The following is a 144,179-nucleotide window of genomic DNA, read 5'->3' on the forward strand; positions in this document are numbered from 1 at the left end:
AAACACTAGCGGCGAGACATCACACATGCGCACTAAAGTAGACTGCCGATGTTCTGGCATTCCCTACTAGGCAGTGAACACTATGTCAGTCATAGCATTCACTGCCCTGCAGGAAGTGAACTGCAACTAATAGGCAATCCAAAACAGGAAGAAGAGGATTCGGCCTGCTGGAGGTGACGTGACCCGGGGGACTGGAACAGCTAGGAGAAGATCGGTGAGAAGAAGATGCAGTAAGAAAACTGGAATAGGTAAGTATATAATTTTTATTTTCTAATGACAAAGTCTCTAAGTGTTTTCGTTGTACTTTTCTCCGATGCATCATGTACATGTACATATATATAAGAAGTGGGCATGTGCAATGTTCTAACGATTGTCAAGGTCTATGGGCGGCAGATACCAAACAAGCACAAAACCGGAGTGACTAAGAATCTTGTTCTTAAACAAGCTCTATTATCTGTCTGCTGTTTTCATAAAGGTACAGTTCTTTCTATTTCACTTGCTAAATTAGCAATTAGTGTACTCTGTACTTTGTGAGAACAATTAGACAATGTCCTTACTGTGTTTGCAGTTTGTTTGTTATGTTATGCAAGCAGGATCAAAAGATTCCAAAAGCTGTATATGTAGCAGTTTAATAGTTCCCTGTGGTTTTGTAGTTACAGAATTTGGAGACATAATTTAAAATTTGCATAATTTAAATGCTTCTCTTGGTTGCATTTAAATTGTGATCTAACATATATCACTAGGGTGTTTGAAGCACCTTGTTGAAAAGCTAGAATAGTTTGCACAAGAAATGGATTGTGCCCGCCTCTCCATGAGATAAGGAATGTACTGGCTGTTTCTCACTATTGCCCCATTTACACAGGATGAGCTGTGGGGGGAAACAATGCCCGACAGCACGTCTCAGTGATGCTCACTCCTGCGCTATAACACAGGAGTGATTATCGCTGAAAGCGCTGCTGGCATGGAGGCGTAGCGCTCTCCCCCCACTTATCTCCATTCACTAAACAGACAGTTGTTTAAATGAGAGTGGCTGCTATTTTTGCTGAACAGCATGTCCTTTAGTGTATGTAAATAACCTGTACAAAAGAATATAACACTTTGTGAGATTGATCTGTACTGGATTGATGTGCACTAAAAACCTTCAACACAATATCTTCATAGAAGGAGCAGCACCACGGGTGTCAATATAAGAAGCAGGAATACTCACATCCTTCAAAGTAATACTTTATTGAGTCTACAAGCGGCAAGTGACTACGTTTCGACTGCAGCCTGCCTTCAACAGTCTCATACTAATAGAATTGTGTTTATTCAGTCTAATGGATACCAGACTGTATGCTAATTGGTAGGTGGAGTCTAGGACTCCACTAAAGGGTTAAGACTTCTAGGAAGTGCCCCTTAGATAGTTAGTCATTCTGGGAATGACAAGTGCAGCAGGAAGCATATTATTCAGGGAATTATATTTATGGCTACCGATAAACTTAGATGAGTTAACTGGGACAGAGGAGGTGACCTAGTGGAGGACATGCTTGATTAATGATATTTGTAGCCACAGCTCGTAAATATCTTGATGTAGAGAAATGAAGGTATTTGAATTTGTCTGGGACAAAGGAGGAGAGCAAGGTAGTTTCAGTGAGTATGGTCTTGGCCCCACCTCTATGTCTTCCACTGATTCCTTTCCACAATGTAACATTGTAGTAGATCTGAATTTTACTAGAAGCTATATTAGGCTAAAACAGTGCTGGATTAACCATTAGGCAAATAGGCATGTGCCTTAGGGCGATCCAAAAATACAGGCCACAAAAAAGTTAAAAAATGTGATAATTGTCAGGTGATGACAAGACTTGGAATTTCCTTGTTCCAAAACACCCAGTGGATACTCAATGGTCTGCTCGAGCTGATGCCACAGAAGCAGTTTTCAGGGGGTGCCACCAGTATCATAATGCTCTCCAGGAAATCTCTGGGGATGCTACTCAGAATGACTGCACATAAAACGAAGCAGATGGATTGGCCAAACACTCATACACCATTGAAGTTGCCCTACTGTGTGAATTTTGGAATGACATTTTGCAGCAGATCTTCAACTGCAGTAGCTTGTTGCTGCAAAGTCCCACCATTGAATTAACATGAGCTATTGCACTTCTGAAGAGCTTGGATGAATGCTGAGAGAAGTTTGACTATTATGAGCAGCAGGCACGTGATCCCTGTGGTAGCAGCTAATACAAATCTGAAAGTCGGATAGTACACGAGCATGTCAGTGATGGAGATACCACAGATGCTGCGGGGGGGGGGGGATGTCAGGCCAGCCAAAGTTTAAAATGAACACCTTTTTGGTCATCATCAATCAACTGAAGAGTGCCCTCCAGAAACATATTGAGGCATATTCCATGTTTGATGAAGATACCGATGTTGGTGTTTCAAGACTTGTTGGTGTGTTTTTAAATGACTTGTCTTTTGATTTTCCAGCAGAAGTTAATTTATACGCTGGTGTAAAGAGCAGAGACCCAATGAAATAGCACCCACTAGAAGTGCCCAGGGGATCTTTCAAAATTCTGCACACTACTGCAGTTGATTATGCATTTCCGAACATGGAACTTGCACTCAAAATTTATTTATCTCTACTGGCTACAAACTGCTCAGGGGAACGCTCTTTTTTGCAACTAAGAAGAATTAAAGATGTTAATGAATATTAAGGGTCAGCAACGTCTTGACATTTCTTTGCATTGAAAGTGATTTGCTTTATAAAATTATTGGGCTGTGGGCTCACGTATGTTGGCCAAAATATCAGCTAATGCCTCATATTTATCAGTATTTATCATTAATATGCAGTGCGGCTTTAAATGTTGGGGGTGCAAATTTATGTGTGAAAATATCTGTCTTACCTGTATAAGCTATATGGTATGTGTATTGCTGGACTGCTGGGCATAGAATGTGAGAGACATGCCCAAACAGTTTGCCAGATCACAAAGGATGGAGATAGGTAATGTAAGAGGAGGGAGGAAAAATTAGTAATAAGGTTTGCCCCTCCTAAATACAGTCCAGCCTAGCAGAGAATAAGTGTATCTCCATTTGTGTGCAATGTGTGTATATATTCTTGATACATCAGATATCCATCTGGTCACAATTGAATCAGGTGTGGATATCTTTTTGTCCCTTTTACAGGATCAAGCCCAAGGGCTAAAAGGAGGAGAGGAAGTGGATAAGACCAGAGTCCGGAGGAAAGGTAAATACCTATGCCTCCTCTGAACGCTTTATTCTATGATGTCACATTTGAGTCATGGACTAACTGATCAGTCAAAATAGGTAATGTGTGGTGTAGTGTCTTCTGCTTGGATTGCCCCAGGATTTAACAATACTCCAACCAGGTTTGTGCAGGGATGTATGGCTTGCGGCCAATAAACCCAGGCAAAGTTGCCAAAGTACCTCCTTACTGTTACTCCAAGGCCAGACTATCCATTCCAGTGACAATAGATTGTGCTACTTAAGGTAGGTGTTTGAGCATTCCTGTTGGTTTGTGGCAGAGGAGACTTATTTTTAAGGAACATTTATCCTAAACTATCAGTATATATATATATATATATATATATATATATATATATATATATATATATATATATATATATATATTAGAATAGATTTTCCATAGCAGGGTCGCTCTTTTCATGGCGATGTCTCTACTGTTTAGGTAGGGAAATATTAGAGCAGTATAGGGACATTAACTTCCTGAATTACATCTAATGTGAAGTGGTCTCTGAAGTTGGCTAATGAATTCTAATGGTTATATCTTATTATGCAAAATTATCAAGCAGCAGCTCTTTTTTTGACACATGATACGCGCTAACTCACTGGAAACAGCACTGATGCTTGGCAAAGTCGGTGGAAAGAGAAGATCAGGACAAAGAACAAGATGGCTAGATACAATCAAGGCCACCACGAACATGTCAATAGCAGAACTGAAAGGAGTGGTGAAAGACAGGAATGTGTGGAAAATATTGATCTATAGAGTGACCAAAGGTTGGGTGCGACTCATCGGATAATCATCATAATGGTTATTATGCTGTGAGAGTTTAGTCTACCTTGGCTCCCTGCTGCTTTATTTATACTGTGCTGCTGTCTTTTTACCTACTGACTAGTGGCTCAAAATGGTACAGCAGCCTCCACCCCATTCTAAGTGAACAGTTGGCACAGTTTACACCTGCTATGCTGCAACACACTGTCTGTGGTCACTATGCAGGAACCCAGCTGAAATATATATGAATTCAGTTGCGTGGACTGCAACGTTAAAGGCACACTCCTTTTCAGTAGCACCAAATAGAAAATCATTGGGTGGACTTGAATGGGGATTTCATTGATCAGGAAATAGAAAAAAAGGACATTTTAAGAAAAGTGTTGCAATTAATAAAGGTTATGAAGGATATTTTAGCTGCAAATCTAGATCATGAAATGAAATATAATTGAACTGTATTTATTATACAGCTAAATGTACAAATCTTGTGGTTTATCTACTAATCTTTTAAATATTTTTGGATATAAAGTATTATAGTGACATGTTCATATCAGTACTGCCATCTAGTGGTTTATTTGAGGTATAACAAGAACTATTTATTTTACGAGTATGCATAAAGTGTCTCTTTAATTCCATTATCGATCCAATCTGATTTCAGGTGTGGAGAGAAGATTTATGGTTCTCAGTACAGTTGTCAAAGCAACTGTATTTCATGCTGATGCCTGGATTCAATTTTAATTGATTATTTCTTATTGATTTCAACATTCCTCAATCAGTACAGCACCACAGCTCTGCTCTTGGGCTCTTACTCAGTGTCATACAGGCTTCACAGAAAATTATCACTGAAAGAAAAAAAATTGTAGCATTTCTGATAAATGTTCTGGCCAACTCAACAGAATTTCATAGGAGACGTCCAGAAAAGTCCAGCTGAAGTAGCCAGTGAGCAAGAGGGTACTTAGCGATGGCAATGAGATATGCAGTAGACCTCCTGGAACAGTGCCTGATATCCGGGATTGCCCTGTTGGATCCAGGATAGTTGGGAGCTATGGAGCCTTTACCAGGTTGACCTCTCTGTACAAAATTACTTCCTGCCAAAAAAAATTTATAAAGAGAAAAGAACCAATTGATATAGGCCTCATGCCTAAAGCCGGGTCGGATTCAGACTGTGAAGATCTGACAGCGGAATTAGATCCAGCACCCCCTAGAAACCCTATACTCACCTGTCCAGATCTACTGTGAGATGGTTGGCCGGCGCTGGGGTATGACGCGGATTCCTGCGATACCTCTGCTGTGCCCACAACACGGAGTATCGCAGAACGTAAGGCTTTCATTGACTGCAATGGAAGCCATCCATGCATTTTTATACACAAATTAGAACCTGCTGCGATTCTCCCCCCGCGAGCAGAAAATCGCAGCTGATTTTCGCTCGTGGGCATTGGAGAATCGTTTTACACAGAATGTCTATGGACGGACATTCCTGCGGAAATCATGGTGGGTGTCTGACCGCAATTTTCACAGCGATAATCTGTCCGTAGGCATTCAGCCTTAGGCAAGTTTTATTTTTTATTTTAATATTTGTAAAAAAAATTGCGTTATTTTTCCATATATATGTTTAAAAATTATCTTGAAGTCTTGCAGTAAGATACAGGACATCGCCAGGTGATTAATCAATCACTCTAATTAACAAACACGCCCCCCCTAAAGGAGATTAAGAGTGCCAGGTAGTGAAGAGCTCTCTGTGTACATATATATATATATATATATATATATATATATATATATATATATATATATATAACAAATTAATATGTGAATGTAAGCTTGAAAAAGACACTTTTATGTCGTAACGCGTAGCTTAATGATTAATGAAGGTTTTTCTTGAAGGTGCGGGGACCTTTTTCATTTTAAACTGTAGAAAAATTGTGTTATTTTTTCATATAACTATGTTTAAAAATTATCTTGAAGTCTTGCAGTTTTCACACTGTTAACTGAGCCTCACAGTAGAGTGATGTTTTCTGTTCTTTATAGATCAGTTTTCAGTAGTCATCTTATTGTTAGCAAAGGCAGGATTACAGTGAAAGGTGACACGTGTACATAACATGAGCTACACCAGCAGTTGATGATGACAGCTCAGCTACTCACTGGTATTAACATATATAATCACTATTGTCTGCTGCGATTGGAGCAATTTCCGTGTGCATATGTGGTGGAGGTGATCTCCTGCCTAAGCTGGCGTTTATACATTTGAACATCCACTCTTTGAACATGCACAATGATCTCTAAGCAACGACAGAACATGCCTCGATTACACCCCCATAATAGTCAATAGGTCACACCTATCCTTTGTGTCTATGGCTCACAGCTTACCTCAACCTTGCCTATGTCACAGAGCATACCAATGTAGGCGGGGTGCCCCCTTATGTAGGTGAGCAGCTCTGCCACACTGTGAAAAGCAGCCTCGCTAGGCTTCAACCCCACACAGGGACTAATGCTGGAGGAAGAGTCCAGCTTGTCATTGCACCCAAAAAACATGCGCATGGTAGGGGTTGAGTGTCAGAGTGCCAATTTGTAGTGTTGTGTGATAGCCCCTCCACCAGCCAGTGCTTTTATCTATTTTCTAGGATACCATATCCATCTTTTTTTGCAATTCATTATTATACTAGCGGTAAATCTAATATAAATAAGCCTACATGCTTTTTCTTGCACCACACTTTGACCCTCTTGCTGTAACTTTGGTGTATGATGTTGGTGTCATTAGATGACACACATGCTCACCCGTGCCGTAAAATAATCAAATGTGAGTTTAATACATTCAGGGACCTGTCAGGCAGGATGAAAGTTACAATGTTAAGTCTATGGGCGGCGCTGCTGTGCTTCAGGCATGTGCTGGATTGAGTGAAGCGTTGCTAAGCAACACAGCATACACTGCTAAGCTGCACCATACACTGCCCAACCAAAAGTGATAGAGAGACAGCAATAGAGAGACAAACAGAGAGAGCAATAGAGAGACAGAGTGAGAGAGCGATAGAGAGACAGACAGTGAGAGATAGAGAGACAGCGATAGAGAGAGAGATAACGATAAAGAGACAAAGGGAGCAATAGAGAGACAGAGTGAGAGAGCGATAGAGAGGCAATGAGAGAAAGAGCGATAGAGAGACAGAGTGAGAGAGCGATAGAGACAGAAAGTGATAGAGAGACAGACAGTGAGAGGAAGAGAGATAGAGAGACAGCTATAGAGAGAGACAATGATAGAGAGAAAGAGGGAGCAATAGAGAGACAGAGTGAGAGAGCGATAGAGAATGAGAGAGTGATAGAGAGAGACAGTGAGAGAAAGGGCCATAGAAACACAGAGAGAAAGTGATAGTGAGACAGAGAGAGAGAGTGATAGACATAAAGAGAGAGATAGTGAGACAGACAGAGAGAAAGCAACAGAGAGACAGGGTGATAGAGAGACAGACAGAGAGAGCAATACAGAGACAGACAGAAAGAGAGCAATAGAGAAACAGACAGAGAGAGCAATAGAGAAGCAGACAGAGGGAGAGTGATAGAGAAACAGAGAGAGAACAATAGAGAGACAGACAGAAAGAGAGAACAATAGAGAGACAGAGATAGCAATAGAGAGACAGAAAGTGATAGACAGACGGAGACAGACTGATAGATAGACAGAACGAGAGCATTAGAGAGACAAATAGAGATAGCAACTGAGAAACAGAGAGAGACAGACAGAGCAATAGACAGACAGAGAGAGTGATAGACAGACAGAATGAGAGCGATAGACAGACAGAACGAGAGCGATAGAGAGACCCAGAGAAAGCGATAGAGAGAGCAATAGAGAGAGATAGCAACTGAGAAACAGAGAGAGATAGAGCAATAGAGAGACAGACAGATAGAGAGCAATAGAGACACAAACAAAGAGAGCGATAGAGAAGCAGACAGAGGGAGAGTGATAGAGAAACAAAGAGGGAACAATAGAGAGACAGACAGAAAGAGAGAACAATAGAGAGACAGAGATGGCAATAGAGAGACAGAAAGTGATAGACAGACGGAGACAGACTGATAGACAGACAGAACGAGAGCATTAGAGAGACAAATAGAGATAGCAACTGAGAAACAGAGAGAGACAGACAGAGAGAGTGATAGACAGACAGAATGAGAGCGATAGACAGACAGAACGAGAGCGATAGATAGACAGAGAAAGCGATAGAGAGACCCAGAGAAAGCGACAGAGAGCAATAGAGATAGCAACTGAGAAATAGAGAGAGAAACAGACAGAGAGCGATAGACAGACAGAGAGAGAGAGTGATAGACAGAACGAGAGCGATAGACAGACAGATTGAGAATGATAAACAGACGGAACGAGAGCAATAGAGAGACCCAGAGAAAGCGGTAGAGAGAGCAATAGAGGCAGAAAGAGGGAGCAATAGAGAGGGACAGACAGAAAGAGAATGAAAAAGACAGACAGACAGATAGACAGTGCAATAGAAAGACAGAAAGAAACAGATAGAGAGAGAGATAGACATACAGAAACAGACAGAGAGAGACAGACAATGAAAGAGACAGAGAGAGAGAGAGAGACAGACAGACAGAGTGAGAGACAGAGACAGACAGAGAGAAAGACAGACAAACAGAAAGACGGACAAACAGAGAAAGAGCCATAGGCTTCTTTATATTAGATATCTGCTCCAAATACAAAGTGACTCTCTAAATAATCACCTAACCAAGCAGATTTAGACATTCACAACCAGCACTTTTGAAACATTTTATGTTCACATAGCGCACATCGGGTCAATCTGGTTATCTTAATTTTGGTTACAGAGGCTTGTTTTAGCTCTTTCAGTAAGGACTTTTTAGGGCTCATTAAGAGATTGGAGAACGGTGCTGTCCTTTTTGGGGGCGATTACTCCATTTATAGGGTCATTTACATCAGGGTCATAATAGGGCGAACCTCTTTCTACTACTATTATCTTTCCTTGCTCTGTGAGCTTTTATTTGTATTAGTGTAATTTAGTGGCTTTTGGCCTTTTTAAACATCCTAATAAAGGTTCTGTTTTACTGTTTCTGTATAAATTTTCCTCTTTAGTGATAGGTTTTTGCTTTTGAGAAAAGATTTATTATATTTTAGTGACTTGTTAGGATTAGGTTTTAATTAGTAGGAAAAGTATAGGTGATATTTTCCTTTCACAAAGAAAAGATGGCAATTCTCAATGTATGTCTTAGGGCTCAGTCACACGAGCAGCGATCCACACGTATTTCCGTGCGGAAAAAGGCACGCACTGGGTGTGGACGAAAAACCGCATGACCAGGTCCATTGCCAGCTATATGTTCTTTCTCCGTACCTGCTGTGTGGGTGTTTCTCCACTTGTATGACTGAGCCCTAATAATGCTTAAAGGGGTTGTCTCGAGGAAGCAGTGAATTTTTTTTTTTGCCCAGTCCCCCTAATTAAGCATACATTACTAAGCCCCCCTGTAAATGACTTTTCTAGCTGGTTTGTACTTACAGTTCCAGCGTTTCAGCAACTTATAAAAATTTTCCCAAGATGGCCGCCAGCTCTTTTCCCATCGCTTGCTGTAGCCCGACGTGCGCGCTCCCGAGGCGCTACCAGCTGTGTCTCCCTGACAACCAGACGCCCCGCAGCCGCCGACCGGACCCCTGGATTGAACATGGCCGACCAGTCACCCACCGCCAGGCAGCAGGTAACCGGCGCAGCCCCCCCCCCCGGCACAGCGGCAGCCCCCCCCCCCCCGGCACAGCGACAGCCCCCCCATCGCAGCGACAGCCCCCCCGGCACAGCGACAGCCCCCCCATCACAGCGGCAGCCCCCTACGGCACAGCGACAGCCCCCCCATCACAGCGACAGTCCCCCCATCGCAGCGACAGCACCCCCCGGCACAGCGACAGGCCCCCCATCGCAGCGACAGCCCCCCCATCGCAGCGACAGCTCCCCCCATCGCAGCGGCAGCCCCCCCGGCGCAGCGGCAGCCCCCCCGGCCCATCACTTACCTGGGCGGCAGGACGGCGGAACAGCTGGGCGGCTTCTCGGGACAGCTGGGCGGCTCTGCACCTTCCTCTAACAGAGGATGGTACAGAATGGCCGCTCCAGCGCGCTCCCGAGCAGTGAGAGCTCGTCTGCGCATGCGCAGAAGAGCTGTAGCGGGGAGCACACTGAAGCGGCTCGTGCTGAAAGGAGAAGAACGGACTGCGCAAGCGCGTCTAAAAAAGCAAGCTGCCAGCGAATTTAGACGGAACCATGGAGACGAGGACGCTAGCAATGGAGCAGGTAAGTGAATAACTTCTGTATGGCTCATATTTAATGCACGATGTATATTACAAAGTGCATTAATATGGCCATACAGAAGTGTATAGACCCACTTGATTTCGCGAGACAACCCCTTTAATGAATGTACACATAATAAAGTAATGCAATCAAATTAAGCAACTTCATTTGAATAAATATATCTCCATATTTATTGATAATATTGCACATTTTACAGTAGAAGTAATCCATGCTAAAAAATATGATATATGAACACTTTAGGGCTTATGTATAAAAATTGTTCATTACCCAAAACAATCCATCAGGATCCAGCTTTTATTTTATCGGTTTCTTGTAACAAAGAGACTGTTTCTTAGAGAAATCTTCAAGCACAATATTGTGTGACTCACACTATATGATAGATGTGTAAGGAGTATTGCGTAACTGTTAGAGATGAGCGAGCATACTCGCTAAGGGCAATTATTCGATCAAGCATTGCCCTTAGCGAGTACCTGCCCGCTCGGAAGAAAAGATTCGGCTGCCGGCGGCGGACGGGGAGCGGCAGGGGAGAGCGGGGAGGAACAGAGGGGAGATCTCTCTCTCCCTCTCTCCCCCCCGCACCCCCCTGCTCACTGCTGCAACTTACCTTACACCCACGCCGGCAGCCGAACCTTTTCTTCCGAGCGGGGAGATACTCGCTAAGGACAATGCTCGATCGAGTAATTGTCCTTAGCGAGTATGCTCGCTCATCTCTAGTAACTGTTATTTGGCTGGCAAAAGTTTACTGACACTGAGAGATCCAAGGAATTTCATTTGAATATATAAATAATGTGTGAATGTATGTATATATGTAGATAGATATTACATGCACAATATATATACACACACATACACACAGTATAGACTCTTTGCCAAAAAAAAGAGGGCATGCATACTAGGTGACCGGGCTCAGGACGCTCTCCACAGACCACCAGTAGAGAGGATCTTCTGATCGTCCGACAAGCACAAGCAGCTCCAACTGTTTCGCTGTCCACCATCCAGAGACAGGTATCACCACCGTTCCAGGCCCTTGTGTCTGTCAGAGCCATTTCCAGCTTGGCTGAAGGACATTTGGTCTCATGGTGCCCATTACATGTACTGATTTTGACACCCATGGTAGCCTCTGTTTGCAGTCGTATCTTGAACGATGAAACTAGACTGCTATGGAGTGGAACCAGGTTTTCTTCAGCGATTAATCCAGGTTTAGTTTGAGCACGGATGACAGCCGTGTTCATGTCTGCAGACTGCGCTATTTTCTCGTATAAGAAAACAGAAACCTAACGGAATGCAAGCAAGCTGAAGCCTTACCGTTTGCTTTCCATTTTAATGAAACCTCTATGAAGTCAATAATCAATAGATATCAAAACCTCTATTCAATCAATTTTATTTCAGTTCCTCTCCAAAAACAGAGCAGAGAGATGGAAACCCTGAACGTAGCCCTGATACAGGTGTGAATAGAGCATTAAAATCACACATATAAGTTGCATTCGATTCCACCAACTCCTTCTATGGGATGGAATTTTTTGACAATGATTGTATATATTATATATATATTTGTTTATAACAGCTTTGGTATAAAAGTATTCTTTTTATTTAGCTTTTGTCAAGATATACATTTTTAAGATAAATTAATAAGAAATTGTAACATTTGAAGGGGATTTTTGGATATGATGATCAAAGAGCTACTAGTAATTCTAAGGTTATGTTCAAGCTTGAAAAATCTTATTAAAATCCAAAATGTTGAGGGCGGTTTATGTAAGTAGGACCTCTCAGCGCTGACATAATCCCATCCCACACCCTGTCCTCAATCCCTACCTATTCCCCCTATGTCCTCTGGAGCACTATCTCTGGTTAATTCCTCTTTTGTTTTATCTGTTTCTTTCTTTATGTCTGTCTTACTACCCCCTCTTGGGCCCCTACCTTGAGGTGGGATAGCGTTTCTCTCTTAAAAAAGAAAATTCTGAGCGGAGGTGGGTCAGCAACAAGCTCCACAGTGAGAGTTGGTGGAGCGGGAAAGTGGGTACAACATAAAGTGCGTATACAATTTAAATGTACTAAGGATTGGAATGTACCATATGTTTGGTTTTCTTCTGTCTCAATAAAAAACTTTTTGAACTAAAATCCAAAATGTTGATATTTTTCTGTGTAGTGTGCAGGATATTCATTACAATGGAGCAAGGATATGATGATTATCATCCTATTTTTTCCTACGTGTGCCTATATGACATGTTATCACTGGACGCCAGCATGTGGAAACCATCAGGAAAGAAGACAAGATTCTTCGGGGGGGCTTGGAGAATATACAGAAGGTGAGTATAATCTTTTTGGTTTCTTTATAATTTTACCTTTTATTTCGGAAGTCCACTTGCATCGCACGTTCACGAACACCGTGCATTCACCATGGTGATGAAATGTCTGTAAATCCCATCAACTTTGCTTTTACTGTAATGAACTGATTTTTCTGCAAACAAATCTCCAGCAAAAAATATGCAGCATATCAGCATATCCACCTCCTTCATTTGACTTTAAGGCCATATTCACATGCAGAAGTTTTGTCAGGTGTTACATTGTAGTGAATAATAATAAATAATAATAATAATCTTTATTTGTATAGCGCCAACTTATTCCGCAGCGCTTTGATGAATAGGCTTTGATGAAGTCGCATTCCCATTTTGCTGGTTTTTCATGGCAAGCTCCTTTAATTAAGGAACTGTATACATATATGTAAAAATGAAGAATGCAGATTTTAAATGGGTTGTCTCATGACACGTTTTACCTGCCTTAGAGACATCCCAGGCAGTCCGCCCAGCTCCAAAATGAATGGCAGTAGGCTCCACATGCTCACTACAGTTGGAACACAAGAGATGGTCAGCTCAGCTATCTTTGGTGTTCCCATTGAAGTGAATGGAGTCATAGTGCACATGTGTAGCCATCAGCTGCCATTCACTTTGGGACTGAGCTGTGGTTGGGTTGTCTGTATGACGGGTAAAATCTGACGTGAGATAATCCTTCTAAATTCAGTGCTGTGATGCAGTATCCCTAAAAATGTTCTACTTTACTGTTCTATATGAATGCCATGACCTGGGATCTCACCCATTGCAAAAACTAGAGGCCGTTGTCTGGAGAATTTGATAACTGGAAGTTTCCAAACAATGGTCTACTACGACAGGTCTCCCCTGTGATAAGTGTGCTACATATCATCACGTTGTCTGATCGCAATAGAAAGCAATATTGAATGTTATCGCAATTAATACATTTCTATGGGCAGCACATCAAAACTGCATGCTGTTTCATGAGCCTACGATTTCATATTATAAAAATGAGCTGTTAAACTTACTAATATTATTAATAGGGCATTAAATTAAATAAATTAAGAGTATATCCATGTTGTGCCGAATATTGCTTCAAATAACAGTAAAAAGAATTTGGCTTGGTCTAAGTTCAGCAGAATTTATGTTCAGGACTACAGCCTTAGCTCTTATGTAACATTTGGTTTTCTGCCCATGTATAAAATAAGCCTTTGTAATTGGCATCTTTATAATGTTACTTGTACACCATTCTTCATATGTGTAACACAATGTAAAAGTATCATTGTGGAGCAAATTATGTATGCGGGATGTCCGAGATTGGGTTCATACAGGATGATTATGCCAAAAATATAAAGGATAGATGTCCATAGTTTGAACAACATGTTAACATCAATAAATATCAGGTCTGCTAAAGACAACTCTGCAGATATGTTTGGAATTATACAACATACATATATCAGTCCAATAAAAAAAAACTATTCTTGGCAAGCAAAATTAAAATCAGTGGCAGTGATGATATCTCAGAATAAGTCTGGTAGTGTCCATCCCCAATGAAGTCATTGTTAGATCTACCATATTTCCGTAGTTTTCAACTGTTGTGGCATATCATGCGCCTTATATGTGCTCATACAAGTTTTCGGCAGTAGTTAAGATGATGATAGCTTCTTGAGGTTTTCAATTTCCATCTACAAAATACACAAAAAGTTCAATATTTTCTTTTCAGTTGTATATTTATTACATTCATCAAGTAATTATACTTAGGGCTCTTAATGACTTGCGTTTTTTTAATGCTGCGATATCGCTGCGTTTTTTTAACGCAACTGTCAATGGGACTTTCTAATGTTTAAACGCATTGCACAAAAATCGCAAACCACAAACTTGCGATGCGTTTTCAACATTAGAAAATCCCATTGACAGTTGCATTCAAAAAACATGCCATTTTATATGCCAAGTAAAAAGTGCATCATTGTATCTCACCGCTCAATGTAGGATCAGAGGGAATAATAGATCCAGAGATCTTCTCCCTTCTAGCCACCAGCTGAAAACACCTCAGAAAATACTCCTTCAGTGATTCACAAGCAGCCAATGGTATAGATCAGTGTTTCACCAATTCCAGTCCTCATGGAGCCCCAACAGGTCATGTTTTCAGGATCTCCTATAGTAAGAACACCTGTGGCAATGTCTGAAGCACTGACAATAATTACATCACCTGTGCAACACTGAGGAAATCCTGAAAATATGACCTGTTGGGGTCAATGAGGACTGGAGTATAGAAACACTGATCTAGATGGTACATCTCACCAGGAGAAATCTTCCGTATGACATCCACGGTAAGTAAAAAAAAAACAAAAAAACACCTAGTATAGTATTTGTAATCTGTTTTTTATGAATTTGAAAATTATGCTCAATTAATTAATGCTCAAAATCTCAATTAAGAAGCACATGGACAATTGTAACAAAATGTAGCAAACAGGACACCACATTGACCACCCAATCCAAGGTTTCGCGGACAGGCTTCTTGTGGGCATAGTGGCCAATAGTTCCCATAATTCTTAAATAGTCGTCATAGTAAAATGCATAAATATCTATTTGATTAAATTCACCATATATTATGCATTACAAAAGTATAATCAGAATCAAAACATTCGAATAAACTATAATGTAAAAGGTATTAGAGGTGTGCTACATTTTGTAACTTTCAACAAAGAATTTTTTATAACTAATTGAAAACTACACGACAAGCCGCATTCATAAAGATACCCAGGCACTGCTGAGAAGATTTTTTAAAAATACCATTAGTAAACAGGAGGGTTGTTGGATAATTAATTTAAATACTTGAAGTCCACTTGGACTAAATATAGATTTAGAACTGACATGTTTTTAACCCTTTCCAATCCAATTTGTATCCTGGTTTTCCTAGGGGACTTACTCTTTTTCTGCCATTATACAACGGCGCTATCTGTTGGCTAAAGCCAGTACTGCATGAGGTGACACGTTGGATAGGCTCTGACAGCAGAGAGGCTGGCAATATACAGTAAGAGAATGCCGATGGATGTCTTCGAATATCAGAGCTGTACAGCCTTAAATCATAATGTCTTTAGACGTCAGACAGTGGATTAGAAAGGGTTAAAATTACATCTTAGGGTGGCTTCACACGAGCGTGTTTTTGTGCGTGCATATGCACGCACAAAAACACACTTCTACTAGAAACAATGCATTCCCTATGGTGTGTTCACATCTCCGTGCTTTACAGGTGCATGCCTGTAAAGATAGGACATGCGTGCACCATAGGTAATGCTCGCATTGTTTTCAATGAAGCCGCATCTGTGTTCTTCATCCCCGCGGGGGTCACAGCAGTGGCGGAGAGGTAAGTATATTTTTTTATTTTCTTATTTTTTATATATATATATATATATATATATATATATATATATATAAAGGGTGTCGGCAGACCATTGTCTTCAATGGAGCCGCGGCTCCATTGAAAACAATGCACGGACCTGCATTAACGCGTGTTTTTGCACGTACATGGGTGCGCACCTATGTACGTGCAAAACACGCTCGTGTGAAGCGACCCTTAGTTTGGAAAATTTAATTTCTTCTGCGTGATTTGCGTGGAATGTGATTGGATAAACTGCAACATGTGGTCATTATTTTTGTGAATGATTAGGATGTAGTAACTCGTGATTGGCAGACTGATACCATGTGACCTGGGTTTTTTATGAATGGTGATTGTTGTGTACTGTAGGTTTCAACTAGTTCTAAAAGATCATGTGATTAAAGTTTCAAAATTTAGTGAGCTCGATCTAATTTTATATTTTAGATTATAATTTATTGTAATGTTTTGATCATGATTGTACTTTTGTAATGTATAATATATGGGGAATTATAGTCAAACATACAGGACTGCGCAAAAGATTTACGCAGGTGTGGAAACAATTCTGCAAAGTAAGAATGCTTTCAAAAATAGAAGTGTTAATAAGTTATTTTTAACAAGTAATGAAATATAAAGGGAATGGAAAAAAGAAATCAACCATATGTTTCCTTTTACAAGACGCAATCACCCCTCCCCCAAAAGGGGGAAAAAGCTAACGTGCCAAAATTCGGACCCAGCTGGGAGTGCATCCATAACGGGGGAGGAGAGACACCCATACCAACAGCTGATTTGTGGAGGCAGGGAGCAGCAACGGTTCCCTCCTGCGCTCACTAATTAGCTGTTTGTACTAGTGGCTCTCCTCCCCTCCTTATCACACATCTGCCAGCTCCATTGCAGGGATGGAGAGCCGACTATAGGTACAGCTGTTTGGTGCCTAGTTGCGCTGAAATGTATACCCCATACCTCACCAAAAGGAGACATGCCATGAAGTGCTCCTAAAAAGTTGGGTGACAACTAATGGAATCATCATTACATTGTCACTCAGCTCTTCCAGGATCCTCTATGCCAACTGCAGAGTTATGCAAGCATTTATACCACATATATCGCTATAACTAATCAAACATGGCATTCAGGGCTCCTGAGAAGCTGGGTGACAAGTAATAAGTACACTAGAGATGAGCGAGCACCCAAATGCTCTGTTCCGCGTTATTCGAGTCGAGCTTTTCAGAAAATTCGAGAGCTCTACTCGAGTAACAAACCCCACTGACTTTAATGGGAGACTCGAGCATTTTTGTATGTGGGACGCCGGGTCCCGAGCTTTTTTTTTTTTTTCTTCTAGGGGTGTCGGGGTCTTTCTCTCTCTCTCTCTGTCTCTCTCTCTCTCCCCCTGCCTGCCTGCCAAAAAATTTGCCATTGAAACGCGCGCTGCATCGTGGCGGGGAGGGGCCAAAACAGGCATGTCACAGCAGGGAGGAGCCAAAAACTGGGGCAGGGTCGAACACGGCTTGATGCTTGTTCGAGTAACGAGCACCATTGAGTACGCTAATACTCGAACGAGCATCAAGCTCGGCAGAGTATGTTCGCTCAACTCTAAAGACCACCATTACATTTACTCTCAGCTTTCCCAGGATTCTGAATGACAGATTGACGTAGTGGTATATACTTCATTCTGAGGTGGTACTACTGCTCTTTATTATTATTATTATTATTACTGCCTGTAATACCCCCTCACTGCCTGCTCTGGGGGAGTTCAAAATGTTTTTTTTCCTATTTTCCTCATCTAACACCTAGGGGCATCTTATAAAGCAGAAAATATGGTAAATCAAATCGATATTTGCTGTGACCACCTTTTACCTTCAAAACAGTATCAATTTTTCTAGGTAAACTTGTTCAAAGTCAGGGATTTTGTAGGATTATGGGCAGCATTTTTTTCAACACCTGCCTAAAACTTTTGCACAGTACTGTATATTTATGCCTTTTATTGTAAAAACTATTTAAGAGATAAGGGAACTATTGGCCACTCTGCCATGGAAGAAGCCTGCAGCAGGACTTTGGGTCGGGTGGCGAATATGACGTACTGTTTGCTACATTTTGTTACAATTGTCCATGCACTTTTTAATTGTGATTTGTGAGTATAATTATCAAATTCATATTAAACAAATTGCAAAGGGTACTACAGTAGGTGTTTTTTTTATTTACTGTGGATGCCATACGGAGCATTGCTTCTGGTGAGATATACTATCCATATGATCAGCTGTTTGAGGCTTGTAAATCACCGAAGGAGTATTTTCTCAGGTGTTTTTGTGCTGGTGGTTAAAAGGGGGAAGATTTCTTGATCCACTATTTCCTCTGATCCTACATTGAGCGTTGAGATACATTAACTTACTGTTTTCCGAAAATCTAACTCCATTTTTTTAACCCCTTAGTGACGAAGCCTGTTTGCGCCTTAGTGACGGAGCCAAATTTTGGAAATCTGACATGCGTCGTTCAACGTAGCATAACTCCGTAAAGGCTTTACATATCCAAGTGATTCTGACATTGTGTTTTCGACACATGTTGTACTTCATTTTGGTTGTAAAAAGAGACTGATATAATTTGTGTATATTTATTAAAAGTACCAATATTGGAAAAATTTTGAAAAATTGTAATTTTTTTCACATTTTCAACTGTAATATCTCAAATATGTCCAAACATACTGTACAAATTTTTGATAAGATATATATTTCCATCCGTTTACTTTATTCTGAATGCACACTTGAAAAACTTGTGGTTTTTTTAACCATTTATAGGGCGTACAAATTTAACATTACTTTTCAGCATTTTGAGGAACACTTTGCTTTCCTGCACCAAGCCAAGTTTGCAAAGGCTCATGAGTGTCAGAATAATAGATAAATGACCCCATTTTAAAAACTACACCCCTTAATGTATTCACTGAGGGGTGTCATGAGTATTTTGACCCTACCAGTTTTTTTCAGGAATTAATTCAATTTAGAGGAGAAAAAATAAAATTTCATATTTTTGCAAATATGTCATTTTAAAGACATATTTTTTTCCTATAGTGCCCATGAAAATGAGGATTTACACCCCAAAATGGATACCCCCTTTTCTCCCGTGTTTAGAAACATACCCATTGTGGCCCTAATCTTATGTCTGGATGCACAACGGGACCTAAAATGAAAGGAGTAGTCGGTGTCTTTCAGAACATAAATATTGCTTGAAGGCGTTTTAGGCCCATAGCACTTTTGTAGAGCTCTTGAGCAGCCAAAACCCCCACAAGTGACCCCATTTTGAAAACTAGACCCCTTAATGATTTTATCTAGGGGTGTACTGCCCATTTTGACCCCACAGTTTTTGAATGAATTCAAGCAAAGCAAAAGGAAAAAAATTTGATTTTCGTTTTTTTGGCAATTCTGTCGTTTTAAAAACTGCTTTTTTTGTACAGCACACACATGAATGAAGACTTGCACCCCAAAATGGATACCCCTGTTTGTCCCGTGTTCAGAGACATACCCATTGTGGCCCTAATCTTTTGTCTGGATGCACAACGGGGCGCAAAATGAAAGAAGTAGTCGGTGGCTTTCAGAACAGAAATTTAGCATGAAAGTGATTTAGGCCCCATTGCCCACTTGTAGAGCCCTTGAGCGGCCAAAACGACAGAGAACCCCCACAAATGACCCCATTTTGAAAACTAGACCCCTTAATGAATTCATCTAGGGGTGTACTGTGTATTGTTACCCTATAATTTTTGAATAAATCTAAGCAAAGCAGTAGGAAAAAAATTACAATTTTTATTTTTTTGGCAGTTGTGTCAATTTAAAAACAGGTTTTTTTGTACAATGTACATAGGAATGAAGACTTTCACCCCAAAATGGATACCCCTGTTTGTCCTGTGTTCAGATACATACCCCTTGTGGCCCTAATCTACTTAAAGGACACATGGCTAGGCCTATAATGGAAGGAGCACCCGTTTGATTTCAGGGTACAACAGAATAAATTCCAGGCCCCATCGCCCACTTATAGAGCCATTGAGCGGCCAAAACGATAGAGAACCCCCACAAATGACCCCATTTTAAAAACTAGACCCCTTAATGAATTCATCTAGGGGTGTATTGTGTATTTTGACCCCACAGTATTTGAATAAATCTAAGCAAAGCAGAATGAAAAAATTAAGATTTTCATTTTTTTGGCAATTTTGTCAATTTAAAAACTCTTTTTTTTGTACAGTGTACATAGGAATGAAGACTTTCACCCCCAAATGGATCACCCCATTTGTCCCGTGTTCAAAAACATATCCATTGTGGCCCTAATCTACTTATAGGACACATGGTTAGGCCCATAATGGAGGGAACACCCGTTGGATTGCAGGGCACAACTGAATAAATCCCAGGCCCCATTGTTCATTTGTACGGAATAAAAATTGACTCCCTAAAAATTTTCCCCACACACACACACACACCCCTAGCCCTCCGCGCCCTTTTCGGCGTTCCCCAAATCTTAGATAAAAGTAATAATGTGAACTGTGTGGTATTTCCGAAGACAGGGGTAATTACGGAGGCTGGTTGGGATGGGTACATGGGGCAATAAAACCGTGTATCCCCCCTCCTCTCATGCTTTTTTAGGGGGTAATTCGTGACCTCAGTGGTGGGTATGGGGTGTAAAAAGTGGCGCTCTGTGAGTCTCTGTAAGCTTGATGAGGTGCGGCGGTCTCGCACAGAAGGCGCTCAACAAGGTGCTCCTGGAACTGCATGAAGGCGAGCGTTCCCAGGGCTTCTTGTAAGTTACGTATTACAGGTAGTGGTCTGAATAACGCCAGGCTCACGCAGCCGTAGGTGGAATCCGCTTGCGGAGGCCCGCAGCGTATCCCAGCTGTGAGCCAGGCTGTGACCCTGCGTACGGCCGCGTAATGTACTGCGCATAACTGCGTACTTACACGGGCGGTCATGCGCAGTACCTTTTTTTTGTTTGTATTTCCCGCACCGTCGCTTAGCGATGACGCGGGTACCCGCAGCCCGTATACAAGGTAGTTACATATGGGCTGCGGGTATATCCGCGACCACGGAGCACAATAGGCTCTATGTTGCAGATATCCGCGGTAAAATAGAACCTGCTGCGTTCTCATTTCTGCGAGTGGATTACAAAATTCCGACCCGCTAATGTGAGCGGAATTGTGTAATCCAATGCGATTGATCTGCGTATTACCGCGGATCAGACGCATGCGGAATCCGTAATTCCTATCCGGTTATGTGAGACTGGCCTAAGGTAGATCGCTACCTTTTTATCACGTGACCGGGGACCGCTCAACGAGGCCACCCGTCACTGCTCCGGGCTCTCAGCGACCATTGGTCGCTGAGAGCAAGGAGATTTTACGTTTCCTGGGCTCCCCGACTCCTGCGCATGTGTCCGGTGTTTTGCCGGCGGTCGCATGCCCAGGATCCTGGAAAGTTCACGGGAGAAGATCGCATCGGGGTGCAAATACGGAGGCCTCCGGTAAAAAGTTTTATCTCCTCTCACCGATCACATCGGTGAGGGGAGATGAAACTTCACTTTTTTTTTACTTTTACGTGTTCGCCATTATCCATTGGATAACGGCGAACACGTGACGAGGAACCGCTCACCGTGGCCCCCCGTGAAATCTTCAGGCTCTCGGCTAAGTTTTGTAGCCAGGAGCAGGGAGATTTTCAATTATCCTGGCAATCCACGGCTTTTGCGCATGCGTCTGCCATTTTGGCGACGGGCGCGTGCGCAGAAGCTGGGGTAAGGTCCACGGATAAATCCGCGGGCCTTAGGTACGTCATTTCATCCTACCTCATGGATATGATCCGTGGGGGGAGATGAAACGCAAGCTTTTTTAACTTTTTTAAAACTTTTTTTTTTAACTTTTACACTTTTTTTTCACTTTTTACAGTTTTTTTTTACTTTACATGATCACTGTCATCCATTGGATAACAGTGATCATGTCCCCGGTATAATCTCTCTGCTCCGGGCTACACATGGCAGCCAAGAGCAGAGGGATTTTAAATTTCCCGGGGCTCGAGCCCGTCTGTGCACGAGCCTGATGTCAATCATCGGCAGCGCATGCGCAAACGGGGATTCGGGTCCCGGGACATTAGGGAGGACTTAGGTAAGTATTTTCACCTCCCCTCATGGATCCGATCCATGAGGGGAGGTGAAACTGACTTTTTTTTAACTTTTTCGCGATCGCCGCTATCCAATGCATAGCGGCGATCGTGTGCCCGGGGACCGCTCACAGCGGTCCCTGGTAACACCTCCTGGTTCCCGGCTACCTTCAGGAGCCGGGAGCCAGGAGATTTAAAATTTGCCGGGGGCTCCCGGGCTTCTGGCATGCGCCTGACGTCATCGGCTGGCGCGCATGCGCAGAAAACCGCCGGCGAGTCCGGGAGGACCCGATCTCCGGGGGACACCGGGGACAAGCCGCGTGAGTATTTTCAGCTGCTCTGATGGATCCGATCCATCAGGGCAGCTGAATCTTTACTTTTTTTCACTGTTTTATTTACTTTTTTGCGATCGGCGCTATGCATTGGATAGCACCGATCGCAATGCCGGTGGGGTCTGCCCGCATCCTGGGATGACAGCTCCATGCTGTCGGCTACCTGCGGGCACCGACAGCATGGAGCTGTCACGTCCTCAGGCAAGTGGGCATCAATCCAAAGAGGATGCATAAAACTACGTCCTCTAGGATTAAAGCCCACTTTCTAAGGACGTAGTTTCCAGATGGGGCAGTCGTTAAGAGGTTAATCACCTGCTCCGTGGGGTCATGAGTATACTCATTTGCATTGTGTCATATTAAGTAAACAGTTTGCTAGAGTGAAAATCAAAACACATATTAAGAGGCAATAGCCTGAAGATGAGCCAATCTAAAATCTACGCCAACTACAAGCTGACATGGAATTCAGGTATGATTTACACCATTTCCTGGAGTAGATCATAGTAAATCTGATGGGCCCACTTTCTAATATTAGTGGTGCAACCATAAAAATTAAAAAGTAGAAAATTTTTGTAGAATATAGCTACATGCAAAAAATGGCAATTTATTTCTGCCAGAAAACTGGCGGAAGCTGGGTATTATTACCCCCTATCCACTGGTCATGCATGTGCACTGTTGCACCATTTCAATGGGACTGCTGAAGATAGTCCAAGTGTTCAGCTTTGTCCGGCCGTCCCATTGAAGTGAATAGAACAGTGATGTGCATTTGTGACCACTGCTGCATTCATTTGGGAACCTTCAACACCCCCATCATTGTGATCAGCAGGAGTCACAGCAGTTGGATGCTCCACCAGTCAGTTATAGAGGATAACTTCAATTTCTGGGATTATCCCTTTAACTCCACATTCAGAACCTTCCAAATGAGACGCTTATAAATATGCCTGTGTATATGAGAACCTAATGTGAACCAATATTTTAGCAATAATAGAAGTCAAGCACAGCAAGACATAGCATTTGGTTGGGTGGCTTCAGTACTGTGTGATACACAGAAAATGATGAATGTTAAAGGGGTTGTCCAAGTTATGGAAACCCCTGTCACCAGGTCCCCCATGCCTTGATTTCCAACTAGTGACAATGAATGGACCAAAGGCTACTTGGAGCTCAGGCAAGCAACTGCATTATGGATTTATAATACAGTGCCTGTAGCCTTCAATGGCCCATCCAGTTTCTCTGTGTCTTCATATGGAGGTGTATGCACCACTGCATTACAAAGATATCCACCGCAAGAGGAATTGCTACTAGGGGGAAGAAGGTACCTCATGGAAGTACCATACTACAGCATATGGCATATTTGGGTGTCCAGAATATGAGAACATAAGCACAGGGTCAGTTTGAATATTTGCATACTAACAAGTCAACTATTGTTATGTCTTATCTATGTTTTTCAGTTACCTGCAGTGCTAAGCGTTTCACTCTCTCTTGACTGATTTCTGATCTAATTTCTTGTATATCTGTCCTGTAGAAATAATAAAAAGATCATATTGTACAATATGTAAAATATCAAAATTTGCAGATGATTCAACACTATGTAAAGAAATTAACATAAGAGAAGACAGAATGTGGTTGCAAATAGATCTGGATAAGTTGGGGGTTGAGCTTAAAAGTGGCAAATGAGGTGTAACACTGATAAATGTAACACTAAGCAGATGGGCAGAGGAAATACATGTCACCATCACACACTAAATGGGAACCCACTGAACAAAACAGACATGGACAAGGACTTGGGGATTTTAGTTAACTGCAAACCTAGCTGGAGCAACCAGTGTCAGGCAGCTGCTGCCAAAGCAAATAGGATCATGGAGTGCATCAAAAGAGATATAGGGGCACATGATGAGAACATTGTTTTCCTCTTTCCTAATCATTGGTCGGACCACACATGGAATAGTTTTGGGCGCTGGTATATAAGAAGGACATATCAGAGCTTGAGCAGGTACAAAGGCAGACAACCAAAGTAATAAATGGGATGGGCGGACTACAATACAGAGAGGATATCAAAATTGGGGTTATTTAGTTTAGAAAAAGAGGGGCAACCTAAAAACTATGTATAACTATATCAGGGGACAATACAGAGATCTCTCCCACGATCTGTTTATACCCAGGACTGTGACTGTAACAAGGGGGCGCCCTCTAAATCTAGAAGAAATGTTTCATCACTAACATATAAAGGGGTACTTTACTGTAATAGCAAAGAGTTCCAGAGGGGCTTGGACGCCTTTCTTGAGCATAATATTATTACATGTTATAGTCATTAATAACTTCAGAAGGGTTGTTGATCCGGGGAGTATTCTGATTGCCAGATTGGAGTCAGGAAGGATTTTTTTTCAGCACAAAATACTATGTTATTATGCAATTGTGTATTTAAGGATACAAAGATTACCTTGTACATATTTACTCTTAAAGGGGTTATCAGCTTTAAACTATTGATGACCTTTCTTCAGGATAGACCATCAACAATAGATAAGCAGGTGTCTGCTGCCTGGAGCCCCCAGCAATCAGGTGTGCACTGGGTCAGTGTGCTATTAACTGGCACTAATTTCTGCTGGAAGCAGACAGCTCCCATCCCACTGCAGTGGCCGGCTTGGTAATTCACGCAAGGTTCCCATCCACTTTATTGGGAGCTTTGTATGCAATACCAAGCCAGCCACTGCAGTGGGATGGGAGCTGTCTGCTTCCAGCAGAAATTAGTGCCAGTTAATAGCATACAGGCTCAAGGTACAGCTGATTGGTGGGGGTCTTGGACCACTGCCAATCTACTATTGATAGTCTATTCTGAAGATAGACAATCAATAGTTTGTAAATGGAGAACCTCTTTATTACATATTTACATTACCATCTCTCTAATTGTGCTGTCCGAAGTACCAATTATTTTGGTATCAGGGTGTCCAAACATGTCTCAGTAGTGTGCTGCATTGCCAAGAACCAGAAAATTTCTAATTAATACAGTTCTGCAATGCAGTGTTTCACCTGTAAAGGCTACAATTTTGCAATACATGTGCTTCACCTGTACTAGCTGCATGACAGCAACTGAACAAGAATTGTTCAGTCGTTCCGTTTCTGCATGTGGAAAACTGATTTACATACCGTTCAGTGTAAACAGCAGTTGTTGATCTCTGAACGACAATCTGTTTAATGTGAATGGAGATGGGCGGGGGGAGAACGCTCACCGGCCTGCTCCTTGCCAGCAGTGCTTACAGTGATACTGGGCCTGACAGCGGTATAAATAAGGCATAAGTGTGCTTCCAGAGATAGGGGGCAATCACTGAGCAGGACCACCTGCTGCACTGAGCAGAGATTTACATTTATAAATTAAAAGTTATATTGGGCATACTAAATATAGGACATTATACTCAATGTCACTTTTAAAACATCAAATACGGACAAAAATACTGACGTAAAACATAACACAAGAATATTCTGTGTCCACATTTGACCATCTTTCAGAGGAGAGCATGGCCACGACGAAAATAAACACAAAAGAAAGGTAAATAGACATGCTGCATCTTCTCAAACCGCGGCTGCCACGGCTGCAGCCGCGGTTTCAGCCGGACTTACCGCAGCGGATTGGCCGTCCCGTGTGGACGAGATTTCTGAGAAATCTCGTCCACATGGCTGGCTAATCCCGAGATTAGCGGCTGCGGGCGGATCTGCCGCAGCCAAGTTCCACGCGGCGAAGCCGCGGCAAATCCGCCCTGTGTGAACCCAGCCTAAGAGTTTGGGACTCCATAAAGTACTCCGGGAATCTGCTCTCCCCCCACCTACCCTTGCTGCCACTCCTATGTAATCCACTATTTTTGCCGGGTCTCGACTCCTCCTCGGCCTTTCAAAACTGGACACAAAGAGGCATCACTAAAGTCCACCACTTACTTTCTCATGAAGGTGTAACCGCATTCCCTAACTTACAGAAAAATAAGGACATACCACCCTCTGAATTATTCCGTTATCTACAGTTAAAAAACTGGCTATTCTCCTTATTGAAAAATACAGATGCTCCACACACCCTTACCCCCTTCAAATCCTTCTGTCTTAAACACCCGCAGGCAAAAGGCCTCATCTCCCAGATCTATTCGAATCTTGTTCATACCACTTACCGCACTCAGCTACCTTACGTGGCCAGGTGGGAGCGGGATCTGGGGGATGTTTAGAGTGAGGAGGAAAGGTCACAGATCTGGAATTCAACCAATCAAGGGGCCCGAAACATATTAATGCTGGAAACCTCATACAAAATTCTCCTTCGCTGGTATCTAGTCCCAACATGAGTTGCACATGCCCCAGGTTACTCTAAGGATTGCTTCAGAAGCTGTCCCTCCCCTGGAGACATGCTGCATATATGGTGGTCCTGTCCCAGGGTCAAAAGACTTTGGATCAGAACATACTCCCTAATTTATTCTGTAACATTTCATAACTTACGCAAAAACCCTTGGGAGGCCCTGTCGAACAAAAAGATCAAGGATATATCCCCAAACTCCAGAAAACTGTTATCTTTCCTCTTCTTAGCCACAAAACAAACCATTGCCTATTCCTGACGTAAAGCATCACTAGATTTCTCCGAAGGTAAACACCGCATGAACTGGTATATGATAAACGAAAAACTCATCTCAGTAACAGAAGATAAATATGATAAATTCCTAAGCATATGGACCCCATGGATAAGTTATACCCTTCCTACGGCAGGAATTAACCTACCAACCTAAACATGCCCTCACGGTGCCTTTGCCCCTACGGGCGGCAGTCCTGAGAGAGAGGGAACCCACCCACCCTCCACCCTTCCCCACCCCCTGAAATACCATTTGGCCCTGGCCAGGCCATTGTTTTCTTTTTTAATGCATATTGCCTTCTCGGAAATTTGCATTGACAGCTGTGTTTTAAAATAATGATTGTTTAAAAAATGCAAGGATTGTTCTACCCTCTTATATCAAAACTGGAAACCTTTTCATAATGCTTTTTCCTTGTATGGATGTTCAATTGAAAAATCAATAAACATTATTGTAAAAAAAAAAAAAGGCTCTTTTTTACCATTTTCACATTAAAAAATAAAAAAAAACAATAGTAAAACAAACAGAATTGGTATTGCCACAAAACTATTATGTTTTTTGTGGCACATGATAAAAACAAATACATAGTAGGAGAATTACTGTTTTTTGGACAACTTGCCTACCTAAAAAAATGGAATAAAAAAAAGTATATGTAACATTAAAACCTACAGCCTCCACTCAAAAAACAAGCCCTCACACAGCTCCATTGATAGAAAAATAAAAACAAGATATGGGGGCTCAGAATATGAAGATACAAAGCATTTTTTTTGTTAAAGTATTGGTTAAGTAGTAAAACAGCAAAACTATATAAATTCCATATCACTCTAATCATACCGGCCTACAGAATAAAGTCAATGTGTGATATATACCACATGGTAAATGCTGTAAATACAAAACCAAATAACAATAGCACAATTGTGGAATTTTTCCTTTCCACTGCAACTTAAAAACTTGTAAAAGTGTTTTCACTACATAATTGGTAGATTAAATGGCACCATTAAAAAATACAACTTATCCTGTGAAAACAAGTCCTCACTTTGCTATGTTGAAGGAAAATGAAAATGCTATGGCCTCTGAAAGCCGGGATGAAATATGACAATGAGAAGGAAATATGTCTGCGAAGGGAAGAGGGTATTTATAGTATAAAAAAAGGGTGTTAGGATAAGCCATTGGTATCAGTTTATAGTGAAATCACTCCTATTTTGTATTTATATACTGAGATTTGTGAATAGGCTTAGCATGGTATCACATGGCACTATTGGGAGCACAGTATAATTAGCCTCAGGAACTGACCATTGCACCAAGGTCAGTACAATGTCAAGCACACTAACATACTGAGGTCAGAACCCCTTTTATCATACTAAGGACAAACAGCTAGAGTTTAATCACATCACATACTGATGTGGATGATACATTGTTCCATTATATTTCTTAGTGAGCCATTCAGCCTTGCTCACACAGGTGTATCATACAGTACAGGTGTTTAACTGTCTTAGGACATAGTACTAGGACCTTCAATGCTTCTACTGGAACCAATTTACAGGGATCTATGCTGCTATGAATTCTGTTTAGCAGAACCACATGGGGTTCTAGTGTTACATTCCCAAAGTGTACAAAATTTTATTCATGGGTCTTATGTTTTTGAGTCAGGCCTCATGTCCATGGGGTCGCACGGTTTCCAAGTGTACTCTCTATTTCCACAAATGTTTTTTCTGCGTCTAAACCAATGAATTATGGATGCACCTAAACAGGTTTACAGTGAGAGGGCAGACCTAGAGAGATACCATGACTACATTAAAGTATAATTCACAGGATATGTAGGGGAATATCAGTTTATTTACTTACGAGTGCTTCTTTTTAATTATCTCCATCATAAGTTTAAGTGCTTTGACTTCTTCCATAAGTTCCTCCACCTGAACATTCGGTACAGACTCAGGGCTCTTCTTGGATGCTACATTAGCTGAATGGGTATTTGTGTTGGTCTTTGCTGTTGGAGAATTTGCTTGACTAGATGGATTAGAAAACTTTGGAGTATTCTAAGAAAAAAACAGAAAACACAACCAACACAGGAGTGAACATTACCACCGTAAGTAATTGACAACATAATGACCTCAAGCCTAAAATGTAAAAATCAAGCTACATAGCAAAAGGTTTTACATTTTGTGTCTATTTGCCCCTAAGCACATGGGTTTGGAGATTTCTGATGTTCAGATTGGAGTTCATGGATACTGCATGAGAATGAAAACTTTATTTTGTAAGGTAGGACTACTATTGAAATTGAGACTAGAGTCACAGTTATTTATGAACATTTTGTATGAAAACTAATTAAAAAATGTTTTGATCCCGAGATATTCCTAGACTAAATAGCACCAACTGTTCTCTCTATTCTGTGTCCACCTCAGGAATTGTTCCAACTACTTAAGGCTCATTTACATGCAACAATTATCGCTCAAAATGCGTTCAAACGACCGCAGATGAGCGATACTTGTTGCGTGTAAATGAGCACATCATGCACTTTTTGCCTGAACGATGATCTTAAGGTTAATTTAAAATCCATCGTTCAGCTGCAAAAGGATAAAGTATTTCTCAACAGACCGCACGCTGTGTTCTCAGTGGTAGGCGGAAGATTACATTGTATTCTGCTGGCAGCCCTGTCTCTGCTCCTTTAGGTATGTGGAAGGATCCCTGGTGTGTTGAGTGGCTGTATCTGAACTTGCTGCATCTTCTCTGATGTCAGAAGAGGTCATGCGCAAGTGATAAGAGCGTGAGAAAGCAGACAAGCAAGACTGGGTAGGTGTTACCACATTGTAACAATTACTGAGGTTGACGGGACAAAGAAAGTCTCCTTACGCCGGCTGCACACGGCCGCGGCGAAGCCCGTCACAGCGCCCCCCAGAGACCCCAATACTTACCTGCTGATCCGGCGTCTTACGTCCCGCATGACGCTTCGGCGTGACGCGCCGCAGCGTCATGTGACACGCCGGCCCCGTCACATGACACGCCCACAGCGTCACATGACGCGGCCCTGTCATATGACGCGCTGACCACGTCATATGATGCGACAGCGGTAGGCGGGAAAGGGGTTTCACGCTATCTTCCACTGTGCTACAGCGGAAGATAGCGTGACGGACGGCTTCCATTGACTGCAATGGAAGCCGTCCGCGCGTACAACCGCGGCAAATAGAGCATGCCGTGGGTGAGGACAGATGATTTCACGGTGCGGAATTCCGCACCGGGAGCACTGAGCTATTAGGTTCAGTAGAACCTAATAGCTGCAGGCAACACAGTGGAAATCCGTCCGTGGGAAGGAGCCCTTAATAGAAACAGCAGGTGATGTTGTTTTAAGATTAGTCTTGGAATATCTGGGGATAGAAGTATTTTTTTAGTACATGTAAATACAATAAATGTTTATAATCCTGTCCTGAATTTACCTATAGACAAGATTTTTCAAGGGACAATCCCTTTAAAATGAGAACTACCCAAAGCATTACATACAAGATCCTAGTAGAATTTTTTTTTAAAGTACTTTATTCCAAAGCATAAATGCAGATGGCTAATGTCAAAAGCCTAATTTCTCTGGATCTTATTCCCGTGTGTTGAGTACTATACACAGGCAGGTTAGTCCCGATAGTTGTATGTAGAGGCAGCACTCCAAACAGCAGAGTAATATAGTCCACAGACTTTTATTTCAAGCTTGACAAAGACCCTTGTGGTCGAAACGTCGCGGCTGGGCTCATGCCATGAGTTGAAATAAAAGTCTGTGGACTATATTACTCTGCTGTTTGGAGTGCTGCTTCTACATACAACTATCGGGACTATATTTTGGAACCTGGGATTCGGTTTCTCAAGGCGTGCACCCATTCTTATGTCCGATATTTCCTACCGATTACATCGGGTTTGGTGAGTGCTGCTGACCATATTCTATTGACTTGTACACAGGCAGGTTAGTGTTGTCATAGGGATGTTGTGTAGATCTAACACATCATCCATAGCTATGTTCACATCCTAACTAGCATTATTCAAGACAGGTAGGATTTAGACATTAAAGGGGATGAACATTAATACCTGTGAGATGCAACTATGACCCAGCAGAAGTAGAAGATCACATGACAATGTAGAAATTCTGTTTTTTTAAGTAAATGCGCCTAAAGGGTTGCTTTGGAACTTTGATATTAAAGGGTTTTCCAAGTTTTTATTTTATGTTAAAAATAGGCTGTCCATGTAAAAAAAACTAACAAACCAACCTATACTCACCCATTCTGGCTCCCTGCAGCTCCTGCATTGCACCTCCATTCACCCTGTGCAGGTTATGGTCAGCATGCTAACAAGACATCACAGGCTGCTGCAGTCAATTACTCAGCTCTGCAGTCAACCTCAGCGATGTCACTTTGGAAGAGATGGCACTGTGGCCTGCAGTGATTGGACCCTGGCGATGTAGTGTTTTTTGTGCAATGGTGGTGTTTGGAGCAATTTTTGAGATTTAATAAGCAAGGGAGGGCTACTCATTTTACTAGATTTTATATTCTGGAATTAAAGTCTTAAAGAGGTTTTCTCACAGTTAGGCCAGTGGCACACGACCAGATTAGAATTTTGGAATCCGTGATCTTTACCTGCATCCATCAAAATAATAGAACATTCACATATCTGCTCACATGAGCAGACAGCAATGGCGCTTTCCACAAGCAGGAATAAAATCGCAGCATGTTCTATTTTTGTGCTGATTCTGCATGGACCCGCGCTTCGCCTAATGACGGCACGAGAAAAGCAAAGATTAAAAAAAAAATCTGTACTGCGCATGACTGATGGCGAGCCGCTGCAGTCCTCCTCAATACAGAAAAGACCAGGTACGTGGGGTCGCCGACCGGGCACAGAGTGGAATTCCGCTGCAGGTTCCCGCATGCGGAATCCGACACGTTCGTGTGCAGCTGGTCTTATACAGTTTACTATTATGGCATGTCAAGTGGAGGTGACATAAAAGATGTCATTAAACTATAATTGGTTGAGTTCCAAGTGGACAGAGAACCAGGGGTATCTGTAAATGCACACTCAGTGACCAAAGGCATAACTCGAAGCTCCTATTCCCCAATGCGAAATCTGTAACAGGGCTCCCCATCTGCCATGTGCTGATTCTAATACTGGTGTTCTCTTATGTTGCCAAGGGACCTTGTGCTCCCACGGAAGCCAGGGCCTGAGTGCAGCCACCCATGCACCCCTTGTGGTAAATCCCTTTTAAAGATCCAGGTTATACTCATAGCTTTGTTCTGATTGTGGTAACAAGACAAAATGCTCCCTTCAACAAATGAACCTGATAGGTGCAATCTTGCCTTAGGGTTTTATCACCTGCAGTATATTGGTACAAATGAGAGAAAATAAAATGCATACCTTAGTTGTTGGACTTTTTACATGGGAATTCATTTGATTTTCCTCTTTATTGCTAACAGATTCATTCTGTAATTACAAAAAGGAGCAGCAATCTCAGAAAAGTGGACTGAGTTAAACATAACAATAGGTGACAACTGGACTATATATCAATTACTGTTAATTAGTTTTTCTCATATGACAAAGTTCCGACAGATGTGAATAGAAACTTTGCCTGTAATACCTAGCCTGACCACTGCAGTGAGAACGGAGTTATCTGCTTCCTGCAGAACTGAGCTCAGTGACCAAGTGCACCACTGGCCTGCTGAATCATTCATCAGCAGGGGTCCCAGGTGGCGGACCTTCACCACTCTTCTATTGACACTGAATCCTAGGGATAGGCCATCAATAGTTTGCCTTGACAATCCCTTTAAGAGTCTGCCTAAAAACAAGTTTATTGACAGTTTCCAATAGCATTTTGCAGAATTGTAAATTCTGGATTATGACACATGCTTTAACTAAGGATAAGAATTAAAGGGTATTCCCAAGATTACTTTGGTGGCTAAGTATGTTATACAACCCCAACTCCAAATAGCTAGGATGCTGTGTAAAAAGTTAGAAAATGTAAAGAAAAAAAGAATGCAATGATTTGGAAATCTCATATAACCATGGGCCTTTTGTTACCTAGGTCCCAACTTTTGCCATCAATTTCTTAATGAGTTAATTTCTTAACTGAAATGTAACAATGTCTCACGTTTAACTTCTGATATGTGGTCTATGTTCTATTGTGAATAAAGTATGGTCATATGGGATTTCTAAATAATTGCATTATTTTTTGCCTAACATTTATTTACATTTTACATGGTGTCCTAACTTTTTTGGAATTAGGATTGTATATCTGAAATAATTAAGTAATTGCAAATATACCTACTTTTTGAAAATGTAGGAGTCCTTAAATCTCAGCCAATATACATCCGATCCCCACTCTCAGTTTACCTTTGCTTGCTCCTAGACATGTCCACCAGTAGTTCTCTACACTGGTCGAGCATGCACAGTTCATCCTGCCTTTACTTAAACGTAATTGCTCTTTCCTTGCCTTTAGCACACAAGGTGACCATGTGCAGAGCAGGCACTGTGTCTCAGTTAAGTGATGAAAGCTTCACCAATGGGAATAACAAAGTGGAAATATGTAGAAGGGAGGCAAATAGTGAATTCCTTTTGGTATGTGGCATTGTATTTAATGATGTTAGGAAGGGATTAGGCTTCTGACTAAAGCATTGGATTGTGAGATTACTGCTTTAACAATAGTAACCACTTTGCTATGTAAAAGAACATGTCCAGCTCACCCCTGAAGACGCAGCCTTATTCTTTGGTAGACGTTTCCCCTGCATTTTCGGTCTGTCTGCTGTGGGATGTACCAATTTTACTGATGAAATTTTGAGCCCATCCATAGTTGTATTATCTGCAGTATACAAGAAAAAACTAATCTGAAACAAATTTTTAGACAAACGGAAATAATATTTATCACAATTTAACAAATTTTGCTTCAAATGTCTGGACACTTTCAGTGGATAAAACTGGTTGTTAGAACTAAAGGGTGTTCCCACAAATAACATTTAGCACCTATCCACAGGACTGGTTACAGTGATCTCGGATTTGTTCTGAAATGAATGCTAAAGGGCAACTTTACTTGTTTCCTTATTCCTCTCCTTTTTCTCTTCTGCTGCTTTAGTCTGTGGTTCAGCTGCAGGCCTAGGAAAAAAAATAGAAGTTACGTTAACAGCAGCTGTTATCTGAGTGTATGTCCTCTATATTTAGTACAAATTCTAATTAAAACTCTAATTAGAGCCAGTGCTTGATGATCCAATCACAGCATTGAATGGCTGTGATTGGTTCATTGAGCACTGCAGTGATTGGCTGAGTCGCGGTGCTCAAGAGACAATCACAGCCGGCACTTCCTGGAGGCAGAGATTTTGAACCTCCAAACCAGGAAGTGCTTGCTGAAAACTACAAGCAAGTCTGCTGGAGATGCAGAGGAGACATGCGACGGAGCTGACTGTGCCTCTTAGGTGATGTATTCTTTTTTTTTTTTCAAAGGCAGATAGGCCTTATTTTCAGGGTAGGGCTTATATTTCAAGCCCCCCCAAAAAAATCCCAGCAAAAGAGTGCTACAAAGTTGCGCAACTTTGTAGCGACACAAAATATTGCCACGAGAAAACGCAGCAATATCGCACTGAACACAGATGCGATATTGCTGCAGATTTTCTTGTGCCGATATCGCTGTCGCCCATGCGAAAGAGGTCTAATAGTATCTACAGTTACTGTACCACTGGGAGGGAGGGTGTTGAGCGTATTGCGTAAGGATTTTGATGAGTTTTAAAAGAAGCAGTCAGCTTTCCCGATGTGTTTAGTTTAGTAAATACCTGTATACCTCATAACAATTCTTTCCTTATAGCTCTACATTTAAATATTCCTTTATCATTCCACTTAGAGATTCATGAATAGATTGACAACTGGATGCTACCTCTCTTCTTGTCACAGGGGTGTGTCCCGGCAAGTCTGAAACTGTCATTTCAGACAGTTAGTTAGTTAGTGACTAATTAGTTCAGACAGTGTAGGGGCAGGTCTCTTTAATAGGGGGAATAACAAAGTCCAATTTTCAATTCATTCAGGAGGGATAACAAAGAAACAAAGCATTTCCCAGAAAGTTCTAAGAAAAGATTTTCCTGAATGTCATTAGCAATACAAATATTTAATAAAACTGTCAGTGATGACAGCTTCTCTATCGAGGGATTAGTATGTAGTAAACTGATCTCCAGTGATGGCTGCAGGTAAGTGACAGTGTTGAATCTGTTATATATATGTCTCTGTGAAGTAAATTACAGGATTTATGGGTATGTAACAGAAAAATAAGAGACAAAGGTATATTATGTAATTAAACTTTTTTACCTATTTAGATTTTTTAAAAATGATGTTCAAAGGTGGTCATTCACTTTAACCCTTTGAGACCAGAGATTTTTTTCAGTTTCTCATTTTTTTTTTTGTTACTGCCTTCCAAGAGCCATAATTTATTTTTACATCAGCATAGCCATATAAGGGCTTGTTTTTTGGTGGGCTTATTTGTATTCTTTATGGTAAACATTTATTATACCCAGTAATCAAATGAAAAACGTTTAACATTTTTAAGTAGGGTGAAATGGAAAAAAACGCAATTGCACCATTTAAAGACGTTTTGTCCTTACAGCATTCATGATAAAAATGACATAACATTGTTCTATATGTCAGTACGATTTACGGTGATACCAAATTTATGTTGCACTGCTTTAAAAAATAAAAAAAAAGCTTTTGTTGCCACATTCTGGACCAAATACTTTTCTTCGATGCGGCTGTGTGAGGACTTGTTTTTTTGTGAGGGAAGCTGTAGTTTCTGCTAGTGCTATTTTTGGGTATATATGACTCTTTTTGTTCTGTTTTCATTTAACTTTTTGGGTAACCAAAAAAAGCACAATTTTGGCATTGCGCATATTTTGTTTCCTTATAGTGTGAAATGTGTAGGATTAAAAAATGCAATATTTTAATAGATCAGACTTTAATGGATAAGGCAATACCAATTATCTTTATTTTTTATACTTATACTGGAAAAGAGTAATTTTATTAACTGTTATTTTTAAAATATTTAAACAATGTTATTAAACCAAATTTTACCTTTTTTGTTTCATCAGTGGACTTGAACTTGCAAACATTTGATCATTTGTACTTGTGTATTGCAAGATTTTTGCACTTTTAACTTCAGCCTATGAATTTTTGCCACAGGCAGGTCTTGGTTGGCCTAGCATGCTTCACAAGGCCCCATGCTGCCATGGCAGCTGAACAGCACCCTATAATCCTGTCACAGGAGAACCATTCAGGGAACAGAGGAAGACACCTCCTTCTGCCAAGCTATTTAGATGCTGCGGTCAGCACTGACCAGGGCATCCGAAGCGTAGCAAAAATCTGGCATTGAACTGCCAAATAAAAACCCCCTCTGATCATGCGCTTTCAGACACCTCCTTACTAGCAAATCACAGTCTCGAAGCCCTAAAATATGTTTGGGGCCCTATAACAAGTTAAATGCAACACAGAATAGAGTTAGAACCCCTTGCCAACAATTGTTCTCATGGGAAGCAAACAAAATTTTCATGTGTGTCAATAAATAAGGATCCATTTCTTATACATCCCCCAATGTTGCACGATTTAAAAATCTCACTTGTTGGCTTGGCTGGTGCTCGGCTTGGTCTTGGCTGGTATGGGTGGAGGTGGGGCTGCTTTCTTTCCCGGTTGATGTGCCATCTTGGGAGCAGAGTCTACTTTATTTTCTTTTGGCTCTGAAACAAGTAGTGTTATATTATTTATATGTAATCATGTTGTAACAATTTACTATTCGTTGGTAAAAGTATCCCGTGGGTGAAAGTATATTTTCCTCTACGTTAACACTAATGTCTTAGTCATGTTGTTGTACACGATGATTCTCTTGACAGGAAACCCAAAAATTTCTCTGTGACTTTTCAATTCGCATATTATCTCTAATTGATCCGTCATATTTTAAGTAATTAGCATTCCTGACTGTTGCCATGAGTCAGCAGGCTCGAAATGCGTATATATATAGCGATATATCAGATCTATTCTCTTCATATAAGCCCCCACAAGTACTTATCCAAGATCTATACAGAGTGGAACTTCTTCAAAAGACCACACCTTTCAGAAGACCCCACCCCCTTTTCAAGACCAAATTTCTTGTAACAGACTTTCATTCTCACCGTAGATTATGCATATTGTCCATCTTCTTTCAGAAAACCACTTTTTAAAGTGATTTGAGTGGATCTCACAAAGAAGTTGCACTAAATGCTACTTTGCTGTTGGTATGACTATAATTTTATGTATCATTTTCTTTGGGACTTATTTGTTATAATTCACTTTTGCTGTTCTCACATAAACATTGCATGTACATCTGAATGTAAATCTGGTCATTAGTCAGTATACATAGTCTACCACGCATGTCTCTTTCATTTCTGTATCATTTAGTCTATTTGAAAGCACTTACAAAATGCTTATCTAGACTACACTTAAAAGCCTTTCCGCAGCCTGTGCAGCCTGCATGAGTAATTTCATGACTGGTGTATGTGCGTGACCTACACCCTCTGAAAACTTATTTCCTGTTGCTATTTTCTGAGAAATGCTAGATGAAGCAATGATTTTTGCATTCATATTCGGCTTAACAGTGATTATACACATTAGATATAACAAAGAACGCTCACTTGCATAAGGTACCTCTTGTAAAAATGTCTTGTCCAGGTGGCATGTGGGCCATTTCCTTGATTATATGACTATAGTAAAAACTTTTATCACCTTTTTAATATCATTCAGCATTAAAGGGGTTTGTGTGATTTAGAAAATATGGTCTGCTTTTATTCTACAAACAGCGCCATTCTTGTTCCTGTGTGTATGTGGTATTGCTGCATGAGCTGCAATACCAGATGCAATCCATGGAAAGGCGAGGCACTGCCACTATTTTCCATATCTCAAACCTTTTAGTTAAAAGATTACCATTTTAACATTATTATATTAGTGCATACATTGCAGTGATGTCATACTCCAAATAGCTATGAAGGAGGTTTAGAATTTAGAAATTTCCATACCCCATTTTAGTATCAAGGAGGTCCACACAATCCCTGTAGAAGCTCTCACACGGGTGTTTTTTTCCCGCGTACTGTGGGCATATTTCCAACGCGTGGAGCATGGTGTACTGCTACGTGCCGACAAATCCCCATATACTATCTTGGTATGTATGAGCATGTAATACGAGCCAAAATAGAGCATGTCGCATTCATTTTTGCATGCGCATTTCATGTGCTGTGTGAGAAAGCAATGTAAAGTGAGATACCATGTATTACAAGGGCAAAACCCACGCGTGTGAGAGCCCTAATGTTCTGATCTATATCCCTGATACAGTGAATGGCCACTTTATTAGTATGTATCAAACTCTCAACTGTGAAAAGCATTAAAGGGGTTGTTCCGCGCCGAAGCGTGTTTTTTTTTTTCAATAGCCCCCCCGTTCGGCGCGAGACAAACCCGATGCAGGGGTTTAAAAAAACAAAAACGGATAGTACTTACCCGAATCCCCGCGCTACGGTGACTTCTTACTTACCTTGCAAAGATGGCCACCGGGATCTTCACCCACGGTGGACCGCAGGTCTTTTCCCATGGTGCACCGTGGGCTCTGTGCGTTCCATTGCCGATTCCAGCCTCCTGATTGGCTGGAATCGGCACACGTGACGGGGCGGAGCTACGAGGAGCAGCTCTCCGGCACGAGCGGCCCCATTCAGAAGGGAGAAGACCGGACTGCGCAAGCGCGTCTAATCGGGCGATTAGACGCTGAAATTAGACGGCTCCATGGAGACGAGGACGCTAGCAACGGAACAGGTAAGTGAATAACTTCTGTATGGCTCATATTTAATGCACGATGTATATTACAAAGTGCATTAATATGGCCATACAGAAGTGTATAACCCCACTTGCTTTCGCGGGACAACCCCTTTAATAAGGCTGTTCACTGACAACACAGAGAGGAATTAAAACACTACTATTACATAAGAATATTTTTCATCATCATTATCAGGTGAGTTGTTTAGATCTGTAATACAGAGTTAGCCCAGGCTCACATGAGCGTGAGTTTACTGTTTATTAAGCACACGATGTTCGCACGTGTGATACGCAGTAATTTGCACGCAATCAAATACATTGCTTTACGCTGTTTTACTCACATTTGCGTATGTTCTATTTTGCTGCACATTACACTCAAGAGAGCCCATTATTCACTAAATGTATGTAAGCAATGCCTCCCATACGCAATCTTTCTGGAGCTCTATCAATGTTCTGTATCATAAAATGCACGGTTTTCAAACAGTATGGATGTTGTGGTGATTTTCTCCATTTTAGGCCACCTGCACATGGGTGGATTTGCATTGCAGAATCCGGAGTCGGTGTCCGCCTCTGGATTCCGCAGCAAATACCGCCCATAACATCCTATGGAAAAGTGATTTTTCCCACACGCGAGCAGAAATCAAGAGTGATTTTCCGCTTGCGTAGGAAAAATCACAGCATGTTCTATTTTTGCGTGGATTCCGTGCTGATAGCTTACATTGAAGTAAATGGAAGCCGTCCTATCTGCGACCCTTCTGCAATGACATTCTGGAAAAGTCACGGATTCCACGTGATAGCTAGGCAATGACCTGGGAAAAGCAGAGGTTTAAAAAAGAAATCTGTACTGTGCATGTCCAAAGGCTCGCCGTGCGGCCCATCTGTAGTACGGAGAAGACTTCAAAAAAGCAGGTACGCACAGATTCCACTGTGGGATTCTGCATGCGGAATCCGACCCACCTGTATGCAGCCGGACTTACCAGGTAAAATATTGTCTTTAAATAAGAGTTTATTGCACTTCTTCCAAGCTGTACATTTGGTCATACCATAACACTGGAATTCTCCAGCAGTATCTTCAGTCCGGCAGTGCTTAGACCTATTTGAGGGGCTCTAAAACGTAGAGGATTTGGCAGCTAGGGACTCTGGCTTGGGGGATACAACCTGGCAAATCTAGATTCTGTTTAAAGAATCAAACTCCTTTTGGGAATGGTTGGATTCATGTGACTCCCAGTAAGAGTCGTTTTTTCTTCTAGTTTCTTTCCCCTTTTTAATTAGATCTTCCCCTGCTCTCTGCCCACTTTTCCCCTACTAATCTCCATCCTTCCCTCATCTGTAGATGATATATACATGTCTTTTTTAAAGCTTATTTCATATAGTATACAAAACTTATTAGAACATTAGAAAAATTGTTTCTAGGGAAGCTGTATGGTCCATAAATGTGCCTGGGCTGCGAATACTACGATCTAATGACAGACATGCTGATTTAAGCGGTTTGTCCTGTATGCTTATTGCTTCACGAGATTTAGAAAAGTTATATTTCAAAGTTTGCAGTGAGCTGCAAGGATCAGTCCAGTGCAGCTTATTAACTTTTTCCCACTGTCTAATGTTAATTTACATTGGATGTGTGTTAGGATAGACTGGAACGGGCTATGGAGCTCCACACATGGTGGGTGCTCGTTGTAAAACACAGCTGACACTCGTCCATTTAGCCATTTACATGCTGCAGCTAAGCTGACCAAGGCATTTAAAAGGCTAGATAGAGGGAAAGAAGAGTTTGAAAAGATTGCACGGTGCCAATCAGTTGCCATGACAGCATGAAGCCTTGTGAAGGCCATAGCTATCAGCTTATTAAGCTCCTCCTCTGTCATAGTCAGGTAACAATCAGGGGCAGGGGAGGCGGAGTGAGGAGTGAATATATGAATAATAATGAGCTAAAGCAAACTCATGTCTGTAGCTCACTGCAAACTTTGAAATGTAAGTTTTGTAAAACTCCTGAAGCAATGAGTATAAGTGACAGACAAGCTGAAATCACTGTTTCTGTCACTATACTGCATTGCTCACAGCCCAGGCACCTTTAGGGACCTGTCAGGTTGCCTTTAAGATGCTTTCTGTGGTGTATGAAATTTGGTTTTCTGTTAACTTGTTTTGTAAGTGTTGCTTTTAGAGATGAGTGAGCATACTCGGTAAGGTGATTTACTCGAGAGCACATCGCCTTTTTCGAGTAACTGCTGGCTTGTCCCTGAAGATTTGGGGGGCCGTGGTGGGCGGTGCGAGGCGGCGAGTGAGGGAGATCTCTCTCCCTCCCGATCCCCTCCGCCCCCCCCCCCCGAAGATTCTTGAGTAAATCACTTTACTGAGTATGCTCGCTCATCTCTAGTTGCTATATATTACATTGATTTTTGGATTCACCTTTCCCAGTAAAAGGTATTGAACCATAAAGTTGCCAAGGGAAAGCACAATTTAAATGAGATAGACTCTATTTATACCACATATGTGGTGTCCTTTCGGCATATACATATACACTGCAGAAGACTCCTGACATATGCCACAACGTAACAATAGACTTTAGTCGTGGCCAGTAGTTGTTGGGATCACAACAGTATTTAAAAGCACAGTTGACTGTGGTATACGTAATGGCTATTAATGGCAGATATATGCAATGGCATAGACATAAAGTTTCATAAGTTTGGCCTTAAGGTCAGTGGGATGGATTCAAACGATCCCACCAAAGAAACACAAAGTGAATTTTACCTATATATTTCTGATTTCTGGTCCCACCAAAATTGGAGTTGACTGCAGTTGAAGCAAACCTACTTCTGCCGCACTCATATTCATGTAAATATGGGAAGCAAGCACGTCAAAGTAGTCAAATATAGTAAAATGTACAAAGCCATTAAGCTATTTTGAGAAAATATGGGAAAATGCCTTTCATTTTAATGTCACGTGATCCTGATGCAGAGCAGCCATACGATTAATATTTGTACATATGAAACTTCATCGTTTAGCTATCAGTTTTACATTCCTACCATGCTGAAGAACAAATGATCATTTAGGAGGCGTACATTTTTTTGCATTTTACAGAGGATATGTAGGTAATACAAGCTTTTAACAGTAGAATCACATTATTAGCAGTAATTTATTCTATAAAAATTACATTGTATTTGGGGTTAAATAGTCAATATAAAACACCACACTGCAACTCCAAAGGATGACTTTAAAGGTATAGTACATGCAGAGGCAAATAATGAAGAACAAGAAGCAGAAAAATCACCAAGAGCCTTCTACTACCACTAGGGAAAACCAAAACCAGTTTTCACAATGCCTTTATAATGCAGAGACACTATTTTCCTACATAATAATGTCAATGATTCAGCTCCTTTATTGTGAATCCTAATATGGGCCTCAAGCCTCTCATATATTTGAATTGGAATAACACAAACCAACATTTTTTCCATCTATTCTGGCCAGTCTACTGAAGAATTGCTGGCTCCGTGGTATCAGTAATAGCCTTAGAAAATTATCATTATACAAGCACTGATAGAAAATTCGTTCTTTGAGGATTTTCGGATTTTATCCTACCTTTTTGACCTGCAGAATTGGGACCAGGGGACTGTGGCCTGTTTGCAGATGACTTGAGGTCCATAGTAGCTGTGTCCATTTTGGCAACTAAAATGAAGAGCAGAAAAAGAGAAAAGGTGCATCGAATAGCCAACCGCATATAGAAAATGAACATAAAACGGCTATGGCTATGGCACTCAAGTCATTATAAATCCCACTAAGAATAGAAATTTTGGAGGAAAGAGTATAGTTTCTTGCTGGTACCTGAAGGAGTTTTAACCTGTCGTATAACATACCAGTAAGTCTTTTCCTGTGTGGGTTGAAAGCTGCTACTGCTGCAATAAGAGGCATGTCTATGCTAATCATCAGTGCACCTTCATGTATCATACCAATGTAAGGTTTCTCATTACTATTACAAGGTATAGGCACTGAATAACGTTAGTGTCTTATTATTCATTCTTCTTGTATTACATATTAAAACAAAACAGTATTGATTTCCAGATACGCCCCTAAGACATATATATTCAAAACTAATAAACCATTTCACTGTGAATTTTCTTAGCAATGTGTAAGTTGCAAACGATTTATTATGTATTTGACTGCAAAGGTTTATATTATAATTGAAGGCAGTTGCTATTTGGAAAATATATATGGGTCTAGAATGGATCCATAATCAGAATAGTACAGTCAGCATCTGTACCTTAATTGGTGTTGCATTATTAAATTGCTGTTTACTTAATTAAGTTGAAAGAGATGTTCCAAATAAAAAGGCAGTGTTCTGTTTAAAGCCTTTTGCCTCTGAAATTCTGCTATATCTGTATCTGTTCTATCTATGACCTACTTGAAAGTTTCTATGTGTAAATGTAATGGGAAACAAACACTGCTTCATTTTTCACCCGTAGCCTCTGAGATCAAAACCTTTGCATTAATATTAACACAGGCTTTATGGAGCATTACAGCAGTAGATGTTCACTATAGGTTATCCACACAAACATACAATATATACCAGTAGCTGTTCATAGCTTTGACAGCCTCATTTGGTTTCATTCAGATATATAAGATAATACTGTCACAAAGGCAATGCTAGTAGACACAGGAATCTGTCACTGATGACAAAGAGGCACCAGCAGTAAAACTTGACAAATGCAAGAATTGCTGTTCAACACATTGTCTACCTTTTTGGGCTGTGGAACTGGCACTGGGTGACTGTGACTTGTTCATAGGAGGCTTGAGTTCCGTGGCTGTAGTGTCCACTTTTGTTACTGAAATGAAGAGTAAAAAAGATGTACAGATCTACCAATACATACCACCACTGAGAATTGCAAAAAACAGCATAATATTTATCTAAAATGGTGTAAGGTAAAGGTAAAGTCCCCTGGTGCAGCAAGCACCAACTTATGGCTGACTCTTAGGGTGATGTCACATCGTGACGTTTTCTTGGCAGACTGTTTTTGTAGGGGGGGTTACCATTGCCTTCCCCAGTCATCTTTTACCGCCCCCCCCCCCCCCCCAGCAAGCTGGGTACTCATTTTACCATCCTAGGAAAGATGGAAGGCTGAGTCAACCTTGAGACGGCTACCTGAACCAATCAGGGATTGAACCCGCAACCTTCAGGTCATCAGCGAGAGCTTAGGACTGTATTTCTGCTGCCTTAACACTACACGAGGCGTAGTACAGGTGTAGTACAGTATATATCTGACCATGCTTATTATTCTCAACAACTAGAAATATTATTACATGATTCCATCAAACTACCTGGTAGAAGAATTCAGCTTGTTATTTGGACATGTGTGAGTATCAACCTATGCTGATCTGTAAAGTAAGGTGTGCTTATTTTCAGTCTAATAGAAATAAAACTTAATCATTGTACAACTAAAAGTTGTTAGACTTTCTTTTTATTAATCTCCTCAAATTTCAATCTGTTATATGGTGTAAGCCATAACAATTTATTGATATTCCAACAAAGGGGACATAGTTCCAGGTCAACCCATAATTTACAATCTGAAGGGCGGGCTAGATCAATTATACAATTGATATAACATTCCTACATAGGAAAATCTGGGAGACCAATGCTCCCCCAGTTTCCTGGACTTAATTAAAGTCATGGCTTTACCACGATGCAATTGTTCACATCAGTTGAATGTATGACAAAATAAAATCTCTTTGAACTATAAAGTCATGGATTTAACTCTGAAGCCTTTATCCTGCCATATGAATTTTGTTATGATACGCTTTAATTTAATGAAGAAAATCTGAGGAATTTCTACTGGTAACATTTGGAGCAAATAAAGTATTTTTGGGATAATTATCATCTTCATTCATTTTTTCCTACCAACCACACTATTTGCAGGGCTTCCCATGCAACTAAATCTTCTTTTATTCTCTCTGTAAGAATCAGCCAGCACTTGCATTGTATTGAGTGGGATCAACCCTCAATCCCCCTCCATACAAACCCCAAACCTCCAGGACGTAAATGTATGTCCTGTAGCGTTAAGTGTTTAAAATTCTCTAAGTGTTATCTTTGACTTCTCTACAAGGTGTAAAGCCAATTTGTTCTGGATTGATTAACTTGGGAAGTATGGTTTTAATCCTATTGGCTAAAATTTTAGCATAAAGTTTATTGTAATTGTTATTCATTGAGATAGGCCTAAAGCTACCACATAGGGTAATATCTTTCCCCCCTTTTGAGATTAAGGGTTATGTGGGCTGATAAAGCTTCTTTCAGGAAAGTTTTATTGATGTGTTGCAGAAGATGTGGAGCTAGGATTTCCTTAAAAGTTTTAAAATTAAAGGGAGCTGAAGCCATCTGGACCCTTAGGACATACATTATTACTTTCTTTGACTTCTAGAAGTGTAATTGGTTTATTTAAAAATGCTGAGAAAAATTAATAGGATCTAGGATTTTGGGGGGGTCTTTTGAACTTTATGTATATTTTTAGCTGGGATGCTTTTAATAATCCGCATAATACGAATAGAATATTTGTTACAGTACTAGTGGGGTGCTTAGATACGCACGGCGGGGGGCTCCCTGATCTACTCCCACACCACTGTCCCTTCCTGGAGATAGCCCTGATGGTGGACATGTCCAGGCCGCCAACTATGACCCTACGCTTGATAGGGGGGAACAGCAGGGACCGCAGTACCTATGCAAGAGACTACTACCCACTAACAACGACAGGAAAGGCAGATGACAAGAACCAACATGAAACAATACAAACAGAACAGAGGCAGCTGGTAAGGCCTGGCTGAGAACAGCGAGGCCTAGCAGACAAACTGACAGAAGCAAGATACAAACAGAGGTGGACTGGAAAACCCTGGCTGATAACAGCGAGGTAGACTAGCTAGCAGACAGAGGGAATGGCACAAAGTACCAGGGCAAGATTACCAGCAGGTCAGAGTAGCTGGACTACTCAGCAGACACTGAAAGACTGGAAATAAAAGCAAGGTCTAGCGGAGAAGCTGACAGAAGCAGGAGGGCACTGAAAACTGGAAAGTAATCGGCAACGCCCAGGCACCATGAGCTGGATCTTATAGGGAGGCGGGAGGAGCCGATAGGTAGATACACCTGTCAATCACCAGCACACATCTCAGACACATAGCAGGGTAATTAATCTGACTGGATGGCACAGGAGATGTTAACCCTGGCTCATCTGGACAGAACAAGGTGTGCTGGCAAAATTAACTATGAGCTGACAGGCGTAACAATATTCCTGCTATGAACTCTCTTTTAGGATACAGTTTAGCATTTTTATGTTTAATTTTAGAAATCAAGGTTTTAACATTTTGTTTTTTAATCAAAGCCACTAATCTTTTGTTGCATTTCTCTGAAAAGGCGTAGTGCGTAAAAGAGATCTTTTCAACTTAACACGTAAATTGAACAGATCGTTTTCCAGGTTTGGAGAAAATGTTCTTTTATCACGAGCTTCAAACATTTTCATCTATTCAAGTAAAGAGTTTATTTCCCTTTTTTTTAGAATCTTGTTCAATCAACAGGCCTCTAACACTGTCTTGTGAGCTTCCAATGATATTGAAGGTGATAGAATTTGTGGCTATATCCCCTGCTATTCCTACATTAGTTGTTGGTGATTATTAACTATTGTCTGGATCTCTGTTTGGACAGATTTAATAAAGGCCCTGTAGTGGCTTTTCCTTATCCAACTACTTTCGCACATTTGTTAATGGATTTAGGTTTATGTGATCTGTGGAGGTTTAGAAATTCAGAAGTTCAACAATGCTCTTGGTAATCCAGTTCACATTATACACTCTTCTGATAGGTACTTCATCTATGCTTCCTTATGTTTGTAGAGTGGAATATCTACCAGAACCTGTGTCTGATCACACTCCACTCTATTTGTCGTTGACTATGAATGGTGGGGGATCTGGTATGCATAGAGCTTGGAGGTCGAGTCCATTTTGGTTGAACTGGCTTGATGGTGATTAGAGATGAGCGAACGTACTCGTCCGAGCTTGATGCTCGTTCGAGTATTAGCGTGTTCGAGATGCTCGTTACTCGTGACGAGTACCACGCGATGTTCGAGTTACTTTCACTTTCATCTCTGAGACGTTAGCGCGCTTTTCTGGCCAATAGAAAGACAGGGAAGGCATTACAACTTTCCCCTGCGACGTTCAAGCCCTATACCACCCCCTGCAGTGAGTGGCTGGCGAGATCAGGTGTCACCCGAGTATAAAAATCGCCCCTCCCGCGGCTCGCCACAGATGCATTCTGACATAGTTCAGGGAAAGTGCTGTCTTGCTGGGGTTGCTATAGGGAGAGTGTTAGGAGTTATTTTAGGCTTCAAGAACCCCAACGGTCCTTCTTAGGGCCACATCTAACCGCGTGCAGTAGTGTGGAGGCTGCTTTTTGCTGTGTTGCACTTTTTTTTTTTTTTGGATATCGGCCGTGCAGAGCATTGCGCCCTGCAGTAATTATACATACTCCAGGGCCAGTAGTGGTGGTGAGGCAGGGACAGAAGACATATATTTATTGAATATAGGCAGTGGGCATTTCCAAAAACATTTGGGAAAAAAAATCTATTTGGGCTGCCTGTGACTGTCCTCAGTGTACTGGGTCTGTGCTGGGTGTAGTTGTCCTCCTAATTCATATGCAGCCAGCTAAGTGTTACAGCAGGCTTGCGCAAAATTATTTCCTGGCTCTGTGTTGGCTGTTACATCACCGCTGTATTCCAGTCCACAGTGCAACAGTCTGCAGTTATTTTACATACTCCAGGGCCAGTAGTGGTGAGGCAGGGACAGAAGACATATATTTATTGAATATAGGCAGTGGGCCTTTCCAAAAACATTTGGGAAAAAAAATCTATTTGGGCTGCCTGTGACTGTCCTCAGTGTACTGGGTCTGTGCTGGGTGTAGTTGTCCTCCTAATTCATACGCAGCCAGCTAAGTGTTACAGCAGGCTTGCGCAAAATTATTTCCTGGCTCTGCTGTGCGTTCAGTAAGCGAAGTCAGCCTCCAACCACAGGCCAATAAGTGGCACATTTAATTACAGCGTTCTGTTTCTGCACTACTGGTAATACAGCATGCTGAGGGGTAGGGGTAGGCCTAGAGGACGTGGACGTGGTCGAGGACGCGGAGGCCCAAGTCAGGGTGTGGGCACAGGCCGAGCCAGTGCGGTGGCCAGGGGTAGAGACAGGGCCAGACCGAATAATCCACCAACTGTTTCCCAAAGCGCCCCCTCGTGCCATGCCACCCTGCAGAGGTCAAGGTGCTCTACGGTGTGGCAGTTTTTCACAGAGACGCCTGACGACCGACGAACAGTGGTGTGCAACCTTTGTCGTGCCAAGATCAGCTGGGGAGCCACCACCACCAGCATGCGCAGGCATATGATGGCCAAGCACCCCACAAGGTGGGACGAAGGCCGTTCACCGCCTCCAGTTTGCACCACTGCCTCTCCCCCTGTGCCCCAACCTGCCACTGAGATCCAACCCCCCTCTCAGGACACAGGCACGACCGTCTCCTGGCCTGCACCCACACCCTCACCTCCGCTGTCCTCGGCCCCATCCAGCAATGTCTCAGCACAGCGTCCAGACGTCGCTAGCGCCACTGTTTGAGCGCAAGCGCAAGTACGCCGCCACGAACCCGCACGATCAAGCGTTAAACGTGCACATTGCAAAATTGATCAGCCTGGAGATGTTGCCGTATAGGCTTGTGGAAACGGAGGCTTTCAAAAGCATGATGGCGGCGGCGGCCCCGCGCTACTCGGTTCCCAGTTGCCACTACTTTTCCCGATGTGCCGTCCCAGCCCTGCACGACCACGTCTCCCGCAACATTGTACGCACCCTCACCAACGCGGTTACTGGCAAGGTCCACTTAACAACGGACACGTGGACAAGCACAGGCAGGCAGGGCCACTATATCTCCCTGACGGCACATTGGGTGAATTTAGTGGAGGCTGGGACAGAGTCAGAGCCTGGGACCGCTCACGTCCTACCCACCCCCAGAATTGCAGGCCCCAGCTCGGTTCTGGTATCTGCGGCGGTGTATGCTTCCTCCACTAAACCACCCTCCTCCTCCTCCAACGCAACCTCTGTCTCACAATCAAGATGTGTCAGCAGCAGCAGCACGTCGCCAGCAGTCGGTGTCGCGCGGCGTGGCAGCACAGCGGTGGGCAAGCGTCAGCAGGCCGTGCTGAAACTACTCAGCTTAGGAGAGAAGAGGCACATGGCCCACGAACTGCTGCAGGGTCTGACAGAGCAGACCGACCGCTGGCTTGCGCCGCTGAGCCTCCAACCGGGCATGATCGTGTGTGACAACGGCCGTAACCTGGTGGCGGCTCTGCAGCTCGGCAGCCTCACGCACGTGCCATGCCTGGCCCATGTCTTTAATTTGGTGGTTCAGTGCTTTCTGAAAAGCTACCCACACTTGTCATACCTGCTCGGAAAGGTGCGCCGGGTCAGCGCACATTTTCGCAACTCCAAGATGGACGCTGCCACCCTGCGGAACCTGCAACATCAGTTTAATCTGCCAGTGCACTGACTGCTGTGCGACGTACCCACACGGTGGAACTCTACGCTCCACATGTTGGCCAGGCTCTATGAGCAGCGTAGAGCTATAGTGGAATACCAACTCCAACATGGGCGGCGTAGTGGGAGTCAGCCTCCTCAATTCTTTACAGAAGAGTGGGCCCTGTTGGCAGACATCTGCCAGGTCCTTGGAAACTTTGAGGAGTCTACCCAGATGGTGAGCGGGGATGCTGCAATCATTAGCGTCACCATTCCTCTGCTATGCCTCTTGAGAAGTTCCCTGCAAAGCATAAAGGCAGACGCTTTGCACTCGGAAATGGAGGCGTGGGAAGACAGTATGTCACTGGATAGTCAGAGCACCCTCATGTCTATATCTCAGCGCGTTGAGGAGGAGGAGGAGGGGGAGGAGCATGAGGAGGAGGGGGAAGAGACAGCTTGGCCCACTGCTGAGGGTACACATGCTGCTTGCCTGTCATCCTTTCAGCGTGTATGGCCGGAGGAGGAGGAGGATCCTGAAAGTGATCTTCCTAGTGAGGACAGCCATGTGTTGCGTACAGGTACCCTGGCACACATGGCTGACTTCATGTTAGGATGCCTTTCTCGTGACCCTCGCGTTACACGCATTCTGGCCACTACGGATTACTGGGTGTACACACTGCTCGACCCACGGTATAAGGAGAACCTTTCCACTCTCATTCCCGAAGAGGAAAGGGGTTCGAGAATGATGCTATACCACAGGGCGCTGGTGGACAAACTGATGGTAAACTTCCCATCCGACAGCGCTAGTGGCAGAAGGCGCAGTTCCAAGGGCCAGGTAGCAGGGGAGGCGCAGAGATCAGGCAGCATGTACAGCGCAGGCAGGGGAACATTCTCCAAGGCCTTTGCCAGCTTTATGGCTCCCCAGCAAGACTGTGTCACCGCTCCCCAGTCAAGGCTGAGTTGGCGGGAGCACTGTAAAAGGATGGTGAGGGAGTACGTAGCCGATCGCACGACCGTCCTCGGTGACGCCTCTGCCCCCTACAACTACTGGGTGTCGAAGCTGGACACGTGGCCTGAACTTGCGCTGTATGCCCTGGAGGTGCTTGCTTGTCCTGCGGCTAGCGTCTTGTCAGAGAGGGTGTTTAGTGCGGCTGGGGGAATCATCACGGATAAGCGTACCCGCCTGTCAACCGACAGTGCCGACAGGCTTACACTCATCAAGATGAACAAAGCCTGGATTTCGCCAGACTTCTCTTCTTCACTAGCGGACAGCAGCGATACCTAAGCAATACGTAGGCTGCACCCGCGGATGGAAGCATCGTTCTCTATCACCATCAAAAACGGGGACCTTTTTGCTTCATCAATCTGTGTATAATATTCCTCCTCCTCCTCCTGCTCCTCCTCCTGAAACCTCACATAATCACGCCGAACGGGCAATTTTTCTTAGGCCCACAAGGCTCAGACATATAATTTTTCTAAACAATTTTTATACGTTTCAATGCTCATTAAAGCGTTGAAACTTGCACCTGAACCAATTTTTATTTTAACTGGGCTGCCTCCAGGCCTAGTTACCAATTAAGCCACATTAACCAAAGCGATTAATGGGTTTCACCTGCCCTCTTGGTTGGGCATGGGTAATTTTTCTGAGGTACATTAGTACTGTTCGTACACCAATTTTTTGGGGCCCTCGCCTACAGTGTAATCCAATTAATTTTTTGCCCACCTGCATTACAGCTGACGTCACATCAGCTGTGTTGGGCACTGCAATGGGATATATTTATGTTCCAGGGAGCCACCCATGCCGTGGGTCCACACGGAGTTGTAACTACATGTGTCCACTTCTAAAGAACCCCAGTCTGACTGGGGCATGCAGTGTGGGCTGAAGCCCACCTGCATTTAATCGGACGTTACCTCAGCTGTGATGGGCAATGCAATGGGATACATTAATGTACAGCCGGTGGGTTCCAGGGAGCCACCCATGCTGTGGGTGCACACGGAATTCCCATTGCGGAGTTGTACCTGCCTGTGACTATTTATAAAAAAACCGCGGTCTGACTGGGGCATGCAGACACCTTGACAGAATGAATAGTGTGTGGCACATGGGTTCCCCATTGCTATGCCCACATGTGCAGCTCCTGATGGCGGTGGCACAGGATTATATTTCTCATTGTTTCTGTACAGCATTGTGGGCTATCGCCCCGCCCCTTTTAAAGAGGGTCGCTGCCTAGCCGTGCCAACCCTCTGCAGTGTGTGCCTGCGGTTCCTCCTCATGGCAGACGCACTTATAAATAGACATGAGTGTGGCGGGGCATGAGGGCAGCTGAAGGCTGCGCAGGGACACTTTGGTGTGCGCTGTGGACACTGCGTCATGCGGGGGGGGGGGGGTTTGGGCAGCATGTAACCCAGGAGAAGTGGCAGCGGAGTGTCATGCAGGCAATGATTGTGCTTTGTTGGAGGTAGGGTGGTGCTTAGCTAAGGTATGCTTTGCTAATGAGGGCTTTTCAGAAGTAAAAGTTGTTGGGGGGGGGCCCACTCTTGCCGCTATTGTGGCTTAATAGTGGGACCTGGGAACTTGAGATGCAGCCCAACATGTAGCCCCTCACCTGCCCTATCCGTTGCTGTGTCGTTCCCATCACTTTCTTGAATTGCCCCGATTTTCACAAATGGAAACCTTAGCGAGCATCGGCGATATGCAAAAATGCTCCAGTCGCCCATTGACTTCAATGCGGTTCGTTACTCGAAACGAACCCTCGAGCATCGCGATAATTTCGTCCCGAGTAACGAGCACCTGAGCATTTTGGTGCTCGCTCATCTCTAATGGTGATGCTAGAATGGGGGAGGCTGTATTGGAATTTTTTCAGATTAATATTGGCTCTTCCCCAGTGCCATAGTATGGGATGCTATGAAGGCATTTTTACATGATCATTATATAGATTATAAGCCTAAATCTTGGGAAGTCATTAGGATCCTTCAGAGATGACCTTTAGATGAAAAGCAAGTGTATATATATTCTCCCACTAATCAGGGGTAAATAATTGGAAAGAGGCACAATAGAGAGTTGTTGCAAAAAATAAGGACGGGCTTGTGCAGAAAATTGGCTAATATGCAAGTAGCACTCAGAGCTCCTCAACCCCGCGACCACTCGCTCTGCTGGCAAGCCACACTCACAGTTACTCAACTCGCTATTATGTCTTGTTTGCCAATTCCTCATCATTGTTAAGATATCTAGATAGAAGTAAGAATGTTTGTATATACCGAAAGCAAGAACAGCCTTAAAACCCATCCTCATTCAGTGTTGCTCACAAATAAATTTGTTTTAATTAATGAAAAAACATCAGAAGCATAATTCTCCTGGTAACAAGGCTGCAAGTAATGGGCCTTTCACATGCGCCAATTATTAGGCCAGAGCATTCCTCCCAACATTTGTTCACCCAACAATTGGGCCGTGTGAAGGGACCAATAATTATAATTGTTAGCACCATAAGGCCTCATGCACAAGGCAGAGCCGCACATAGGAAGCTATACAGCAGCAGAAGGAGTCGCGTGAATGGAGCAGAGGTTGTACATGTGTGCTGCTCTATTCATTTTAATGGGAGCACCAGAGATTGCCGAGTGTGATCGGCAATTTGCCAGCGATCAAATCCCCACCAATCATAACGTTATCCTATGTACTGTGGACAGGGGATAACTTCATATTTCAGAACAATCCCTTTAAATGAGCCTCGTGTGGTGCAGAGTGTAAGCTCTCGCCTATGACCTGAAGGTTGCAAGTTCGATCTCCGCGTGAGTCAGGTAGCTGGCTCAAGGTTGACTCAGCCTTCCATCCTTCCGAGGTCAGTAAAATGAGAACCCAGCTTGGTGGGGGGTGATAAGTAATAATTACCTGAAAGCGCTGTGGAATAAGTTGGCGCTATACAAATACCAAGATTTATTTTATTTTATTTAAATTACGCATTGATATATTATTTGTGAAATATTTTTTATTAAAGTCCATAGCTTACCTTGTCCTTTCAGTGTGGAAGTTCGCGTAGGAGGCTTGCTGGCTTTCTGCAAATTTTAGAAAAATTATATTATTAAAGAGTGCTGCTTTTTCCAGATTTAGCACTGGATAACTGATGCCCTAGTTTGTAGCATGGTTATTTGGATCCATAAAATTAGCAGAGGATCCTACAGTTGATCCAGATTCTGGCACTATAAGAGTGGCTTCAGACCTGGAGTACCACAAAGAAATCTGCATCAAATCTTACATGTTGATGTTGATGCTAGTTTTGATGTGGATTATGCTCTTTGCATTGCAGAGAGTGAAATCTACAGGATTACTGTACTTTTTCTGCAACAAATCTGTACCAAAATCCACATTAAAATCCATATGGAAATTTGATGTATTCACATTTGATCCATATCCAAATGTGAATTTTGATGTAGAGTACTGTATGGCAGATGTGTGATTCCGACTTAAGGGACTCCAAAGGTTCAGCACCAGCACAGCTACACTTCCGTGCTACACTCCGTCAATGAATGGAGAAACTCTGCATGTATGAACTGCATGTGCGTTCTTATATATCACGTATGTGGATATATCTTATTGTATGAAGATTATATTCAGTAGGAAACAGTTCCAGGAACATTGCCACAAACTATTTTCTGATACTGACTTACAGGGTAGCCACCAATAGATGGCACTCGAGAAATAGTTTTCTTCCTTCTAGAGCAGAACTAATGTGCTTTTTTATTACTCATGGAGCATTGCCCTAGCGACTCCCTGCCAGCTGGATCTTCAGTTTACACATACTCAATATTACAGCCAACATCATGTGAAGATTGGTTCTTGCTGCACAAATTCTACGATAGTAGAATAATTCACAACCTTGAAGAGGTTATCTGAATTTTATTTTTTTTAATTAAAAACCTCTGCCATTTTTGTCATCCTCCAGTGATTCAACACTGAAGCCCCCGTGGTTTCCTGCTGGTCTGATCTCTTGTACTGGTGCCAACAATCTGCCGGCACGTCGTGGCATCATAGCTCCAACTGCTCTACGTTGATTGCACAATCTAAAGTAAAAAGTGGCACTACTTTGGAGGCGCTCAGATAGAACCTCAATCCTTTATAATGAAAATAGAAAAAAAATCCAGCAGTCATATACAGTACTGTGCAAAAGTTTTAGGCAGGTGTCGGAGAAAATGCTGAAAAGTAAGAATACTTTAAAAAATAAAAGTGTTAGGGCTCATGTCCACGGGCAAAATGTGATTTAAAATCCGCAGTGGATCTCCCGCGCGCGGATCCGCACCCCATAGGGATGCATTGACCACCCGCGGGTAGATAAATACCCGCGGATCGTCAATAAAAGGCATTTAAAAAAAAATGGAGCATGAAAAAATCTGGACCATGCTCCATTTTCATGCGGGTCTCCCGCGGGGACGGCTCCCGCGGGCTTCTATTGAAGCCTATGAAAGCCGTCCGGATCCGCGGGAGACCTAAAATAGGAATTAAAAGCATTTACTCACCCGCAGCGGGCCGCGAAGCTCTGCTCTTCCTCACGGCCGCATCTCCCTTGCTTCGGCTCGGCGGATGTGCCCGGCGCATGCGCGCGGCACGTCGACGACGTGCCGGCGACGTGCCGCCGGCGTCAGGAATTCATCCGCCGGCCGAAAATGAAGATCCGGCCGTGAGGAACAGCTGACCTTCGCCGCCCGCTAAGGATAGGTAAATGCTTTTAAATTTCTATTTTCAGCGCTCATGTCCGCGGGGCAGGAGGGACCCGCTGCAGATTCTCCATGTAGAATCTGCAGCGGATCTGATTTTCCCCGTGGACATGAGGCCTTAATATATTTTTTCCCCAGTTAACAAAATGCAAAGTGAATGAAAAAAAGAGAAATCTAAATAACATCAATATTTGGTGTGACCCCTCTTTGCCCTCAAAACAGGTACACATGTACTCAGTTTGTGAAGGAACTCGGCAGAGAGATTGTTCCAAATATCCTGGAGAACCAACCACAGATCTCCTATGGATGTAGGTGCTCAAATCCTTCTGTCTCTTCATGTCATCCCAGACAGCCTGGATTTTGAGATCAGGGCTCTGTGAGGCCATATCATCACTTCCAAGACTCCATGGTCATCTTTATCCTGGAGACAGTTCTTAATGACATTCACTGTGTGTTTGGGGTTATTCTCCAGCTGCAGAATAAATTTGGAGACAATCAGACGTCTCCCTGATGGTATTACATGATGGATAAGTATCTGCCTGTATTTCTCAGCATTAAGGACACCATTAAAGGGGTTGTCTCGTGAAATCAAGTGGGGTTATACACTTCTGTATGGCCATATTAATGCACTTTGTAATATACATCGTGCATTAAATATGAGCCATACAGAAGTTATTCACTTACCTGCTCCGATGCTAGCGTCCACGTCTCCATGGTTCCGTCTAATTTCGCTGGCGGCTTGCTTTTTTAGACGCGCTTGCGCAGTCCGGTCTTCTGCTCTGAGCTCGAGCCGCTTCAGCGTGCTCGCCGCTACAGCTCTTCTGTGCATGCGCAGACGAGCTGTAACTTCTCGGGAGCGTGCTGGAGCGGCCATTCTGCTACCATCCTCTCTTAGAGGACGGTGCAGAAACTTGAGCCGCCCAGCAGTGCCGAGAAGCCACCCAGCAGTGCCGAGAAGCCGCCCAGCCGCCCAGGTAAGTGATGGGTGACGGACTGACGGGGGTGACGAGTGACGGACTGCCGCTGCGGCCCCGGAGCCTACCGCTGTGGCCCCAGAGCCTACCGCTGTGGCCCCGGAGCCTACCGCTGTGGCCCCCTGGAGCCTACCGCTGTGGCCCCGGAGCCTACCGCTGGGCCCCGGGGCCTACCGCTGTGGCCCCGGAGCCTACCGCTGTGGCCCCGGAGCCTACCGCTGTGGCCCCGGAGCCTACCGCTGGGCCCCGGGGCCTACCGCTGGGCCCCGGGGCCTACCGCTGTGGCCCCGGAGCCTACCGCTGGGCCCCGGAGCCTACCGCTGGGCCCCGGAGCCTACCGCTGGGCCCCGGCGCCTACCGCTGTGGCCCCGGAGCCTAGCGCTGGGCCCCGGGGCCTACTGCTGTGGCCCCGGAGCCTACCGCTGGGCCCCGGAGCCTAGCGCTGGGCCCCGGGGCCTAGCGCTGGGGCCAGGGGCCTAGCGCTGGGGAGTCGGGGCCTAGCGCGGGGGAACCGGGGCCTAGCGCGGGGGAGCCGGGGCCTAGCGCCGGTTACCTGCTGCCTGGCGGTGGGTGACTGTGGCCCAAGAGCGTGTGCCGTGGTCGGCGGCCGCGGTGGGTCCGGTCGGCGGCTGCGGGGCGACTGGTTGTCAGGGAGACACAGCTGGTAGCGTCTCGGGAGCGCGCACGTCGGGCTACAGCAAGCGACGGGAAAAGAGCCGGCGGCCATCTTGGGGGAACGTTTTATAAGTTGCTGAAACGCTGGAACTGTAAGTAGAAACCGGCTAGAAAAGTCATTTACACGGGTGCTTAGTAATGTATGCTTAATAAGGGGGACTGGGCAAAAAAAAAATTTCACTGCTTCCTCGAGACAACCCCTTTAATCTTAATCAAATCCCCAACTCCATTTACTGAAATGCAGTTCCAATCTTGCAAGGAACCTCCATCATGCTTCACTGTTGTCTGCATGTATGGCTTTTTGGTTGCAATTCTTCCATGAAGACCGCTTCTAGCCAGACTTCTCCGAACAGTAGATGGATATACCTGGTTCCCACTGCTTACTGCCAGTTCTAAGTGGATGACACTGCTGGACATCTTCTGATTTCAAAGAGAAGTAAGCATGAAGTTTTTTTCATCTGCTGCATTAAGATTCCTTGGCCAACCACTACGCTCCTCAACATTGTCCATTTCTTTGTGCTTCTACAAAAGAGCTTGAACAGCGCATCTTGAAAGCCCAGTCTGCTTTGAAATCTTTTCCTGGGATAGACCTTGCTGATGCAGTATAATTACCTTGTGCTTTGTTACTATGATCAGTCTTACCATGGTGTATGACCTGTGACATGACATTATCTTCCATAACTAGAGATGAGTGAACGTACTCGGTAAGGACAGGTACTTGAGCGAGTATCGTCCTTACCGAGTACCTGCCTGCTCGATTGCAAAGATTCGGGTGCTGGCGGGGGGCGGAGAGCAGCGGGGGAGAATGGGGGGAGATCGCCCCCCCGCTCCCTCCCGCAACACAGCGCTCACCCCGCGCCAGCACCCGAATCTTTGCGAGCGAGCAGGCAGGTACTCGGTAAGGACGATACTCGATCGTGTATCTGTCCTTACCAAGTACGCTCGCTCATCTCTATCTATAACCTCACCTTTTTAGCAGAGTTTGGCTGTATGCCAGTTTTAAGCCACAGCTGTTTCTGTGTCAGTTAATGACTGTGTTTCAACCTACATATGAAAACGATGATCATTATCATCTGTCAGGTATAATTGGTTAATCATACACCTGAATATAATCTTACAAAATCCCTGACTTTGTGCAAGTGTACCTAGAAGAATTGATGCTGTTTTGAAGGTGAAAAGTGTTCATACCAACTTTTGATTTAGATTTTTCTTTTGTGCATTCACTTAGCATTTTGTTAATTGACAAAAGTAAACTATTAACACTTCTAATTTTGATAGCATTCTTACTTTGCAACATTTTTCCACATCTACCTAAAAATTTAGCACAGAACTGTATATTGCAACTGTATTGTATTTAAGTTATGCAATTCACAGTCACAATTCATTTGACGTTTCGATCGTAAGGGGGCAGTGCTAAGCAGCGCCCCCCCTTACACAAAGCAGCGGCATACAGCTGCTTGAAGTTGCAGCTGGTGACCATGCCAAGCTCTACCCTCTCCTGGTCTGAGATGCAGCTGTAAGAGGAGGATGGGAAAGGGAGGAACAAAGCACAGGAGAGCACCATTGGCATACCCCTTCGCGGGGGGTGGGGAGGTGGGGTGGTGTCCCAGACAGGTATCGCTCTGCTATTAGAGAACAGTGGCAGGTATCGTGGTCCTGAAAGCAAGGCATCATTTTGTTGGAGCCTCACAGAGGCTGTTAGGAGGAGGCTCCACCCCCTGACCTGTGATGTAGTAGAACGCCATGAAGATCAGGCGTTATATATATAATATGTATTGTCTCAGAGTACTGGCAGTCCACATATATTTTATAAATAATAGTAGATATATTGCGAGTCGACTAGTTTGGGGGTCAAAGGACACATATCTCTTTCACCAAACATTGAGTCAGCAGCCAGGAGTAGGTTTTAAACTGACACTTGGCCAGATTTATTAGGACACATGCAGAATAAACAAAACACAGCAAGAACAAAAGTAATAACTTGCCTGTCTGGCACTAACTAATACACAGTAAAACCCTCTCTACCAGCTGGAGTGCTTCTCTCCGCTAGCTTATAAACACAACAGGATTTTGTAACTGTAATCACAATTCAAGTGCAAGACTCACACAGACCAGCTTTATGTGTCCCTAGTTAGAGCAGCTGCTTCTTAAATATCCACCCAATGGATTACCTGAATAATCAGTTAGCAGGTGATAGTCTCCCTGTTGATCCACATGGGAGAGGAATCTTAGAGAAATGTCACTAGGTAGATTGTTAAATAGTGGGGACTGACTATCAGTTCTGTGAATCAGGATTTGCTGTATAATATAGACACATTAAACCTTTGCTTTGCATAACTGTTCTATAGAGAAGAAAATCTTGTCCCTAGGGAATGAGGTGAACAGACAGGATATTGGCTGAGAGTTCCTTATATAACATCAGGCACTTATAACCACATACATGTCTCCTCTCTGGCTTACCCATTTTGGTGGTGATCTCTTGGTACATCCTACATATTGCGATCTCCAGGTGTCTTATACTAGGCCTCCTGCTGGCTGGATGAGAATCTGACCCACTTTGGCCGGACATACACTATACACATGCAGATGCTGGCACAAGTCTCATTTATAGTGAGACTGACAGGGAAATGTAACATGTGCCCAGAGAGGAATCATTCAAATTCTTTTATATTTTGGGAGAAAAGAATAGTTTCTTCATTTTTAAGCCTTAGTCCTATTATTACAATAATGTACAGGACTTGTTGAATTAAATTTTAAACAGGAAATTTCAGTTTAGTTGTAGTAGTGTTATAGAGGGGAAGGAAGGGGGAGGCGGGTGGGTGAAGCTAAAATTTTGTTCCAGGGCTCATGAGGCTTTAGGTACGTGGCTAGTCTGGTGATATTTATTCCGACTGGGGTAGCTCCATAATATCCCTGTTTAACCAATTAAGGACCAAGCATGGTAAATATATGGCGCTTGGTCTGGGCGTAAAGCCCTGCCAATAGTAAAATCATGACGGGGATTTAAGCCTCCTGCTTCTGCAATCAATCAGAAGCAGGACAGGTTGTCAGCTGTTAGTCACAGCTGATAACTTGGAGGAGGAAGAGGTGGATTTTAACCCTTTCTGCCTCCTCCATTCTTTAGTATACATTACTTCCAATATGCGAGCCCGGTGGTCATGTGACCACCGGGATTCCCTGCTACAGCAGAGCTACATGGTCGTAGCACACCCTGATCAGCTCTGCCAGTGACTAATGTCACTAGAGGGGATGTTTTTTTCCTGTAACTGAGAAAATAGCCTTATATAATCCTATAGATGCCCAAGCTACAGTGGAAAAGTATCAAATAAAAAAAAACAAAAACATGTGAATGTCCCCCAGAGGTCTTATATGACGTCATTTGGGGACATAGATAGTAAAAAACATAATTACATACATAAGTAAAACAAAATTACAGAATAAAACAACAATGTATACATAAGAAAGAAAATAGCCCAAAGCCAACGCCAACCGAAACCGTCGCTACATGCGCCCTGTAATCCAAAACCATTCATATTATATATCAAAATGTCCGAAACAAAATGAGGAACCTGTTCCCATACTTTATTTTAGCGTAAATATACTAATTAAAAAAAAATAACTGTAAGGCCTCAGTCACACGGGCGCATCAGCACCCGTACACCGGCGCCGATGAGCCCGTGTGACTGCAGGAAGGAGACGGACGTACCTGCAGACGGACGTCTCTCTGCAGCGCCGGAGGAAAGAACACATGACCGGCAATGAAGCCGGTCACATGTTCTTTCCTCCAGTGCTGCTGGTGTCAGTCACACGGGCGCATCGGCGCCTGTGTACGGGTGCCAATGCGCCCGTGTGACTGAGGCCTAAATGTTAAAAAAAAATCTTTTTTATAGTTTTTTACCCCCAATAAAACTAAAAAATGGAAAAAGTCAGTGAAAAAGATATTACAAATATAGTCCTATATTTGTCAGAAAAAAAAAACACAGCAAGAATAATTTTGGTAGCTAACGAAAAAAAAAATAGGGCAGTAAAACTACCACATGGGTAAAATCCCTAAAAAGTGTCTGGTCTTTAAGATACAAAACAACCTGGTCGTTAAGGGGTTAAGTGTTCACCTAGCCTTGGAGCATTACAATATGGCGAAGCTTATGAATACACACAGCAGATGTTTAAAGAAATACATGCATTGTTATCTCTGAGCTGTTAAACAGTCATCTTGTGTTGCAATAGATTGCTGTTATACTGGTATTGTGCTTTACAGGAAGTGGTTAGCACTATGTAGTTGCACATTGTTGTGTAACAAGCTCTAAGTATAAACTCGTTCCTAGATATATTAAAATGTAACTTATGCTAAGGCCTCATGCACACGGCACGCGCGGATTCCACATGCAGATTTCCGCAGCAGAAGACCTGCGGGTCACTACTGCAGAAATGACTTTTAAATGCTTGCCAGCGATCGGGGATGTTGTTGTTTTTCCACGTGGATGCACAGCGGATCGTCTGTGCGGAAAAAAAAATCACAAGTCCCAAGTGACTGCCTTACCCCTCCTCCCCACCTCCCTGCTTGGTCTCCAAATAACCAGAGAGGTTTCTGCCTACAAATCCGCAGTCCATCCGCAATTGAATTGCACATGCATTGCGGATTGCTGGCTTCCATAAAGATGAATGGAGCCCATCCATGCGGAATCCACAGTAAAATGGAGCATGCTGTGCGTAGAGCTGAGGAAGCTCCATGCTTTTCTATGGGTGACCAGTACAGCGAATCTCCCGGCGGATTCTGCAAATCAAATCTGCCAGTGTGTATGAGGCCTAAGTAATATTTAAAATCCAGAAATATCCTAGTATTACCCCAGTGTACACACTACCTAATATGGGGTGCCCTGATAAGTTAAAATGGATCTAGGAACACAGGTTAATTCTAAGGGTGGGTTCACACAGGGCGGATTCCCGTCGGAAATCTCGCGGTTTGGCCGCAGCAAAAACCACGAGATTTCCGCCGGGAGAAGTTTAAGCCGCGGCGGCTTCGAAGTGGTCCGGCCGCATGCTTTTCCGTTGCGGCCGGCGCTCCCATAGAGGAGAGCGCGGCCATAACATAAATAAACAAAAAAGGAAAGGTAAACAGACCTGCTCAATCTTTGGAAACCGCGGCTGCGGCGGCCGCAGCCGCGGTTTCAACCGGATTTACCGCAGCGGATTAGCCGTCCCATGTGGACGAGATTTCTGAGAAATCTCATCCACATGGCTGGCTAATCCCGAGATTAGCGGCCGCGGGCGGATCTGCTGCGGCAAAACCGCGGCAAATCCGCCCTGTGTGAACCCAGGCTTAGTGTTGGTTACTAATTCCTTCTCCTTGTGATATATCAATTTGGATTCCAGACTCCCCTCTGATCAGGAACGATTTTGGTTGCTTTTCGCATCACTGTGCATTGTGTTGAGTTATAGGATGTATACTGCTTAGTGTTATATATCTCATGCTACAGCAAATATGTGTAATAACATGTCATTTAAAGCTACTGATCTATATAGATCTTAAAGGGGTTGTCCCGCGCCGAAACAGTTTTTTTTTTTTTTCAATAGCCCCCCCGTTCGGCGAGAGACAAACCCGATGCAGGGATAAAAAAAACAAACCAGGTAGTACTTACCCGAATCCCCGCGCTCTGGTGACTTCTTACTTACCTTGTGAAGATGGCCGCCGGGATCTTCACCCTCGGTGGACCGCAGGTCTTCTGTGTGGTCCATTGCCGATTCCAGCCTCCTGATTGGCTGGAATCGGCACACGTGATGGGGCAGAGCTACGAGGAGCCGCTCTCTGGCACGAGCGGCCCCATTCAGAAGGGAGAAGACCGGACTGCGCAAGCGCGTCTAATCGGGCGATTAGACGCTGAAGATTAGACGGCACCATGGAGACGAGGACGCCAGCAACGGAACAGGTAAGTGAATAACTTCTGTATGGCTCATAATTAATGCACGATGTACATTACAAAGTGCATTAATATGGCCATACAGAAGTGTATAACCCCACTTTGTTTCGTGGGACAACCCCTTTAAGCTTATTGCCCAAATTAGCTGATCTCTGAATATTTTGCTCATACATTGATTTCTTAATAACTTGACCTCAAGATTTTTTACAATGAAACCAGTCATAGATGGTGAGATGTCTAACCATATACTGTATATAGTCAGTGAAAGATCTTTCAATAGAAACATCCATGATCACAAGCTTCTTCAACATGTTTTTAAATGTACTTGTGTGATGAAACAGCTGGTGGTCATTTTAGACCAAGTCAGTGTCCTGCAAGTGGCTAGCTATCATCAGTTGTCCATTTACCAAGGAACAGATCTGCTGACACTTACAATTTGTGAGTCTGGAGGTATTAATATCACAAAGTTATCTGGAAACAGACCAGTTTTTCCATTGACCTCCCCTCGCCACCAGCCTTCATCTTCAGTTTCCTGTGTAGAAATAAAAACTGTGTTATAAAACGTATTGCAGGTTTGGGATACCACATTCTTACATTTTGAGTTAATAGAGGAACCTCATCGATTTGCCAGAGCAAAGAATGACTAAAAAAGTGTTTCACATGGATTCAGGGATCCGGCCAGGTGGGAGCACTCAACAGGTACCCTGCTATGTACAGAGAAGAGGGTATAACCCTGAAACAGCTGTCTACACTTAAGCGTTTTCTTCTTTTGGAGGAGACTCCGATTTGGCTAAAATCCCTAGTCAAGTTTAAAGATTCTTTAATTGGTCGGATTATTGCCTATAAGGCTCCCCTTGCCAGCAGATGGTCTTCACAAGGAGAAACAATACCCCCCCCCCCCCCCAACCTGCACCCTAGGGAGTAGTGGTAGTAACATTTTTTAGAAAAGGTTCTTTAAAAGAAAAAAGCCCTCCAAAAAACTGATACACATTGTTAGATATACTACTACTTTTCATGACCATTAGCCTACATTCACACAGGCGAGTGCGATATTGGGCTGAGAAACTCACGCTTGTCAATATGTGTTTTTCATGCTAATGCAAGGCGGTTTTCATTCAAAAATGCCTTGTATCACTTCTGTGAAATTCCAATCCCCATGCGTATCTTTCACAAGTGTCAGAGGATCACAGAGGTTTCCTATTGATTTCAATGGGAAACACCACATCATACTCGCATGCACATCACACTGGACGCCAATGCCATGCAATGTCTTTTAAGGTCCCATTGAAAACAATGGCCGGGGCTTTCCGAGGGAACACCAAGAGATAGAACATGCTGCAATTTTTACCATCGCTCATGTGATTTAGTCTATTCAGAAAAATGGAGTTCATATTCGTGTGACTTTTGTCCATCCCGCAACACAAAAAACTCGCATGAGATTCTTGCCTGCGTGAATAATCCCTCAGAGTTAGGACACATAAATAAAAGCCATGCACTACCTCTTCAAGCCTGCATTTATTAGGAAGTTAAACACTAGAACAAGGGGGCACAGAATGAGATTAGTTGGGGAAAAACCCAAAGCAAAGACAGGAAATAGTGTTTACAGTAAGAGCAGTAGATACTTGGAGCAAACTTCTAGCAGATGTGGTTTCAGAATCAGCAATAAATGAATTCAAGCATGTCTGGGATAAACATATATCTATCCTAAGACAAATAAAAAAACAAATAGTTTAAGATCAGAATAGATGGACCAGGTGGTCTTTTATTGCCATCAATTTTCCCTATTTCTATGCATTTAGTACAGGAGGGATATCATCACTTCTTAAGGAGAGCCCCTAGACGGTGAGTGAGGAGACTTATAAGGCCATTCACGCTTTTCTGGGAAATGTATGCAAATAAGGAAGATGGAACACTACCTCTGCAGCGCCACCTATGGGATGGCAGCATTACTGCAAATCAATGTGTGACCCTTTATACAGGCATTGTTCCACCTTCCTTATATGCATTTAGTATATACACAGTGCTTCAGTTTTTCCTGGCATATTCCGTTAAATAAGTTGACAACTGCAGTAAAACCAAGGCAGACGTGCATGTACTTGTGTGAGGCTTTTCCAGGATTATTAGCTGTGGTAATGGTACAGGTTCTGTCCTACCATTACTGCCAATATGAAAAAAGCTTTCCATGAATAGATGATGTGTGGCTGGCACAGTAACATCAGTCAAGCAAAAATTACACTGAAGTCTACTTGGAAATATATTCATCTTTCTACGATGACGGTAGGCTCAAAAAGCCTATTCTGATCAGTAATTGCACTTTTTTATTCCTAGTCCACTTCTCTTTTTTGTATTTCCTGGCACTTGTCTGCACTGAGAGTAATATCTTTTGCATAGACAACATTGTGGTTAAATGGAGCAATGTGACTATGGTTCAGACCCTAATCTGTAAACTCTATTTTCAGTAAATCAATTCATAGAAATTGAAGCATAGCATTTTATAAGGAAGTATTTCAGGAATTCATATCTGCATTTCTTACACTTTTTTTGAAGTACAAGAATATTTCAACAACTGGAACCAATTGAAAAATTGATGTAGCATGATTAGCGTTCAAATCGCTCATTAGATTGAGCGGTTTCCATGATAAGTATGCTGTGTGAATCCATGCAGTGAAAGGCCAATCTTAATCAGATCTTTCATACAAATCTAAAAATCATTGTTGGTCTGCCGCCACATCGTTCTTTGTAAGCAGGCTGTCCATCTATAACAGCCTGTTTACTGTGAATGGAGGTGGATAGGAACGATCCCCGACCCACTGCACCTGCAGTCACTGAGCGATGATCCTGCGGTGTAGAAGCACATGAACAACTATTTTTGGGAAGGCTGTAGGACACTGAAATGCCCGACAGTTATCCTATGTAAAAAAGGCTATATGCACATACTTTTTGCTTTCTTTTTCTCATACATGTATTTTTTGTCTGAGGGTCTGCATACTTTAATTTAATTATTTAGCAATAGCCACCTTTCTTTCTCTTATATTTTTAAATGGCACCATTTTGAGGTACATATAATTTATTGGGGGGATTGTAAGAAAATAAAACTGTAATTCCACCATTGCTGTCTTTTTTCATATTTTTACACTTTAAGGGCTTATTCAGTCATCCCTATATCGGCCGGGTTTTCACACCCGGCCGATATACTCTGTCCCTCTCTGCAGGAGGAGGAGGCAGGATGAGACAGGAGCAGTACAATAAGCTCCTGCCCCTTCTCCGCCTCCTCTCCGGCCCTCGCTACTGTTTGCAATGGGAGGGGCGGAGGTAAGTGCCGCCCCCATCCCGCCCTTCCCATTGCAAATAGTGGCGAGCGGTGGAGAGGGGGTGAAGAGAGGGCAAAGAGGGGGCAGGAGCTCAATGCACTGCTCTTGGCCTGGCCCGCCTCCTCCCCCTGCAGAGAGCGACAGCGTATATCTGCCAGGCTCATATACAGACGTCTAAATAAGCCCTTATGTGCAGTAAAAATATCATTGTAAACTATATCCTGTCGATCAGAACAAATGTCATGATACTAAATATGTATAGTTTTTTCTAATATTACATCTTAGTACTTTTGTACAATAAAAACATATTTTATGGGGAAAAAGTGAATTTTGCATCACCGCATTCCAAGAGTCATAATCAATGTAGCCTTATGTTGGCTTTGTTTTTTCCCTTTTTAAGTTAGTTTTTAGGGGTAGTTGTAGTTTTTGTGGTACATGTCTCTTTATCGACTAACTTCTGAGCATTTAGGGGCGGAAGGGATAAATGTTTTTAATGCTATGTGTCATGTGGTAGAAATATTACTTTTACTTTATCGTACAGGTTGTTATTATCACTATGGCCAAATTTTTTAATTAGTTTTTTTCAGAATGACTATTTGCTTTTTCCATTTATTAAAAAAATGGATTTATGTATTTTGGGGGCAGTTTTTTCTTATAGGAGTTTATTAAATCTTATTTTGTAGTTTTTTTTTTCATTTTCACCACAAATCTCACCCTCTGCATTGTTTCAAATCCGCTGCAAAATTCACACCAAAATCTGTGTGTAACATGGAGTGTGATGCAAATTCACTGGGGATTTGGCACAGATCTGCAGCCGAATCTGCCCGAAAATTGTCTGCCACATCTACATCTACTTATAGGTAAATACCGCTGGCAGATCTGGTGGCCTTTGTTAAGCCCCGGGCTGCTGTGGTAACCCATCAGAAGCCATGACTACATCACATGGCCACAGAATGGGGTGACAATGTCAAACGTTTTAGATGCTGCAGTCATTATTGACCTTGGCATCTAAGAAGTTAAAATGCTGGAATGTGACTTATCTCTAATCCCCAACGTTTTAGCACGAGTACTGCACAGCACGTCATAGTACAGGAATGGAACAGGAAACTGCCTATGACAGTTTCCTCATGGGATGTTAAGGCGCATTAAAAACCATAAAAGGATTACCGTACCTTACTGATAACTGCCACAACATCCCCCTTCTTCAGAGATAGTTCATCAGGCAGAGTAGAAACATAGTCAAACATAACTCTGGCAAATTCACTGATGGAAACTGGCCCAGAAGATGAATCTGTAGAAAAAAGCAAATCACCATGATTCTAACAATTAGTACAGACATTGCAGCGAGTTCTGTGTGCTTTCTGGTAGCTGCAATGAATGGGACACAACTGAGAAATTTTATTAACTACACTAGGCAAAAATAAATAAAAATTGTGTCCGGGAAATCAGTGGTATTTTCATATTATTTGGATAACAAACAAATGGTTATTAACAGTTAGGCTGGGTTCACACACGGCAGATTCCCGACGTAAATGTCGCGGTTTGGCTGCAGCGAAAAACCGCGACATTTCCGCTGGGAGGATTTGAAGCGGACCGGCCGCTCGCTCTTCCGCTGCGGGTTTCTGCCGGATTAGCCGCAGCGGATTGTCCACTTGGCTGGCTAATCCCAGGATTAGCAGCCGCATGCGGATTTGCCGCGGCGATATTACGCCCGGAATTTCCGCGGCAAATCCGCTCCGTGTGAATCCAGCCTCATTGAGCCAAAACTTTGATTGTCAAATTGCTGACTAAGATTATATGTAGAGTGCAGGTTCATGATTATACAGGTACAGTAATTATTTTGTAGGTTAATATAATGCTGTGGTTTTTTTTATATCTATAGGTAAATTGGTGATTATGTGAATGAAGTATGGCATCAAGAGGTTGTAAATATCCTGCAGATGCTTTCTGTTAGGTATGCGGAGAGTTCATCAGAACACGGGCAAAGTAACACTCTTTGGCAACAATGGCAAAAATAAATGCAGCCTACAAAGCATATTTTGGGATGGCTGTGAAATTGGTGGAAACGATGGTGAAGAAATACCACGCTATGGGCTGCAAGATATTGCTCAAGGTTCATATCTTGGATTCTCATCTACATAAATTCAAGCAGAACATGGGAGGATACTCGGAGGAGCAAGGAGAAAGGTTCCACCAAGATATGCAGTAGTTTGAGTGTTGCTATCAAGGACAATACAACAAGAATATGATGGGTGACTACATCTGGGGGGTTGGTATGTAAAAGTGACAAAGTACACAATTGTCAATTGAAAAAAAACGAAATCTTCCGGCTTTTCGGTGCGGCCAAGCCGCGAGATGTACGTCCTGTGGGAACCCAGCCTAAGGCCTCAGTCACACGGGCGCATCGGCACCCGTACACCGGCACCGATGCACCCGTGTGACTGACACCAGCAGACGGACGTACCTCTGCAGCGCCGAAGGAAAGAACACCTGACCGGCAATGAGATGGCCATCTTCCTGCAGTCACTTGGGCGCATCGGCGCTGGTGTACGGGTGCTGATGCGCCTGTGTGACTGAGGCCTCAATGATCCTTTGGCTCTGATGTTGTAATCACTTACTTATATAAATGTTACAATCACACAGAGAAAGTTTGATTAGATTCAAACAACTCCTTCTGGAGGATGGATCTTTTTTGACAATGAGTCTATATGAATAATTATATTAGGGACAGAAAATAATAGAGTAGTTGTAAATGGTACATATTCAAAAAGGGCTAACTAATATATGTTCTGCAACTACTGTATTCATGCACCCTTGCAGGAAAGCTGTTACATGACTTATCTTTGAGAAGCTTCAGTGACCACTTCCGTAGTTCAAGTCTGATCTTGCTAGAAAGCATTACAGTAAAACTACAGCAGATCACCACAAGCCTGGCCCTCTTACAAGCCAAGCCCTTCTCTTCTACGTATAAACCCAGCAGAAATGAACACACAAGAGAGAACATGTCTCACTGTATGTTGCTGTGTGAAGGTTAGAATGGAAAATTCTGTCAAACTGGTGTCGCCGGGGCTCATTGTCCATCTATACAAGAAGCCTTTAAAGGGAACCTGTCACCTCCCTACAGCACTATAAACTTAGTTATGGCGCTGTTACGGGAGGCCAGGTAATGTATGTTTTTATACTCAACCCGCTACCTGGTTTCTGCAGTGTCCGCCATTGAAGATAATGCATGCCACTAAAAAAAACAACTCTTTTCAGAATCCCATATGAGCATTCACTGTGAAAAGAGTCTGTTCAGAGCTTTCATTACCGAACTTCTGCGAAAATACCAGACAAAGTACCGGTAGCACTGCATGCAGCGTTATTTCTGCAGGGTAAATGCCGAACTGTCTAACAGCAGCCTTATGGAACCCATTATAGTCAATCAGTTCCTTTTAGCACTGTTCCGGTCTGGCAGGTGCCTGATCCAACACTTCACATTTGCCATTGTTTGACTCCTAGGACAGAGAGGAACAATGGAAAATGAAAGCGTGAGTGAGTGCAAAAAAGCTCTAATTTAATTATAAACTTTCATAGAATTTTACATGGGCAAGACACATCCTCCTTAGTCCTTCCTTAAAACTCCATACTATTACACTGCAGTGATGGTGCAGGTACCAGAGCTGAACCCATGACATCAACAAAAGAAGAAAAATCTCTGATCCTAGCTGTTTAACCCCTTAGGTGCCTTAGTTAATAGCAATCGTGGCCCCAATAAGTGTAAGAAAAAGGAGAGGATGGCTCCCTTAATGCATATAATACATTTTAGAATGCAAGCATAAATGAGCAGTAAAACTACTCACATGAGCAAAAAAAACTTTTTAAAACTTAAGGAAAATTATATTTAGTAAATAAAAGTAATGAAAAAAATACATATTCAGTATTACTGTGAGGAAAGAAATTGATGATTTTTTTTTCAATTCCACTCCCCTCTCCCATCCTTATCAGCATAATTAGCTGCATCCTTCATGAGTTAATGTGAGAAAAGTAAGAAGTGGTCATTGGTGAGCCTTATTTGCATGTATACATCACTTTTTTCTGCCACGGGCTGCCGGCTGCATACAATGCTATCATCGCTGCTCAGGGAGAACACAGCCTTATCAGGGACGACGGATTTTATGCTGAGCTGAACTCAGCAATGCCCGAAGAATGCACGGTAAGTGCATGATGGACACACATTTACACGCAACGGCTATCACTCAAAAGCCGTCGTTTGGATGAATTTTGAACGCTAATCGTTGCGTGTAAATCAGCCTTTATGAACACCCAGATAAAGGGGCTCTGGATGGCACATAATTGTTATGGCTCACTATTGCCACTCACCTGTCAATTGGTATTCGGTCAAGTGCTGCCATTCTGAACAGCATGCACACCACACTTAGGCTTCCGCTGCCTTTCTGTCTTCAGCCTGTTCGGCACATGTGCACTTTCTTCCCTCCTCTTAAAAGGCAAGTGCACATGTCCCTATTAGTTCTCCCACCAACCACCAGCAACTTCCTGTTACGTGAGGCACCTTCTCCATCCATCGAGGATACCTAAGCAACTTATCCCATCAGCCATTGAAACAAAGCCCCTGGTTGTGTGTATTCTAGTTCTGACTGCTGACTTCTGAGCACCTTGACCTCAGCTCTGTATTCTGGACTTAATTACTGCCTACAGCCTGCCCTGCCCTGAAATTCTGTTAGACATTGTTATTGCACCTCTGCCACAAGCCCAGACTGAAGCCTGTTTTCTGGATACGCACCTGTTCACACTATCAGGTACCATGCATCAGTCCAGTTCAATTTCAGCAGCCACACTACTGGGGGATTGACTACCTGTGTAAGGGGAAAGCGTTGCACAGCCTAACAGGCTGGAGTGCTTCAGGGCTACTTATTGTAGCAGTCAGGCAACTGCAACATGCCCCACCATCTCCCTGGTCTTAGCACAGCCAGAGGAAGGTGGGTCAGCTGTAGAGGCAATAGTGAGGTGTTAGAGAGTGAGGAGAGGTGGCCCAGCACCGCAGGGCCATTAAAACAGGTTTTTGCTCCCAGCCTGCAGACGGGTTGTCAATTGAAGAATGACGATCTGCGAGACAGAATTCAGAACATTGCTATGGAGCAACAAATTAAGCCTCACAAGAGGATAGCAAGCAATTTGCCAGCATCAGTTTGTAAGTGAGGTCGGCCTGCTTAAACCTCAAACAGGCACACCAATAGTGACTTTTTCAGTGAAGAAGCAGGCCTACTGTTAGGATAGCAAGACGTACACCATTCTTTGGGGACACTGTAATTGTAAGAAGGCTTGAACAACCAATAGCAAACTGTGATTGGGAGTTTTATTGGTACTGAGCCTTAAAGCTTATGGACATTAGTATTAAAGATTTTGCTAATTGCCTTAAGATTCCGCCAACTGCAGAGAGTATTGTGCTATCTTCAAACTCTGTCAGTTAAGATGCAACTTAAGGCCTTTTTACACGCAACGGTTATTAGTCAAAATTCGTTTAAACGGCCGAAAATAAGCAATAATCGTTACATGTTAACGCGGGCAGTCATGCACTATTCATTTAATTATAGTTAGCCAAAGTTTTTAGGCTGGCATAAAATCCATTGTTTGGTCGCTGGAAATTCTTTCAGTTTGAATGCAATTCGTTCAGTGTTTCCAGGGCTAAGCCATGGCTTCGTTTTGCTTTGCATATTCAATGAATGCAATATTTACTCAGCCATGATGAACCAGGAGGAGAACAATGAAATGTGCTGGCCAGATGTTTGCTCACCTGGGCGAAGTGTTTATGTAGTAACAATCGCCTAAACACACAACCAGCTGAGCAAACAACTCGTGGAAGAAAACACTGATGATTACAGCAATTTAATCTTCAAAAATGTTGTCAGCTAGCTTGAATTTTGTTCAATCTTGCGGCAGTTTGAGCGATTATTTTTGCGTGTAAAAGGGCATTTACTGTTCTAATAGACTTTGTTGAAGTTCAATTTCCTTATCAGTGACCTCAACTGTGAATTTAATTTTGTTGCTCGTCCCCTCCTGGCTATGTGTTTTGCGCTTTTCTTATCCTCTCCAGGTCACATGGCCAGCACTCTGACAATGCTGTGTCCTGCAGTTATTGAGACAGCTTTATATGAAGTGCCAAAAAGAAAAACTTTCTTGCTCATAGCAACCAATTACAATGCAGCTTTCATTTTGAAAAGCAGAATCCAAAATGAAAGCTGCGCTGTGATTGGTTGCTATAGACAAAAAAGACTGTTTTTCTTTATGACCATTTATATACACCTGTCCCATTAACTGCAGGACACAGAATTGTCAGGGTTCTGGTCATGTGATCTGGAGGCCAGAGGATAAGTGCAGAATACACAACCTAGAGAAGGTGAGCTAAAGCACTGGATTCTTCGTAGTAGAGGTCAGTGATATTGTAATGGATTTCTCAAATAAAAAACAACAAAAACTAAGTGCTTCTTCAAGATCATTAGGGCCATTTAGTGACCAGTGGTGGTCTAAACTCACAGATCCTCAGAGATGGAAACTACTGCGAAGTTTCTACAACACATAAAAATATACAATTGCAATATTTGGGAGTTTTTTTCATTATGGGAGCTCTGTTTCATAGGAAAATAAAAATAACATTATGAATAGAGATGAGCGAACGTGCTCGGCCACGCCCCTTTTTCGCCCGAATACCGCGATTTCCGAGTACTTCACTACTCGGGTGAAAAGTACTCGGGTGCGCCGGGGGGCGGGGAGAGGCGTGGCAGCGTGGGGGGTAGCAGCGGGGAACAGGGGGGAGCCCTCTCTCTCTCCCTCTCCCCCCCACTCCCCGCTGCAACCCCCCGCGCCGCCACGGCGACCCCCGAATTTTTTCGCCCGAGTACGAAAGTACTTGAAAATCGCGGTATTCGGGCGAAAAAGGGGCGTGGCCGAGCACGATCGCTCATCTCTAATTATGAACAGCTTTGTAAATCGAAATATACATGTTCCAAGCACAAGGAACGCTATTCACTGAATATTTTCTTTGATTAACATGAATTAATTGCTTTGGATTTTAAAGGGGTTGTCCATTTGTAAACTATTAGTGGCCTATCCGCACGGCAGGGGTCCCTCACTCAGAACCAGATGTTTGCCAGGCCAGCACACTTGTGCACAGAGCTGATTTCCGCAGGAAGCAGACAGCTTTGTTCTTATAGCAGTTGTTCAGGTTTGGTATTACTGGCCAGGTTCCCATTGAAATTAATGCAAACTTGTCCTTTAACTAGCAAGCCTGTCCACTGCAGTAAAAATGGAGCTGTCTGTTTCCTGTAAAAATCAGTTCAGTGCACAAGCGCACTGGCTTGGTAAGAAGCTGGTTGGCAGGGGTCCTGGACCCCACCTGATCTATTATTGATGACTTGGCCTGAGACCATCAGTAATTTACAAACGGACAACCCCCTTCAATTGTTATATAAAATTGTTATATAATATGTTCTACCTTTTATATTGTTCACTGCTGCTTTATCATCCTGCTTCGCCTAAAAAAAGAAAATAGATTAATTGAAAGCTCTGTAAAGAAGGGGACATATCGCCACAATACATATGCGACCTTGGCTTTCCTAATATGTGAGATCTTAGCAAAAATCAGTCTCTGTAACCTGACATGCTATCTTTTTTATTGCGTTTATGAAACAGAAACAGAAATAAATACTAGGACAATGTTTCAAAGAAAATACTACTAAAGTGTGATTAGTGGAATCTTATTTATTCAAATGAAACCTATCTTTACTACCTGGTATATGTTATAAAGCAATTACTGCCATCAAGGAAAGTGAGCCTTGAACAGGTTGTGGGTGAATACTGATAGAAACAAAGGGCAGGTGCACTAATTATTAAATTTCACAACAGTGGCGTAGCAATAGAGATCACAGGTTTACACTTGCGACTGGGCCTCTAAGTCAGGGCGCCCATAGGACCCCTCACCAAACCCCTCATCTTTTTTTTAATATCAACTTAAGGCCGCCTGCACACGAGCGGGTCGGATCCGGCAGCGAGAATTCTCGCCGCGGGACCCGACCCCAGCGCCTGCAGGGACGAGCACGTACTCACCCGCGCCTGGCGGCCCCGGCTCTTTCATGTGCCGGCTGCCGCGCAGCCGGCGCATGCGCAGACCGGAGCCGGCGGCCGGGTGAGTGCGTGCCCCGCACAAAAATAGGACATGCCGCGGTTTGTTTGCCACGCGAGATTTTGCGCGGCCAAACCGCGGCCGTCTGCATAGGAGTGCGTATTGTAATGCACTCCCATGCAAACTTTCAGTGGCGGAAATCCCGCAGCGGGATTTCCGCCCGTGTGCAGGCGGCCTAACTTGATTCTATCCTTACATCCTCCATATCACATGCCATGTAACAGTCTGGTATTTTTAATTGTCCTCTTCTGTCTGTGTAAAGGGCTACTGTAAAGAGTTAAAAAGTTGTGACAGATGTGCCAAAATGTGCATAAAAAATATCACATGTACCAGAAATGGAACAAAATTTCAGTATAACAGGACTGAGCATGCCTCAAGTGACTGATTGGCTGGGACTCCTGCTACAAAAAGGGAATTTTTTCTGCACCACAAGGAGAGCTCAGGAACCAAAAGATTGAGCTGAGGTGCTGCCTGAGAGTTGCCAGAGGAGAGGCTGACAGAGGAGAGGCTGCTGATAGAGAGTGAGCCCAGGAAAGTAAAAGGGAAGTTCAGCTGATCTGCGCTGATCCCATGGCCGTGAGCAGTAGAGGTTGACCAACGTCATCTAGGACACAGAGAGGAGACCTGAGAGTGTTTCACCAACATAAAGGCACACCACCTAAATGACAGATGTTATATAACATGAGGGGAGGATTCTCCCATTTGACTGACCAGTGAAATACACTGTATGCTGAGTGCCCGATGGAGAGAAAGCTAACGATGTGGGACAGGTCCTTAAGCCAATCGTACAGAGTGCCTCCGTCATACATGGCCAATCCTAATATGTGATGATGTCAGCCCAATGAATAGCAGTTTGGCATTTCTGAGCATGCTCAGTGTGTCCCTTCTATTTTATCAGTCCATTTTGTGGTGCATGCTCAGTACATAAAGGCTCATACAAAGGTTGATTTGTCCAAAGCTGCAATTCAGCAAGATACTATAATTTATAGAGCATGTCCAGTTTGCAGAAGTCCACACTTTAAAAAACTATCTTGTGGCCTCAGTGCTGTAGAAAGGGATTCTACAATGCTCATCATCCAACAGGTGTCATGGGTTACTGAATGGGTATTTAAGGCATTGGATCCATAGATGAAGTTCTTATATTAAGTTAAAGGGAGAGAGGCATGTTACACTAATTCATTTTGTCAGTACACACCCTCCAATTTATACCTATGGCTAACAATGCTTGTCAGTATCTACCAATAGCATTGCGGGTAGCACAGACCCTAATGTAGCAATTTCTGAGAGTATTCCATAGTATACTGCAACTTCCAATGTTAACTGTTCCTCATGCAGAAATAGTCAATGTAGCTAAAACCCATGGTGTAGTTCTGATGTTTCCCACAGAAACCTAGGTGGGTTTCCACAATTAGGGCAATATAATATATAATTTTAAATGCCTTGTAGTCCAAGTGTGCATTTCATTACTAGTTCATAGGCTATGCGTTTATTTATATTGAGTGACTCCTAAGGCATAATACTTTGTACTATGCCCTCCTGTCATAGGGCCTCAGTACTCTACACTGGTCACATGAAAAGCTGTTAGGTGATTATAGGGGTGCTATATTACAAGGCAAATGCCTTATCAATAGTTATACAATTCATAGAAGTGACTCAATCAAATTTTCAAAAGCTGGTTTTAAATCAATGCTGAATAAGAAAATCACTCATTTAGGGCTCGGTCAGACAAGCGTGATTTACACGCTGCTACAGCAGAGTGTAAACGATGCTTCTATAGCAACCAATAGGTTGCTATGAAAGCGCTCACACAGACCTTTTTTAGAAGCACAGATTTTGCGCTCCTAAAAAAGAATGGACAGTGAGTGCCGACTTGTCTGCCAGCTCTGTGGTGCACGCTGTGCAGGGTGCTTACCATAGGCTCCTATGGGAGCCATGGAAGCACGCATCTCACACCACGGATGTGTGACAGGGCTGCTCCATGGAGCTAGAAGCAGCCCGGTCACCCAATATTTTTCAGGATGACAGCAGTGTGGTTTTACACGTTGCTTAGCAGCATGTAGACCACGCTCGTCTGACTTCGGCCTTAGGTGGGAGATCCACTGCGCCTCCTAACACAGCAATTTTTTTGTCCTGATCTCACTTATGTGGACCTATTTCTATCTGACAAATGCTCCAGAATATTACCTGAGTATCACCTCCATGACATACAATAACATGTCTTGCATTTGGGGTGTCCATCTTTGTGCATATAGAGCTCATGTGTTTAGAGCTCATGTGCTTCAGAAGTGCATTTCCAAACACCTGAGCTCTATAATGGACACACTCATACCATGGACAGAGATGGTCACAAATAAGGCGATTCTAGACAGTGTCAGACCAAAAGTATCACTAGAAAGCAAAATTACCAAACAATGGCTTTTATACTTTGGTCATGTCATACTAGCCAATTCTCCGAAAACAACAACATTGATGTTTGGCACAGTCAGTGGGTCAAGAAGAAGAGGACACCAAAAAACACGCTGGCTAGACACAAAGAAGGTTGACACAAGCATGACTGTGGAAAATCTAAAGTAAGTGGCCAAAGACAGGGAAACATGGTGTATGCAGATTCATAAAGTGACTGAAATTCGGCAACGACTGAACGGATAAATCATCATCATCAAGCTCCAGAACCATCTTATCAATATACACTACCGTTCAAAAGTTTGGGGTCACCCAAACAATTTTGTGTTTTCCATGAAAAGTCACACTTATTCACCACCATGCGTTGTGAAATGAATAGAAAATAGAGTCAAGACATTGACAAGGTTAGAAATAATGATTTGTATTTGAAATAACATTGTTTTTACATCAAACTTTGCTTTCGTCAAAGAATCCTCCTTTTGCAGCAATTACAGCATTGCACACCTTTGACATTCTAGCTGTTAATTTGTTGAGGTAAGCTTGTGAAATTGCACCCCACGCTTCTAGAAGCATCTCCCACAAGTTGGATTGGTTGGATGGGCACTTCTGGCGTACCATACGGTCAAGCTGCTCCCACAACAGCTCAATGGGGTTCAGATCTGGTGACTGCGCTGGCCACTCCATTACCGATAGAATACCAGCTGCCTGCTTCTGCTGTAAATAGTTCTTGCACAATTTGGAGGTGTGTTTAGGGTCATTGTCCTGTTGTAGGATGAAATTGGTTCCAATCAAGCGCTGTCCACTGGGTATGGCATGGCGTTGCAAAATGGAGTGATAGCCTTCCTTATTCAGAATCCCTTTTACCCTGTACAAATCTCCCACCTTACCAGCACCAAAGCAACCCCAGACCATCACATTACCTCCACCATGCTTAACAGATGGCGTCAGGCATTCTTCCAGCATCTTTTCATTTGTTCTGCGTCTCACAAACGTTCTTCTTTGTGATCCAAACACCTCAAACTTGGATTCATCCGTCCACAACACTTTTTCTCAGTCTTCCTCTGTCCAATGTCTGTGTTCTTTTGCCCATCTTAATCTTTTTCTTTTATTGGCCAGTCTCAGATATGGCTTTTTCTTTGCCACTCTGCCCTGAAGCCCAAAATCCTGCAGCCGCCTCTTCACTGTAGATGTTGACACTGGTGTTTTGCGGGTACTATTTAATGAAGATGCCAGTTGGGTACCTGTGAGGCGTCTGTTTCTCAAACTAGAGACTCTAATGTGCTTATCTTCTTGCTTAGTTGTGCAACGCGGCCTCCCACTTCTTTTTCTACTCTGGTTAGAGCCTGTTTGTGCTGTCCTCTGAAGGGAGTAGTACACACCGTTGTAGGAAATCTTCAATTTCTTAGCAATTTCTCGCATGGAATAGCCTTCATTTCTAAGAACAAGAATAGACTGTCGAGTTTCAGATGAAAGTTCTCTTTTTCTGGCCATTTTGAGCGTTTAATTGACCCCACAAATGTGATGCTCCAGAAACTCAATCTGCTCACAGGAAGGTCAGTTTTGTAGCTTCTGTAACGAGCTAGACTGTTTTCAGATGTGTGAACATGATTGCACAAGGGTTTTCTAATCATCAATTAGCCTTCTGAGCCAATGAGCAAACACATTGTACCATTAGAACACTGGAGTGATAGTTGCTGGAAATGGGCCTCTATTCACCTTTGTAGATTTTGCACAAAAAAACAGGCATTTGCAGCTAGAATAGTCATTTACCACATTAGCAATGTATAGAGTGCATTTGTTTAAAGTTAGGACTAGTTTAAAGTTATCTTCATTGAAAAGTACAGTGCTTTTCCTTCAAAAATAAGGACATTTCAATGTGACCCCAAACTTTTGAACGGTAGTGTATATCTCAGGGCAAGGGCATCTTCTTCCGTATACAATGCCTGTGCTGCGACATGTTATTTTCCTGCTTTATTTGATAGATTTTGTTGTCAACTGGATTGACAAATGTAGAGGCATTCATGAAAAGTGGACAGAAAGAGCATCTCCCAGAGATGACAGCCAGTACATTTGAACTGGGGTAATTGTGTATTAACAGGACTGACAAATAGGCTATACACTGGACAATTACATCAATTCTGATTTCTTCTGCTTGTAATGCTTGGGTAGTGGGTAATGGCCCATTCTAGATCTGAATTTGATGTTAAAATTGGCCAATATTTTTTTCATGATATGTATGATCTTAAGAGTATAGCCATCATATATTACTATATAGCAGATCACTTTTTTGATTTTGCTGGGTTACTCCTGGTCAAATGTAACCTTTTATATGCTTCCCTTAAACATTTAACTAGATAGCTCTTCCTGCGAAATCTAATGAGTAGTTGAGTGCATTCCCTTTAGAAGGATTTTTTCTTGCTCTTAAATATTGCCCCACTAGAATGCCCCTCTTGAGTGAGAGGGATTAACAACTGTTCCAGTGGAGCAGGATTTTGTTGTTGTGGGCTTTCTATAGATGTTGGTTTGAATGCATCCATTCTCATCCAGTAAGATGTCCAAATGTAAAACATGCTTTTCATGGATATCATAGGTAAATAATATACCAATGTCATTGCTATTCAAAGTGGATGCAAATTTCTCAAAAGGTGCCCTATCTCCATTCCATATGATAAGCACATCATCGATGAATCTGCCCCAGAACAGTATGTGACTGGTGTAAAGTTCCATCTCACCAGAAAATAGCACTGTGGATTCTCACCACTCTAGAAATAAATTTGCTTAGCTTGGCGGACATGCCGTGCCCATTGCTATGCCCCATTTAAAAAAAAAAAAGGTATTGTCAAAAAGAAAATAATTGTGTGTGAGAATGAATCTGTTTTTCCACAAACCTATTGTGAGGGAAGAAATGTGTCCCCTGTGTGTATAAAAAATGTTTAACAGCTGTTAGACCCAGTTTGTGCTGGATATTACTGTAGAGACTCTCTACATGTATGCTGGCAAGTAATCTCATGTATTTTAACAATGGTGACTTTCGTATCTTGCAGATATGAGTGAAGTGTGCTGACAAAGGGTGTTAAGATTTTGTCTAAATAAATGCTTACGTTTTGGGGTAGATCATTGCTGTCCGATACTGCTGGTCCACCTCGTACTAGAATAGTCTTTTTATGCAACTTAAGAATCGCATAAAAAGTGGTGATGGTGGGGTGAGGTTTATAAATAAGTTTGAACTCATTACTGAATAATAGCTTATCGATACGCGCCTGTTCTAATAGATGATAAAATTCTGTAAGATATTGGGTTGTAGGATCAAGAAAGGGAGGGTGCTGACAAAGGGGTCAGCATCATAATAACCCACAAAAAAATGTCATACATTGTTTAACCCACATGAAAAAAAAATACAAAAAACAGGGCGAAAATAGCTAGTTTTGCCTATTTCACCTTACAAAAAATATTATAGAAATCAAAACGTCACATGAGTCAACAAATGGTAATATGAAAAAGTATAACTGCAAAAAAAAACAAACTTTTCATAGCACCATTTGGGAAAAAAGAAAATGCTGGAGGTTTCTGAATGCAGCGATAAAGAAAAAAAAAATTTTTTTTAAATGGGGAAAAGTTGCAAACTAAGGCCTTAGTCAGACGGGCGTTTTTTCGCGCGATTTGCAGATCGCATGACGGATGCGCATCCGCAAATCGCGTGACCGGTGCACGCAAGTCGCCCACAAATCGCCCGAAAATCTGCTCCTAGCCGCGTTTCATTAGAAACGGGCCGGAGCTGTCCAGCGCATTGCATTCGATGGAGACGGCAATAGAGCCGCCTCCATTTAAAGCAATGCGCTGCGGGCGAGCGCGGGATGAATTGTCGGTAAGGGCTTAAATATATAAGCCCTTCCCTGCAATTCATCCTAAAATGTGTAAAAATAAAAAAAAATTGTATACTCACCTTCTCCCGGCAGCCGGAGCTCCGCGCGGCCGTCCTGCAGTGGGTGTGAAGGGGGTGTGAATCAGACCTGCCCCCTGATTGGCTCAGCGCTGAGCCAATCAGAGGCATGCCTCACTCACACCCATTCATGAATTTATGAATGGATGTGAGTCAGACCTGCCCCTGATTGGCTCAGCGCTGAGAGGCAGCAGTCACTCACCCATTCATGAATTCATGAATGGGTGTGTGAGTGAAACTTGCCTCTGATTGGTCAGGGCTGTGACCAATCAGAGGCAGATCATTCAGCAGGCGGGGATTTTAAAGCCCCACCGGCTGAATAGTGCCAAGAAGCAGTTCAGGAGAATTGACAGCGGCCGCGGCTGGACTCCGGCTGCAGCGGAAAGGTGAGTATACAATTTTTTTTTATTTTAACACATTTTAGGATGAATTGCAGGGAAGGGCTTATATATTTAAGCCCTTCCCGACAATTCACCCCGCGCACGCCGGCAGCCCATTGCTTTCAATGGAGCGGCTGTATTGCCGCTCCATTGAATTCAATGGGCAAACATCGTTCTTCTCTGTCACAGCTGTTACAGCTGTGGCAGAGAAGAATTATTTGTCTTCTATATGTTCTCAATGGGGCCGGCGCTGCTGCCGCCGGCCCCATTGAGCGCATATAGAGAAGAGAACAGGAAATTTTTTGTTCTATAATTTATCGGACGAGCGCATAAAAAGCGCTCATGTGTCCGATACCATTGCAAAGCAATGGTTTTATAAAATCGCCGGACGCATGCGCAAATCGCGGCTAAAAACGCCCGTCTGACTAAGGCCTAAGGGTGCCTACTAGAGATGATCGAGTATACTCGTTAAGGGCAATTGCTCGAGCGAGCATTGCCCTTAGCAAGTACCTGCATGCTCGAGAGAAAAGGTTCGGGTGCCGGCGCAGGGGAGCGGTGAGTAGCGGCAGTCAGCAGGGGAGGCGGGGGGTGGAGAGGGAGAGAGAGATCTCCGCTTCGTTCCTCCCCGCTCTCCCCCGCAGCTCCCTGCCCGCCGCCGGCACCCGAACCTTTTCTCTCGATAGGGCAGGTACTCGCTAAGGGCGTTTGCGAATTTGCTGCATTTTTTTCCAAGTGTCTATGGGTCTTTCTAATGTAAAAAAAAAACAACAAATTGCGGCAACATCGCAATTTACCGCGAAATCGCAATTTTGCGCGATGCGATTTTAACATTAACAAGTCCCATAGACCCCTGGAGAAAAAAAACACTGCGAATTTCGCAGTGAAAAAGAACTGTAGTGGGTAGTCACCCTAACTATATAAATTTGGTATTGACATAATTGTACTGGCATGCAGAATGATTTTAACATATTATTTATACTGCACAGTAAATGCTGTTAAAAATAGAAAAACATGCCAGAATTGCAAAAAAAATAACGAAAGTTACATAATACATTAAATGTACCCAAAAATAATGTCATTAACAATACAAATTGTCCCACAAAAGAAAGCCCTCATATGGCTATGTTGAAAATTAAAAAAGGTATGGCTCCTAGATGAAGGCTCTGTGCAGCCGATACGCGTCTGGTTTAGAGATGTGTATACCTGGCAATTTTAAATATGTCTAAATAAAGGAAGATTATATATTTTATTCTGCAAGCAAGCGTGGATGACATTTTCCTGCATGGAATTCTCTATGGCTCCTAGAGTGCGACGATAAAAAAAACTGAAAAATTAGTGGGCCATTAAGGGGCAAGCAGGCTTGGTCACTAAGGGGTTAGTAAATGGGCACTTCTTAGATGATGATCACTGCCACAGCCCTGAGGCCACAAGAAAGTTATTTAAAGTGTGGACTTCTGCAAACAGAACATGCTCTAAATCATAGTATCTTGCTGGGCTTGCCATTCGTTGGGCTGATTACATCATCACACATTGGGATTGGCCGTGTTTGAGGAAGGCAGTGTTTACGATTGGCTTAAGGACCCGTCCTACATCGTTAGCTTTCTCTCCATCGGCCGCTCAGCATGCAGTGTCTCTTACTGGTCAGTCAAATGGGAGAAACCCTCCCTCACGTTATAAAACAGTGGTCATTTAGGTGGGTGTGTCTCTAGTGACCCCAGACCCCTGAGGACGCCACTATGTCGGCAAAACATGTTAGGAGGGTTTCTTTTAGCTCAAACACACAGACCTGCCAATATTTTTTAGAAAGAGTCATTAGTCTGCAGCAGTGACCTACTTGATATCTTGTATAGCTACTAGCTATTTAGGAAAGGATTTCAGCCAAGGATGCTGAAAAAAAAATCAATACTCACCTAGCAGCTGCCGTTAGGGTCCCCGTGCTGATCTCTGCCGCTGCTGCAAGCTTCCCCTGCACTGATAGATGATCTATTGCTGTAAGTGAGGTTTGAGAACCATAGATTGCTGTGATTGCTGTAAGCAATAGATCTGTCAGTGCAGGGGAAGCCCGGAGCAGTGCCAAAGACCAGCGGCAGCGACCCGGACGGCAGCTGCTAGGTGAGTATTGCTTTTTTCTTCTATCTAGTGTAGCTAGGACTGATTTTCGGGTTAGGGCCTATATTGCAAGCCCTGCTCTGAAAATCGGTGTGCGGTTAACGCTGCCAAAAACGTGGCACTAAGTTTTGCTGCGTTTTCAGCAGTGCTGAAACCGCTGCCCATTCACTTCAATGGGCGACACAGGGCTAAAAAAGCGCAAAAATAGAGCATGCATCGCTGTCAAAGCGCAGCGTTTTCAGCCTTGTGTGAGCAGCCTCATTGAAATGAATAGGTGCGTTGTACAGCGTTTAGCGCAGTGCTGAAAACGCAGCACTAAACGCTGTACAAAAACGCCTGTTGAGGGAGGCCTTAGCTTCAAGAAAATTTGCGATAAAAGTTAACTTGTTTACTTGCTATTATAAGTTTATTCAGTTTTATTCCTTTGTGAATAAATGTAGCGTATTTTGTAACTCCTTCTGCTGCATCATATCCTGGATCTGCATCGCGATACCACCACCCATGACATCTGTGTTACTCTGGCGCTGTGCTATACAGTATTTTCAGTTGTCCGGAGTGGACCAGACAGAAGAGGACAAATAGAGATACCACTCTGCTGCACGGCGCCTGCCATAGAGGATGTAAGGGCGCCTGCACACGAGTGGAAATTCCATGGCAGGATTTCCGCCGCTGGAAGCCTGCATAGGATTGCATTAACAAACGCAATCCTATGCAGACGGCCGCGGTTTGGCTGCGCGAAATCTCGCGTGGCAAACAAACCGCGGCATGTTCATAGAAAATTTACTCACCCGGCTCCGGTCTGCGCATGCGCCGGCTGCCCGGCAAGCCAGCACATCAAACAGCCAGAGTCGCAGGCGTGGGTGAGTACGCGCTCGTCCCTGCAGGCGCTCGGGTTGGGTGCCGCTGCCGGATCCGACCCGCCCGTCTGCAGGTGGCCTAAGGATGGAATTTTACTATGTGTGGTGAACAAAGTGCACCAGAGCACTTTTACCTTGAAGAGGGTACAAAGGGGCACTATTATTTTGTGATGGACACAAAGAGGACAATATAACTGAGGGGCACCAAGGGGGATTATCACTGTGTGGGGGCACAAAGTAGGGTACTATAACTGTTGGGCACAAGGGAGGCATTATTATTGTGTGCTGGGTGCAATGGGGAAATTATTATGTGCAGACACTATTACTATGTGGGATACAAATGTGTAGCACTAGTATTTTGTAGCAGGCACTGAGAGGGGTGATGCTAGCAGCAGGACAGAGAGAGTGTGCTGACATGAGTTGTGGCTAACAAAACTTGTCACGGTGGTCTGTGCATAGATAAGGAAAATGAAAACGGATGTCACCAATCAGAGGGAACATCATCTGTGATTACTGCAGGGTTACTGCACTGTAATCGCTATCACTGTGTAGAACTACCGGTAGTATCTGATTATATTATTTAGTGATTGCATTACTTAGAGCTGCACATAAAGCCAAGCCACTGTATCTAAGCCTGCCTTGATCTAAAAGCTGCTTTATGCTGACATGTATGTGTATATCATAGAGTTTTTTCTTTATTGGTGGTGGTGGTGGGGAAACATTTCTTGAGGCTTGTGACCTTTTAATACATAGTTTTGTATCAATAGGTCACTTCAGAGACTAAGCAATACAGCTGAAAGTCATTGACTAGCCGGTGGACTGAAGAGGAGTGTGCACGAAGGCGAAGACTCAAGCCAAATTTTTGCACCATGATACTTTAGTTACACTCCTGCTTTGCAAGATGTGTGAGTCACAATTATTTGTATACCTAGAAATAAAAAGGCAACTTACATAGCTACCATTAGTGGGGTGGAAGACAGAATAATGGTTCAGGAACATCATCTTCTATTGTAATAGCTACAGCAATGTGCAAAGTTACAATGACAATCTTCAGCATCTTACCGTACTTTCTGCAGTAGGGATAAAGTTGATGTCCATCATTTTTGGTCTTTGCTTATTGGTTTTCTTTAAAATGATTGCTTTATCTACACAAGACAAGAATCAAACACAATAAACTTTGATGTTTGAAAATAAATGTTAGAGAATGTTGGGTTTTTGAAATCTGGTTTTAAATATCTGATTAGTGCATTCTGAGATAATAGAGGGGAGGATCAAGCACATGCATTAATTACACGGATTTCGGTGAGCACCATGTAATTCTTCATTTGCCCTGTGGGGGTGCTATAGTGGAATTAAACATTTGTTGCTAGATTTCCCACAGATTACAGCTGATTGCTGTGGGTCCCAATAGTGGGACAACCTGACATCAGCTTTTTTTGCAGTGAACAGTTCTACCAATAAGGATTGTACAATGGGGACAACTCCTCTAAGCATAGAAAGATAACATTTTACGATAATATTCAATAATTGTAAGATTTACTAGAGACGATTTTTTTAAACTATCTACTTCTTATTAGTACATATTATATGTACTCATTGAACAAAAGGCATATTAAATTATGTGAACTGTTTGCTTTGAAATCTTACACAATTATTTTGTTTATTCATACCTGGAAGAGGCTCAGAAATTTCTTGCACAAAGTTGGATGGAAAAGCTCCAACCAAATTTCCTTTCTTACCCAGCCACCAACCATCTTCAATCTGAAGAAATCAGCAGAAATTGCATGTTTATTTCAGAAGGGGTATACAGCTCAAATACAAGAGCACTATAATAGTTGGAGGTAACATTGCAAGTGCACATTTATCATTCATGAATCTCCATGATAAATATTTAACATACATATCAGCATTAGGATTTGTATCTATAGTCATCAGTCTGAGGCAACTCAATGATCCTGAACTGTTTCTACAGCAGATTTAAGCACAATGATTTTACAATCTATCTATATGAATACATGTATTGTCTAAAGTTAGCCATAAACCTTAAATAAAAAATCTGAAAAAACGTTTTTGGTGGCCTCATAAGAAAATCAAATGTGTTTTCAGGATCTTTTGATTCCAACATGAATTCCAACATGCCGTATTCTGTGCTCCTGCACGAGGTAAAACTCTTCTAGCTTGATTTACTTTCCCATTGAAAAAAAAACAAACATGTATGTCCCGCCAATGAAAGAGTATATGTTTATTGTGGTGTTGGGAGAAACAGGTAATGTGTTCGGTCAATTCTATCCAATATATCTACTCATTCTACACAATATTAACCAACTATATCCAGCAGAGGTATTTAAATATTACTGTACATGTGCAGGCATTTTACTAACTAAGAAACATCTGATGCAACATAACATTGTAGCGTTCAGACACTGGATTGAATCCATAGGTGTGGTAGCCGCAGTTCTGGAGAATGATTGAGGAAAGCAAGGAGTCGGTAACTGGAGGTCTCGTGTCATGGTACAAATAGAAGAGGTGGGTAGCATTGTCAGGAAGGAAGCCAGAGGTCAGTAACTGGAGGTCTCGTGTCATGGTACAAATAGAAGAGGTGGGTAGCATTGTCAGGAAGGAAGCCAGAGGTCAGTAACTGGAGGTCTCATGTCGTGGTACAAATGGAGGAGGCGGGTAGCATTGTCAGGAAGTAAGCCAGAGGTTGTTAACTGGAGGTCTCGGGTGGTGGTACAAATGGAGGAGGCAGGTAGCATTGTCAGGAAGGAAGCCAGAGATCATTAATTAGAGGTCTTGTGTCGCGGTACAAATGGAGGAGGCGGGTAGCATTGTCAGGAAGGAAGCCAGAGGTTGATATCAGTAGGTCTTTAATAGAAATGACAGAGGAATAGGCAGGAGTGCAGCTTTATCATGGCTATGGTGCACAATAAAGGGCCAGGCTTTTATAGAAAGTCCAGGCTTTTATAGAAAGTCCTAATTAGAAGCAGGGTGGGGCTAGGACAGGGAACCAGACCGGGAATACAGGCTCATAGCTAAGCGCAGCAAGGAAACTGTCTAGATGGTTGGCACGGGGAGCTGCTGATTTGAGAGCAGGAGGTCCTGGGTTCAAGTCCTGATAAACATATTTAGTATAACTGTGTACTATAATATGCTAATGTCTATAGAGGAAAACGTAATTGGCTGAAAAAAATGCCAACACGACCAATTTATTTCTCTCTGTAAGACATGTAAAAAGGGCTGAAAACCCACTTATGAAATTGGTAACGTTTACCCATTAAGTCTTCAAGTAGGAATTTTTCAGACATTCTTTAGAAATAAGCATTTGTGTTTGACATTTTACATATATCTCAAAGTCCATCATTTCCTGTATTTTGTACTGAGTATATTTTGGATGTTTTTTACTATCTGTCTAGAATTATCTGTGTCTTCTGTGAATTATCTGTGTCATCTATCTGTCATTGGTTTGAAAGCACTGATGCATCACTTGTGGCTTTTAGCAAATCTTACATACATGTAAGTATACTATATACTCTTACAGATTGATATTGTGATTTCTTACAAGTTTCCTGTGTAATCTTCGCAAACAAATTTTGAGTACTTTATTCCTAAACTCTAGAAGTATGAAATTAAATAAATGATTCTCTTGATGTCACCTCCTCTATAACTTCCACGACTTCTCCAGCAATAAGTTCCAATTCATCTGGCTTACTGGGGCTATATGAGTACTCTGCCCGACACCAACGCTGCTTCTTCTGCTGAGGACAAGCTAGATAATAAAGATGATTACTGTTAGAGGGAGGCAAATATTCTGCACAATGACTTACTACAGAGTTTGAGGGGTTTTGTTATCTTAAAGTCTGTGGGATATACAAAAATATCAGAGGGTACTCACTCGAAGAATTTATCCCACAGAATGAAAAATGACCATACATGTTAATTAAGACTTTTTGGTGATTTTTTTTGTTCAAAGTTAAGATTTATATATAAAAAATTCCACTATCTTGCATTTTTCACACTGACCACTAAGCCTAATAATAGTCTGATAAGTCCTGTTCTGTAGAGAAAACTTTGCAGCAGTTATGGCATTATCATCACAGGCGGGATTACACTGAAAAGTAACACATATATGTAGATAACACAGGGTCCATCATTCACAATATGTGATAACAGAAGATCACCTACTCCCCCTCCCTGCACAGTGAGCTCTGTGCAAGTCACACAACACATTTGGTAATCGGTCAGCTTCTGTCTAGTGTGTGAATGGCCCATGAGGCTGCTGTAAAACACACAAGGCTACTGTAAAACATCTCTATATGCTGCTGTAAAGCACACCGCTGCAACAATGACAAGGTGGCAGACCCCCTAATCATATACAGGCAACAGAATAAAAATAACTACAATCAGAAAATTAAAACAGATTACGAATTGCAATATGATTCCTATGGTTTACATAGATCAAGTTAGGCATATCTCTTAAAGTGGTATTCACATCTTGGGTATTCATAGCCTAAATGGGAAACCATTGTCATGGCTAGAGCCTATGGAAAGAGCCGAGCGCTTAGCGCATTGAAATGAAAGAGATATGGAAACAGAACAGCACAGCGCTGTACACTGTTTCTGTAACTTGGGGAGCTATGGAAACAGTATAGCGTGCTGTGCTACATTGTTTCTATAGCTCCCATTCACTTTAATGAGAGCTATGAAAACTGCACTGAACAGAGTGGCTGGGTTTTCGCCTCTTGGCCATGAAAAGCCGAGATGGGAATATCCTTTTAAGGGGTCAGTCACCACATCGGCGCCCATGTTCCTGCATAATAAGACGGCCGCACTGCAGGTGCAGACGACTCTCCGCACCGCCAGAAGAAAGAACACATGACTGGCTCCATTGCTGGTCATGTGTTCATTCTTTCGGCGGTGCGGAGAGTCGTCTGCACCTGCAGTGCGGCCGTCTTCTTCGTGCAGTAACACGGGCACCGATGCGCCCGTGTGACTGAGCCCTAATGTTGTTAACAGCACTGCAGGCAGGTTGATTGGCCCCATAACAATGTAAAGAAAATAGAATAAAAAAGTTATTTCAATATTTAAAACCTTTTGAGAAATGGCTGCAAATGTTGTAAAACAATAAAACAAGTACTACTCACCTGTTCTCTCCCCACAGCTCCTGTGGTTCACCCCATTTTTGTTTCAAAATAGCTACCAGCTGACCAGTGCAACCAATCGGGAGCTGCAGAAGTCACGTGCAATACTGCTTGCATTACTGCTCAAATGCTGAGAACCATAATGAAGAAGGAGCATCTTTAAAAAAAGTTGGCGCATCTAGTTATTACTTGTGCCCTGATTGATAAAAGGGCACGGGGGATGTAGGCGAACAGGAAATTGAAAAGGAATGCTTTCTAAAAGGGGTTGTCTCATAAAAACAACTCTGTCCATATTCCTTATTAGGATATTCCATGGGACAGAACTACTCCCTTTGTGATGAACCCGGACTTACACAGTCAGTTATTTGCAAGGCACACTGTCATGCTACAATGCCCTTGTATCAGGTGCTGCAGAAGAAATGAGTGGCCAGATGCTCCTTCCCCTGGAGATAACAATAAGCATATTACATATTTTAAAAAGCCTACATAAGAAGATTTCTGGTTCTTTTCATATACATTACCCACATTTTGCTGAGAATAAACCCATTACCACAGACTAAACATCAAAGTTTTAGAATTCTCTTTTCACCACCTCTGACCATTAAATATATTATTTAAGCTGGCCCTCCATATTAGATCAAAGTTGTCAAAGCCAACAATTAAATGTGACAGCAAGTTAAACAATTTGTCAACTTGTTGCCTCCATTCAGTGAGCAATAATCTTAAGCGCTCAACAGTCATCCCATGTAAAAGCACCCTTAACTACCTGCTTACGTTTCTGAATTGTTCGAGAAAGCCCGTAATATCACTATGATATTGTCAGGAGAAAGCCCGTAATATCAATATGATATTATCAGGCACCACCTTGATACTGACATTTGTCCTTACTTTCTCTTTCACTATTCTATGGTATCAGTCTCGTGATGCATCAACACATCACAGTCTAAAGCCTGTACCATCTCTGCTGCAGGAAAAAAGCACTCCCATTACATTATATATTAATTGAAATACACTACAGACCATAAGTGTACTGTCAAGAGGATGATCTGAGATCTCCTCTATTCTAACTGTGTGACAGGGGTTGTGTGATCATCATCAGTAACTGTGACAGAACTGTCTGTGTCCTCCTCTGCAGAGCATGAAAGGCAAGGTCCATCACAGGGATTATGTTAAGTGAAAAACTGACTAGTTTGAGAGCACATAAACCCAAGCAAGGCTGCCTGCACAAAGGCATATTTGCATTGCGGAATCTGAAGTGGCATCCACCCCGGAGTCAGCAGCAAATACAGTCCATAGCATGCTATGGAAAGAGCTTTTTCCTGTACACGAGCGGAAATCAATTGCGATTTTCCGCTTGCGGAGGAAAAATTGCAGCATGCTCTATTTTAGTGTGCTTCCATTGAAGTCAGTAGAAGCCATCCAACCCATGGCCCGTCCACAATTAACATTGCTGACAGGTCGCAGATTCCGCGTCATCTGTACTGTGCATGTTTGACGGCGAGCCGTCTGGACTATACACAACACAGATAATGAAAAGAACTTACAGGTAAGCGGGGTCACCAGACAGGAACAGGGACAGATTCTGCTGTGGGATACCGCACCGGAAATCGGACCCGGTCGTGTGCAGCAGGCCTGAATCTCAGCTGGTCAGAACTGAGATCATTTGACCAGCTGAGAGAGAGACCAGGAAGTTTAGATAGAAAGAAATAACTAACCAAGGTAACACAAGCTGATTTATATATACCGAGAGGCTAGTTACATAATAAATGGGGGGGGGGGGGGAATCAAGGCCCTTTAAAAATAGAACTTAAGGAGTTTTCAAAATAACTTGTTCTTGTTGATTTGTTTTATAACTTTATCTGTTTAAGCAATTTCGTCTCTTACCATTGACTTTCCTGATGGATCTTGGAAACCTCTGACCATTATCGTTAAGAAAAAATGAAGGAATTTCCTGCGGCAGAAATACAATAACATTTGGAATGAGTGCAGGCATTTTTAGTATTATATGCAACTAGTATAATACTGAGTCTTGATCTGCTAAGACTATTTTCTCATGCAGAAACAATAAGTATTAAAACAATGTGTTCTTCCTGTTTCATAGAGCCAATACTAACTCCTCTCAATAGATCTTTGGCAGAGACACTTACAGAATCAAGATTCAAAGTAGTAAGATTTTTCAAATAAAACATTAAAGACAAATTCAAAATGCATTCATATATAAATGCGAATTATTGAAACCTAAAGAAAATAACCCAACTTGCCCATAAGCATTTTAATAATTTAAGTCTGATCTGCATGTCAAGTCAAGGATTATCATAATTTAAAAGGAAGGATGGAATTTAGAAGTCCACTTGTGATACAGAGACTCCAATCAATAGAAAAACAGTATTAGCAGCACTAACCAACACCAATAGATGGTAGGAGTTCTCAGAGCGCAATGGTGCACGCCAAAGGGAACCGGATCCTAGGTTCCAAAGACAGTCCAATAGGCAGCACTCCAGACAACGCGATTAATTGTAGTCAACAGACTTTATTATAGCCCATGGCAAAAAGCCCAGCCACGACGTTTCGACCCAGTGGGTCTTTTTCAAGCTTGAAACTAGTGGGCTGTCAGCCATTTTGTGTGTCATCCATTTTGTGTTAACCTATTTAAGCCTTTTGTAGTTAGATTGCCGTTGTAGTCCTCAGTCAACTTTTCACCCGTTTACTTACACCTGCCTGTTGATATTCACATTTAGAAAGGCAACTCATCTCCCCTTATGGCGTTCTGCGAACGGGCGGAAATTTCGCGGCGGGATTTCCCACAGAATTTCTGCTTGTGCCCACTGCCATAGGATTGCATTAGATAATGCAATCCTATGCAGGCAGCCGCGAGTTGACCGTGTGAAAACTCGCACAGTAAACAAATAGCGGCATGTCCTATTTCTGTGAGAGCCTCGCAGAAGCCCACACAGAAACGTCATGGCTGACGCACCGGCTCTGCTCTGCACATGTGCCGGCTGGGTAGCACCCGGCACATGGCAGAGCGGAAAAGATGCCGAAAGGAGGTGAGCCGTGGGGGTCACTGCACTATTGGTGATGGGAGAATAAAAAACATTGGTTCCACTGCATCCTGATATGCTGCCGGTTTCTTCTTATATGATTGGGGTCACTGCAGGGGAACAGCTCGCATCCCACTGCAAGAATTGTCGCAGCGGGATCCGACCTGGCCGTCTGCAGGAGGCCTACCTTGTATAAGCGCGGTGATGTAAATAAGCCTGTCCATTCTTCTTGTCCTCTTGGCTCTACTGGTCTGTTTAATTTAGAATAGCATGAGGATACCAAATTGTGTGGCCATTTACTTGCTAAAGAAGTCTAAGGAAAAGCATTGACCTAGGAGCTTGTTTCTCACAGATATTGTGCCTCCAGCATTCAATTAGAGAAAAAAATTTTTAAGAAAGATATTGGTCGTGCAAAGGTGCAAGCCCGGTATGAATTATATTTTCGGAATTGGGCAGGCCAGCTGATTAAAACACATTTAAAGTCATAGCAATGCAGGCCCCAGAACACCCCCCAAATGGTGCATCTGCGTACCTGGTTATAATTTACATGTCATATTTAGTATTGCTGAATAGATACAATCATGACCAAAAATATGCCAGGCATATATTCCTGATTGGAGGCTCTCCTGCCAAGATATGGCCACAGGTACATCCACTTTTACTCCACCCTTCTCTGAATGACCTCAGAGGGAAACTTTAAAAACTAGGGCCTCAGACAATCCCAGTGGTCAGATTTTCAGAGATACACCACAGTGTAAGAACTTTCCCATTGCTTCCCATGACTCTGCACAAATCAAAACCTTGGGCCTAACATCTCAAATGTAGTACCTTCTTTATTTCTTCCTTGTTTTATTTTAAATACAGTTTTTTGTGCATACCTGTAATTTAAACCTTATCTCCACTGTATCATTTTTTTCTGCATGTCTTTGTATATATAAATATTTAGCACTGCTAGTCTTTTTCTAGAATAAACTTGCAATTCATTAGTCGAACCGTGTCCATTTTAAAATGAACCCTAACTATGAAGTTTGTGTTTAAAATTCATAGTCTGGGTTTCAACTTACCTTTAAAAGCTGGTGGTGGCAGTGAGTGTGTATGGGTATTGTAGACTTCTGGAGCTATTAGACCGGATTAGGTGGTGATTTGAACTTTTGTTCTGCATGCGTGCAGAAGCCTAGGAAAGCTGGGTACAAATCCACCTGCATTCTAATGACTCTGCACTTGCAATTCCGCTAGCGTGATCGATCGAGGCTCTGGCGTGACACGTGGTCATAGCGGCAAAAGCGCTCGGATCAGTGGATCCATGATAAATTGGTGATAAAGGCAGGACCCGTCGGGTCCCCATCTCTCCCCCTCTCCCATCCATGACACACTCTGTGTATGGGGTTCTCAACTATTTTATTGTTTTCTGCACAACAGGTTGAGACTAGTAGGCTACTCTCTATTCCATTTCTGCTTTAGATAAAGGAACTTAGTAGATTTACTGAGAGGTTTTGATGTTGATGGCCAGATCTGTAAGAAATCAGGAAAGCCCTACTCTCTGGTGTGGAAGGTTAGGTTTTCATCATTGAAATGTGTGTGGCCAGGTGTTTACATTGTTCTACATATTAACAAAACTGATAAATTACAGACTGTATAAAGTATTGTGTAAAGCAACAGCTATTTCAGGTTGAAAAGACTGTGGTGGTTACAATTTATGAACATGAGGTTTGCATCATCCATAATCAAACATTTACTTAAAATATCTTCAGCTCTGAAAGCAGAGTGCCCAACTCTGGGAGGCCCAGCAACCAACTGCTATTGTTACTATATAGTGGTATTTCTCATTACTTCACACAGTTCTAGGCTCTCCTTTGTCTCTTGAAGTTCAACATGGCTTAAAGAGAATCTGTCAGATCGAACTTGTTGTCCAAACTGCAGGCATGATGTTATAGAGCAGGAGGAGCTGAGCAGATTGTATATAGTTTTATGGGGAAAGATTCAGTAGAACTGGTATTTTATTCATTTATATCTCTGCTCATTCTGGGCTTAACGGTCCAGTGGGCGGTCCTATCAGTGATTGGCAGCTACCCCTGTATGTACAGTCATACACAGCTATCAATCACTGATAGGACCGCCCACTGGAATAAAATACAAGTTATACTGAATCAATTTGATCAGCTCCCCCTGCTCTATAACATCATGACTGGAATCTGTTCAAGCTGACAGATTCCCCTTAAAATGGCATATGTAAAAGGGTTTTCTATCCCAAAAAAACCTCATTAAATGAATGACTAATAAAGTAATTACGAAATTGCAAACATTTGTTAGGGCAAGTGTCCAAGTGCCACATGACAATCAGCGGATCTCTACCTGCAGTTCTTGTGGAAATCCATACTGCTCACAAGCACCCCCAGTTTGCCTGGACTTAGTGCAGATGATTCACTGTAAGCACTCATCGCTATCTGCCAAGCTGCACCAGGATTTAATAGCTACGTCCACGAGCTGCCCAGTAAATAGCAGTGATCCACATGTGGTCACCATGGACCTCACAGCATGTATGGACACACTTAAGAAAAAATCTTGTAACATGCAAATGGCCTGTAATAAGCATTATCACAAGTAATAAATAAATTAAGGAATCAAAAATCTGAACTTTAAAGGCAGTACAAGCCATTCTTCTCCCACATCAATGGGTTCCTGTACATGGCCATTCCAAGCTATGGAACTTCCAAACTGAGAAAGGCCAATTAGAACTAGTGATACAATGATAGTTTACCTTGACAAAAATCTGAGGAAAGAGCCCTCTCTTTCCATCACTTTCCCCTTCTAGCCATCCTTCTTCACCTGTTTTCTTAACATTTCTTACTATTTCCCCAGCTTTGAGAGTTAACTCATCTTCAAGCTGTCCCCGGAAGTCTACCAGGGCCAACATGTCTCCTGCAAGAAAAAGGACAGGAATAAAAAAATGTAAGTAGTGTATTAGGTCACATACTTCATAAATCCTTCAATACATTACAAAGCGAATTTAGAAGCTGTTTATTTTACCAGTCCTAAATAATTTACAGGCATGTCTCTGGTAATTTACAGGCATGTCCATTAGGCCTAGTGTCTACGGGCAATTTGTCATAGCGTGATCCGCTGCGATAAATCGCATGCGGAGCACACATGACATGCTTTCCAATGTATACAAGCGTAAAATTGCTTGCAATTTTCCGCTTGTGTCTGAAAAACGCGGCATACCGCGAATTGCCGTGATTCTCCGCAATGAACCTATAATTAAGATAGGTTCATCGTGGAAAATCGCACACAAAATCACGGTGACATTAGTGCTCCCCAGCGGCAGAATATCGCTCGCGATATTCCGTCCCACCCATGGACACTCGGCCTTAGGCTTGTAGTTGAGTAATCTGCATAGATCAATAGATTGAAGAGACATCACTATGAGCAGTGTTAGCTTTTGTGACTCCTATGATGCTGTGGAGACTTGGTCCCATCTCAGGATGCTCTCATTGGAGGTTTTAGCCTGCCATGTTAGCAAACAAGGGAGTGAGGAACTAGCATAAGCCTAAATAAGAACTCTGTCTTGAAGTAATAGGGTAATATAGGGAGTTTCATTTCATAGAATGGTAGAGTTGGAAGGGACCTCCAGGGTCGTCAGGTCCAACCCCCTGCTCAGTGCAGGATTTACTAAGTCATCCCAGACAGATATTTGTCGAGCCTTTGTTTGAACACTTCCATTGAAGGAGAACTCACCACCTCCCGTGGCAACCTGTTCCACTCTTTGATCCCCCTCACCGTCAGAAAGTTTTTTCTAATACCTAATTTATGTCTCCTCACTTTGTGGTATGGAGTACATTAGAACTTTACCTCTAAAGCCACTTAAAACGAAACAAGCAGCTAAACTAAATGTACTACTGTTGGAACCATGAAGACCGTTGAAAAGCATGTCACAAATAATTCTGTTTATTTGAATAATAGACTGGCAGCTTTAGGTTTGGTAATCTTTATTTGGTTAGGAAGTGCAATTTAAAAATAAATTCTGGCCTTTTTTCTGGATGCAATGTAAAAGGAAAGGATGTAGCAGATAGATATAATTATGTATAATCTTCACAGATGGAAATGGAGGGTTTTCCTTACTCAGCATAAAACAAAATACTGTAATTTCTTAATAGTTGATTTAGAGCACGGGTACACAACTCTTTCTGGTCTGAAGGCCATACTGAACCACTTCTAAGGCCCGCAAAGCTATTCTCATCTGAGATATGTATGCTATATCCTAAGTATACGTAATAATAAATTGAAGTTCCACTTCTAGGACTCCCACCTAGAATAGGGGTCACCTCACCCCCCCCCCCCCCCCACCACCACCACCACCACCACCACCACCCAATCAGCTCCAGAGATGAGGGGACAATGCATGTGGCTCTCTCCATTATAGATGATGAATATTGAAGTAATGATTTCATAAGTCCTATAAACTACTATCGAGAGAGCTGCAGGCATATACAAAGATTCTAACTCATATACTCATTTCTGGAGTGCCAAATGGGTGAAGAGACTTTATTCAACTAATTTATAGGGACCTAGACATGGCTACACAGGGCACCCTTAATAGTTGTCCGTTCCTGCTGACCTGCTATGTACCAATCCTCTTCACTCCAATATAGAAACTATATTGGGTACAGATCGTGAAAGACGATTGGAAGGTTATAGGAGTTGAGCATGGAGGACAAATTAGAAACAAAAACCTACAAGTATTTAATAGCACTACTTTTCCACTGATACTGGAAATTATGTTGCAGTGACTCTAAAGTAGGACCAAGGATATTTAGAAGCACTGCCTTATTTTTAAACATGTTAATCTTATATCCTGAGAGCCAACCACACTCCTGTAACGTAGCGAGGATATTAAGAAGGGTACGATGTAGGTTTATTGAACTAAGCAGAATTCTTTATCTCTGACCACTACCTCCCTAGGGAGTTGGATACTTATGCCATATGTTATACTAGATGCAAATATTTTTTTTCCCAAGTCCGAAATGCAAACATTTGTTTCATATCTGTTGACAGATTTCATTAATCATGATTCATACTGAAGCAACCCATAGATCGTTACAACATGGTCAGGTATGTTATCATCATTGTCATTATGTTTACATCATTGTTCTTATTCTATATTTATCCTGATTAAATCAAAACATTGTGAGTCTTTAATATATATGTTATATATGTTTTTGCTGGAAATGAGTCATGAATGCTTCTTTGTCTCATGTCAAAATATCACTTCACACCACATACATTGTTTTGTGTCTTATCATTGTAGTACTTGGCACGGTCCACACGTGTGATAATATAACTCCGCCTTTTCCACCCACTGCTAGTTAACAGCTTTCATCCTATGCACCTTACAGAATCGGTCAGAGGAGCCCATATCTCATGAATATATCAGACTGGCCTCACAGTGTTAGCATCACACTGCAATAATTAAAGACAACCTGTCAAAACGTTTTACAAGACTTAAGGCCCATTTACACGGAGCGATGATCGCTCAAAAATCACTAAAAAGCAATCATTTTAGCGATAATCGGTGCACTGCTAGCTGATCGTTTAATTCAGGCAACCTAAAAATCGTCACTCAGCCTTATTAGCAGTTCTCCACGGGTAGTGCTGATAGCATTGTTTCCCATCGGAGAGCAAAGGAGCTGAATGGAGATAAGAGCCCTCAGGCTATTACCTGCTTTCAGCTAAGGCTTCATTTGCACATTTAATAGCTATTAAGTAGCTGAGTAGCTACATAATAGTTTATGTAAAATGATTGCTCAAAGCTGTTTTTTAAACTGTCGCTTGAGCGATCTTTGAGCAATCGTTGCTCCGTGTAAATGGGCCTTAAGGCTGGTTTCACACAGCAGAGAAAAATTGCACGAGATTTGTGCGTTGCGAGATGCACAAATCTTGCACAAATATGAACTCCATTCACATAAATGGGTTCATACATATGATAGATGTTTTTCTCCATGGCACTGCGATGCAATGCAATGCTATGCGGAAAACACATCGCAGCATGTTCTATCTTCCAGCGATATTGCCCATTGTTTCCAATGGGGTTGGCGGCAGCAGCGCTGGCCGAATTGAAAGCAATAGAAGAACAACGCGACCCTCTGCCTGCGGCTCTCACAGGTGCGGCCGGTGAAATCGCTTTAGCCACAGCCAGGGGGAATCTCTTCAACTGTGGCCGAGGAATCACTTCAGCCGCTGCTGGGGGAATTCCTTCAGCCGTGCCTGAAAAATTCCTTCATTGCCGGCTGTGGAATCCATTCATCCCCGCAGGGATGAAGGGATTCCCCAAAGTGATACAAGGCTGTTTTCACATGAAAACACCTTGCATCCATGGGGTTTTCATATGGTGGAAAGTGTGATATCGGGACGTAAATATCTTGCCCGTGTGCAACTAGCCTAAGGCCTGTGTCACACGAGTGCAAACATATTTTCATAGTGTTTTTTTGTGAACCGGAGGTTGCGTTTTTGTGTGTTTTCACTGTTCTTTTTGAGTGTGCAAAAAAGATGCAGCCACAGTCATGTACACTGAAATGGCTAATTAGCCTAATTAGTTTCATATGTTCTATTTCCCTGTGCAAATGCACAAGATTTTGCAGTGCTACATGAGAAGAGAAGGGAGGTTCAGCGACTGTAAACAGGCAGTCGTTCATTTATGAATAACTGCCTGTTTATTGTGAATGAAGGCAGGCTTCAGTATATGCAAGACCCAGGGGCGTCCCTACCGTAAAGTGAGGCGAGCCTTCTGTCTCATGCGGTAGCCTGCATTGTTTCTGAGGGGCGGCACTGAAGGCTATGAGCTGCTAGCTGTCCCACCACTTGGCCAGGCTCACATGGGTGTATGGTCACAGTATATTATGTGTTTTGGATCCGTAATGTGCTGTACCAATCTCCCATAGGCTCACATGTTGCCTCTCACACAAATTTTGCAATATACGCTCCCCTAATCCACTGCACAGAGATCCAGTGATCTGTGAAATGTGTATTTGTGTGCAATGCATATGTAGAGTCCGGGGCTGGATGTCACACTTTAGGGTGACTACCCACTACAGTTTTTTTTCACTGCGGAATTCGCAGCCTTTTTTCTGCAGGGGTCTATGGGACTTGTAATGTTAAAATCGCGATCGTGCAAAATCGCAATTTTGCGGTAAATTGCCATTTTGCGCAATCGCGATTTTAACATTACAAGTCCCATAGACCCATGCAGAAAAAAAATGCTGCGAATTTCGCTGTGAAAAAAAACTGGCAAGCACACAACTGGCCATTGAGCAAAGGCACGCACTAAGGGCTCATTCACAATGGCGTAAATATGCATCATATTACACAGGTTGGTTAAGAACATAATACGGAGCGAATAGAACCTAATGATTTTAATGGGTTTATGCACATGAGCATATATTATCACGTGAAAAAAAACAACATAGCATGCCCTATTTTGATCTGTATTATTAAATAGGCCATTTAAGACAATTGACCCACATAAATACGTAGTGAATATGTGTTTTTCCACATGGGCATTATGTATGTGCATGCACAACAGCGTTCTTTTACAGTACTTTTGAATACGTGCGTGAAAAAAACATGCACCGCTGCTCTCAGCCATTAAAAAGGGTCAATTAGTTTAATAAGTTCAAGATGTGTACATTCTCTGTGTAAATGCGCAGGAAGATAATGCATGCTGCATTTTTTTTTGTGTGACAGAATTGCACACGCCAAATACGCACATGTGAAAGAACCCATTGAAATCAATGGGTTCTATTTTCTCTGTATTGTGCGCACAAATTCTTTTGCACAAAATACGTGAATCAGCAGTCAAGGTGTAAACACACATTGCGGATGGCTGCTTGGAGCCACACCATGCCCATTTGCTGCAACCAAGGGTCCCAAAAATTACTGCCAAATTTGTACAGCAATTTACACTGTGGGCAAAATTTACATAATATTGTACAGCCAGCCGCACTGTGTAATTCTATCCATAACCTGTTTATCTATTTAACATAACTGCAACACAAAAATTACCCTCTGTATATAAAAACAGCCCCGGAACCAAGCTCATATCATAATTACAGCACCAGAAACAAGTTTATAACATACAGAACCAAGTAAATATCATAAATACAGCACCAGAGCCATGTTCACAATATACAATACCAGAACCAAGCACAACGCATAAATTTTGCCCCAGAACCATGCTCATAATATATTTATATATATATATATATATATATATATATATATACACACATGCAACAGCAGATCCAACTACTATATTCCTACTCTATCTGGATAAGTTCAGATAATCATATTACAGTCACATGTTTGAGCTTGCACTGACCAAACTGTGGGTCCAAGCTCACCACATCACAGACGCATATCTTAATCACATTGTTTCTACCAAGCCCAATATTTTCCCCACGAAGTGATCATATAGTGGTAAATACCAGTCCTACACAGGTGCTCTGCAAACTATAGAAGTGATTACAGTATAGATATATTTACTGACTCACAAATGACGTCCTCTTTGGAGTTGTTGACTTTTTCATCTTTTCCATCTGACCGAGACCACCATTAAGATTTATTTTTGCCATGACTTGTCTCTGCAAAGTTTGTAATCAGACATCTTTGGCTCCCCACTTTTACTTTTGCAACACCCCGTTACCCCTTTCCTCACCTGTACAAACGCTACAGCCAGTTGCTACTGCAATTCTGCACCTGTAGCTTTCCCATCTGCCCCTATTACTGTATCTGCTGTTTGCCATGGTTTACCCAAATACTCTGCTTCAGAAATAATTTTGTCAGAGTTATAATCATCCTCCAAAATAATGCCAGACAGCTAGTGCTCCTAAAAATAATAGTGCTAAACAGTGCAAATATTATGCCCGAGATGGTAATAATGCACCACACAGTAAAAGTGCCATCTTTTGTAGCTGAAACTATACTAGTCATCCTCCTAGTGCCCCACACTGAAAAAATACCCCTTTCTTGCCCGCACATAACCAGCTGATCAGTGCCAATGCACAGGTGCCTGCGCAGTTCAGCAAACACCTCTTGCTGGACCTTGTAGTACTAATGTGATGGACATGATGATTAGTTAGCGTAAAATGTCTATTGATTTGTACTAGACTAGATGTATTACGCAGCTGTAGTGACTTTAACTCTTAGAGGCTAATGGCTGCATAATTTCATTATAGTAATTGCTGGACAATGGCATGGTGAAAGATGTGTGTGTGGTATAATGTTGACTTGGCACAAAGTTCCACAAGCAGCCTCTTAAAGAATTAAGTCACATTCCAATACTGAAGAAGAGTATCCAGCCCCTCCCCCACAAAGAGCTGTTTTAATTGAGCACATGTTGATAGAACAAAAGACTGGCTTACACGCTGGACTTTGGAGAGGGGTGGGGGATTCTATATGATCCGACAAATGAGAATCCTATATGTTACTGATGTAATCTGTTGCACGCCCAAAAAGGGCAGGTATCATGTGTTTCAATAAAGTTAGGGCTCTGAAGATCATAAGGCAGAGCTGGTCAGGATTCAAGGCTGATGACTTGTGTCTGAACTGCTTTCTTTCATTATGTGTGCACACTATACAATTTGGAAGCTACAGAATACCCCGAAACCTGCTGGAGGAAAATATTATCCAGATCACTAAGCCAGCTCATGCAGTTCCACTCCATTATAGCACTATTCCATTAGTTATAAACAAAATGCACCTTCAAAAAACAGTACAAGAAGTATGTATGTTAAAGAATGCAGTTCTAAGAAAAAACTGTAATACGCCGTAGCAAAAATGCTGATATTATATAAATGTATTGCAATGATTTAAAAAGCAACAGTGTAATATTCATGTGGCCATATACATGCAGGAAAAAAACAATTATCAGCCAAACAGACTAATCATGTTCATACACAGAAAAAAGGAAGACCCGAAGGTACAAAGGTCTACAGATTCAAAATAAAAAAAACTAAGGCCCCTAAGATCTCCCCCCTAACTGGACACCTAAGTTTCTCAATACCATAGACTCTGAGCACAGAGTTTGGCAATAAATAAAATGTTTTGAGGCATTAGGCAAATTGTGATTTGATGATGAACTTATGTTCTGGAGATGTTCCAAAAAACAAACCCTTAATTTCCTTGACATGCATCCAACATAGAGCTAATTACTGATGACACATTCTGGAACATTAATAACAAGCTTTGAAAGCAGTTAATATATTGATTAATTGAAACATTTTTGATTTAGCAGATTAATAAAAATGTTTTGGCAAGTTATACAAGGAAAACCACCACATTTGCAAAACCCTTTTTATGATAACCGTTCGCAATATGGTACTCAATTTGTAAACAATTATACACACTTATAAACAATTATCTGGTCAGATTGTGGACTATAACTCAATACTAACAGGGGTTTAGACTGTTTTGAACTTGATCTGACCTGCGAGAATCAGATGATCTGTCAAGAAGCCCAGGACAAGCTCTATTATTAACCTCTCTTCCTCGATCGTCTACATATGTCATCATGTTCCTCAAAATAATCCTAAATCTAAAAATAATTTTTTTTTAGCCATCAGCATCTCTCCCACAGGTATGAATGACATGGATGATTACTGTCTACACGAAGTATAGTATTCTTAGCCAAAGGCTTACAATACATTATGGTGCAAATTATTTGGTTAGGGACCCCAATAAATTGCAAATCCAAAAATACTATCTCCTCCCAATGAAAATGATGAGTAAAACAAAGATTTAACTTATTATATTAATGTAATCCAAAAATTTTGATATGGCACATGCAGGACCCCTCCAGATAAGGAGTGTATCATCAATGTATCTGCCATGCCAAAAATCTTTTGGGTGTGCAGAATATTGTCATTACGTATGTGTTTTATTAAAGGGGAATTCAGAGGGACTTAGCGAACCTGGTTTATTGATGACTGATAGGGACCCGCTGTTCAGATTTCAGCTGATCGGCTGATTCCTGGTGCCGTTGACGCTATGGTCAGAACTTTCTGCTTCCTCCATTGACCATGGTGACTGCAGCACTGGGAATAAGCTGATTGGTGGAGTTCTGAGCAGCCAGCCCCCACCAATCATCTATTGATGAGTGAGGGTAGGTTCACATAGCATTTGTAAACCTGCTAATGGTTTCCAGCTCCAAGGTTCCATCTAAAAATGGGATTTAGACAGAACCATAGTCTGTCATTTATTTTTGTTTTTCTTCAGCATTTCTGTCAACTGAAATGCCTAAAAAAACTCATGGCTTATCCTATTCTAGTTGATTTCATAGATGAGAAATAGGGCATACAAATGAGCTGCATGGATGTATTTGGACATCATAGACATCACAAGGACAGGTATCCGGGTGCTTTCTGAGGCAAGTTGCCTTTGAGCCTGTGGAAACCCACACTAAGACGGGAGCATGCATGAAGAGGCCAAAGGAAGGAAGGCGACAGGTGGGGGGGCTGAGCCTAATGCTAAACAGACTATCTGTTGCCTTTGGATTCCAGGTTGTATTAATTGGCATCTTTCTCACAAACAATCACTAAGGAGCGCAGCTTCCTGCTCTTTTGTTTTAATAGAAAAATTGTTGATAGTATAGATTAGATCATAGAAATATCATCATATTCAAAAATGGACTGAGACTACTTAGGACTCCCAGGTCAGTATGGGTGACCATTCTTGCACAGCTGACCAGACCAGTGTTAACCACCTAATATAAAAATTCACGACAATAGAACACCGGTTTTCTTAATACTATAGGTTATACTGTAATTATAGGAAACAATGCCATTAGCCACTGAAGAAATTCTCGATTACTCAGATGTTGGCTGAAATTAAAAATCCCCCATGGTTTCACTCTCCCTTCAGTTGTCTACTCCACAATTTTCAGGTCTTTATAGTCTCATAATGGACTGCTCATGTAACACCCTAGAAGGGTGACCCTGGGCACCTGGCTAAAGTGAAGAGCTGGGAGGGTGAAGTGCTGACGTGTCACGGTGGCACTTATCATGCTCTGGTCCCAGAGGGATAACATGCTGCCAAGGCCAGTGTGGATTGCCAGACAAGCTTCGACACTCCTTTGGCTGGGAGTGCCAATAAAGGGGATGAGGGGGGTTGTAGTAGAAATCCCTTGTGCCACCACTGTTCCCACACACCGTAAATTCTATGCGGCGGAGTAATAATCACATCGACTTGTGTATAGTACCTCGGGTCCTTAGGAACGGTTAAGGCCCAGTATAACTTTTACTTGAGAATAAATTTTGAACAACAGGTATTACAGGTACAATACACCTTACGTACTGACAGGCTATGTCTCAGAGGTATGGAGGATACACAGGATCAATACAGCCCTATAGTCCAAGTTATCTATATGTCACCCGTCCTGGATTGGGAGCACTCCAGAGGAAGAAGGGGGGGTATGGGTCACTCCACATACACTTTGGCAAAACACAATTATTCAGGAGGCTTAGCCAATTTACACCCCGCACAGCATACACGTGGGTGTCGCAATCAAGTACCTCTGTGCGATGCGCCTAATGTTGGATGACCGCACAGGAAAACGCCCGTGATGCGATCGGGTACATGGTCTCAGGAGGTTTTGGGAGTTGCTCTCTCTCTATATTGATGGGACTCACTCACTCATCTCATGCGACTCACATGCAGTACCGGCGTCTTTCCTTCTCCTACATATTGAACACAAGGAAACCAGAGGTGTCTCCCTGTGCCCTTGCAGATTCTCCAACGGATCGGGGAAGAGGGAAGATCCTCAACTCCTGCAAAGGGAGCCTCTCCATTTTCGACACAAGGAAGCTAAAGGTGCTTCCCTGCATCGCTATGGGTCCTCGAACAGCATGTTGAAATGGATGATCATAAGCAACCTTTCCCATTCTCTGACACTCTTATCTTATTTATACCTTCACTTATACCACATGACACAAAAGAATAGATACATTCAGCAAACAGAGCTTTCAGGCAATGATTTTATGAATGTTAACCCTTCAGACACTGCAGCTGTGCAACACACATACAGAAAATTACAAGATAGCTTTGCACAGTGCATCCGCATAAGACAAAACATATATGACATTTATGGAGGGGAGCAGGATGACGTTTTGGGCCACTACACTCATATCAGATTATTGGTGAAAGCTTTTTAAATTCACAAGACGAATATGATAAAAATGACCTGTTGGATAGCATGGTGGCTCAGAGGTTAGCACTGTTGGGTCCTGTGTTCAAATCCAACCAAGGACAGCATCTGCATAGAGTTTGTATGTTCTCCCTGTGTTTGCATAAGTTACCTCCCACATTCCAAAAACATGCTAAAAGATATATTTAAAATTTTTAAGCTCCAATGGGAACAGAAACCATAAAATCAACTGATATAAAGTGCTGCGAAATATGCTGCAGATTATACACAATATAAATAAATGTTAAAATGGGTATTTACAGCCTATTAGTTAACTGCTATATTTACCTGTAAAAAAATATTAATAATATGCAAGCCATTTAGAACAGAGCTGACAAATTGTTATTTAGGCTTCATTTATATATTGATATATTGTTGTCACATGGACAGAAAATATGGCTGTGTGAGTGCAGCCTAAACAGACCCAGTGGCATGAATACAAGTGTGGTGCTGAGGGTGTGGGGACCTGGAATGAGTGAGTATAGAATCCTGTGTTGTTTTTTAACAGGGCAGCCTATTTAAAAATACTTGGAAATCCCTTTTAATTCCTGTACACTTATATATGATCATAGGGGCACAATAAATATTACATTTACTATATTAGATCACAGAAAATATAACACGTTTTCAATTGGAATAATTCTATTGCTGTTACATAACTTGTTTTTTGTGGTCTTTATAAGCCCTTGGCTTTGCAGAAATAAATGTGAAAAACCAAAGCTGATCTTTTCTGCCTCAGGCTGCCTGCACACAAACGAGTCGGCTTACGCATTCGGGAGCCCGCAGCCAGCAACCCCATGTACCTTCTTTTCCTGTACCGTGGATGACTGCAGATGGCCACCATCGGTCATGCGCAGAACAGGTTTTTAAAAAAATATTAGGTTTTCCGGTGATGGAGTCCACACAAAAATAGAACATGTTGAGATTTTAAATCAGCTTGGGAAATCACTATCTGCTCGTCTGAGCAGATATGCAAATGTTCTATTTTTTTAACGCATGCGGTATACCGCAGATCGTCCACGTGGTTGATGATAGCAGATTACGGAATTCAAGTCCAGTTGTGTGCAGTCAGCCTTAAGAAGATCACTGTTATTAGGTTGTACCCTGTGTGGGTAGTTTTAAAGTGCTTTCTTTTTTGTAGAAGTGTGCTTGGTGAGGGTCCAGATCCTGGGTCTTGTTCACCATTCTTTGTGGAAATATGGCTATTAGTGTGTGGCCAGGCCTGAAACCCGTAAGCCCAACCACCTCACTTGAAATATTGCAGAAGTACTGGTGAAATGTATTGATACAATAACTTCTAGAGCCACATTCGAGGCAAAACACCATTGTGTGTGTCCTGTCCAGAAATGGGGCGTGGATTTCACATTAAAGTATTCACTTAAAGGGAACCTGCCATGTCCCTACAGCATCATAAACTAAGTTATGTGGCTGTTAGAGAAGGTGATAGGGAGCCAGGTTATGTTTTTTTGTTAGGAGAGGTGACAGGTAGCCAGGTGATGTATTTTTTACTCACCCACTCCTGAAATCCAGCGGTGTTGTCCTCTGAAGTCGTGGCAGAATGAAAATTTGGCTCTTTTCAGAGTTCCGTGTCCACGCTCTCCCGCAGACTTGGATAGGAGAGCGTGGGCTCTCATACTGCATGCCAACTTTAGTGGGGGACACCATTGGAACGCCAGAGGGCTGAATATAAAAAATACATCTGCCGGCTCCCTGTCGCCTCCCCTAACAGCACTATAATTTAGTTTATGGTGCTGTGGGGATGTGAGAGGTTCAATTTAAAGTTCAAACTCCAGAAATACTAATGATAGGATAGATTACATTTTTTTAAACATATAATTATACCAAAAGTCATAATGTGCAAATCCAGCTTTACATGCCCTCAATGTGAACACTGTACTTGTTCTTCCTCACATAGGGAACAGCCCATCAAATGATTAAGATAAATGTGTGCTTAGGGCTGTATTTACACATAGCTTGATTAAACACAAGCCAAGCACTGCACAGTCCCCTTCATTGATATTAATAATTTATTTAAGTAATTTTTATATCTTTTCCAATCAGTTAAACAATTGAGAAGGTGATCTTTAGTTATGGAGTATAAACATATAGGAGCTCTGTTTCTATTTTCAAGGTTCCACATCGAGCTTCTAAACACAGCAGTTCCTTAAGGTGACTTGTTCTTTGGACAGCTATAGCCTCCTCTCAATACACTTTGCTTGGCTGTTAGTGAAAAGATTTGTGCTGGGTTTAAAAATTGAATTTTTGATCTGACAAATCAATTACTCCATAACTATTACAATTACCTGGGCAGTCTGAAGTCTGCTTTGAGATATTTTATTAGGTTTGTACCGCCATTCTAACAAAAGTTACGTACCTATCACATCATACGGATTAGATCATAGCAGTTATTGCTTAGATGAATCTTAGTAACTATCTTTACATGTGAATTCAGAATATACACACCACCAGGAAGTAGTATAATTGTTGTCGTCTGACCCCTTGATACTGTCAAAGCTGATACTGGCATGGATATCACACAACTGAAAGAAGCAGTGCAAAGCCGAAAAACATGGAGGGAGCCTTTAGGGTCGTCGAGGGTCGTGAACGACTAAACGGCTAACAACAGCAACCCTTAATACATACATTTTTTTATGATGATGCTAACATAACCAGAAAACCACAAAACATTCTTGTGTGACTAGAAGTAATGAGCATGTCAGCCTCCGCTAAAACAGGTATAAAGGTTATCTAGTATTGACACAGTGAAATGGATATAATAAAGAGGACCCTGCCCTAAGCAATTCCTCATCAGACAAGCAGTGAACATACAGTATATTGTGCACTCCTGCTCACATACAGAAAGTACATATTAAATTAATACAAATGCTGGTATTTCCAGAGAAATGTAAAATAGGCATTGTAGTATATTCAGGTATATGCATTCAGAATGTATGCAAGTTAATTCATTCAGATCTGGAATGAAGATCTTAAACTAGCATGTGGACTGTGAATATTCTAAACTAATCAACGGTCCAGGACTGTGACAGCATTGTGATACCTGCTTTAGACTGTTTGCCAAACTTCATTGTCATTTACCTATTGCCTACACAATATCCTAATTCTATACATCTGTAAGTCATGCTTGCTTTGTAATGTAGAAGCTCAGTAAAACTTACCCAGAGCGCTCATGTTGTGTATCTTTCTCAAAGATGGGTAATGTACAGACAATTACATCCAGATATATGCGATAAGGCCTTGTGGTGGCCCCGGCTTCCTGCTTTTCACAATCAAGAAAAACTTTCTAAAGAAACAGTTCCTTAATCCTGAAGCTCACGAGGAGAAAAAAAAAAGCTTGCCATAACTTGAGCGCAAGGATTGGTTGGTAGAAAACAGGAAAGGCGAGTTAAAGGAATGAATGTGAGGACAGATACCGAGTCTGAAGCATGATTAGTACAGGGGAAGAGGAACGAACAAGTTTTACAAGTGTTAACTTCAGACTGAAACATAGGTTATTGTAGAGGTATAGTATGTGTTTGTAATATCTTAGGAATGTATTAAAGGTGAACAGGCGCAGAGAAACGATAAGCAATAATAGTAAGGTAGTACTTAGCATAACTTTACATCGCAGTCACGAGATATCAGATAATAGGCCACGAGAGATACAAGTAATTATAAGGAACTCACGTTTTCTAAAATTTTCAAGCAACATCAAGATGACATTGCAGAGTCACTAATAATGACTGCCAATGTGGTTTTGTTACTTCAGGCAACAGTTGCAAAAATAGTTCCAAACCTCCTGGATTTTTGGTCATAGATATAAAATCACAAGCAACTTTTCCAGCATATTGCAAATGTATATCTGTGTACAACTGTGGCCTATTTGCAATATGTCAGTGTGTTTAACGGATATTGCAAATCTTAAATCGCAGGCAATTTGCAGCCAAATTGCACCCTAAAATAATCAAAAGACGACAATGTGAGCAAGTCACAGACAAATCGCACACATTTTGTGGTCATGCGTGTATCTACATGTATTTTTTAATTGCATTTAAGTGCTTATGCTAGAGGAGATGGCTCCCTATGTCACTCTATCGGCCCTTAAAGATGCAATGGCAAGCAAGGGCCTAAGAATGTCCTCTAGGTCTGCCATGAATGGAAGCATATCAGGTCCTGCCAGATATATCCAAAAAGTCTTTAGACCCTTTCACATATTTACATTTTGTTATGTTGTGGCCTTGCGCAAATTTTAAAAAATTAAAGTTTTTTTCCCCATCATTCTGCACTCAATACTCCATAATAACAAAATGAAAACAGAATGTTAGAAATCTTTGTCAATTTTTTGAAATTAACATTTCACCCTGTACTCAGTAGTCAGTTGAAGCACCTTTGGCAACGATTACAGCCTCCAGCCTCTGCAGAAAAGGTTTCACAAAACTAAAAAAACGTAAAACATTACTGTCTTTTTCCTACAACAGCCTTTATTTTTTGAAAACAATGAAAAAAAAACTATACACAATATTATCACAACACAGTGTACATAGTTGGAAAAAAAAGAAAAAAAATACTAAAATTGATGTTTTTTCTTAGCCCACCTCACAGAAAACAAAATTAATAGTGCTAAAAAAAATTACTTGTACTTCAAATGAGTACCAATGATATTACAATTTGTCTCACTAAAAAGAAGCCCTTTTGTGGCACTGTTGATGGAAACATAAACATGGTATTGGTCTCTGAATACAGCAACACAGGAATAATTTTTTTACGGGAAAAAAAAACAGTGCAAAAGTAGCAAAACATAAAAAGAAAAATTTGTTATCACTCTAATTGTAACAACCCACACTCACATCATTATACTGCACAGTGTGTGTAGTAAATAGAATGGAGGAATTACTGTTTTCTAACGATTACCACCACTTTCCACCCAAAAGAATAACTCCTCCCACAAAAAAACAAGTCCTCATGTGGCCTTGCTGACAGATTGTAACATAGAATGTAGATCCAGAGGAAAACAAAAATGATACCCAATGAGGTAGAAGCCAATCTTCTCCATTTAAGGGGAAAAAATCCAATCAGAATAATCCCCGAATCACCAACTCTTTGGAAGTTATTAATAATTATAACATATAATATTGTATCGCTCAAGAAAGGCATCCAGGCTCCTCTTGAACATTCTTAGCGAATTTGCCATCATCACGTCCTCAAGCAGGGAGTTCCATAGTCTCACTGCTCTTACAGTAAAGAACCCCCTTCTATGTCGGTGTTGAAACCTTCTTTCCTCTAGAGCACAGGTGTCAAACACAAGGCCCGTGGGTTGAATCCGGCCCGCCACCTCATTTTCTGTGGCCCGCTGGCTGTGCAGTAAGTTCCCTCACCCTCAGTGCTGATGTCAGTATGAAATCGTCTATCGGCTTGTTCTGTTTAGTGCAGACAGTAATAGAGGAGTGCCGATAGCAGACTGACAACAGCCACGGAGGAGGGAAGAAGACTGCAGAGAACATGATCTCTGGTGCAAGGAGAGCAGCGCTGAGGAGGAGCAGCTGCAGGGTGAGAGCCTGGTCAGCGCTGACCTCCTCTCATCGGCCCTCCCTCTGTTTATGGCTGCAGGCCTGGGAGACATCAAGAGCCCAAGTATGCAGGAGGGCCCCAAGAAGGACTGATAGCAGCCGGTATACCTGCCAGTGGGACCACATTGGATGCAGGTAAGCATAAAAATGCAGAAGTGTCCTTGTGTGCATATGTATGTGTATATGTGTGTGTATATATAATATATGTATGTGCACCTGTGTGTGTGTGTGTATGTGTATATACACTACCGTTCAAAAGTTTGGGGTCACCCAAACAATTTTGTGTTTTCCATGAAAAGTAACACTTATTCACCACCATGCGTTGTGAAATGAATAGAAAATAGAGTCAAGACATTGACAAGGTTAGAAATAATGATTTGTATTTGAAATAACATTGTTTTTACATCAAACTTTGCTTTCGTCAAAGAATCCTCCTTTTGCAGCAATTACAGCATTGCACACCTTTGACATTCTAGCTGTTAATTTGTTGAGGTAAGCTTGAGAAATTGCACCCCACGCTTCTAGAAGCATCTCCCACAAGTTGGATTGGTTGGATGGGCACTTCTGGCGTACCATACGGTCAAGCTGCTCCCACAACAGCTCAATGGGGTTCAGATCTGGTGACTGCGCTGGCCACTCCATTACCGATAGAATACCAGCTGCCTGCTTCTGCTGTAAATAGTTCTTGCACAATTTGGAGGTGTGTTTAGGGTCATTGTCCTGTTGTAGGATGAAATTGGTTCCAATCAAGCGCTGTCCACTGGGTATGGCAAGGCGTTGCAAAATGGAGTGATAGCCTTCCTTATTCAGAATCCCTTTTACCCTGTACAAATCTCCCACCTTACCAGCACCAAAGCAACCCCAGACCATCACATTACCTCCACCATGCTTAACAGATGGCGTCAGGCATTCTTCCAGCATCTTTTCATTTGTTCTGCGTCTCACAAACGTTCTTCTTTGTGATCCAAACACCTCAAACTTGGATTCATCCGTCCACAACACTTTTTTCCAGTCTTCCTCTGTCCAATGTCTGTGTTCTTTTGCCCATCTTAATCTTTTTCTTTTATTGGCCAGTCTCAGATATGGCTTTTTCTTTGCCACTCTGCCCTGAAGCCCAAAATCCCGCAGCCGCCTCTTCACTGTAGATGTTGACACTGGTGTTTTGCGGGTACTATTTAATGAAGATGCCAGTTGGGTACCTGTGAGGCGTCTGTTTCTCAAACTAGAGACTCTAATGTGCTTATCTTCTTGCTTAGTTGTGCAACGCGGCCTCCCACTTCTTTTTCTACTCTGGTTAGAGCCTGTTTGTGCTGTCCTCTGCAGGGAGTAGTACACACCGTTGTAGGAAATCTTCAATTTCTTAGCAATTTCTCGCATGGAATAGCCTTCATTTCTAAGAACAAGAATAGACTGTCGAGTTTCAGATGAAAGTTCTCTTTTTCTGGCCATTTTGAGCGTTTAATTGACCCCACAAATGTGATGCTCCAGAAACTCAATCTGCTCACAGGAAGGTCAGTTTCGTAGCTTCTGTAACGAGCTAGACTGTTTTCAGATGTGTGAACATGATTGCACAAGGGTTTTCTAATCATCAATTAGCCTTCTGAGCCAATGAGCAAACACATTGTACCATTAGAACACTGGAGTGATAGTTGCTGGAAATGGGCCTCTATACACCTTTGTAGATATTGCACAAAAAACCAGACATTTGCAGCTAGAATAGTCATTTACCACATTAGCAATGTATAGAGTGCATTTGTTTAAAGTTAGGACTAGTTTAAAGTTATCTTCATTGAAAAGTACAGTGCTTTTCCTTCAAAAATAAGGACATTTCAATGTGACCCCAAACTTTTGAACGGTAGTGTATATATGTGTGTGTATGTACGAATATATGTATAATAGTGTGCATCTGTGCTATATGTGTATAATAGTGTGCGTCTGTGCGTATATGTGAAGAATGGTGTGCGTCTGTGCATATATGTGTAGAATGGTGTGCGTATATGTGTAGAATGGTGTGTGATATGTGTAGAATGGCGTGCGTATATGTGTGGAATGGTGTGCATCTGTGCGTATATGTGTAGAATGGTGTGTGTTTGTGCGTATATGTGTAGAATGGTGTGCGTCTGTGCGTATATGTGTAGAATGGTGTGTGTCTGTGCGTATATATGTATTATAGTGTGCGTCTGTGCTATATGTGTAGAATAGTGTGTGTCTGTGCGTATATATGTAGAATAGTGTGCGTATATGTGTAGAATAGTGTACGTCTGTGTGTAAACATGCATAGTAGTGTCCGTCTGTGCGTATATATGCATAATAGTGTGTGTCTGTGCGTATATATATGCATAATAGTGTGTGCCTGTGTGTGTGTATATATATATATATATATATATATGTACAATAGTGTCCGTCTGTACGTATATATGTATAATAGTGTGCATCTGTGCTATATGTGTATAATAGTGTGCGTCTGTGCTATATGTGTAGAATAGTGTGCGTATATGCGTATATGTGTAGAATAGTTTACGTCTGTGTGTAAATATGCATAATAGTGTGCGTCTGTGCGTATATATGCATAATAGTGTGTGTCTGTGCTTATATATGCATAATAGTGTGTGCCTGTGTGTGTGTGTGTGTATATATATATATATATATTTATATGTGTACAATAATGTGCGTCTGTACGTATATATGTATAATAGTGTGCGTCTGTGCTATATGTGTATAATAGTGTGTGTCTGTGAGTATGTGTATAATAGTGTGTGTCTGTACGTATATTACGTATATATGTATAATAGTGTGTGTCTGTGCTATATGTGTATAATAGTCTGTGTGTAAATATGCATAATAGTGTCCATCTGTGCGTATATATGCATAATAGTGTGCGTCTGTGCTTATATATATGCATAATAGTGTGTGCGTGTGTGTACATATATATATATGTACAATAGTATGCGTCTGTACGTATATATGCATAATAGCGTGTGTCTGTGCGTATATATGCATAATAGTGTGCGCCTGTGCTTATATATATGCATAATAGTGTGTGCCTGTATGTGTATATATAGATATGTACATTAGTGTGCATCTGTACATATATATGTATAATAGTGTGCGTCTGTGCTTATATATATGCATAATAGTGTGTGCCTGTGTGTGTGTATATATATATATATATATATATATATATATATAAATATATATATATATATATACATATATGTACAATAGTGTGCATCTGGACGTATATATGTATAATAGCGTGAGTCTGTGCTATATGTGTATAATAGTGTGTGTCTGTGCGTATATGTGTAGAATAGTGTGTCTGTGCGTATATGTGTAGAATAGTGTGTCTGTGCGTATATATGTATAATAGTGTGCGTCTGTGCGTATATATGTAGAATGGTGTGCGTCTGTGCGTATATGTGTAGAATAGTGTGCGACTGTGTATACATATATATATGTATAATAATAGTGCGCACCTGTGTGTGTATATACATACATATATATATATAATAGTGTGCGCCACTGGCCACTATGGGGGACCTTATTACCAATCGGGCCCCTATGGGGTTCACTTTTACTATACTGTCTTACAATTAGAATCGGCCCTTTGAAGGCAACCATAAGGCTGATGTGGCCCTCGGTGAAAATGAGTTTGACACCTCTGCTCTAGAGGATGCCCCCTCGTTACTGTCACAGTCCTGGGTATAAATAGATGATAGGAGAGATCTCTATATTGTCCCCTGATATATTTATTCATAGTTATTATGTCTCCTCTCAGTCATCTTTTTTGATATTTTTGATAACTTTTCCAATTATGATAACCTCCCTGGAAATTGTGGTTCGCCCATCCCATTTATTACTTTTGTTATCCGTCTTTGTACCCACTCAAGCTCTGATATGTCTTTTTTGGTACCGCTGCCCAAAACTGTACATAATATTCCATGCGTGGTCTGACCAGTTACTTGTAAAGAGGAAGAACAATGTTCTCGTCTTCTGCCCCTAGACCTCTTTTGATGCACCCCATGATCCTGTTTGCCTTAGCAACAGCTACCTGACACTGGTTGCTCCAGTTAAGCTTACAGTTAACTAAAAGTCCTTTTTCAAGTCAGTGTTTCCCGTTGTTTTCCATTTAGTGTATAATGGTGACATGTATTTTCTCTGTCCATGTGCATAACTTAACATTTATCAGCTTTAAACCTTATTTCCTACTTTTCTGCCCAAGCCTCCAACTTATCCAGATCCTCTTGCAAGTGTCTTGTGTCCTTCTTGTGTTAATTTCTTTTCATAGTTTTGTGTCATCTGCAAATATGGATATTTTACTATGCAATGCTTCTACCAGGTCATTAATAAATATATTAAAAAGAATAGGGCCCAAAACCAACCCCTGTTGTACCCCACTAGTAATGGTGACCCAATTAGTGTATGTACCATTAATAACCACCCTTTGATTTCTATCACTGAGCCAGTTACTTACCCACTTACACACATTCTCGCCCAGACCAAGCATTCTCATTTTATATACCAACCTTTTATGTGGTACAGTATCAAACACTTTGGAAAAGTCTGGATACACAAGGTCCACTCTAGAACTTACCTTCTTATAGAAGCTGATCAGGTTGGTTTGACAGGGGTGATCTTTCACAAACCCATTTTGATACAGAGTTAGGCCTTAGTCAGACGGGTGTATTTAGCCGCGATTTGCGCATGCGCATGCGTCCGGCGATTTTATAAAACCATTGCTTTGCAATGGTATCGGACACATGAGCGCTTTTTATGCGCTCGTCCGATAAATTATAGAACAAAAAATCGCAGATCGCACCTATCTGCGATCTGCGATTCCTGTTCTCTTCTGTATATGCGCTCAATGGGGCCGGCGGCAGCAGCGCCGACCCCATTGAGAACATATAGAAGACAAATCATTCTTCTCTGCCACAGCTGTAACAGCTGTGGCAGAGAAGAACGATGTTTGCCCATTGAATTCAATGGAGCGGCAATACAGCCGCTCCATTGAAAGCAATGGGCTGCCGGCGTGCGCGGGGTAAATTGTCGGGAAGGGGTTAAATATATAAGCCCTTCCCTGCAATTCATCCTAAAATGTGCTAAAATAAAAAAAAATTGTATACTCACCTTTCCGCTGCAGCCGGAGTCCAGCCGCGGCCGCTGTCAGTTCTCCTGAACTGCTTCTTGGCACTATTCAGCCGGCGGGGCTTTAAAATCCCCGCCTGCTGAATGATCTGCCTCTGATTGGTCACAGCCCTGACCAATCAGAGGCCGGTTTCACTCACACACCCATTCATGAATTCATGAATGGGTGAGTGACTGCTGCCTCTCAGCGCTGAGCCAATCAGGGGCAGGTCTGACTCACATCCACTATGAATTCATGAATGGGTGTGAGTGAGGCATGCCTCTGATTGGCTCAGCGCTGAGCCAATCAGGGGGCAGGTCTGACTCACACCCCCTTCACACCCACTGCAGGACGGCCGCTCGGAGCTCTGGCTGCCGGGAGAAGGTGAGTATACAATTTTTTTTTATTTTAACACATTTTAGGATGAATTGCAGGGAAGGGCTTATATATTTAAGCCCTTACCGACAATTCATCCCGGGCTCGCCCGCAGCGCATTGCTTTAAATGGAGACGGCTCTATTGCCGTCTCCATTGAATGCAATGCGCTGGACAGCTGCGGTCCGTTTCTAATGAAACGCGGTTAGGAGCAGATTTTCGGGCGACTTGCGCGCACCGGTCACGCGATTTGCGGATGCGCATCCGTCATGCGATCCGCAAATCGCGCGAAAAAACGCCCGTCTGACTAAGGCCTTATACAGCTATTTTCCTTGAGGTACTCCAGGATAGTATCTCTTAGAAACCCTCCAAACATTTTACTCCCTATAGAAATAAGACTTACCAGCCTGTAGTTTCCAGGTTCACTTTTCAACCCCTTTTTGAATATTGGAACTGTGATATAGAGACTGGAAGCTGTCAACCATTTTGTGTATGTCATCCCTTTTATGTTTGTCAGGTCTGGCTGTATTATCATCCATTTTGTGTGTAGTTAGATTGCATTTGTAACTTTAGTCGACCTGTCACCCCAGTTACTCATGCCTGCCTGTTAATATTCGCATTTAGAAAGGCAATTGTCTGACATTACCCTGGACAAGAGCTGTGATGTGAGTAAATAACCCACTTCCTTTCTTTTCCCACCTGTATCTGTTGGTGTACAATTAGCATGAGAAAACTACATTGTGTGACCATTGACTTGTTAATGAAGTCTAAAGAAAATCAGTAGAAGCTGGCTTCTCGCAGACACTCCAGAGCCAAAATTCAGATTAGGGAAAAATCTTTTAATAAAGCTTATTGGTTGTGTGAATGTCCTAGCCCGATATGAATCATATTTTCAGAATTGGGCGGACCAACTGAACAAAACGCACCTAAACACCCCAGAACATCCCCAAATGGCATATTCCACGTACCTTGTAATAACTTCTGTGTCATATTTGGTATCGCTGAGTAGATAAAATCATAACCAGAAATATGCCAAGCATATATTCGCAATCGGAGGGTCTCCTGCGGAAATATGGCCGAATAATTAAATAGGGTTTCCATCTAAGTGGGCTATGCATACATTCAACACACCCCTCGGTGATGTCAAAAGGAGGCCAGAGGAGTTGTGCTCCGAGGAGACCTTAAAGCAGAGGGGCTCCCTCTCCCATGTGTCAGACTTCAGAAATATTCCTCGGTGTAAGGCTGTTCCCGTTTGCTTCAGTGACTCTGCACGAATCAGAGCCTTCGGACAGATATCCCAAACCTGGTATCTTTCTTTTACTTTCTTCCTATTTATTTTAAAATACGGTCTTGTTGTATATCCCTGTATACCCTTATACTCCTGTGTAACAACCTTTTTGTATATATAATATATATATATATATATACACTACCGTTCAAAAGTTTGGGGTCACCCAAACAATTTTGTGTTTTCCATGAAAAGTCACACTTATTCACCACCATGCGTTGTGAAATGAATAGAAAATAGAGTCAAGACATTGACAAAGTTAGAAATAATGATTTGTATTTGAAATAACATTGTTTTTACATCAAACTTTGCTTTCGTCAAAGAATCCTCCTTTTGCAGCAATTACAGCATTGCACACCTTTGACATTCTAGCTGTTAATTTGTTGAGGTAAGCTTGAGAAATTGCACCCCACGCTTCTAGAAGCATCTCCCACAAGTTGGATTGGTTGGATGGGCACTTCTGGCGTACCATACGGTCAAGCTGCTCCCACAACAGCTCAATGGGGTTCAGATCTGGTGACTGCGCTGGCCACTCCATTACCGATAGAATACCAGCTGCCTGCTTCTGCTGTAAATAGTTCTTGCACAATTTGGAGGTGTGTTTAGGGTCATTGTCCTGTTGTAGGATGAAATTGGTTCCAATCAAGCGCTGTCCACTGGGTATGGCATGGCGTTGCAAAATGGAGTGATAGCCTTCCTTATTCAGAATCCCTTTTACCCTGTACAAATCTCCCACCTTACCAGCACCAAAGCAACCCCAGACCATCACATTACCTCCACCATGCTTAACAGATGGCGTCAGGCATTCTTCCAGCATCTTTTCATTGTTCTGCGTCTCACAAACGTTCTTCTTTGTGATCCAAACACCTCAAACTTGGATTCATCCGTCCACAACACTTTTTTCCAGTCTTCCTCTGTCCAATGTCTGTGTTCTTTTGCCCATCTTAATCTTTTTCTTTTATTGGCCAGTCTCAGATATGGCTTTTTCTTTGCCACTCTGCCCTGAAGCCCAAAATCCCGCAGCCGTCTCTTCACTGTAGATGTTGACACTGGTGTTTTGCGGGTACTATTTAATGAAGATGCCAGTTGGGTACCTGTGAGGCGTCTGTTTCTCAAACTAGAGACTCTAATGTGCTTATCTTCTTGCTTAGTTGTGCAACGCGGCCTCCCACTTCTTTTTCTACTCTGGTTAGAGCCTGTTTGTGCTGTCCTCTGAAGGGAGTAGTACACACCGTTGTAGGAAATCTTCAATTTCTTAGCAATTTCTCGCATGGAATAGCCTTCATTTCTAAGAACAAGAATAGACTGTCGAGTTTCAGATGAAAGTTCTCTTTTTCTGGCCATTTTGAGCGTTTAATTGACCCCACAAATGTGATGCTCCAGAAACTCAATCTGCTCACAGGAAAGTCAGTTTTGTAGCTTCTGTAACGAGCTAGACTGTTTTCAGATGTGTGAACATGATTGCACAAGGGTTTTCTAATCATCAATTAGCCTTCTGAGCCAATGAGCAAACACATTGTACCATTAGAACACTGGAGTGATAGTTGCTGGAAATGGGCCTCTATACACCTTTGTAGATATTGCACAAAAAACTAGACATTTGCAGCTAGAATAGTCATTTACCACATTAGCAATGTATAGAGTGCATTTGTTTAAAGTTAGGACTAGTTTAAAGTTATCTTCATTGAAAAGTACAGTGCTTTTCCTTCAAAAATAAGGACATTTCAATGTGACCCCAAACTTTTGAACGGTAGTGTATATATAAATATATATATATATATATATATATATATATATGCACTGCCAGTGTTTTTTTAAAATAAATCTGCAATTTATTAGTCGAGTCTTGTCCATTTTAAAACGAACCATAATGCCGAAGAGCAATATAAATGCATCACAGAAGGGGAAATAAAAAATTAAAAACAATCATAATTTTTTATTTCTCCTTCTGTGATGCATTTATATTAGTATAGGGACGCACTACAACGCAAGGAACTGTGAAGTGGTTAGTGGGCTCATGTATCTTGGCCAACATTCAACCAATGCCTTGCATTTATTATCTATCATTCACATGCAGCGTGGCATTAAGACTCCAGGGGGAGACCAGGGTTGCAGCACCAATGTGGTTCACTGATGGAAATGCAGGGCAACCCGTCGAATTATCATGGCGTCATTAATAGGTTGCTGGTCTGCATGGTGAACTACATATATCAGAATGGTCTGGCACCCTGTATCCACTATGTGTGGGAGTGTACGCCAAGCAGCCACCCCCCTCGTTATCAAGAGGCAGTGTGAGTGGTTGTCTTATCGGTGTCCTGCACAGGTGTTATTTGCTCCTCCATTTGGTAGTCAGCTACCTGCATGGTGAGAGGATGCATCTGTGTGCACTCCTCATTCAGTAAGTGATGGCCGTTTTCTGTGATTGTTTTTAATTTTTAATTTCCCCTTCTGTGATGCATAATGCCGAAGAGAATGTGTTCATAATTCATTGTCTGGGTTCCAGCTTACCTTTAAAAGTTGGCAGTGGCAGCGTGTGTATGAGTGGCATGGTGGAGTGCAGGAGTGTGTTAGACCAGGGATGCAGGGGGTGATTTGTGCTTTCGGTTTGCATGTGGCAGGACTCTGTGAAAGCTGGTTACAAATCTGGCGACTCCACACTCGCAATCTCTCTAGAGCGATCGGACAATGCCGTGACAAATTGGACACAATGGTTAGAGCGACCCTCTCTTCCCTCCCTATCCATGACAGGCAACACATTGGCTATGTGCCAATCCAGTGGTACAGATCCTTGCCAGTATAGAGTTTTTAAATATAAGAAACAAGAGTATGTGTTTCACATTACTTAATTCCCTTAAAACCCGTATGCCACCAGGACCCAGTGATTTGTCTATTTTAATCTTTTTAATACAGCTCTGCACTTCTTCCTGGGTTAGACTGGTGACATTTAGTGGAGAGTTTGCATTATCACTTTGCATCTCATCTGACATTTCTTTTTCCTGTATGAATACACTGGGAAAAAAATTCAATAGAATTGTTTTCTCCTCATCACCCTCTACAATTTCTCCTACACTATTTATGAAAGGGCCAACATTTTCAGTATTAATCATTTTACTATTTATATAAAGACTAGTTTAGGGTTGGTTTTACTCTCTTAGGCAATAGTCCATTTGTCTCCATCTTTGCAGCTTTTATCTGATTTTTATATAATTTATTTTTTTTCTTATAGGTTTTTAGTGCTTCTTCGCTGCCCTCTTGTTTTAGTAGTTTAAATGCTTTATTTTTGCTGTTTATTGCCCCTTCTACATCTTTTTAAAGCCACATTGGTTTTCTCCTATTACTAAGCCTTTTATTCCTGTAAGATATGAACCACTCACAGTAAGTAATTAGGATGTTTCTAAACGTTTCCAATATATTGTTTGTACTATTATTTTTGAGGACATTATCCCAGTCAATAAATTTAAGAGCATCACTAAGCTGATTGAACTTGGCCTTCGTAAGGTTTAATATTTTCATAGCTCCCGTATAGAACTCCCACTGGAAGGGCAAGTTGAAATATATTATGATCACTATTTTCCAGGTACCCCCCAGCCTAAACTCCTGTTATTCTGTCAGTTCTTTTGGCTAGTATTAAGTCCAAAATGGGCGTTTCTTTAGTTGGATCCTGTACAAGTTGGGTAAGGTAATTATTTATAATAATTAACATAAGGTTATTACCTTTATGAGATCTGCAGGTTTTGGCTTCCCAGTTTATATCTGGATAGTTAAAGTCCACCATAATAATTACCTTGTTGTGATTTGCTGCTTTATCTATTTGCTTCAATAATACATTTTCAGTAGCTTCTGTTATATTTGGTGGCCTATAGAAAACACCTATGAGGATTTTGTTGCTTTGCCCTCCATGTATTTCCAGTCATAGTGACTCCACATGTTCATCTCCCTCCCATACATCTTTATGTGGGCTTTAAACAGGATTTTACATAAAGACAAACTCCTCCCCCTTTTTGTTTTTTATGATCCCTTCTGAACAGACTGTAATCCTGCAAGTTCACCACCCAGTTACAGCTTTCATCCAACCAGGTCTCCGTTATTCCCACTATGTCATAGTTTTCCTCAGACAATATGTGCCACCTCCGCCTGTCACCACAATGTCATATTACCACCCACCTGCAACAAATTTGTGTAGTCGACAGAATAGCACCAGCAGTAGCAGTGGAGGGTGGTGAACCCCCAGTGTGCCCAGTTGCAACATTAAACTGGAGGGTATGTAAGAGAGGAATTTCCATGACACCCATGTGCAAATATTTCTTCACACATACGAAGTTTAGCGCTGGAGCTTAGCCCCACTCTTCATGAGAATTGCTGGTAGCCATATTGCATCTAAAAAAATTTTTGAGCAGCACCATCAGAGGAGTGTGTGCTGATTTACAGGAGGAAGGAGGGTGCCTTTCTATTGTTCGCCTCAGGCGAGAAGAGAGGTATGTTCCCTTCCAATATATAGATAATGAAAGATCCATAATTCACAATAATTGAACGACAAATCTTATCTATTCACTCTCCATGAACAATGACCTCTACACAGATCATGCCTAGAACAGTCTCCCATACAAGTCAGTGTGTCCACTCCTTTCATTTTGTGAACGGCCCCTGAATGCTACTGTAAAGCATATCCCTAAATGCTGTTGACCGCAGCTTAGGCTAGATGGCGGACCCCACAGTCATGTACAGGCAATAGAATAAAAAGATCAGAAAATAAAAGCAGATTAGAAAAATGTAATATGTTTCACTATCTGGTTTAAATTTGTAGAAAATACATGTAATACATTCCTTTTAGAGAGTTAAAGAATTCTAAAAAAAAAAACATTACTAGAACTGTTTATCATAGCAGTGCCATGTTTAAAAAAACATCAATCATTGTCTTACACGCAGTTTAATTCAATGGGGGTGGATAACACTGTACAACAATGACAATTGCTAGGCCTCTGCATGCAATTGTGCTCCACATTAAGATATGTATCTCATACAATTTCCTCCTTCCCCATGGTGCATCTTGCGGAGAATACTACCCACAATACAGATCAAGCAATTTTTTAATACTCCCCACCCGCAACTGGAAAAGAAGTACATTTGTGGTGACATGGTAACTAGGATTGAGGGTGAAGTGAAGACTAATGATGCTGCTTAGAACTTATAATCAGATGTTTGAATATGTAATTAATGCTGATGACTGTATTAGCAAAGACATTCCCTTCCTTTACAATAACTCCTTAAGCATCTCCTCAGGTGCTGCAAGTTGGTCATCTTATGATGATTTATGACAATCATTACATGGGCAGAAAGAGGACATAAGTGCAGTGATGCATATACTTTATATAAATAAAAACTACAATTATGCATTCATAGGGACAGAAAGGTAATATGTACCCTAGATTCTCCAGATTGGTATGTGTACCTCAGGGATACTTGCATAGTCCTCATGCTTTTGTATATGATTGTAAAACTTTCAGGGTTACTTGGTGTAGAAACATTTTTAAACACTGCTCTATCCTACAGTATTTGCTTTGCACTGTAATGGCCCAGAATACCTATTCTTGGCCCCTCCAAAAATGTCATACATGTGATGTCCTTTGTGTAGATGCACTGTCTTGTCTCTTGTTATGTGTATTGCACAGCTGCAGCAAGTGAGAGGTTAATGTCAGCATGTGGCTGGGATATGTCTGCAAAAGTATCAATTTATGAGTGTTGAAGAGCAGAATCTTCAACGGTTAGGAGGAGTGTAGGGCCAGCCACATGGGGGTACCTTCAACCCTCATGTGGTGAAGAGGATGATAGAGGAAGAAAGATATTTTCAGTACTCCAATGCCAGGAGCCGGGAGAGAGTGAGAGAGCGTGAGTACAAAAGCGAGTCAAGATGACCGTACAGAGGCACTTTATCCATGAGTGTTTGAAGAGAGTTTGTCCCCTAGCCCTTCCAGGTGCGGCATCATACAGATAATGGAGACTGTAGAGTCGGTATCATCCTGAGTTATTCCCTGACCTCCATTCTTTTGTCTTGCCTGCATCAGTGTATTTTTAAATTGTTAAGTGTCCAAGTTTTCCAGTAAAGTTTTGCCAGGCCCTGACCATTCCCAGGGACTGAGGTACTTAAACACCAAAACGTGTGTGGACTCTCTTTATTATTGCTGACGCTCATTCCGGTAAGTAAAGTAACGGTGGCATCACGTGACAATCTAAAGTTCTACGGCATGTATATTGGCCATCCCTTTCCTAGGGGTGTCTGGAAGAGGCCCAGCGATGAACTGGCCGAGGCTGCGTGTGTCCCTCTGGGGAGGAGTCTGATAAGTGCCACCATGACAAGTGACAGCTTTACCCTCCCAGCTCCTCAGCGTGTACCCCATGTCATGAGTTACCCTTTGGGACGCTGCAGTATGAGAATGAGTCAAAACTTATCCACACTCCAGTTGTATTAAAACGCCTGTTGGCCACACTGTCTTATCAAGATAGGTCGCTGTTTCCCCAGTCACAACTGTGCAGGTTTGAATGTGTTACATCACTTAATTTGTGACTGCAGTGCAAGAAAAAATGGCTGCCCCACTTGTGATTTGCACGAAAGAAAAGCAGTGTGCAGTGATTAGCTTTTTGTAGGTGTGTTTTACACCGATATTTATTTAAAGACTGTGTGCACAGTATGAAGAAAGTGTTTTCGACACTAAGAAGTGTGTATGAATGGATAGAGAAGTTCAAGGAAGGTTGCATAAGTGTCCGCCATGAAGAAGGACCTAGACACCCATCTACTTCCATGACTGATAATAACATAGAGCATGAACATGAATGGATTCTGTTGGATAGACAGTGGCTCTGGCTATGCAATAATCTACAACCGACTTGGGTTTTGAAAAGTTTGTGCGAGATGGGTAATGAAACAACTTACAGAAGAGCACAAACAAAAGCATTTAAACATTTGCAAACAAAATTTGGTCCGATACTCTAAAGCCCAATGCCCACGGATGGATTATCGCTGCGGAATTCGCGGCCAGATGCCTGCCGCGAATTCCGCAGCAATGTCCATCCATAGACATGTTAGGTTAAATGATTCTTTCCTGCCCATGAGCGAAAATCAGCTGCGATTTTCTACTTGTGGGGAAGAATCGCAGCATGTTCTAATTTGTGCGGAAAAAAGCACGGACGGCTTCGATTGCAGTCAATGGAAGCAGTCTGTCCTGCGATACTTCTGTTATCGGACCATACCGGTACTGATCTGATGACCTCGTTGCTAGGTGCCAAATCGGTAGAAATGGAAGCCCGTGATGAGAAGATTTGCAAGCAATTATCTATCAATAGCATGAAATCACTCCATGTTATGTCAAGACACTTCTCCATGAGAATTCAATGAATTCTACTTTATTATCAACATTACCAACTCTTATACAGAAAGGAGAAGGTGGATTCACAAGTTACTTGGTACAAAGATTAGTGTTACATAGGTGACAAAGCTTATTGATCATAAGGCTTATTGACATCTACCAAATAGTCTCAAAGCTCTTAAGGGTCATCTTAGACATAGAAATCAGTACAATCAGGATATTGTTATCGCATTAGACACTATTTCTGCTATAGCTGTGTGTCTTCTCTGTTAACATAGCTTAGCCTTATTTAATTTGTCTGTTGACTTGTTATCCTAAAATCCTAGTTACCGGTACTACAAAGCATAGGTTTTAGTCTTCTATTTAAGGGTCAATAGTCCAATGCAAGGCAAGAAACATACACTTATTGCATTCTGAAACTTAACACTTTATATTCCATGACATTTCCCCCTTTTGTTTCTTTTCTTGTCCCAGAATAACAGTCAATATTTGAAGTACTTCAGTACATCCTAGTGATGTCTGCCAGCCTATTAATTACATTTCACTACTGTTCTGACCAATACAAGAATGATCAAAGCCGGGTGAACATAAGAGCTGGGCATACATACCATTTTGTGCTATCATAGTAGGTATCACCTTTTTAGCAGATTTTGCCATTATGCGACGTATCCAAGATACTACACAACAACCTACTACTACAAAACCAATTACTATAATAGTCAAAGTGGTAAGAAGAGACGTGACCCAAGCACTCCATTGTCCAAAAATATCTTCCAACCATGATGTAAATGTATCATAAACACCAGAATTTTCTGCAACTTCTATAGATAGACTTTGTAGTCTGTGCAAAGCTTTAGTCACTGATCTGTCCGGAGCTGTGTTGTAAGGGATGTAGGTGCAGCATGAATCTCTGATGATCTTGCAGACCCCTCCTTTTTCTGCTAAGAGCATGTCCAAAGCAAGACTATTCTAAAAGGCCTTAGAGGATGTTGGCCTTAGTTGTTCCACTAATCCTTGTATGGCATCTCTGGTGTAGTTTACGATTCTCTGTTGATTATAATATATTTAAACTCATTTGGCACTCCCCTGGGTACCCCTATTTCTTCAATATAAATACCTGCATCAAAAGATCCACCAGGGAGATTACATCACAGTCCACGCACATATAATTTATGTCCTGGTGGGGGTGCTTTGTGTGTCCTGTCCATCCAGCTGCGAACAGCTGAAAGGGGAGGAGTACCTTTGTAGATGCGCACCTACCTTTCCAAAATTTGGGCAAGTTTGCACGCATCCTACCGTAAACACAAATGCACCAGACATCCTGCAATGGAGTTAACTTATTTTCAAATTGAACCTGTAATTGCTGAGGAAAGTATAGGCCTAGACAAGGGGCCAGACCAAACAGAATCTCATAAGGACTGAGACCCGTCTGTTTGGTGGGCGTTTGTGTTATTGACACGAGAGACAAGGAAAGACACTCAGGCCAAGGTTTATTCAATTCAGTTATTGCTTTTAAAATGTTATCCTTATTTTTTTTTTTTATAGTCCCATTTAGCCTCTTTACTCTCCCGCTGCCTTGAAGGTGGTAGAGGTGGGGAATGCTTGTTCTATGCCTAAGATCCCTGCCATTTCAGTAAAGTGAGTACCACGGTCACTCTCAATGGTTTCTGGGACACCAAACCTACAGACCACTTCAGAAAAAAATATTTTGGTTATATTTTTGGCATTAGCCACAGAAACGGGGTAAGTCGCCAGCCAGAGAAGAGAGCAATACATACAAGGACGTATTGAAATGGTCCAGATTGAGGGAGTTGTATGTAGTTGATCTGCAGCCTCTGGAATGGGTACAAGGGCCTAGGAGTGTGTTTAGAATGGGTTTTGACAGTTTTACCTGGGTTGGACAGTGCACAAGTCCTACATCCCTGAGTATAAGAGACAGAAACTACCAAAAAAACGGGTGCATACGAATACCTGGAAACAAGATCACACATTACAGTTTTAGAGGCATGCATGAGGCCATGTGTTATGGAGGCTAGCACCGGAATCTGAAGTGGCTCCTTTTGCTTACCAACCTGACACTTCATGGGAAGATGCTTGTTTCTGAAAAGACAAAAGAAGATGTTGTGAGACATTTAGCGATGGTGACATGTCATCATCTTCTTGGCAGGTGGCCAGAACTGTGAGGGGCAGCAGGGCTGCTTCTTTGGTTGCTTGGTCTGCCAAGGCATATCTAGAGTCCGTCTAAGTGTTAGCTGTCTTGTGGCAGCGTATAGGCGTGTGTAAGGGCCTGCAGTTCAGGCTGAGACATGTGCAAGTAATGACTGTTGATGAAGGACTGGTGTGTTTGTGGTGACCGCATATCCAGTGTGAAATTGTCCATCTACAGCATACCTGGAGCCATCAACGAACAAGGTTAAGTCGAGACTAAGTAATGGAGTGTCCTTGACAGAATCAAACGCACAAGTTTCCATCTACATGAGCGGGAGCAGTCGTGAGGTTCTTCTTGAGTTGTCAGTGTCATCCCGTTCCGGTAAGAGAGTGGCAGGATTAAAAGTCTGACAGCGGGTGATGGTAACGTTGGCAGGCATCAGGAGGGCACATTGGAGTCTCAGACAACGGGCTGCAGACAAGTACTCGGGCTGAACCTGTGTTAGAATGGCAGAAATATCATCTGGTGCTAACATTTGTACCTTATGATCCAGAACTAGGTCCGCTGACTTGTCCAGCATCCTGGAGACTGCTGCTACTGCTCATAGACAGGAAGGTGATCCTCTGGTGACAGGGTCTAACCTGCTGGAGTAGTAGGCAACGGGTCGTTGGTGCCTTCCGTGCTGCTGTGTAAGCACTGCTGCTGTGTGTCCATTGTTCTCATTGCAGTAGAGCCTGAAAGATTTGTCATAGTTGGGCAGGCCCAGGGCTGGGGCTGCCAAGATGGCTGCTTTAAGCTGGATGAAAGAGTAGATGGTTTCTTCTGTAAGTTGGAAGGGTTCTTTCTTGAGACAGTCATACAGTGGCTACATCAGCTGCGAAGCATTCACAGTCCATGGTCTACAACAAGAAACAAGTCCTAGAAAGTTACCTAGTTTAGAGGCAGAAGCGGGTACCTTAACCCCTTTATGATGCGGGCCCTTTTTTTTTCCATTTTCGTTTTTTTCCTCCCCCCTTTAAAAAAATCGTAAACCCTTTATCCATCCATCGACGTCGCTGTTTGAGGACTTGTTTTTTGCAGGTCGAGTTGTAGTATTCAATGGTGCTATTTAAAGTACCATATAATGTACTGAGAAACTTTAAAAAAAATTCTAAGTGGAGTAAAATGAAAAAAAAAACAAACGACATTCCGCCATCTTTCAGTGCGTCTTGTTTCTACGGCGCACAAACTGCAAAAAAACCCAACATGATAACTTTATTCTATGGGTCGGTACTAGAGATGAGCGAGCACCAAAATGCTCGGGTGCTCGTTACTCGGGACGAACTTTTCGCGATGCTCGAGGGTTCGTTTCGAGTAACGAACCCCATTGAAGTCAATGGGCGACCCGAGCATTTTTGTATATCGCCGATGCTCGCTAAGGTTTTCGTTTGTGAAAATCGGGGCAATTCAAGAAAGTGATGGGTACAACACAGCAACGGATAGGGCAGGCAAGGGGCTACATGTTGGGCTGCATCTCAAGTTCCCAGGTCCCACTATTAAGCCACAATAGCGGCAAGAGTGGGCCCCCCCCCCCCGCACTGTCAGCATAAAGATCGTTCTCCTCTGCCATAGCTGTAACAGCTGTGGCAGAGAAGAACGATGTTTGCCCATTGAATTCAATGGAGCCAGCAATACAGCAGGTTCCACTGAAAGCAATGGGCTGCCGGCGATCGCGGGATGAATTGTCGGGAAGGGCTTAAATATATAAGCCCTTCCCTGCAGTTCATCCAGAAATGTGTTACAATAAAAATATATACCGGCGTATAAGGCGACGGGGCGTATAAGACGACCCCCCAACTGTCACCTTATACGCCGGGAATACAGCGGAGCAAAGAATAAAAATCATTACTCACTTCCCCTGGCGTTCTGCGGTGCTCCTGCAGGCTGTCGCTCCCTCCTGGTCCCCGGCAGAGCATTGCTTTCTGGACGCAGTGGTTGAAATCCCTGCCTCCAGAAACACACGTGCCTTCAGCCAATCACAGCCATTCAATGACATCATTGTCATTGGCTGTGATTGGCTGAAGGCACGTGTGTTTCTGGAGGCGGGGATTTAAAGCCCTTCGTAGAGAAAGCAATGCTCTGCCGGGGACCAGGAGGGAGCGACAGCCTGCAGGAGCACCGCAGAACGCCCGGTGAAGTGAGTAATGATTTTTATTCTTTGCTCCGCTGTATTCCCGGCGTATAAGGTGACAGTTGGGGGGTCGTCTTATACGCCCCGTCGCCTTATACGCCGGTATATATTTTTATTGTAACACATTTCTGGATGAATTGCAGGGAAGGGCTTATATATTTAAGGCGTTCCCGACAATTCATCCCGCGATCGCCGGCAGCCCATTGCTTTCAGTGGAAACTGCTGTATTGCTGGCTCCATTGAATTCAATGGGCAAACATCGTTCTTCTCTGCCACAGCTGTTACAGCTGTGGCAGAGAAGAATGATTTGTCTTCTATATGTTCTCAATGGGGTCGGCGCTGCTCCTGCCGGCCCCATTGAGCGCATATAGAGAAGAGAACAGAAATCGCAGATCGCACATAGGTGCGATCTGCGATTTCTATGGCCTAAGAAGGACCGTTGGGGTTCTTGAAACCTAAAATCACTCCTAACACTCTCCCTATAGCAGCTCCGGCATCAACAACACTTTCCCTGAACTATGTCAGAATGCATCTGTGGCGAGCCGCGGGAGGGGCAGATTTTAATACTCGGGTGACACCTAATCTCGCCAGCCACTCACTGCAGGGGGGTGGTATAGGGCTTGAACGTCGCAGGGTGAAGTTGTAATGCCTTCCCTGTCTTTCTATTAGCCAGAAAAGCGCGCAAATTTCTCAGGGAAGAAAATGAAAGTAACCCGAACATCGCGTGGTACTCGTCACGAGTAACGAGCATCTCGAACACCCTAATACTCGAACGAGTATCAAGCTCGGACGAGTATGCTCGCTCATCTCTAGTCGGTACGATAACTACGATACCAAGCTTGTATAGTTTGTTTTTTTTTAACTATACTACTCTTTTTTTTCCCAAAGACATTTAATTTTTTTCAATTATTTTCTGCAGTCATCTTGTGCGCGCAATAACTTTTTTATGTTTCCGTCAACGTAGTTGAGCGAGGGCTCATTTTTTGCGGGGATGGCTTGATAGGCAGCCTCTCAAGGCAGCCCTGGGGCCTTTCAGAAGGCACCCGGTTGCCATGACACTTGCACGGCTCCCCCGATCTCACCGCGGGGGGGTTGTGTGGGACCCAGGGGATTTAAATGCCACTGTCAGAACTTACAGTGGCATTTAAAGGGTTAATAGCCGCGATCGGCCAAACGTCCGATCTCGGCTACTGCCCGCGGGTGTCAGCTGTAATAAACAGCTGACGCCCACGCTGTATGAAGAGAGGTTGCCCCGCGACCTCTTTTCATACATACCTCGACACTCCAGGACGTAAATGTACGTCCTGGAGCAGGAAGGGTTAATGTCCATAACAGCAGATTTACGATCCTGGGTGAGATGACAAGCTCCTGATATGAGACAATGTCCAAGAAAAGTCACAGATGAACATCAGAACTGAAGCTTCTTCTTTGATGCCTTACATCCAGGAATAGAAGAAGAAAAATTGAAGCTTCTATGCATGTAGCTTTGTCTGTAGCACAGAGCAAAAGGTCATCAACGCATTGCAACAAAACAACAGCCTGTGATTCAAGTTGCCAGCCTTCCAACACTTGACCCATGAGCTGTGAGAGCAGGGAGGGTGATATCTGAGCTCCCTGCAGCATCACAACCCAGGTATATTGTTTGTCTATGTGTGTGAAAGCAAACAAATACCTACTGCCTTTTATACAGAGGGATAGAGAAATACATGGCAATGGGACTCCTGATTTCAACCTAATCTGAACAGGTGGTATTGCTAGTCTGCCCATATTTGCTGTTCCCTCACTCCAGAGGCGGGGCTGGAACTTGTTGTAAGCATTGTTCCAGCCTCTCCTCTGACAACAAAGGTGTGCATACAGGTATAGGGGTTTCTGAAGACTGACAAAATGCAGCTAGTATACAAGTTTCTTTCTCTGCTAACTGACCTGTAATTTTAACAGACCCATCCTTCCTGAACTCTAAGAGGTGTGTATTTTCTGCAGCAAATCCGCTCCTAATAGGTTGAGAGGAGTGGTTTCACTAACCAACAATCGAGTAGTTAGAGAATAATTGGTTGTGAACTTCACTTCCATTGGCTTAGACAAAGGAGTATCTTTTGATGTTCCATCTACTCCTATACATAAAAGGCTTTGTTTACTGATGTCACTCTCTTTGACATGTCTGCTGTGTACTACACTAGAAGCCGCTCAGAAAGGGGAGAGGACCTTCAAAGCCTACAGTCAGAGACAACAGGTATTGGGCCCTTTTGGGATTTGCTAACTTGCAAAGGGCAGACGTCATCAATGAGCACAGACTCCAAATTGCTTGTTTCCTAATGGTCAGAGGAGGACAGTCTGGATTTGGACTGTCCATTTTGAGCCTTAGGAGGTGCCCTACATTGTCTGTGCACGTGGCCCTGTTTGCCACAGTTGTAGTAAATGATAGGTTTTCGGGATTCATCAATGTCCTGGTTTAGAAGTACCGTGGTACAGGAGCCTAGCTCCAAACCGCGGACAACTTGAAGAAGAGCCTGAGCCTCTAGATTGCGCCATTTAGGATGGGCGGCTTCTAGTTTGTCCTTCAGGCTCTTTTTGAGACCTCCCACAAAGGCTTGCATAAGAAGTTAGGCATGTACAGGGACATTAGGACTGTATTCCAAGTCCCTCCATGTTACCAGAATCCTAGAGAAAATGTTTCTGCTGATTGTCTTCTCCTGCCTAACATCATGCAAGGTAATTCCTTACTCTGTCATACGCTTTGAAGCCCAGTCTTTCAGATAATGTAGGAAAGTAGTCCCAGAACCTAACACCTTAGTGTCAGGCGGTGGATTAAATTCCTCCATCATTAAGGGGAAGAAGAAGGGATCAGCCTTATGTCTGGCCACTTCTTCTAGGTGTTTATAACAGCAGTCATAAACTCCTGCTAACTGTAGACAAGCTCTATAGAACCCCATGAGTTGTTTCCTGGATCTGGCATTGTTAGTAATATTATCTTTCTCATTCTGTACTTACTGACACCATCATTTTTAATTCTTTCTTCTATCTTACCTTTAGCAACCAGGCGGGCACATCTGTCCCAACCTTCAGCTGCCTCCAGGAGTTTAGCATCTTTAAAACTGCCTTTATATTCTATCATTGCATTTGACCACAGATGGGGACTAAGGGTCCCATGTCTGGTGTCTTGTTTCATGATAGACATCAAAGACTTACATTCTTTAGCTATCTCTTTACCTTCCATATTCCTTACTATGTTTTTGGCCATTATCCATTCTGACTCATCCGAGGTGGCTTTCTTAGACCATCCGTTACCCATGTTTCACTGGTAATCTATATGGGTTGTTAATACCTTTTTCCTCCTTATCTGAGGAGAGGGTGACCCCATCTGAGGATATCATGTCGACTATGACAAGAGATTCTTGTCACAAATCAGACACTTTTCCTACAGACAACATACAGTACAAGTGTTCCCGCTGTGTGACTCTAAAAACTCAGGCTTCACAGTGCAGGACCCACTTAAACCATATACACAGGTGTTCCAACTGTGTGATCCAAAAAACTCAGACTTCACAGTGCAGGACCCACCTAAACCATCGGTCCCTTGCCAGGGATCCGGAACAAGTTACCAGTAGATTAGGGAACTTAGATCATAGAATATCCACACTAGGACAATTATCCAACCTATTGATACTATTATGGCCTTCAAACCCACTGGGTTACACATTAATTCAAACCTAGACAATGAGACAGCTTATTTGACAGGTTTTTTGTCATATAAAATAGACCGAGTTTAGACCTTAAATGAACCACTCAATATAAATGAATGCACTTACCCAACTTTGACCAGACAGAATCACAGAGACACAATGAGGGATAAGAATAACAGTTTCTTACCAGCTGGCTTTGTCCTGATTATGGGTCTGTGCATTCTGTCCATTTGAGAGTAAGTCGGGTCAGAGGTTCTCGTCACTTGGTCTCTGTTCCGGGTGTCAGTTGTTATCGGACGACACCGGTACCGTTCTGATGACCTCGTTGCCAGGTGCCAAACTGGTAGATATGGAAGCCCGTGAAGAGAGGATTTGTTAGCAATTATCTATAAATAGAACAAAATCACTGCTTGTTATGTCAAGACACTTCTCCATGAGAACTCAATGAATTCTGCATTGTTATCAACATTCCCGATAGGGAAATGGCGTCACTGTCCAGCGCCGATGCGCCATGTGCTGCACAGCACATGCATGCCAGCTGAAACGCTTGTGGTGGATCCAGAGAGGTGAGTATAGGGTCTTTGGGGGGCACCGGGTTTGATTTCGCTGGGATATTTTGCAGTCGGAATCCAACCCGGTCATGGGCATGAGGCCTAAGGAAGGTAAAAGGGTGTTGTGTTATTACATGACACATCTGCACACTGCTACCAATACTGTCAACACTCTCCAAAGACTTTGTTTTGAGGTGTCAGAGCATTAAAATCCTGATCTTTCCCCATTGGACTATGAATCCCAGAAAAAAAAAGGTCTAAGGGGATGAAGATTTACTTCTGATGAAGAGGTGAAGACAACGGTGCATTCATGTCTCACAGCTCAGCCAAAAACATTTTTTAATGGGGGAATGCAAAAGTCTGTTGACAGATGGACAAAGTGTATTAAAAAGCAGGGAGATTATGTTGAAAATTAAAATATTTGTCTTTTGTAAAAGTTGATTAATATGAATTATGCAGCCAGAGTGCAGATATATATTTTTTTGTATATATTCTTTATTTTTCAACAGAAATAGAAATAAATCAGTGGTAAATCGCATTACAAAACAATTAATCCTGTAAAATACAAAGAACAATGACAGCTCTGCTGAAAATACACTCCAATATCAGAGAAAAGAGAAAAAACTATTAAAAATATAGAATAGGACATTTATGTATTATGTACATATAGTAGAGTACATAAGCAATCCAATGGTTGGGGGGTATGAATGATTTATGGTGGTGGGCCAGGGACGTTGCAAAGAAACGTAAACCAGGGATTCCAGAGATTCATGAATTTCTCCAGACCCCCTTCACGTCTGTCTTTGACCTTCTCGAAAAACAGCATATAAAGTGCAGATAATTTTTGACTCTCCGTCATATATGCAATACGTTATATATGTTCTGAGCAAAGACATACAGGGAAGCAGGTGCCTGAGGATCAAGGACACTTAATAAGTGCTGATAAGACAAGAAATTTCATTGTATCTTTGTTGGGTCATTTGTAGAGATGAGCAAGCACCAAAATGCTCGGGTGCTCGTTGCTCGAGTTGAACGTTCCACAATGCTCGAGGGTTCGTTTCGAGTAACGAACCCCATTGAAGTCAATGGGCGACTCGAGCATTTTTGTATATCGCCGATGCTCGCTAAGGTTTTCATTTGTGCAAATCTTCAAAACCTACGAAAGTGAGGAAACGACACAGATACGGATAGGGCAGGCGAGGGGCAACATGCTGGGCTGCATCTCAGGTTCCCAGGTCCCACTATTAAGCCACAATAGCGGCAAGAGTGAGCCCCCCCCTAACAATTTTTACTTCGGACAAACCCTCATTAGCAAGGCACACCTTAGCTAAGCACCACACTACCTCCAACCAAGCACAAGCACTGCTTGCAGGACACACCGCTGCCTCTTCTCCTGGGTTACATGCTGCCCAACCCCCGCACGACGCTGCGTCCGCAGAGCACACAACAGTGTCCCTGTGCAGCCTTCAGCTGCCCTCATGCCACACCACCCTCATGTCTATTTATAAGTGCGTCTGCCATGAGGAGGAACCAGAGGCACACACTGCAGAGGGTTGACAGGGCCAGGTAGCAACCCTCTTTAAAAGAGGCGGGGCGATAACCCACAATGCTGTAGAGCAGAGGTCCCCAACTCCAGTCCTCAGGGACCACCAACAGGTCATGTTTTCAGGATATCCTATAGTAAGAACACCTGTGGCAATGTCTGAGGCGCCGACAATAATTACATCACCTGTGCAACACTGAGGAAAACCTGAAAACATGACCTGTTGGCGGTCCCTGAGGACTGGAGTTGGGGAACCCTGCTGTAGAGAATCGATGAGAAATTGACGTTCGATCTTCATTACAATCCTGTGCCACCTCCGTCAGGAGCTGCAAACGTGGGCATGAGTTATATAGCTATGGGGAATCCATGTGCCCACACAGTATTCATTCTGTCTAGGTGTCGCATAGCTCAATCGACACCGCAAGGGGAAAGCCATCTGCACTCTGCCCCCTACCCAAGTCAGTCAGTGTCTTTGTGCCAGACAGGTCAAACACCGCAATGCGAACTAAGTGTGACCCAACAGCATAGGTGGGTCCTAGGCAACCCAAGACATGAACAATAAATAAATCAGAGCGGCCAAACATGGCAGACTTGCACTGCACTGACGACATAGGCCTTGGCCCACAGCTTCAGCAATCGTAGGCAGGAAGCGGACTTTCACTGCACCCAGGACATAGGCGTCTGCACAAACCCTCAACAATCGCTGGCCTACAGTGGATTCCAATGCTAGCGTAGCTGTGTACATCACATTAGCGCTGTATTGCTCCTCTAGTTTGTCCCAATGCAGTTCCCCGGATAGCTGAGCTAACGTGGGATAAAGTACAGGTTGGCTTCGGCCCACACTCCATGCCCCAGTCAGACTGGCTTTTTTTGATAGTCACAGGCAGATACAACTCCGCGCTGGGAAGTCTGTGTGGACCCACAGCATGGGTGGGTCCCAGGAAGCCACCAACGGTACATAAATAAATCCCATTGCAGTCCCCCGGAGAGCTGAGCTAACGTGACATAAAGTACAGGTGGGCTTCGGCCCACACTGCATGCCCGAATCAGACTGGGTTTTTTTAATTAATAGTCACAGGCAGGTACAACTCCGCAATGGGAAGTCTGTGTGCACGCACAGCATGAGTGGCTCCCTGGAACCCACTGACGGTACATTAATAAATCCCATTGCAGTGCCCCGGACAGCTGAGCTAACGTCAGATAAAATACAGGTGGGCTTCTGCCCACACTGCATGCCCCAGTCAGACAGGGTTTTTTTTTCTTGGGCCAGATACGTAGAACACCGTGATGTGAAAACTTAGTGCAGCCTTACTATGCACAGACCCCTGTAGTATTCCTGTAGCAAAGGTATAAGCTGACCCCACTAACAGTTATGCTGCAGAAGTCTAGGTAGACCCCAGTAACATTTCAGTTGCAGCAGTATAGACAGACCCCAGTAACATTTCAGTAGCAGCAGTGTAGGCAGAGCCCAGTAACATTTCAGTAGTAACAGTATAGACAGACCCCAGTAATATTTCAGTTGCAGCATTATAGACAGACCTCAGTAACATTTCAGTAGCAGCAGTGAAGGCAGAGCCCAGTAACATTTCAGTAGTTAGAGTATAGACAGACCCCAGTAACATTTCATTTGCAGCAGTATAGACAGACCCCAAAAACATTTCAGTTGCAGCAGTATAGACAGACCCCAGTAACATTTCAGTAGTAACAGTATAGACAGACCCCAAAAACATTTCAGTTGCAGCAGTATAGACAGACTCCAGTAACATTTCAGTAGCAGCAGTGTAGGCAGAGCCCAGTAACATTTCAGTAGTAACAGTATAGACAGACCCCAGTAACATTTCATTTGCAGCAGTATAGACTGACCCCAGTAACATTTCAGTAGCAGCAGTCTATGCAGAGCCTAGTAAGATTTCAGTAGTAACAGTATAGACAGACCCCAAAAACATTTCAGTTGCAGCAGTATAGACAGACCCCAGCAACATTTCAGTAGTAACAGTATAGACAGACCCCAAAAACATTTCAGTTGCTGCAGTATAGACAGACTCCAGTAACATTTCAGTAGCAGCAGTGTAGGCAGAGCCCAGTAACATTTCAGTAGTAACAGTATAGACAGACCCCAGTAACATTTCATTTGCAGCAGTATAGACTGACCCCAGTACCATTTCAGTAGCAGCAGTCTATGCAGAGCCTAGTAAGATTTCAGTAGTAACAGTATAGACAGACCCCAAAAACATTTCAGTTGCAGCAGTATAGACAGACCCCAGTAACATTTCAGTAGTAACAGTATAGACACACCGCAAAAACATTTCAGTTGCTGCAGTATAGACAGACCCCAGTTACATTTCAGTAGCAGCAGTGTAGGCAGAGCCCAGTAACATTTCAGTAGTAACAGTATAGACAGATCCCAGTAACATTTCATTTGCAGCATTACAGACAGACCCCAGTAACATTTCAGTTGCAGCAGTATAGACAGACCCCAGTAACATTTCAGTAGCAGCAGTGTAGGCAGAGCCCAGTAACATTTCAGTAGTAACAGTATAGACAGACCTCAGTAACATTTCAGTTGCAGCATTATAGACATACCCCAGTAACATTTCAGTAGCAGCAGTGTAGACAGAGCCCAGTAACATTTCAGTAGTAACAGTATAGACAGACCCCAGTAACATTTCATTTGCAGCAGTAAGACAGACCCCAGTAATATTTCCGTAGCAGCAGTGTAGGCAGAGCCCAGTAACATTTCAGTAGTAACAGTATAGACAGACCCCAAAAACATTTCAGTTGCAGCAGTATAGGCAGACCCCAGTAACATTTCAGTAGCAGCAGTGTAGGCAGAGCCCAGTAGCATTTCAATAGTAACAGTATAGACTGACCCCAGTAACATTTCATTTGCAGCAGTATAGACAGACCACAGTAACATTTCAGTAGCAGCAGTGTAGGCAGAGCCCAGTAACATTTCAGTAGTAACAGTATAGACAGAGCCCAGTAACATTTCAGTAGTAACAGTATAGACAGACCCCTAAAACATTTCAGTAGCAGCAGTATAGACAGACCCCAGTAACATTTCAATAGCAGCAGTGTAGGTAGAACCCAGTAACATTTCAGTAGTAACAGTATAGACATACCCCAGTAACATTTCATTTGCAGCAGTGTAGGATGAGCCCAGTAACATTTTTTAGGAGCAGAAGTATAGGCAGATCGAAGTAACATTTCTGTTGCAGAAGTATAGGCAGACCCCTGTAGCATTACTGTGGCAGAAGTATAGGAAGGCAGACCCGGGTGACATTTCTGTAGCAAGAGTGTAGGCCGACCCCTGACACATTGGTGTACCATGAGTTTAGGCGAAGGCCAGAAAAATTACTTGGATTACAGTGTAGGCGAGGGCCCAAAAAATTGCTATACCAACAGTACAAATGTACCCCAGAAAAATTGCTCAACCCAGAGGGCAGGTGAAACCCATTAATATTTTAGCTTACTGTGGCTTAATTTGTAACAGAGCCTGGAGGCAGCCCTGTTAAAAAAATTGTTTTATGTTGAAGTTTCAATGCTTTAGTTATAAACGTAGAAATATTGTTTGACAAAAGTTATATGAGCCTTTTGGGCCGCAGGAAAATTGGCACTTCAGCGTGATGACAGGATGTTTCAGGAGGAGGAGCAGGAGGAGGAGGACTAATATCATACACAGATTGACAAAGGCAAATGTCCCTTTTTTTATGGTGATAGAGAACAATGCTTGCATTCGCGGTTGCAGCGAAAAGAATCTTTAGGTAACGCTGCTCTCCGCTGGTGGAGAAGAGAAGTCTGTGGAAATCCAGGCTTTGTTCATCTTTATGAGTGTAAGCATGTTGGCACTGTCGGTTGACAGGTGGGTACGCTTATCCATGATGATTCCCCCAGCTGCACTAAACACCCTCTCTGACAAGACGCTAGCGGCAGGGCAAGCAAGCACCTCTAGGGCATACAGCGTGAGTTCGTGCCACGTGTCCAGCTTTGACACCCAGTAGTTGTATGGAGCAGAGGCGTCACGGAGGACAGTGGTACAATCGGCTATGTATTCCCTCACCATCTTTTTACAGTGCTCCCGCCGACTCAGCCTTGACTGGGGAGTGGTGACACAGTCTTGCTGGGGAGCCATAAACCTGGCAAAGGCCTTGGAGAGTGTTCCCCTGCCTGCGCTGAACATGCTGCCTGATCTCCGCGCCTCCCCTGCTACTTGGCCCTGGGAACTGCGCCTTCTGCCACTAGTGCTGTCAGATGGGAAGTTTACCATCAGTTTGTCCACCAGGGCCCTGTGGTATTGCATCACTCTCGAATCCCTTTCATCTTAAGGAATGAGAGTCGAAAGGTTTTCCTTGTACCGTGGGTCAAGCAGTGTGTACACCCAGTAATCCATAGTGGCTAGAATGCGTCTAACGCGAGGGTCACGAGAAAGGCATCCTAACATGAAGTCAGCCATGTGTGCCAGGCTTCCTGTACGCAACACATCACTGTCCTCACTAGGAAGATCACTTTCTAGATCCTCCTCCTCCTCCACAGGCCATACACGCTGAACAGATGAGAGGCAAGCAGGATGGGTACCCTCTGCAGTGGGCCAAGCTGTCTCTTCCCCCTCCTCCTCTGGCTCCACCCCCTCCTCCTTCCCGTCCTCCAAAAGGCACTGAGATATAGACATGAGGGTGCCCTGACTATCCAGCGACATACTGTCTTCCCCCGTCTCCTGTTTCGACCGCAAAGCGTGAGCCTTTATGCTTTGCAGGGAACTTCTCAACAGGCATAGCAGAGGAATGGTGACGCTAATGATTACAGCATCGCCGCTCACCATCTGGGTAGACTCCTCAAAGTTTCCAAGGACCTGGCAGATATCTGCCATCAATGCCCACTCCTCTGTAAAGAATTGAGGAGGCTGACTCCCACTACGCCGGCCATGTTGGAGTTGGTATTCCACTATAGCTCTATGCTGCTCATACAGCCTGGCCAATATGTGTAGCATAGAGTTCCACCATGTGGGCACATCGCACAGCAGTCGGTGCACTGGCAGATTAAACCGATGTTGCAGGGTCCACAGGGTGGCAGCGTCCGTGTTGGACTTGCGGAAATGTGCGTAGACGCGGTGCACCTTGCCGAGGAGGTCTGACAAGTGTAGGTAGTTTTTCAGAAACTGAACCACCAAATTAAAGACGTGGGCCAGGCATAGCATGTGCGTGAGGCTGCCGAGCTGCAGAGCCGCCATCAGGTTACGGCCATTGTCACACACGACCATGCCCGGTTGGAGGCTTAGCGGCGAAAGCCAGCGGTCGGTCTGCCCTGTCAGACCATGCAACAGTTCGTGGGCCGTGTGCCTCTTCTCTCCCAAGCTGATTAGTTTCAGCATGGCCTGCTGGCGCTTGCCCCCCGCTGTGCTGCCGCGCTGCGCGACACAGACTGCTGGCGACGTGCTGCTGACACATCTTAATTGCGAGGTAGAGGATGTGTAGGAGGAGGAGGAGGAGGAAGAAGGTTTAGTGGAGGTGGCATACACCGCCGCAGATTCCTGCACTGAGCTGGGGCCTGCTATTCTGTGGATGGGTAGGACGCGAGCGGTCCCAGCCTCCACTAAATTCAACCAATGTGCCGGCAGGGAGATATAGTGGCCCTGCCCGCCTGTGCTTGTCCACGTCTCCATTGTTAAGTGGACCTTCCCAGTAACGGCGTTGGTGAGGGCGCGTACAATGTTGTGGGAGACGTGCTGGTGTAGGGCTGGGACAGCACACCGTGAAAAATAATGGCGACTGGGGACCAAGTAGCGCGGGGCCGCTGCCACCATCATGTTTTTGAAAGCCTCAGTTTCCACAAGCCTGTACGGCAGCATCTCCAGGCTGATCAATTTGGCAATGTGCACGTTTAAAGCTTGAGTGTGCGGGTGCGTGGCGGCGTATTTGCGCTTTCACTCCAATGCTTGTGCTAGCGACAGCTGGACGCTGCGCTGAGAGGCATTGCTGGATGGGGCCGAGGACAGCGGAGGTGAGGGTGTGGGTGCAGGCCGGGAGACGCTCGTGCCTGTGTTCTGAGAGGGGGGTTGGATCTCAGTGGCAGGTTGGGGCACAGGGGGAGAGGCAGTGGTGCAACCCAGAGGTGGTGAACGGCCTTCGTCCCACCCTTGTGGGGTGCTTGGCCATCATATGCCTGTGCATGCTGGTGGTGGTGAGGCTGGTAGTGGTGGCTCCCCGGCTGATCTTGGCGCGACAAACGTTGCACACCACTGTTCGTCGTTTGTCCATGTTCTCACTGAAAAACTGCCACACCTTTGAGCACCTTGGCCTCTGCACGGTAGCTTGGTGCGAGGGTGTGCTTTGGGAAACCGTTGGGGGATTATTCGCTCTGGCCCTGCCTCTACCCCTGGCCACCCCACTGCCTCTTCCAACCTGTCCTGCTGCTGCTGTTGCCTCCCCCTCTGAAGACCTGTCCTCAGTTGGCTTATCAAACCAGGTGGGGTCAGTCACCTCATCGTCCAGCGGCTCTTCCTCCGAATCCTCTGTGCGCTCCTCCCTCGGACTTACTGCCCTTACTACTGCCTCACTGATAGACAACTGTGTCTCATCATAATCATCGACCTTCTCACCCACTGAAAGCTCTTGAGACAGTTGCCGGAAGTCCCCAGCCTCATCACCCGGACCCCGGGAACTTTCCAAAGGTTGGGCATCGGTCACCACAAACTCCTCAGGTGGGAGAGGAACAATTTTTTCCCAATCAGGGCAGGGGCCCGAGAACAGTTCCTGGGAGTCTGCCTGCTCATCAGAATGTGTCATTTTCATGGAGTGAGGAGGCTGGGAGGAAGGAGGAGCAGCAGCGAGAGGATTCAGAGTTGCAGCAGTGGACAGCATAGAAGACTGGCTGGTCGATACATTGCTGGATGCACTTTCTACTATCCACGACAGGACCTGCTCACACTGCTCATTTTGTAATAAAGGTCTACGACGTGGACCCAAAAATTGTGATATGAAGCTGGGGACCCCAGAAACTTTCCTCTCTCCTAATCCCGCAGCAGCCGGCTGCGATTCACCTGGACCAGGAACTCGGCCTATGCCCACACCCTCACTTGGAAATCCGCATTCTCGCCCGCGTCCGCGTCCTCTAACCCTACCCCTACCCCTCAGCATGGTGGATTACGAACAGAGCGGTGTAAAAAATGTTTGCATTATTGGCGTGCAGTTGGAGGGAGACAGCGCTTATGTAACGCAAACTGCAGCCACACAGTGAAATGCAGACAGTCACAGCTAGCCGTAAGAAGTATTTTTTATTTATTTTTGGGAAATGCAATGCAGGCTATATAGCGTCTATCTGAGTTTTCCTCTATCGGGGGCTGTCGCCGTCCGCTGTGCGTGCAGTTGACGGCAGACATACAGCGGTGTAGAAGTTTTTTTAATTATTGGCGTGCAGTTGGAGGGAGATAGCCCTAAACAGGAGCTTTTTTGGGGTACTTGTTGACACGATTCTACAGTAGCAGTGTCCCTGCCTCACCAATACTTCCCCTATACTCTGTATAATTGGCTGCAGACTGAGAAGGCAATAGTCTGCAGAGCCCAAGATGAAAAAAAAAATTGGTGCAAAACTGCTCCTAGCAGCCACAACAGTAATGCACACGGTAAGATGTGGCCCTAAGAAGGACCGTTGGGGTTCTTCTAGACAGGATTCCACACTACCACTGTCCCTGCCTCACCAATACTTCCCCTATACTCTGTATAATTGGCTGCAGACTGAGAAGGCAATAGTCTGCAGAGCCCAAGATGAAAAAAAAAATTGGTGCAAAACTGCTCCTAGCAGCCACAACAGTAATGCACATGGTCACAGATAGCCCTAAACAGGAGCTTTTTTGGGGTACTTGTTGACAGGATTCTACAGTAGCAGTGTCCCTGCCTCACCAATACTTCCCCTATACTCTGTATAATTGGCTGCAGACTGAGAAGGCAATAGTCTGCAGAGCCCAAGATGAAAAAAAAAATTGGTGCAAAACTGCTCCTAGCAGCCACAACAGTAATGCACACGGTAAGATGTGGCCCTAAGAAGGACCGTTGGGGTTCTTCTAGACAGGATTCCACACTACCACTGTCCCTGCCTCACCAATACTTCCCCTATACTCTGTATAATTGGCTGCAGACTGAGAACGCAATAGTCTGCAGAGCCCAAGATGAAAAAAAAAATTGGTGCAAAACTGCTCCTAGCAGCCACAACAGTAATGCACATGGTCACAGATAGCCCTAAACAGGAGCTTTTTTGGGGTACTTGTTGACAGGATTCTACAGTAGCAGTGTCCCTGCCTCACCAATACTTCCCCTATACTCTGTATAATTGGCTGCAGACTGAGAAGGCAATAGTCTGCAGAGCCCAAGATGAAAAAAAAAATTGGTGCAAAACTGCTCCTAGCAGCCACAACAGTAATGCACATGGTCACAGATAGCCCTAAACAGGAGCTTTTTTGGGGTACTTGTTGACAGGATTCTACAGTAGCAGTGTCCCTGCCTCACCAATACTTCCCCTATACTCTGTATAATTGGCTGCAGACTGAGAAGGCAATAGTCTGCAGAGCCCAAGATGAAAAAAAAAATTGGTGCAAAACTGCTCCTAGCAGCCACAACAGTAATGCACACGGTAAGATGTGGCCCTAAGAAGGACCGTTGGGGTTCTTCTAGACAGGATTCCACACTACCACTGTCCCTGCCTCACCAATACTTCCCCTATACTCTGTATAATTGGCTGCAGACTGAGAACGCAATAGTCTGCAGAGCCCAAGATGAAAAAAAAAATTGGTGCAAAACTGCTCCTAGCAGCCACAACAGTAATGCACATGGTCACAGATAGCCCTAAACAGGAGCTTTTTGGGGGTACTTGTTGACAGGATTCTACAGTAGCACTATCCCTGCCTCACCAATATTTTCCCTATACTCTGTATAATTGGCTGCAGACTGAGAACGCGATAGTCTGTAGAGCCCAAGATGAAAGAAAATTGGTGCAAAACTGCTCCTAGCAGCCACAACAGTAATGCACAGGGTAAGATGTGGCCCTAAGAAGGACCGTTGGGGTCCTTCTAGACAGGATTCCACACTACCACTGTCCCTGCCTCATCAATACTTCCCCTATACTACGTAGTACAGACTGCAACCTGAGAACGCTATAGCCTGCACGCCCGATATAAAA

At 42.9% G+C, this 144,179-nt stretch overlaps 1 protein-coding gene across 1 annotated transcript; it reads right to left on the reverse strand.

Moving 5' to 3' along the window:
- Positions 1 to 13,730: 13,730 nt before the first annotated feature.
- Positions 13,731 to 108,622, reverse strand: SH3D21 (SH3 domain containing 21). The gene is made up of 19 exons (XM_066574963.1): positions 108,383 to 108,622; positions 94,734 to 94,894; positions 90,819 to 90,885; positions 87,450 to 87,562; positions 85,467 to 85,557; positions 84,859 to 84,941; positions 73,421 to 73,460; positions 67,101 to 67,219; positions 63,051 to 63,149; positions 53,349 to 53,394; positions 43,566 to 43,652; positions 42,412 to 42,498; positions 36,623 to 36,740; positions 34,067 to 34,128; positions 33,723 to 33,838; positions 32,401 to 32,466; positions 28,864 to 29,054; positions 23,879 to 23,942; positions 13,731 to 14,290 (listed from the first exon to the last, which is right to left on the reverse strand). The coding sequence occupies exons 1-19, from the start codon at positions 108,393 to 108,395 to the stop codon at positions 14,252 to 14,254; spliced, it is 1,662 nt and encodes a 553-aa protein (XP_066431060.1). The 5' UTR covers positions 108,396 to 108,622; the 3' UTR covers positions 13,731 to 14,251.
- Between the last annotated feature and the right edge of the window lie 35,557 nt (positions 108,623 to 144,179).

This window comes from Eleutherodactylus coqui, chromosome 1, assembly GCF_035609145.1.
Source record: "Eleutherodactylus coqui strain aEleCoq1 chromosome 1, aEleCoq1.hap1, whole genome shotgun sequence".
NCBI classification, from domain to species: domain Eukaryota; kingdom Metazoa; phylum Chordata; class Amphibia; order Anura; family Eleutherodactylidae; genus Eleutherodactylus; species Eleutherodactylus coqui.

What these genes read in the sequence shown, in the direction of transcription:
- SH3D21 (XM_066574963.1), bottom strand. An exon ending in GGAGAGGAATAAGGAAACAA is followed by an intron (nt 33,839 to 34,066) that starts GTAAAGTTGCCC and finishes TGTATACTGCAG; the next exon opens with ATAATACAACTATGGATGGG. An exon ending in TAAAAAGTCCAACAACTAAG is followed by an intron (nt 29,055 to 32,400) that starts GTATGCATTTTA and finishes TTTTTTTCTTAG; the next exon opens with AATACTCCAAAGTTTTCTAA.